Source organism: Pseudophryne corroboree, chromosome 12, assembly GCF_028390025.1.
Source record: "Pseudophryne corroboree isolate aPseCor3 chromosome 12, aPseCor3.hap2, whole genome shotgun sequence".
Classification (NCBI taxonomy): Eukaryota; Metazoa; Chordata; class Amphibia; order Anura; family Myobatrachidae; genus Pseudophryne; species Pseudophryne corroboree.
Window position 1 is genome coordinate 2,317,481 of NC_086455.1, and position 101,546 is coordinate 2,419,026.

Below are 101,546 nucleotides of genomic sequence, written 5' to 3' on the forward strand. Positions count from 1 at the left end.
TGTTTATACAACATAAGGGTGGGTGGGAGGGCCCAAGGACAATTCCATCTTGCACCTCTTTTTTCTTTCATTTTTCTTTGCATCATGTGCTGTTTGTGGAGTATTTTTTTGAAGGGCCATCCTGCGTGACACTGCAGTGCCACTCCTAGATGGGCCCGGTGTTTGTGTCGGCCACTAGGGTCGCTTAGCTTAGTCACACAGCTACCTCATTGCGCCTCTTTTTTTCTTTGCATCATGTGCTGTTTGGGGAGTATTTTTTTGAAGGGCCATCCTGCCTGACACTGCAGTGCCACTCCTAGATGGGCCAGGTGTTTGTGTCGGCCACTAGGGTCGCTTAGCTTAGTCACACAGCTACCTCATTGCGCCTCTTTTTTTCTTTGCATCATGTGCTGTTTGGGGACTATTTTTTTCAAGTGTCATCCTGTCTGACACTGCAGTGCCACTCCTAGATGGGCTAGGTGTTTGTGTCGGCCACTTGGGTCGCTGAGCTTAGTCACACAGCTACCTCATTGCGCCTCTTTTTTTCTTTGCATCATGTGCTGTTTGGGGACTATTTTTTTCAAGTGCCATCCTGTCTGACACTGCAGTGCCACTCCTAGATGGGCCAGGTGTTTGTGTCGGCCACTAGGGTCGCTTAGCTTAGTCACACAGCTACCTCGGTGCAAATTTTAGGACTAAAAATAATATTGTGAGGTGTGAGGTGTTCAGAATAGACTGAAAATGAGTGGAAATTATGGTTATTGAGGTTAATAATACTATGGGATCAAAATGACCCCCAAATTCAATGATTTAAGCTGTTTTTTAGTGTTTTTAGAAAAAAACACCCGAATTCAAAACACACCCGAATCCGACAAAAAATTTCCAGTGAGGTTTTGCCAAAACGCGTCCGAACCCAAAACACGGCCGCGGAACCGAACCCAAAACCAAAACCCGAAAAATTTCCGGTGCACATCACTACCCTACACTACACCAATGTACGTGGTCCGAGGACCTGACCCAGGGCAGCCCCCAGCTCTGCTACCCCGCAGTGACCCTACACTACACCAATGTACGCGGTCTGAGGACCTGACCCAGGGCTGCTCCCAGCTCTGCTATCCCGCAGTGACCCTACACTACACCAATGTACACGGTCTGAGGACCTGACCCAGGGCAGCCCCCAGCTCTGCTATCCCACAGTGACCCTACACTACACCAATGTACGTGGTCCGATGACCTGACCCAGGGCAGCCCCCAGCTCTGCTACCCCGCAGTGACCCTACACTACACCAATGTACGCAGTCCGATGACCTGACCCAGGGCAGCCCCCAGCTCTGCTATCCCGCAGTGACCCTACACTACACCAATGTACGCGGTCTGAGGACCTGACCCAGGTCAGCCCCCAGCTCTGCTACCCCACAATGACCCTACACTACACCAGTGTACGCGGTCTGAGGACCTGACCCAGGGCAGCCCCCAGCTCTGCTATCCCGCAGTGACCCTACACTACACCAATGTACGCGGTCTGAGGACCTGACCCAGGGCAGCCCCCAGCTCTGCTACCCCACAATGACCCTACACTACACCAGTGTACGCGGTCTGAGGACCTGACCCAGGGCAGCCCCCAGCTCTGCTATCCCGCAGTGACCCTACACTACACCAATGTACGCGGTCTGAGGACCTGACCCAGGGAAGCCCCCAGCTCTGCTACCCCACAGTGACCCTACACTACACCAATGTACGCGGTCTGAGGACCTGACCCAGGGCAGCCCCCAGCTCTGCTGTCCCACAGTGACCCTACACTACACCAATGTACGTGGTCTGAGGACCTGACCCAGGGCAGCCCCCAGCTCTGCTACCCCACAGTGACCCTACACTACACCAATGTACGTGGTCTGAGGACCTGACCCAGGGCAGCCCCCAGCTCTGCTACCCCACAGTGACCCTACACTACACCAATGTATGTGGTCTGAAGACCTGACCCAGGGCAGCCCCCAGCTCTGCTACCCCGCAGTGACCCTACACTACACCAATGTACGTGGTCCGATGACCTGACCCAGGGCAGCCCCCAGCTCTGCTATCCCGCAGTGACCCTACACTACACCAATGTACGCGGTCTGAGGACCTGACCCAGGGCAGCTCCCAGCTCTGCTCTCCCGCAGTGACCCTACACTACACCAATGTACGCGGTCTGAAGACCTGACCCAGGGCAGCCCCCAGCTCTGCTATCCCGCAGTGACCCTACACTACACCAATGTACGCAGTCTGAGGACCTGACCCAGGGCAGCCCACAGCTCTGCTATCCCGCAGTGACCCTACACTACACCAATGTACGTGGTCCGATGACCTGACCCAGGGCAGCCCCCAGCTCTGCTACCCCGCAGTGACCCTACACTATACCAATGTACACGGTCTGATGACCTGACCCAGGGCAGCCCCCCAGCTCTGCTATCCCGCAGTGACCCTACACTACACCAATGTACGCGGTCTGAGGACCTGACCCAGGGCAGCCCCCAGCTCTGCTGTCCCGCAGTGACCCTACACTACACCAATGTACGTGGTCCGATGACCTGACCCAGGGCAGCTCCCAGCTCTGCTATCCCGCAGTGACCCTACACTACACCAATGTACGCAGTCTGAGGACCTGACCCAGGGCAGCCCCCAGCTCTGCTATCCCGCAGTGACCCTACACTACACCAGTGTACGCGGTCTGAGGACCTGACCCAGGGCAGCCCCCAGCTCTGCTATCCCGCAGTGACCCTACACTACACCAATGTACGTGGTCCGATGACCTGACCCAGGGCAGCTCCCAGCTCTGCTATCCCGCAGTGACCCTACACTACACCAATGTACGCGGTCTGAGGACCTGACCCAGGGCAGCCCCCAGCTCTGCTATCCCGCAGTGACCCTACACTACACCAATGTACGCAGTCCGATGACCTGACCCAGGGCAGCCCCCAGCTCTGCTACCCCGCAGTGACCCTACACTACACCAATGTACGCGGTCTGAGGACCTGACCCAGGGCAGCTCCCAGCTCTGCTATCCCGCAGTGACCCTACACTACACCAATGTACGCGGTCTGAGGACCTGACCCAGGGCAGCTCCCAGCTCTGCTATCCCGCAGTGACCCTACACTACACCAATGTACGCGGTCTGAGGACCTGACCCAGGGCACCCCCCAGCTCTGCTATCCCGCAGTGACCCTACACTACACCAATGTACACGGTCTGAGGACCTGACCCAGGGCAGCCCCCAGCTCTGCTATCCCGCAGTGACCCTACACTACACCAATGTATGTGGTCCGATGACCTGACCCAGGGCTGCTCCCAGCTCTGCTACCCCGCAGTGACCCTACACTACACCAATGTACACGGTCTGAGGACCTGACCCAGGGCAGCCCCCAGCTCTGTTATCCCGCAGTGACCCTACACTACACCAATGTACGTGGTCCGATGACCTGACCCAGGGCAGCCCCCAGCTCTGCTACCCCGCAGTGACCCTACACTATACCAATGTACACGGTCTGATGACCTGACCCAGGGCAGCCCCCAGCTCTGCTATCCCGCAGTGACCCTACACTACACCAATGTACGCGGTCTGAGGACCTGACCCAGGGCAGCCCCCAGCTCTGCTGTCCCGCAGTAACCCTACACTACACCAATGTACGTGGTCCGATGACCTGACCCAGGGCAGCTCCCAGCTCTGCTATCCCGCAGTGACCCTACACTACACCAATGTACGCAGTCTGAGGACCTGACCCAGGGCAGCCCCCAGCTCTGCTATCCCGCAGTGACCCTACACTACACCAGTGTACGCGGTCTGAGGACCTGACCCAGGGCAGCCCCCAGCTCTGCTATCCCGCAGTGACCCTACACTACACCAATGTACGTGGTCCGATGACCTGACCCAGGGCAGCTCCCAGCTCTGCTATCCCGCAGTGACCCTACACTACACCAATGTACGCGGTCTGAGGACCTGACCCAGGGCAGCCCCCAGCTCTGCTATCCCGCAGTGACCCTACACTACACCAATGTACGCAGTCCGATGACCTGACCCAGGGCAGCCCCCAGCTCTGCTACCCCGCAGTGACCCTACACTACACCAATGTACACGGTCTGAGGACCTGACCCAGGGCAGCCCCCAGCTCTGCTATCCCGCAGTGACCCTACACTACACCAATGTACGCGGTCTGAGGACCTGACCCAGGGCAGCCCCAGCTCTGCTATCCCGCAGTGACCCTACACTACACCAATGTACGTGGTCCGATGACCTGACCCAGGGCAGCCCCCAGCTCTGCTATCCCGCAGTGACCCTACACTACACCAATGTACGCGGTCTGAGGACCTGACCCAGGGCAGCCCCCAGCTCTGCTACCCCGCAGTGACCCTACACTACACCAATGTACACGGTCTGAGGACCTGACCCAGGGCAGCCCCCAGCTCTGCTATCCCGCAGTGACCCTACACTACACCAATGTACGCTGTCTGAAGACCTGACCCAGGGCAGCCCCCAGCTCTGCTATCCCGCAGTGACCCTACACTACACCAATGTACGCGGTCTGAGGACCTGACCCAGGGCAGCCCCCAAGCTCTGCTACCCCGCAGTGACCCTACACTACACCAATGTACGTGGTCTGAGGACCTGACCCAGGGCAGTCCCCAGCTCTGCTATCCCGCAGTGACCCTACACTACACCAATGTACGCAGTCCGATGACCTGACCCAGGGCAGCCCCCAGCTCTGCTACCCCGCAGTGACCCTACACTACACCAATGTACGCGGTCTGAGGACCTGACCCAGGGCAGCTCCCAGCTCTGCTATCCCGCAGTGACCCTACACTACACCAATGTACGCGGTCTGAGGACCTGACCCAGGGCTGCTCCCAGCTCTGCTATCCCGCAGTGACCATACACTACACCAATGTACACGGTCTGAGGACCTGACCCAGGGCTGCTCCCAGCTCTGCTATCCCGCAGTGACCATACACTACACCAATGTACACGGTCTGAGGACCTGACCCAGGGCAGCCCCCAGCTCTGCTATCCCACAGTGACCCTACACTACACCAATGTACGTGGTCTGAAGACCTGACCCAGGGCAGCCCCCAGCTCTGCTGTCCCGCAGTGACCCTACACTACACCAATGTACGTGGTCCGATGACCTGACCCAGGGCAGCCCCCAGCTCTGCTATCCCGCAGTGACCCTACACTACACCAATGTACGTGGTCTGAGGACCTGACCCAGGGCAGCCCCCAGCTCTGCTATCCCGCAGTGACCCTACACTACACCAATGTACGTGGTCTGAGAACCTGAACCAGGGCAGCCCCCAGCTCTGCTATTCCGCAGTGACCCTACACTACACCAATGTACACGGTCTGAGGACCTGACCCAGGGCAGCCCCCAGCTCTGCTACCCCGCAGTGACCCTACACTACACCAATGTACGCGGTCTGAGGACCTGACCCAGGGCAGCTCCCAGCTCTGCTATCCCGCAGTGACCCTACACTACACCAATGTACGCGGTCTGAGGACCTGACCCAGGGCTGCTCCCAGCTCTGCTATCCCGCAGTGACCATACACTACACCAATGTACACGGTCTGAGGACCTGACCCAGGGCTGCTCCCAGCTCTGCTATCCCGCAGTGACCATACACTACACCAATGTACACGGTCTGAGGACCTGACCCAGGGCAGCCCCCAGCTCTGCTATCCCACAGTGACCCTACACTACACCAATGTACGTGGTCTGAAGACCTGACCCAGGGCAGCCCCCAGCTCTGCTGTCCCGCAGTGACCCTACACTACACCAATGTACGTGGTCCGATGACCTGACCCAGGGCAGCCCCCAGCTCTGCTATCCCGCAGTGACCCTACACTACACCAGTGTACGCGGTCTGAGGACCTGACCCAGGGCAGCCCCCAGCTCTGCTATCCCGCAGTGACCCTACACTACACCAGTGTACGCGGTCTGAGGACCTGACCCAAGGCAGCCCCCAGCTCTGCTATCCCACAGTGACCCTACACTACACCAAAGTACGTGGTCTGAAGACCTGACCCAGGGCAGCCCCCAGCTCTGCTGTCCCGCAGTGACCCTACACTATACCAATGTACACGGTCTGATGACCTGACCCAGGGCAGCCCCCAGCTCTGCTACCCCGCAGTGACCCTACACTACACCAATGTACACGGTCCGATGACCTGACCCAGGGCAGCCCCCAGCTCTGCTATCCCACAGTGACCCTACACTACACCAATGTACGTGGTCCGATGACCTGACCCAGGGCAGCCCCCAGCTCTGCTACCCCGCAGTGACCCTACACTACACCAATGTACACGGTCCGATGACCTGACCCAGGGCAGCCCCCAGCTCTGCTATCCCGCAGTGACCCTACACTACACCAATGTACGTGGTCTGAGGACCTGACCCAGGGCAGCCCCCAGCTCTGCTACCCCGCAGTGACCCTACACTACACCAGTGTACGTGGTCTGAGGACCTGACCCAGGGCAGCCCCCAGCTCTGCTATCCCGCAGTGACCCTACACTACACCAATGTACGTGGTCTGAGAACCTGAACCAGGGCAGCCCCCAGCTCTGCTATTCCGCAGTGACCCTACACTACACCAATGTACACGGTCTGAGGACCTGACCCAGGGCAGCCCCCAGCTCTGCTACCCCGCAGTGACCCTACACTACACCAATGTACGCGGTCTGAGGACCTGATTCAGAGGAAGGTGGAAGTTCTATGCCACATGGAAGCAGCACTGTACTTCTGCCGATCTCTGGGTGGGACGTACAGGTGACATCTCAGTAGCAGAGACCCCTTTACATGTAGCTGCGACCGACATCACAGCTAGGATCCAACATCACAACCGTCTGAGTAAGCCTCAGTGTTCGCATCTGGTCACTGGAAGTGGGTCCAGTGGGCCCCTGGGTCTCCCCTCCCAGAAAACAGGGGCAACACGTCCCCGTTATCAGGAATGCAGCCTGCTGCCCCCTCCCCACCCCAGCAACGCCACGGCCTGCCAATCAGCATTACAATCGTATGTCTATTCCCCCACAGAATGACGTATATAGGAAGACACAGGGGTGATAGTGTGGGATAAACCGGCGGCCAGGATCCAGTCCGTCAGTATAACGACAGTGTGGGCGCGCCACAGGTTATATTCTCCTTCTATGAGTGGCGTGGACACCCACAGAGGGAGAAAAGCCTGTGGCGCTGGGATTCCGGTGGTGGTATTTCACCGCTAATCGGGAATCCAGCGGCGGCATTGCGACTTCCGGGATCGCACCTAGCGGTATTGTAACCGCATCCTGATAGAGGGTCCGTGCGCACACCTAGAACAGACCACACCCACACATTAGCCACACCCACATGACACTGGTCACACCCACACATTAGCCACACCCACAACACTGGTCGCACCCACACATTAGCCACACCCACATGGCACTGGCCACACCTTCCTGCTTCACATAATAGGCTCTTGATGATTTCCAGGCCCAGGCGGCCCTTATTGTGGCCCCGGTGGCCCTCCTGGCCTGAGCTGGCAGCGCTACATCACACGGCTAGAAGACAGTACAACAGGCTTTTCTCATTATATTTATTTGCCATTAGCCTTCATTAAAAAAAAGCAAAACGAAAATTTTATTTTAAATAATCTTATTTTTCCCTCTTTTCACACCAGTGTAGAAGTTCAAGTAAAAGTGTTCTCATAAGGAAGGCACACCCTCAGCCCCCCGACCTCTCGCTCTCCCGTCACCCCCAAATGGGAGGGTTTTCTGTGCAACCACTCCCCTCCCCCTCCAGCCGCCTACCAGCACTGCAGGGGTTAATCTGATTAGTGCAAGGACAGAAACGCAGCGCACAGGGGTGGGGGCACCCCGTAATGTCCGCCGCGTCCGACTGGCTGGCTGATTCGACAGCTGGATGGGGACGGGGAGGGGTACTGGTTTATACTGGTCCACGTTACAGAACAATCAATCACACGGCTGCCAATCATCTTACAAAACACAGATGACACGTCTCCCCCCTAAGAGGTTCTGCAGCAGCATTGAGCGCTGCGTTGGATGTAAACAGTGACACGCCAACAGCACGTAAATAGAACACGCCAACGGCATGTCCTCGTGCACAAGGAGGAATGATTATACGCCCCAGACATGGCGGTGGTGGAGCGTACGGGGCACATATAGTCATGCGCCCATGGATTATAGCGCCACGCGGCACGAATGAGACAGAAGCTCTCAGCGGGAGATTGTGACAGTATACTCAGTAACAGTATAGACTGCAACGATTTCATACATTAACTACATTAGATGAATCTGTAACTGCGGGAATTCATGATGAGGGGGAATGGCGCAGCACACAGAGGATACAGCGAGCGGGAAAGCTTGCGCCCATTGTTGCCCCAGGCTCAGGGGGCAGGAGAGCGGGGCAATTATCTTCTTTTACAAGTCATTGCAGTTATGGCTTTGGAATTTGCAGTACATGAATTCAGGACCCTAAAACCTGCAGACAAACTTATATACAGACATTATCACAAACACACGTATGTACAGATCGCGGCTACCGGGGCCCCGTTCCCCTCCCCCGCTACCCACCAAATTCCAGCACCCCTAATTACAGCAACAAGTCATGGGAGTGGGGAACAAACTCTGCAAACAGATCATGAAAGTGCTTGAGAGGGCAGCTGGGTGTGTATCTGCGGGACGAGTGTCCCGGAACACCATAGTCACACCCCTCAGAGAATGGAATCTGTCAGCGACACGCACAGGAGGGAGACATGTTGTAGGCCAAACCAATACTGTCAGTGTACAGCCAATCTATTCCCAGATTATATTCATTATTACTGACCAGATAGGCTGCACTCTCAGTGATGTCACTGGCTGCTAGTGACTGGATAGGCTGCACTCTCAGTGACGTTACTGGCTCCTAGTGACTGGATAGGCTGCACTCTCAGTGATGTCACTGGTTCCTAGTGACTAGATAGGCTGCACTCTCAGTGATGTCACTGGCTCCTAGTGACTGGGTAGGCTGCACTCTCAGTGATGTCACTGGTTCCTAGTGACTGGATAGGCTGCACTCTCAGTGATGTCACTGGTTCCTAGTGACTGGATAGGCTGCACTCTCAGTGATGCCACTGGCTGCTAGTGACTGGATAGGCTGCACTCTCAGTGATGTCACTGGTCTCTAGTGACTGGATAGGCTGCACTCTCAGTGATGTCACTGGCTCCTAGTGACTGGATAGGCTGCACTCTCAGTGATGTCACTGGTTCCTAGTGACTAGATAGGCCGCACTCTCAGTGATGTCACTGGCTCCTAGTGACTGGATAGGCCGCACTCTCAGTGATGTCACTGGTCCTAGTGACTGGATAGGCTGCACTCTCAGTGATGTCACTGGCTCCTAGTGACTGGATAGGCTGCACTCTCAGTAATGTCACTGGCTGCTAGTGACTGGATAGGCTGCACTCACAGTGATGTCACTGGTCTCTAGTGACTGGATAGGCTGCACTCTCAGTGATGTCACTGGCTCCTAGTGACTGGATAGGCTGCACTCTCAGTGATGTCACTGGCTCCTAGTGACTGGATACGCTGCACTCTCAGTGATGTCACTAGCTCCTAGTGACTGGATAGGCTGCACTGTCAGTGATGTCACTGGCTGCTAGTAAATGGATAGGCTGCACTCTCAGTGATGTCACTGGTTCCTAGTGACTGGATAGGCTGTTCAGTGATGTCGCCGACTACTAGTGACAGGATAGGCTGCGCTCTCAGTGATGTCACTGGCTCCTAGTGACTGGATAGGCTGTTCAGTGATGTCACTGACTACTAGTGACAGAATAGGCTGCGCTCTCAGTGATGTCACTGGCTCCTAGTGACTGGATAGGCTGCACTCTCAGTGATGTCACTGGCTCCGAGTGACTGGATAGGCTGCACTCTCAGTGATGTCACTGGCTCCTAGTAACTGGATAGGCCGCACTCTTACAAATATTGGTTCAGCCCACAGAATAGCTGCCTCCGCTATAAATAAAGAACAGGTATGCATTATATGAATGGTGTGAAGTATAATCTGGCCTCCCCAATGTGAGGAAGACAAACAGGCTGCCCGGTAATCTAACAAACGTCCCTGTGCCGCCGCCATAAATCACCTGACGCCTCCTGTTCTCAGGGGAAATGATACGTCCCACTGTGAGCAGAATGGATTTTACTCTTAATTATCCGTAACTATACGGCTAATATAGGATTATCTGAATGGCATTCAGCGCTCTGACACTTTCCTGGCCAGGTGAACACACATAGAAGGTGTATATAGGATTATGTGGTGTGAAAAAAGGCAAATTACGCAACTACCAAAGTGCAAACACTCAGCAGACAGGACAAACAGGACAGGGGAACGCGCGGGAACATATCCAGTACCCTTCTCCCCTCACGCCCGGGACACGCGCATCCAGTACCCTTCTCCCCTCATAGCATCTGTACGCGGGACAGGCCCGGGACACGCGCATCCAGTACCCTCCTCCCCTCACGCCCGGGACACGCGCATCCAGTACCCTTCTCCCCTCACGCCCGGGACACGCGCATCCAGTACCCTCCTCCCCTCACGCCCGGGACTCGAAATCCAGTACCCTTCTCCCCTCACAGCTTCTGTACACGGGACAGGCCCGGGACACGCGCATCCAGTACCCTCCTCCCCTCACGCCCGGGACACGAAATCCAGTACCCTTCTCCCCTCACAGCTTCTGTACACGGGACAGGCTCGGGACACGCGCATCCAGTACCCTCCTCCCCTCACGCCCGGGACACGCGCATCCAGTACCCTCCTCCCCTCACGCCCGGGACACGCGCATCCAGTACCCTCCTCCCCTCACGCCCGGGACACGAAATCCAGTACCCTTCTCCCCTCACAGCTTCTGTACACGGGACAGGCTCGGGACACGCGCATCCAGTACCCTCCTCCCCTCACGCCCGGGACACGCGCATCCAGTACCCTCCTCCCCTCACGCCCGGGACACGCGCATCCAGTACCCTCCTCCCCTCACGCCCGGGACACGCGCATCCAGTACCCTTCTCCCCTCACAGCTTCTGTACACGGGACAGGCCCGGGACACGCGCATCCAGTACCCCTCCTCCCCTCACGCCCAGGACACGCGCATCCAGTACCCTTCTCCCCTCACAGCTTCTGTACACGGGACAGGCTCGGGACACGCGCATCCAGTACCCTTCTCCCCTCACGCCCGGGACACGCGCATCCAGTACCCCTCCTCCCCTCACGCCCGGGACACGCGCATCCAGTACCCTTCTCCCCTCACAGCTTCTGTACACGGGACAGGCCCGGGACACGCGCATCCAGTACCCTCCTCCCCTCACGCCCGGGACACGCGCATCCAGTACCCTCCTCCCCTCACGCCCGGGACACGCGCATCCAGTACCCTTCTCCCCTCACAGCTTCTGTACACGGGACAGGCCCGGGACACGCGCATCCAGTACCCCTCCTCCCCTCACGCCCGGGACACGCGCATCCAATACCCTCCTCCCCTCACGCCCGGGACACGCGCATCCAGTACCCTCCTCCCCTCACGCCCGGGACACGCGCATCCAGTACCCCTCCTCCCCTCACGCCCGGGACACGCGCATCCAGTACCCTCCTCCCCTCACGCCCGGGACACGCGCATCCAATACCCTTCTCCCCTCACAGCTTCTGTACACGGGACAGGCCTGGGACACGCGCATCCAGTACCCCTCCTCCCCTCACGCCCGGGACACCCGCGCATCCAGTACCCTCCTCCCCTCACGCCCGGGACACGCGCATCCAGTACCCTTCTCCCCTCACAGCTTCTGTACACGGGACAGGCCGGGATACACTTTGGAACCTTGGTCCGTAATATTACCTAGGACACTGCGTCAGTTCAGAATGGATAAAGCGCAGGAATGACTAAGATATAAGATTATATGGGGTTCTCATACAGATTGTCCGTCTCAGGCGGACAGAGGTACTGCCATCACTATACAGTACTCCATATAGCAGCGGCACCACTGCTATCACTTTACACCAATAATTTAAATAATATACAAACAGAGAATCCAGCTCATGTATTTGAGGGTGCACCGAGCACACCTGCAGCCTACGTCTCGCATACTATCACCTGTGTGCTAGCACCAGCGCCCCCCCAAGGCCGCTCTGGTAACAGCTACATCAGCAAATACAGGGGCCCGCCCCAAACGCCTCTCATACCCTCTAATAATGGGTGTTTTAGGGGAGGCCACCCGCAGGAATATACACCCGTAGTCATGTATAGGGCCTTCCCGCCGAGTACTCGGAGACAGACTTATCCCTGGGAGCCATCCCAGATACTACGTGTGAAGCAGAGGTGCAGAACCAAAAGTCCCAGCATGTCTTCTGGCATTGCAAAGCATGCTGGGACACTCTCTCCAGTACTGCAGGAGGGCAAACCCAATCCACGGCTAGCGATTTTTATATATCGCCTTCACAGGCTGTGGGCCGGTGCTGCAGCCGCAAAACGAGCATTCAGGCTGGAATGACGCCTGCGGAGACGCTGACGCTTCATTTCACACAGGAGAATAGCTGCTGGGGAAGGCGGGGCCAGAGGGGCGGGGTCACCTCCCAACCATAAAGGGGCATTCTAACACCGCGGGCACTCCGACACTCTCAGAAGGCACAACACCATGAAGCCAGGAATAAGAAAGGAGTCCCGGCGTTCGCTCCGACCCCCCACCCCTATTGCAGAGCCCCCCAAACAGCCAGTTCCAAAACAAAATTATTGCTTGCCTGACTTATCTCTATGTATTTTAAATTTATATATACTCCTTAATATATATATATATTTATATATATATATATGTATCTTTATCTCTATATACAGACACAGTATATATTATATATCTCATTCAATAAAAAATAGCGATTATTAATATCTTATCCTAGGTCTGGAGAAGCGAATTTGGAAAGAGACACCTCATCCGGGAGAGGCCGACTTTAAATGATCCCTGAGGCTTAGGAAAAGCGTCCTATCCCCTCCCCAATGTCTCTGAGCCCCCTCCCCCCACCCCGCACCCCAACTTTAGAGTCCACCAGCAATGGCCGGACTATGTCGGTCAGTCTGTCAATATAATGACATCATCTTGAGAGCACTGTGACATCATGAGTAACAAGGGGGTGCGGGAGCGTCGGAGTGGGGAAAAGAGGTACCCCACCCTATTAAAGGAGTAGTGGGGACATGGAGGACTCTGTGGTAGGATTAGCAGAAGTGCTGACACGAACTACAGTCTCTAAAAGCTCCATTCACTTGTGAAGGGATTTGGGATGGGGGGTTGGGGGGGTGACCATCACTGAGATGCTATGAAGGGTCCAACACCAAGGGCCCCTCTGGGCTGCCCCCACCTGAATGAGGCCGTGGCAGCCCCCAGTATCGCATCATTGACAGGCGGAGGTCATCTATTTTCCCATTGGCCAGGTCGAGAGCGGGGGCAGGGATGATGCGCTGTGGGGGCGGATCCTCCTTGCGCCGTCTCCTGGTGCGGACTTCCAGGCAGTTCTGGCCCTTCATGTGCCGCTGGAGGTGGTCTTCCTTGGCGAAGGCTTTATGACACAGGGAGCACTCGTAGGGACGGTCGCCGGTGTGCAGGTGCATGTGGTTCTTCAGGTCGTAACTGTGCAGGAACCGGGCGCTGCAGTGCTCACAGCAATATGGACGCTCTCCCGTGTGCTTCCTCATGTGTATCTTCAGCTTGTCGTTCCTGGAGAGAAAAAGGGAGACAGCGGTGAGATATGAGGCAGTGCGTGCATGGGGGTATACAGAGCGGAGGTACGTGTGGTGGCAGTACACAGGGGTAGGGGCAGTGTGTATGGGGGGTACGTGTGGTGGCAGTACACAGGGGTAGGGGCAGTGTGTATGGGGGGTACGTGTGGTGGCAGTACACAGGGGTAGGGGCAGTGTGTATGGGGGGGTACGTGTGGTGGCAGTACACAGGGGTAGGGGCAGTGTGTATGGGGGGCACGTGTGGTGGCAGTACACAGGGGTAGGGGCAGTGTGTATGGGGGGGTACGTGTGGTGGCAGTACACAGGGGTAGGGGCAGTGTGTATGGGGGGCACGTGTGGTGGCAGTACACAGGGGTAGGGGCAGTGTGTATGGGGGCACGTGTGGTGGCAGTACACAGGGGTAGGGGCAGTGTGTATGGGGGGTACGTGTGGTGGCAGTACACAGGGGTAGGGGCAGTGTGTATGGGGGGTACGTGTGGTGGCAGTACACAGGGGTAGGGGCAGTGTGTATGGGGGGTACGTGTGGTGGTAGTACACAGGGGTAGGGGCAGTGTGTATGGGGGGTACGTGTGGTGGCAGTAAACAGGGGTAGGGGCAGTGTGTATGGGGGGTACGTGTGGTGGCAGTAAACAGGGGTAGGGGCAGTGTGTATGGGGGGTACGTGTGGTGGCAGTACACAGGGGTAGGGGCAGTGTGTATGGGGGGTACGTGTGGTGGCAGTACACAGGGGTAGGGGCAGTGTGTATGGGGGGTACGTGTGGTGGTAGTACACAGGGGTAGGGGCAGTGTGTATGGGGGGCACGTGTGGTGGCAGTACACAGGGGTAGGGGCAGTGTGTATGGGGGGCACGTGTGGTGGCAGTACACAAGGGTAGGGGCAGTGTGTATGGGGGGTACGTGTGGTGGCAGTAAACAGGGGTAGGGGCAGTGTGTATGGGGGGTACGTGTGGTGGCAGTACACATGGGTAGGGGCAGTGTGTATGGGGGGTACGTGTGGTGGCAGTACACAAGGGTAGGGGCAGTGTGTATGGGGGGTACGTGTGGTGGCAGTACACAAGGGTAGGGGCAGTGTGTATGGGGGGTACGTGTGGTGGCAGTACACAAGGGTAGGGGCAGTGTGTATGGGGGGTACGTGTGGTGGCAGTAAACAGGGGTAGGGGCAGTGTGTATGGGGGGTACGTGTGGTGGCAGTACACAGGGGTAGGGGCAGTGTGTATGGGGGGCACGTGTGGTGGCAGTACACAGGGGTAGGGGCAGTGTGTATGGGGGGCACGTGTGGTGGCAGTACACAGGGGTAGGGGCAATGTGTATGGGGGGTACGTGTGGTGGCAGTACACAGGGGTAGGGGCAGTGTGTATGGGGGGTACGTGTGGTGGCAGTACACAGGGGTAGGGGCAGTGTGTATGGGGGGTACGTGTGGTGGCAGTACACAGGGGTAGGGGCAGTGTGTATGGGGGGCAAGTGTGGTGGCAGTACACATGGGTAGGGGCAGTGTGTATGGTGGGTACGTGTGGTGGCAGTACACAAGGGTAGGGGCAGTGTGTATGGGGGGTACGTGTGGTGGCAGTACACAGGGGTAGGGGCAGTGTGTATGGGGGGTGCGTGTGGTGGCAGTACACAGGGGTAGGGGCAGTGTGTATGGGGGGCACGTGTGGTGGCAGTACACAAGGGTAGGGGCAGTGTGTATGGGGGGTACGTGTGGTGGCAGTACATTGGTATAGGGGCAGTGTGTATGGGAAGTACGTGTGGTGGCAGTACACAGGGGTAGGGGCAGTGTGTATGGGGTCACGTGTGGTGGCAGTACACAGGGGTAGGGGCAGTGTGTATGGGGGGTACGTGTGGTGGCAGTACACTGGGGTAGGGGCAGTGTGTATGGGGGGCACGTGTGGTGGCAGTACACAAGGGTAGGGGCAGTGTGTATGGGGGGTACGTGTGGTGGCAGTACACAGGGGTAGGGGCAGTGTGTATGGGGGGTACGTGTGGTGGCAGTACACAGGGGTAGGGGCAGTGTGTATGGGGGGCACGTGTGGTGGCAGTACACAGGGGTAGGGGCAGTGTGTATGGGGGGTACGTGTGGTGGCAGTACACAGGGGTAGGGGCAGTGTGTATGGGGGGCACGTGTGGTGGAAGTACACAGGGGTAAGGGCAGTGTGTATGGGGGGGTACGTGTGGTGGCAGTACACAGGGGTAGGGGCAGTGTGTATGGGGGGTACGTGTGGTGACAGTACACAGGGGTAGGGGCATTGTGTATGGGGGGCACGTGTGGTGGCAGTACACAGCGGTAGGGGCAGTGTGTATGGGGGGTACGTGTGGTGACAGTACACGGGTAGGGGCAGTGTGTATGGTGGGTACGTGTGGTGGCAGTACACAGCGGTAGGGGCATTGTGTATGGGGGGCACGTGTGGTGGCAGTACATTGGGGTAAGGGCAGTGTGTATGGTGGGTACGTGTGGTGGCAGTACACAGGGGTAAGGGCAGTGTGTATGGGGGGTACGTGTGGTGACAGTACACAGGGGTAGGGGCATTGTGTATGGGGGGGCACGTGTGGTGGCCGTACATTGGGGTAGGGGCAGTGTGTATGGGGGGTACGTGTGGTGACAGTACACAGGGGTAGGGGCATTGTGTATGGGGGAACGTGTGGTGGCAGTACATTGGGGTAGGGGCAGTGTGTATGGGGGGCACGTGTGGTGGCAGTACACAGTGGTAGGGGCAGTGTGTATGGGGGCACGTGTGGTGGCAGTACATGGGACTTGGACACATCGACCTCTCATCACATTTACCTGGTGAATCTGACTCCGCAGACCTGACACACAAAGGGTTTCTCCCCGGTGTGAGTACGCATGTGGCGGGGCAGTTTCCCAGCACCATGGATAATTTTGTGGCACACAGGACACTCCTGGGGCATCTGTGACCGTCGCCTTCTCATCTGCTTTGTAGGGTCATCTAGGGCGGTGGCGGTCAACTCTGGATTCTCATGGTCAAGTGGGTTCAGGAAGGGGATATCAGAGGGCTCCTCGTCAGACAAGAGGTCCTCAGGCGGAGACAGGTAACGCCCCACCAACCCGTTGTCTGAGGTGTATCGGCTGTGGCTCAGGACGCTGTCATCTGGAGGCAGTTCTGTAGGTGACGGGGCTTCTGCTGGGCTGATGGCTCTTTCCATGGAATCGTCCTCTACCACGTAGGGGCTTCCGTTCTGGACCCTCTGACTGGGCTGCAGAAACTTCCTCCTGCGTTTGCGGGGAATGAGCTGCACTGGCTTCTGGTGTAGAGGCATGGAGAGCATTGTTGGGTGGGGGCTGTCTACCTCTGGAGGTGGAGTGGTGTCCTCGCCATTTTCCTGGGTGCCATAACACTCCAGATACTCACGTGCCCGCAAAAACCCATCCAGGTCCTCTGCCTCTACTCCCATCTCCTCCCGACTGCCGTTACAGCGCAGGATTTCTACGCAGGCTTCCACCACACATGGGATCTCCAGCAGGCGGGCGGCACGCAGAACGTCTCGCATGTTGGCATTGCTGATGGTCAGCGTGGCTGTATAGGCAAAGTCCAGAAGGGCCCCCAGAGCATCGGGCTTCAGGAAGTCCAGCTGGCACACTTCCCGGGATGGTTTACCAGACGGCGTCCCGGTGAAGAGCTTACGGAAGTACTGGCTGCAGGCAGCTAGCACTGCGCGGTGTGTGCGGTACTCCAGGCCCTGGGTCTTGATGGTAATGTCGCACAATACACCTCGGTGACGCTGCTCGTTCAGGCTGCTCAGTAGATCGCTGCTGTGCTCCGGGAATGGAATCCCGATGAGTTCGTCTTCTGAGCATGCCATCGTCACCTGCCCCAGAGAGAAGACAAATAAGATAACATAAGCAAAGTGTTCCTAAAACTGAGACAACGAAAAAGGCTGCACATCCCCCCCTGTAATCCAACCCCAGAGGAGCCAGTGACATCACTGAGAGCGCGACCTATCCGGTCACTAGGAGCCAGTGACATCACTGAGAGCATGGCCTATCCAGTCACTAGGAGCCAGTGACATCACTGAGAGCGTGGCCTATCCAGTCACTAGGAGCCAGTGACATCACTGAGAGTGCGGCCTATCCAGTCCCTAGGAGACAGTGACATCACAGAGAGCGCAGCCTATCCAGTCACTAGGAGCCAGTGATATCACTGAGAGCGCAGCCTATCCAGTCACTAGGAGCCAGTGACATCACTGAGAGCGCGGCCTATCCAGTCACTAGGAACCAGTGACATCACTGAGAGTACAGCCTATCCAGTCACTAGGAACCAGTGACATCACTGAGAGCGCAGCGTATCCAGTCACTAGGAGACAGTGACATCACAGAGAGCGCAGCCTATCCAGTCACTAGGAGCCAGTGACATCACTGAGAGAGCGGCCTATCCAGTCACTAGGAACCAGTGACATCACTGAGAGTGCAGCCTATCCAGTCACTAGGAACCAGTGACATCACTGAGAGTGCAGCCTATCCAGTCACTAGGAACCAGGGACATTACTGAGAGTGCGGCCTATCCAGTCACTAGGAGCCAGTGACATCACTGAGAGCGCGGCCTATCCAGTCACTAGGAACCAGTGACATCACTGAGAGTACAGCCTATCCAGTCACTAGGAACCAGTGACATCACTGAGAGCGCAGCGTATCCAGTCACTAGGAGACAGTGACATCACAGAGAGCGCAGCCTATCCAGTCACTAGGAGCCAGTGACATCACTGAGAGAGCGGCCTATCCAGTCACTAGGAACCAGTGACATCACTGAGAGTGCAGCCTATCCAGTCACTAGGAACCAGTGACATCACTGAGAGTGCAGCCTATCCAGTCACTAGGAACCAGGTTACATCACTGAGAGTGCGGCCTATCCAGTCACTAGGAACCAGGTTACATCACTGAGAGTGCGGCCTATCCAGTCACTAGGAACCAGTGACATCACTGAGAGTGCGGCCTATCCAGTCACTAGGAACCAGTGACATCACTGAGAGTGCGGCCTATCCAGTCACTAGGAACCAGGTGACATCACTGAGAGTGCGGCCTATCCAGTCACTAGGAACCAGGTTACATCACTGAGAGTGCGGCCTATCCAGTCACTAGGAACCAGGTTACATCACTGAGAGTGCGGCCTATCCAGTCACTAGGAGCCAGTGACATCACTGAGAGTGCGGCCTATCCAGTCACTAGGAACCAGTGACATCACTGAGAGCGCAGCCTATCCAGTCACTAGGAACCAATGACATCACTGAGAGTGCGGCCTATCCGGTCACTAGCAGCCAGTTACATCACTGAGAGTGCGGCCTGTCTGTGGATGAGGTAGGCTGGACATCCCTCCCCCTCTATAGCTCTGTTCCTGTGTTAGGGGAGGACACGCTGACTCTGTAACATTTGGGGAGAGGTGAAGCTGCCGGATACACAGGAAGATCAGTTAGATCTATCAGTAGATAATATTGCGATGGGGAGAACCGCCTCCGCCTTGCTCAGCTTGGTAACATCAGCTCTCTGCTGGGTCTCCATCTCTGATAGACCCCAGTACAACAGACATAACCACACTGCTCATATCAATGTTACTAACCCCAATATATAACACACTGGCAGTTATAGGGAACGTGGGTAGATGGGACAGAGCAATGCTCTGCAGTCACTAGAGAGGCCAGTAATGTAATAATCTGCAGAATGTATCACTATGTACCTGTCAGGGTGTAGATGGGACAGAGCAATGTTCTGCAGGTCACTAGAGAGGTCAGTAATGTAATAATCTGCAGGATATATCACTATGTATCTGTCAGGGGGTAGATGGGACAGAGCAATGCTCTGCAGATCACTAGAGAGGTCAGTAATGTAATAATCTGCAGGATATATCACTATGTACCTGTCAGGGGGTAGAGGGGACAGTGCAATGTTCTGCAGTCACTAGAGAGGTCAGTAATGTAATAATCTGCAGAATATATCACTATGTGCCTGTCAGGGGGTAGATGGGACAGAGCAATGCTCTGCAGTCACTAGAGAGGTCAGTAATGTAATAATCTGCAGGATATATCACTATGTACCTGTCAGGGGGTAGAGGGGACAGTGCAATGTTCTGCAGTCACTAGAGAGGTCAGTAATGTAATAATCTGCAGAATATATCACTATGTGCCTGTCAGGGGGTAGATGGGAGAGAGCAATGCTCTGCAGTCACTAGAGAGGTCAGTAATGTAATAATCTGCAGGATATATCACTATGTAGCTGTCAGGGGGTAGATGGGACAGAGCAATGTTCTGCAGGTCACTAGAGAGGTCAGTAATGTAATAATCTGCAGAATATATCACTATGTGCCTGTCAGGGGGTAGATGGGACAGAGCAATGTTCTGCAGATCACTAGAGAGGTCAGTAATGTAATAATCTGCAGAATATATCACTATGTGCCTGTCAGGGGGTAGATGGGACAGAGCAATGTTCTGCAGATCTCTAGAGAGGTCAGTAATGTAATAATCGGCAGGATATATCGCTATGAACCTGTCAGGGGGTAGATGGGACAGAGCAATGTTCTGCAGGTCACTAGAGAGGTCAGTAATGTAATAATCTGCAGGATATATCACTATGTACCTGTCAGGGATAGATGGGACAGAGCAATGTTCTGCAGATCTCTAGAGAGGTCAGTGATGTAATAATCTGCAGGATATATCGCTATGAACCTGTCAGGGGGTAGATTGGACAGAGCAATGTTCTGCAGGTCACTAGAGATGTCAGTAATGTAATAATCTGCAGAATATATCACTATGTAGCTGTCAGGGGATAGATGGGACAGAGCAATGCTCTGCAGTCACTAGAGAGGTCAGTAATGTAATAATCTGCAGGATATATCACTATGTACCTGTCAGGAGGTAGATGGGACAGAGCAATGCTCTGCAGATCTCTAGAGAGGTCAGTGATGTAATAATCTGCAGGATATATCGCTATGAACCTGTCAGGGGGTAGATGGGACAGAGCAATGTTCTGCAGGTCACTAGAGATGTCAGTAATGTAATAATCTGCAGGATATATCACTATGTACCTGTCAGGAGGTAGATGGGACAGAGCAATGCTCTGCAGTAAGTCTGTACAGCAGGCCTGTGAGGCACGGTTGCAGGTGATATAATATAAATGAAGGGAGTGTGATACCTCTCAGACCGGATTACGTGTGAGGGAGGGGGGACCTTACACAACAACTCCAGGGGCCGTCACCATGTGTCCTGTTCTGGTAATGAGACACAACCCCACCTAAGGCAGCAATGAGAGCCCCTCCCTGCTGGGGGACAGGACAGACCAGTTATCCCAGAGTCGCTGGCACCTGTCAGTGCAAGCTGAGGGGCACTGCCTACAGGTGCATGGCCGTCACTGCTGGGGTAATATACAGCTGCTGTCTCTGTATTACACCACACAGATACTTCCTGCCCCATGCACACTCTATGCCAGGAAAGGGTTAATGTGCTGCAGAGTACACATCAAGGGGAATTATATACACTGCACCGCGTCATATACACCATGCAATAACTGGAATTATCACACACACAGCACCGCGTCATATACACCATGCAATAACTGTTATTATCACACACACACAGCACCGCGTCATATACACCATGCAATAACTGGTATTATCACACACACAGCACCGCGTCATATACACCATGCAATAACTGGTATTATCACACACACAGCACCGCGTCATATACACCATGCAGTAACTGGTATTATCACACACACTGCACCGCGTCATATACACCATGCAATAACTGGTATTATCAGACACAGCACAGCGTCATATACACCATACAATAACTGGTATTATCACACACACAGCGTCACATACACCATGCAATAACTGGTATTATCACACACACAGCACCGCGTCATATACACCATGCAATAACTGGTATTATCAGACACAGCACAGCGTCATATACACCATACAATAACTGGTATTATCACACACACAGCGTCACATACACCATGCAATAACTGGTATTATCACACACACAGCACCGCGTCATATACACCATGCAATAACTGGTATTATCAGACACAGCACAGCGTCATATACACCATACAATAACTGGTATTATCACACACACAGCGTCACATACACCATGCAATAACTGGTATTATCACACACACAGCACCGCGTCATATACACCATGCAATAACTGGTATTATCAGACACAGCACAGCGTCATATACACCATGCAATAACTGGTATTATCACACACACACACAGCGTCATATACACCATACAATAACTGGTATTATCACACACACAGCGTCACATACACCATGCAATAACTGGTATTATCAGACACAGCACCGCGTCACATACACCATGCAATAACTGGTATTATCAGACACAGCACAGCGTCATATACACCATGCAATAACTGGTATTATCACACACACACACAGCGTCATATACACCATACAATAACTGGTATTATCACACACACAGCGTCACATACACCATGCAATAACTGGTATTATCACACACACAGCACCGCGTCATATACACCATGCAATAACTGGTATTATCACACACACAGCACCGCGTCATATACACCATGCAATAACTGGTATTATCACACACAGCACAGCGTCATATACACCATGCAATAACTGGTATTATCAGACACAGCACCGCGTCACATACACCATGCAATAACTGGTATTATCAGACACAGCACCGCGTCACATACACCATGCAATAACTGGTATTATCAGACACAGCACAGCGTCATATACACCATGCAATAACTGGTATTATCACACACACACACAGCGTCATATACACCATACAATAACTGGTATTATCACACACACAGCGTCACATACACCATGCAATAACTGGTATTATCACACACACAGCACCGCGTCATATACACCATGCAATAACTGGTATTATCACATACACAGCGTCACATACACCATGCAATAACTGGTATTATCACACACACAGCACCGCGTCATATACACCATGCAATAACTGGTATTATCACACACAGCACCGCGTCATATACACCATGCAATAACTGGTATTATCACACACACAGCACCGCGTCATATACACCATGCAATAACTGGTATTATCACACACACAGCACCGCGTCATATACACCATGCAATAACTGGTATTATCACACACACAGCACAGCGACATATACACCATACAATAACTGGTATTATCAGACACAGCACCGCGTCACATACACCATGCAATAACTGGTATTATCAGACACAGCACCGCGTCACATACACCATGCAATAACTGGTATTATCAGACACAGCACAGCGTCATATACACCATGCAATAACTGGTATTATCACACACACACACAGCGTCATATACACCATGCAATAACTGGTATTATCACACACACACACAGCGTCATATACACCATACAATAACTGGTATTATCACACACACAGCGTCACATACACCATGCAATAACTGGTATTATCACACACACAGCACCGCGTCATATACACCATGCAATAACTGGTATTATCACATACACAGCGTCACATACACCATGCAATAACTGGTATTATCATACACACAGCACAGCGTCATATACACCATGCAATAACTGGTATTATCATACACACAGCACCGCATCATATACACCATGCAATAACTGGTATTATCACACACAGCACAGCGTCACATACACCATGCAATAACTGGTATTATCACACACACAGCACCGCATCATATACACCATACAATAACTGGTATTATCACACACACAGCACCGCGTCATATACACCATGCAATAACTGGTATTATCACACACACAGCACCGCGTCATATACACCATGCAATAACTGGTATTATCACATACACAGCACCGCGTCATATACACCATGCAATAACTGGTATTATCACACACACACACACACAGCGTCATACACACCATGCAATAACTGGTATTATCACATACACAGCACAGCGTCATATACACCATGCAATAACTGGTATTATCACACACACAGCACCGCGTCATATACACCATGCAATAACTGGTATTATCACATACACAGCACCGCGTCATATACACCATGCAATAACTGGTATTATCACACACACAGCACCGCGTCATATACACCATGTAATAACTGGTGTTATCACACACACAGCACCGCGTCATATACACCATGCAATAACTGGTATTATCACACACACAGCACAGCGTCATATACACCATGCAATAACTGGTATTATCACACACACAGCACCGCGTCATATACACCATGCAATAACTGATATTATCACATACACAGCACAGCGTCATATACACCATGCAATAACTGGTATTATCAGACACAGCACAGCGTCATATACACCATGCAGTAACTGGTATTATCACACACACAGCACCGCGTCACATACACCATGCAATAACTGGTATTATCACACACACAGCACCGCGTCATATACACCATGCAATAACTGGTATTATCACATACACAGCACCGCGTCATATACACCATGCAATAACTGGTATTATCACATACACAGCACCGCGTCATATACACCATGCAATAACTGGTATTATCACATACACAGCACCGCGTCATATACACCATGCAATAACTGGTATTATCACACACAGCACAGCGTCATATACACCATGCAATAACTGGTATTATCATACACACTGCACCGCGACATATACACCATACAATAACTGGTATTATCACATACACAGCACAGCGTCATATACACCATGCAATAACTGGTATTATCATACACACAGCACAGCGTCATATACACCATGCAATAACTGGTATTATCATACACACAGCACAGCGTCATATACACCATGCAATAACTGGTATTATCATACACACTGCACCGCGTCATATACACCATGCAATAACTGGTATTATCACATACACAGCACCGCGTCATATACACCATGCAATAACTGGTATTATCACATACACAGCACCGCGTCATATACACCATGCAATAACTGGTATTATCACACACAGCACAGCGTCATATACACCATGCAATAACTGGTATTATCATACACACTGCACCGCGACATATACACCATACAATAACTGGTATTATCACATACACAGCACAGCGTCATATACACCATGCAATAACTGGTATTATCATACACACTGCACCGCGTCATATACACCATGCAATAAATAAGATTTTACTCACCGGTAAATCTATTTCTCGTAGTCCGTAGTGGATGCTGGGACTCCGTAAGGACCATGGGGAATAGCGGCTCCGCAGGAGACTGGGCACAACTAAAGAAAGCTTTAGGACTACCTGGTGTGCACTGGCTCCTCCCACTATGACCCTCCTCCAGACCTCAGTTAGGATACTGTGCCCGGAAGAGCTGACACAATAAGGAAGGATTTTGAATCCCGGGTAAGACTCATACCAGCCACACCAATCACACCGTATAACTCGTGATACAATACCCAGTTAACAGTATGAAATATAACTGAGCCTCTCAACAGATGGCTCAACAATAACCCTTTAGTTAGGCAATAACTATATACAAGTATTGCAGACAATCCGCACTTGGGATGGGCGCCCAGCATCCACTACGGACTACGAGAAATAGATTTACCGGTGAGTAAAATCTTATTTTCTCTGACGTCCTAAGTGGATGCTGGGACTCCGTAAGGACCATGGGGATTATACCAAAGCTCCCAAACGGGCGGGAGAGTGCGGATGACTCAAACTCTAGGTCCTCCTCAGCCAGGGTATCAAACTTGTAGACTCTTGCAAAAGTGTTTGAACCCGACCAAGTAACAGCTCTGTAAAATTGTAAAGTCGATACCCCTCGGGCAGCCGCCCAAGAAGAGCCCACTTTCCTCGTGGAATGGGCTTTTACAGATTTAGGGTGCGGCAGTCCAGCCGCAGAATGTGCAAGTTGAATCGTGCTACAGATCCAGCGAGCAATAGTCTGCTTAGAAGCAGGAGCACCCAGCTTGTTGGGTGCATACAGGATAAATAGCGAGTCAGTTCACCTGACTCCAGCCGTCCTGGAACATATATTTTTCAGGGCCCTGACTACGTCCAGTAACTTGGAATCCTCCAAGTCCCAAGTAGCCGCAGGCACCCCAATAGGTTGGTTCACATGAAAAACTGATACTACCTTAGGAAAGAATTGGGAACGAGTCCTCAATTCCGCCCTATCCATATAAAAAATTAGATAAGGGCTTTTGCATGATAAAGCCGCTAATTCTGATACACGCCTGGCCGACGCCAAGGCCAACAGCATGACCACTTTCCACGTGAGGTATTGTAGCTCCACGGATTTAAGTGGCTCAAACCAATGTGACTTTAGGAACTCCAACACCACGTTGAGATCCCACGGTGCCACTGGAGGCACAATCGGGGGCTGACTATGCAGCACTCCCTTAACAAAAGTCTGAACTTCAGGCAGTGAAGTCAGTTCTATTTTTGAAGAAAATCGATAGAGCCGAAATCTGGACCTTAAAGGAACCCAATTTTAGGCCCATAGTCACCCCTGACTGTAGGAAGTGCAGAAATCGGCCTAGCTGAAATTCCTCCGTTGGGCCTTCCTGGCCTCACAGCACGCAACATATTTCCGCCATATGCGGTGATAATGGTTTGCGTTCACTTCTTTCCTAGCTTTAATTAGCGTAGGAATAACTTCCTCCGGAATGCCCTTTTCCTTCAGGATCCGGTGTTCAACTGCCATGCCGTCAAACGCAGCCGCGGTACGTCTTGGAACAGACAGGCCCCCTGCTGCAGCAGGTCCTGTCTGAGCGGCAGAGGCCATGGGTCCTCTGAGATCATTTCTTGGAGTTCTGGGTACCAAGCTCTTCTTGGCCAATCCGGAACAATGAGTATAGTTCTTACTCCTCTCCTTCTTATTATTCTCATTACCCTGGGTATGAGAGGCAGAGAAGGGAACACATACAGCGACTGGAACACCCACGGTGTTACCAGAGCGTCCACAGCTATCGCCTGAGGGTCCCTTGACCTGGCGCAATATCTTTTTAGCTTTTTGTTGAGGCGTGACGCCATCATGTCCACCTGTGGCCTTTCCCAACGGTGTACAATCATTTGGAAGACTTCTGGATGAAGTCCCCACTCTCCCGGGTGGAGGTCGTGTTTGCTGAGAAAGTCTGCTTCCCACTTATCCACTCCGGGAACGAACACTGCTGACAGTGCTAACACATGATTTTCCGCCCATCGGAGAATCCTTGTGGCTTCTGCCATCGCCATCCTGCTTCTTTTGCCGCCCTGTCGGTTTACATGAGCGACCGCCGTGATGTTGTCTGACTGGATCAGCACCGGCCGGTGTTGAAGCAGGGTCTAGCCTGATGTAGGGCATTGTAAATGGCCCTTAGTTCCAGAATATTTTTGTGTAGGGAAGTCTCCTGACTTGTCTATAGTCCTTGGAAGTTTCTTCCCTGTGACTGCCCCCCAGCCTCGAAGGCTGGCATCCGTGGTCACCAGGACCCAGTCCTGTATGCCGAATCTGCGGCCCCCTAGAAGATGAGCACTCTGCAGCCACCACAACAGCGACACCCTGGCCCTTGGAGACAGGGTTATCCGCCGATGCATCTGAAGATGCGACCCGAACCACTTGTCCAACAGATCCCACTGGAAGATCCTTGCATGGGACCTGGAGAATGGAATTTCTTTGTAAGAAGCTACCATCTTTCCCAGGGCTCGCGTGCATTGATGCACCGACACCTGTATTTGTATTAGGAGGTCTCTGTCTAGAGACGACAACTCCTTGGACTTCTCCTCCTGGAGAAACCCTTTTTATCCTGTTCTGTGTCCAGAACCATACCCAGGAACAGTAGACGCGTCGTAGGAACCAGCTGCGACTTGGGAATATTCAGAATCCAGCCGTGCTGTTGTAGCACTTCCCGAGATAGTGCTACTCCGACGAACAACTGCTCCCTGGACCTCGCCTTTATAAGGAGATCGTCCAAGTACGGGATAATTATTTCGGCCATTACCTTGGTAAATACCCTCGGTGCCGGGGACAGACCAAAGGCAACGTCTGGAATTGGTAATGACAATCTTGTACCACAATTTTGAGGTACTCCTGGTGAAGAGGGTAAATAGGGACATGTAGGTAAGCATCCTTGATGTCCAGTGATACCATGAAATTCTCCAGGCTTGCAATAATCGCCCTGAGCGATTCCATTTTGTGAATTGCCGCCAGTACTACCTCCCTTTCTCCGAGGGCAGCAGGCAAGGCTGATGTGAGGTAACGGCGAGGGGGAGTCGCCTCGAACTCCAGCCTGTATCCCTGTGATACTACTTGCAGAACCTAGGGATCCACCTGTGGGCAAGCCCACTGGACCCTGAAGTTCCCGAGACGCGCCCCCACCGCACCTGTCTCCACCTGTGGAGCCCCAGCGTCATGTGGTGGACTCAGAGGAAGCGGGGGAAGATTTTTGATCCTGGGAACTGGCTGTCTGGTGCAGCTTTTTCCTTCTTCCCTTGTCTCTGTGCAGAAAGGAAGCGCCTTTGACCCGCTTGCTTTTCTGAAGCCGAAAGGACTGTACCTGAAAATACGGTGCTTTCTTAGGCTGTGAGGAAACCTGAGGTAAAAAAATTTCTTCCCAGCTGTTGCTGTGGATACGAGGTCCCAGAGACCATCCCCAAACAATTCCTCACCCTTATAAGGCAGAATCTCCATGTGCCTTTTAAAGGCAGCATCACCTGTCCACTGCCGGGTCTCTAATACCCTCCTGGCAGAATGGACATTGCATTAATTCTGGATGCCAGCCGGCAAATATCCCTCTGTGCATCCTTCATATATAAGACGACGTCTTTAATATGCTCTATGTTAGCAAAATATTATCCCTGTCTAAGGTATTAATATTATCTGCCAGGGTATCAGACCACGCTGCAGCAGCACTATTTATGCTGAGGCAAATGCAGGTCTCAGTATAGTACCTGAGTGTGTATATACAGACTTCAGGATCGCCTCCTGCTTTTTATCAGCAGGCTCCTTCAAAGTGGCCGTATCCTAAGACGGCAGTGCCACCTTTTTTGACAAACGTGTGAGCGCCTTATCCACCCTAGGGGATATCTCCCAACGTGACCTATCCTCTGGCGGGAAAGGGTACGCCATCAGTAACTTTTTAGAAATTACCATTTTCTTATCGGGGGAACCCACGCTACTTTAAACACTTCATTCATTCATCTGATGGGGGAACAAAACACTGGCTGCTTTTTCTCCCCAAACATAAAACCCCTTTTATGTGGTACTTGGGTTCATGTCAGAAATGTGTAACACATTTTTCATTGCCGAGATCATGTAACGGATGTTCCTAGTGGATTGTGTATATGTCTCAACCTCGTCGACACTGGAGTCAGACTCCGTGCCGACATCTGTGTCTGCCATCTGAGGTAACGGGCGTTTTTTGAGCCCCTGATGGCCTTTGAGACGCCTGGGCAGGCGCGGGCTGACAAGCCGGCTGTCCCACAGCTGTTACGTCATCCAGCCTTTTATGTAAGGAGTTGACATTGTCGGTTAATACCTTCCACCTATCCATCCACTCTGATGTCGGCCCCACAGGGGGCGACATCCCATTTATCGGTCGTCTCTGCTCCGCCTCCACGTAACCTTCCTCATCCAACATGTCGACACAGCCGTACCGACACACCGCACACACACAGGGAATGCTCTGACCGAGGACAGGACCCCACAACGTCCTTTGGGGAGACAGAGAGAGAGTATGCCAGCACACACCAGAGCGCTATATAATGCAGGGATTAACACTATAACTGAGTGATTTTTCCCCCAATAGCTGCTTGTATACACATATTGCGCCTAAATTTAGTGCCCCCCCTCTCTTTTTAACCCTTTGAGCCTGAAAACTACAGGGGAGAGCCTGGGGAGCTGTCTTCCAGCTGCACTGTGAAGAAAAAATGGCGCCAGTGTGCTGAGGGAGATAGTCCCGCCCCTTTTTCGGCTGACTTTTCTCCCGCTTTTTTCATGGATTCTGGCAGGGGTAATTTATCACATATATAGTCCTGGGACCATATATTGTGATGATTTGCCAGCCAAGGTGTATTATATTGCCCTCAGGGCGCCCCCCCCCCCCCCAGCGCCCTGCACCCATCAGTGACCGGAATGTGAGGTGTGCATGAGGAGCAATGGCGCACAGCTGCAGTGCTGTGCGCTACCTTGTTGAAGACAGAAGTCTTCTGCCGCCGATTTTCCGGAATACTTCTTGCTTCTGGCTCTGTAAGGGGGCCGGCGGCGCGGCTCCGGGACCGAACATCGAGGTCGGGTCCTGTGGTCGATCCCTCTGGAGCTAATGGTGTCCAGTAGCCTAAGAAGCCCAAGCTACCACCAGTTAGGTAGGTTCGCTTCTTCTCCCCTTAGTCCCTCGCTGCAGTGAGTCTGTTGCCAGCAGATCTCACTGTAAAATAAAAAACCTAAAATATACTTTCTTTCTAGGAGCTCAGGAGAGCCCCTAGTGTGCATCCAGCTCAGCCGGGCACAAGATTCTAACTGAAGTCTGGAGGAGGGTCATAGTGGGAGGAGCCAGTGCACACCAGGTAGTCCTAAAGCTTTCTTTAGTTGTGCCCAGTCTCCTGCGGAGCCGCTATTCCCCATGGTCCTTACGGAGTCCCAGCATCCACTTAGGACGTCAGAGAAACTGGTATTATCATACACACTTCACCACGTCATATTCACCATACAATAACTGGTATTATCACACACACAGCACAGCGTCATATACACCATGCAATAACTGGTATTATCACACACACAGCACAGCGTCATATACACCATGCAGTAACTGGTATTATCACACACACAGCACCGCGTCATATACACCATGCAATAACTGGTATTATCACACACTTCACCGCATCATATACACCATACAATAACTGGTATTATCACACACAGCACCGCGTCATATACACCATGCAATAACTGGTATTATCATACACACAGCACAGCGTCATATACACCATACAATAACTGGTATTATCAGACACAGCACAGCGACATATACACCATGCAGTAACTGGTATTATCACACACACAGCACAGCGTCACATACACCATGCAATAACTGGTATTATCACACACACAGCACAGCGTCATATACACCATGCAATAACTGGTATTATCACACACACAGCACCGCGTCATATACACCATGCAATAACTGGTATTATCACACACACAGCACCGCGTCATATACACCATGCAATAACTGATATTATCACATACACAGCACAGCGTCATATACACCATGCAATAACTGGTATTATCAGACACAGCACAGCGTCATATACACCATGCAATAACTGGTATTATCATACACACAGCACCGCGTCATATACACCATGCAGTAACTGGTATTATCACACACAGCACCGCGTCATATACACCATGCAATAACTGGTATTATCACACACACAGCACCGCGTCATATACACCATGCAGTAACTGGTATTATCACACACACAGCACCGCGTCATATACACCATGCAATAACTGGTATTATCATACACACAGCACCGCGTCATATACACCATACAATAACTGGTATTATCACACACACAGCACCGCGTCATATACACCATGCAATAACTGGTATTATCACACACACAGCACCGCGTCATATACACCATGCAATAACTGGTATTATCAGACACAGCACAGCGACATATACACCATGCAATAACTGGTATTATCAGACACAGCACAGCGTCATATACACCATGCAATAACTGGTATTATCACACACACAGCACCGCGTCATATACACCATGCAATAACTGGTATTATCAGACACAGCACAGCGTCATATACACCATACAATAACTGGTATTATCACACACACAGCACAGCGTCATATACACCATACAATAACTGGTATTATCACACACAGCACAGCATCATATACACCATGCAATAACTGGTATTATCACACACACAGCACAGCGTCATATACACCATACAATAACTGGTATTATCACACACAGCACAGCGTCATATACACCATGCAATAACTGGTATTATCACACACAGCACAGCGTCATATACACCATGCAATAACTGGTATTATCACATACACAGCACCGCATCATATACACCATGCAATAACTGGTATTATCACATACACAGCACCGCATCATATACACCATGCAATAACTGGTATTATCACATACACAGCACCGCATCATATACACCATGCAATAACTGGTATTATCACATACACAGCACAGCGTCATATACACCATACAATAACTGGTATTATCACACACACAGCACAGCGTCATATACACCATACAATAACTGGTATTATCACACACAGCACAGCATCATATACACCATGCAATAACTGGTATTATCACACACACAGCACAGCGTCATATACACCATACAATAACTGGTATTATCACACACAGCACAGCGTCATATACACCATGCAATAACTGGTATTATCACACACACAGCACAGCGTCATATACACCATGCAATAACTGGTATTATCACACACAGCACAGCGACATATACACCATGCAGTAACTGGTATTATCACACACAGCACAGCGACATATACACCATGCAGTAACTGGTATTATCACACACACAGCACCGCGACATATACACCATGCAGTAACTGGTATTATCACACACAGCACAGCGACATATACACCATGCAATAACTGGTATTATCAGACACAGCACAGCGTCATATACACCATACAATAACTGGTATTATCACACACACAGCACAGCGTCATATACACCATACAATAACTGGTATTATCACACACAGCACAGCATCATATACACCATGCAATAACTGGTATTATCACACACACAGCACAGCGTCATATACACCATACAATAACTGGTATTATCACACACAGCACAGCGTCATATACACCATGCAATAACTGGTATTATCACACACAGCACAGCGTCATATACACCATGCAATAACTGGTATTATCACATACACAGCACCGCATCATATACACCATGCAATAACTGGTATTATCACATACACAGCACCGCATCATATACACCATGCAATAACTGGTATTATCACATACACAGCACCGCATCATATACACCATGCAATAACTGGTATTATCACATACACAGCACAGCGTCATATACACCATACAATAACTGGTATTATCACACACACAGCACAGCGTCATATACACCATACAATAACTGGTATTATCACACACAGCACAGCATCATATACACCATGCAATAACTGGTATTATCACACACACAGCACAGCGTCATATACACCATACAATAACTGGTATTATCACACACAGCACAGCGTCATATACACCATGCAATAACTGGTATTATCACACACACAGCACCGCGACATATACACCATGCAGTAACTGGTATTATCACACACAGCACAGCGACATATACACCATGCAGTAACTGGTATTATCACACACACAGCACCGCGACATATACACCATGCAGTAACTGGTATTATCACACACAGCACAGCGACATATACACCATGCAGTAACTGGTATTATCACACACACAGCACCGCGTCATATACACCATGCAATAACTGGTATTATCACATACACAGCACAGCATCATATACACCATGCAATAACTGGTATTATCATACACACAGCACAGCGTCACATACACCATGCAATAACTGGTATTATCACACACACAGCACCGCGTCATATACACCATGCAATAACTGGTATTATCACACACACAGCACAGCGTCATATACACCATGCAATAACTGGTATTATCACACACACAGCACCGCGTCATATACACCATGCAATAACTGGTATTATCACACACACAGCACCGCGTCATATACACCATGCAATAACTGGTATTATCAGACACACAGCACAGCATCATATACACCATGCAATAACTGGTATTATCACACACACAGCACCGCGTCATATACACCATGCAATAACTGGTATTATCACACACACAGCACAGCGTCATATACACCATGCAATAACTGGTATTATCACACACACAGCACCGCGTCATATACACCATGCAATAACTGGTATTATCACACACACAGCACCGCGTCATATACACCATGCAATAACTGGTATTATCACATACACAGCACCGCATCATATACACCATGCAATAACTGGTATTATCACACACACAGCACCGCGTCATATACACCATGCAATAACTGGTATTATCACACACACAGCACAGCGTCATATACACCATGCAATAACTGGTATTATCACACACACAGCACCGCGTCATATACACCATGCAATAACTGGTATTATCACACACACAGCACCGCGTCATATACACCATGCAATAACTGGTATTATCAGACACACAGCACAGCATCATATACACCATGCAATAACTGGTATTATCACACACACAGCACCGCGTCATATACACCATGCAATAACTGGTATTATCACACACACAGCACAGCGTCATATACACCATGCAATAACTGGTATTATCACACACACAGCACAGCGTCATATACACCATGCAATAACTGATATTATCACACACACAGCACAGCGTCATATACACCATGCAATAACTGGTATTATCACACACACAGCACCGCGTCATATACACCATGCAATAACTGGTATTATCACACACACAGCACAGCGTCATATACACCATGCAATAACTGATATTATCACACACACAGCACAGCGTCATATACACCATACAATAACTGGTATTATCACACACAGCACAGCGTCATATACACCATGCAATAACTGGTATTATCACACACACAGCACCGCGTCATATACACCATACAATAACTGGTATTATCACACACACAGCACCGCGTCATATACACCATGCAATAACTGATATTATCATACACACAGCACCGCGTCATATACACCATGCAATAACTGGTATTATCACACACACAGCACCGCGTCATATACACCATGCAATAACTGGTATTATCAGACACAGCACCGCGTCATATACACCATGCAGTAACTGGTATTATCACACACAGCACCGCGTCATATACACCATGCAATAACTGGTATTATCATACACACAGCACCGCGTCATATACACCATGCAATAACTGGTATTATCAGACACACAGCGTCATATACACCATGCAGTAACTGGTATTATCATACACACAGCACCGCGTCATATACACCATGCAGTAACTGGTATTATCACACACAGCACCGCGTCATATACACCATGCAATAACTGGTATTATCATACACACAGCACCGCGTCATATACACCATACAATAACTGGTATTATCACACACACAGCACCGCGTCATATACACCATGCAATAACTGGTATTATCAGACACAGCACAGCGACATATACACCATGCAATAACTGGTATTATCACACACACAGCGTCATATACACCATGCAATAACTGGTATTATCACACACAGCACCGCGTCATATACACCATGCAATAACTGGTATTATCACACACACAGCACCGCATCATATACACCATGCAGTAACTGGTATTATCACACACACAGCACCGCGTCATATACACCATGCAATAACTGGTATTATCACACACACAGCACCGCGTCATATACACCATGCAATAACTGGTATTATCATACACACACAGCACCGCATCATATACACCATGCAATAACTGGTATTATCACACACACAGCACCGCGTCATATACACCATACAATAACTGGTATTATCATACACACACAGCACCGCATCATATACACCATGCAATAACTGGTATTATCACACACACAGCACCGCGTCATATACACCATACAATAACTGGTATTATCACACACACAGCACCGCGTCATATACACCATGCAATAACTGATATTATCACATACACACACAGCACCGCATCATATACACCATGCAATAACTGGTATTATCACACACACAGCACCGCGTCATATACACCATACAATAACTGGTATTATCACACACACAGCACCGCGTCATATACACCATGCAATAACTGATATTATCACATACACAGCACAGCGTCATATACACCATGCAATAACTGGTATTATCACACACACAGCACCGCATCATATACACCATGCAATAACTGGTATTATCATACACACAGCACAGCGTCATATACACCATACAATAACTGGTATTATCATACACACAGCACCGCGTCATATACACCATGCAATAACTGATATTATCACATACACAGCACAGCGTCATAAACACCATGCAATAACTGGTATTATCACACACACAGCACCGCATCATATACACCATGCAATAACTGGTATTATCATACACACAGCACAGCGTCATATACACCATGCAATAACTGGTATTATCATACACACAGCACCGCGTCATATACACCATGCAATAACTGGTATTATCATACACACAGCACCGCATCATATACACCATGCAATAACTGGTATTATCATACACACAGCACCGCATCATATACACCATGCAATAACTGGTATTATCATACACACAGCACAGCGTCATATACACCATGCAATAACTGGTATTATCATACACACAGCACAGCGTCATATACACCATGCAATAACTGGTATTATCACACACACAGCACCGCGTCATATACACCATGCAATAACTGATATTATCACACACACAGCACAGCGTCATATACACCATGCAATAACTGGTATTATCACACACACAGCACCGCATCATATACACCATGCAATAACTGGTATTATCATACACACAGCACAGCGTCATATACACCATGCAATAACTGGTATTATCATACACACAGCACCGCGTCATATACACCATGCAATAACTGGTATTATCATACACACAGCACAGCGTCATATACACCATGCAATAACTGGTATTATCATACACACAGCACAGCGTCATATACACCATGCAATAACTGGTATTATCAGACACAGCACCGCGTCATATACACCATGCAGTAACTGGTATTATCACACACAGCACAGCGTCATATACACCATGCAATAACTGGTATTATCACACACACAGCACCGCGTCATATACACCATGCAATAACTGGTATTATCACACACAGCACAGCGTCATATACACCATGCAATAACTGGTATTATCACACACACAGCACAGCGTCATATACACCATGCAATAACTGGTATTATCACACACACAGCACAGCGTCATATACACCATGCAATAACTGGTATTATCACACACACAGCACAGCGTCATATACACCATGCAATAACTGGTATTATCACACACAGCACAGCGTCATATACACCATGCAATAACTGGTATTATCACACACACAGCACAGCGACATATACACCATGCAATAACTGGTATTATCACATACACAGCACCGCGTCATATACACCATGCAATAACTGGTATTATCATACACACAGCACCGCGTCATATACACCATGCAATAACTGGTATTATCACACACACAGCACAGCGTCATATACACCATGCAATAACTGTTATTATCACATACACAGCACAGCGTCATATACACCATGCAATAACTGGTATTATCACACACACAGCACCGCGTCACATACACCATGCAATAACTGGTATTATCACATACACAGCACCGCGTCATATACACCATGCAATAACTGGTATTATCATACACAGCACCGCGTCATATACACCATACAATAACTGGTATTATCACATACACAGCACCGCGTCATATACACCATGCAATAACTGGTATTATCATACACACAGCACCGCGTCATATACACCATGCAGTAACTGGTATTATCACACACACAGCACCGCATCATATACACCATGCAATAACTGGTATTATCACACACAGCACCGCGTCATATACACCATGCAATAACTGATATTATCACATACACAGCACCGCGTCATATACACCATACAATAACTGGTATTATCACATACACAGCACAGCGTCATATACACCATGCAATAACTGGTATTATCACATACACAGCACAGCATCATATACACCATGCAATAACTGGTATTATCACACACAGCACAGCGTCACATACACCATACAATAACTGATATTATCACATACACAGCACAGCATCATATACACCATGCAATAACTGGTATTATCATACACACAGCACCGCGTCATATACACCATGCAGTAACTGGTATTATCACACACACAGCACCGCATCATATACACCATGCAATAACTGGTATTATCACACACAGCACCGCGTCATATACACCATGCAATAACTGATATTATCACATACACAGCACCGCGTCATATACACCATACAATAACTGGTATTATCACATACACAGCACCGCGTCATATACACCATACAATAACTGATATTATCACATACACAGCACAGCATCATATACACCATGCAATAACTGGTATTATCACACACAGCACAGCGTCACATACACCATACAATAACTGATATTATCACATACACAGCACAGCATCATATACACCATGCAATAACTGGTATTATCACACACAGCACCGCGTCATATACACCATGCAATAACTGGTATTATCACATACACAGCACAGCGTCACATACACCATACAATAACTGATATTATCACATACACAGCACAGCGTCATATACACCATGCAATAACTGGTATTATCACACACAGCACCGCATCATATACACCATACAATAACTGGTATTATCACACACACAGCACAGCATCATATACACCATGCAATAACTGGTATTATCACACACACAGCACAGCATCATATACACCATGCAATAACTGGTATTATCACATACACAGCACAGCGTCACATACACCATACAATAACTGATATTATCACATACACAGCACAGCGTCATATACACCATGCAATAACTGGTATTATCACACACAGCACCGCATCATATACACCATACAATAACTGATATTATCACATACACAGCACAGCGTCATATACACCATGCAATAACTGGTATTATCACACACAGCACCGCATCATATACACCATACAATAACTGATATTATCACATACACAGCACAGCGTCATATACACCATACAATAACTGGTATTATCACATACACAGCACAGCGTCATATACACCATACAATAACTGATATTATCACACACACAGCACCGCATCATATACACCATGCAATAACTGGTATTATCACACACAGCACCGCATCATATACACCATACAATAACTGGTATTATCACACACACAGCACCGCGTCATATACACCATACAATAACTGATATTATCACACACAGCACCGCATCATATACACCATGCAATAACTGGTATTATCACACACAGCACCGCATCATATACACCATACAATAACTGGTATTATCACACACAGCACAGCGTCATATACACCATGCAATAACTGGTATTATCACACACAGCACCGCGTCATATACACCATGCAATAACTGGTATTATCATACACACAGCACCGCGTCATATACACCATACAATAACTGGTATTATCACACACAGCACCGCGTCACATACACCATGCAATAACTGGTATTATCATACACACAGCACCGCGATGTATACACCATGCAATAACTGGTATTATCACACACAGCACCGCGTCATATACACCATGCAATAGTATTATCACACACACACACACACAGCGTCATACACACCATGCAATAACTGGTATTATCACACACAGCACCGCGTCATACACACCATGCAATAACTGGTATTATCACACACACAGCACAGCGTCATATACACCATGCAGTAACTGGTATTATCACACACACAGCACCGCGTCATATACACCATGCAATAACTGGTATTATCACATACACACAGCACCGCGTCATATACACCATGCAATAACTGGTATTATCACATACACAGCACCGCGTCATAGAAACTATGCAATAACTGGTATCATCACACACAGCACAGCGTCACATACACCATACAATAACTGGTATTATCATACACACAGCACCGCGTCATATACACCATGCAATAACTGGTATTATCATACACACAGCACCGCGTCATATACACCATACAATAACTGGTATTATCATACACACAGCACCGCGTCATATACACCATGCAATAACTGGTATTATCACACACACAGCACAGCGTCATATACACCATGCAATAACTGGTATTATCAGACACAGCACAGCGTCATATACACCATGCAATAACTGGTATTATCACACACACAGCACCGCATCATATACACCATGCAGTAACTGGTATTATCACACACACAGCACCGCGTCATATACACCATGCAATAACTGGTATTATCACACACACAGCACCGCGATGTATACACCATGCAATAACTGGTATTAGCACACACTGCACCGCGACAAATACACCATGCAATAACTGGTATTATCATACACACAGCACCGCGATGTATACACCATGCAATAACTGGTATTAGCACACACTGCACCGCGACAAATACACCATGCAATAACTGGTATTATCATACACACAGCACCGCGACATAGAAACTATGCAATAACTGGTATTATCACACACAGCACCGCGTCATATACACCATGCAATAACTGGTATTATCATACACACAGCACCGCGTCATATACACCATGCAATAACTGGTATTATCACACACACAGCACAGCATCATATACACCATGCAATAACTGATATTATCATACACACAGCACCGCGTCATATACACCATGCAATAACTGGTATTATCACACACGGCACAGCGTCATATACACCATGCAATGACTGGTATTATCATACACACAGCACCGCGACATATACACCATGCAATAACTGGTATTATCACACACACTGCACCGCGTCATATACACCATGCAATAACTGGTATTATCACACACAGCACCGCATCATATACACCATGCAGTAACTGGTATTATCACACACACAGCACCGCGTCATATACACCATGCCATAACTGGAATTATCACACACTGCACCGCGTCATATACACCATGCAATAACTGGTATTATCACACACTAAATCATATATAGTGCACCCCATCATATACACCATGCAGTAAGTGGTATTATCACACACACAGCACAGCGTCAAATACACCATGCAATAACTGGTATTATCACACACACAGCACCGTGTCATATACACCATGCAATAACTGGTATAATCAGACACACTTCACCGCGTTATATACACCATGCAGTAACTGGTATTATCACACACACAGCACAGCGTCATATACACCATGCAATAACTGGTATCATCACACACAGCACCGCGTCATATACACCATGCAATAAGTGGTATTATCATACACACAGCACCGCGTCATATACACCATGCAATAACTGGTATTATCACACACACAGCACCGCATCATATACACCATGCAGTAACTGGTATTATCACACACACAGCACCGCGTCATATACACCATGCAATAACTGGTATTATCACACACAGCACCGCGTCATATACACCATGCAATAACTGGTATTATCACACACACAGCACCGCGTCATATACACCATGCAATAACTGGTATTATCACACACACAGCACAGCGTCATATACACCATGCAATAACTGGTATCATCACACACAGCACCGCGTCATATACACCATGCAATAAGTGGTATTATCATACACACAGCACCGCGTCATATACACCATGCAATAACTGGTATTATCACACACACAGCACCGCATCATATACACCATGCAGTAACTGGTATTATCACACACACAGCACCGCGTCATATACACCATGCAATAACTGGTATTATCACACACAGCACCGCGTCATATACACCATGCAATAACTGGTATTATCACACACACAGCACCGCATCATATACACCATGCAATAACTGGTATTATCACACACACAGCACCGCGTCATATACACCATGCAATAACTGGTATTATCACACACAGCACCGCGTCACATACACCATGCAATAACTGGTATTATCAGACACAGCACCGCGTCACATACACCATGCAATAACTGGTATTATCACACACACAGCACCGCGATGTATACACCATGCAATAACTGGAATTATCACACACAGCACAGCGTCACATACACCATGCAATAGTATTATCACACACACACACACACACACACACACACACACACACACAGCGTCATATACACCATGCAATAACTGGTATTATCACACACAGCACCGCGACATATACACCATGCAATAACTGGTATTATCACACACACAGCACCACGTCATATACACCATGCAATAACTGGTATTATCATACACACAGCACCGCGTCATATACACCATGCAATAACTGGTATTATCATACACACAGCACCGCGTCATATACACCATGCAATAACTGGTATTATCATACACACAGCACCGCATCATATACACCATGCAATAACTGGTATTATCACACACGGCACAGCGTCATATACACCATACAATAACTGGTATTATCACACACACTTCACCGCGTCATATACACCATGTAATAACTGGTGTTATCACACACAGCATCATATATAGTGCACCCCGTCATATACACCATGCCATAACTGGTATTATCACACACTGCATCATATATAGTACTCCTCATCATATACACCATGCCATAACTGGAATTATCACACACTGCACCGCGTCATATACACCATGCAATAACTGGTATTATCACACACTAAATCATATATAGTGCACCCCATCATATACACCATGCAGTAAGTGGTATTATCACACACACAGCACAGCGTCAAATACACCATGCAATAACTGGTATTATCACACACACAGCACCGTGTCATATACACCATGCAATAACTGGTATAATCAGACACACTTCACCGCGTTATATACACCATGCAATAACTGGTATTATCACACACACAGCACCGCGTCATATACACCATGCAATAACTGGTATTATCACACACACAGCACCGCGTCATATACACCATGCAATAACTGATATTATCACACACACAGCACAGCGACATATACACCATACAATAACTGGTATTATCACATACACAGCACAGCATCATATACACCATGCAATAACTGATATTATCACACACACAGCACAGCGACATATACACCATACAATAACTGGTATTATCACATACACAGCACAGCATCATATACACCATGCAATAACTGATATTATCACACACACAGCACAGCGACATATACACCATACAATAACTGGTATTATCACATACACAGCACAGCATCATATACACCATGCAATAACTGATATTATCACACACACAGCACAGCGACATATACACCATGCAATCACTGGTATTATCACACACCAAATCATATACACTATACCGCATCATATACACCATGCAATAACTGGTATTATCATACACACTTCACCGCGTCATATACACCATGCAATAACTGTTATTATCACAAACTACATCATATATAGTGCACCCCGTCATATACACCATGCAGTAAGTGGTATTATCACACACACAGCACCGCGTCATATACACCATTGAATAACTGGTATAATCACACACACTTCACTGCGTCATATACACCATGCAATAACTGGTATTATCACACACACTTCACCGCGTTATATACGCCATGCAATAACTGGTATTATCACACACACACACAGCACTGCGACATATACACCATGCAATAACTGGTTTCATCACACACACAGCACTGCGTATTATACACCATGCAATAACTGGTATTATCACACACCAAATTATATAGACTATACCACGTGATATACACCATGCAATAACTGGTAAAAACACACACTGCACCGCATCATATATACCATATAATAGCTAGTATTATCACACACTACACCATGCATACTGCACCGCATCATACATACCATATAATAACTGGTATTATCACACACTACACCATGTAAACTACACCGCGTCATATATACCACATAATAACTGGTATTATCACACATTACACCACGTATACATCATATACAGTGCACCGCGTCATATACACCATGCAATAACTGGTATTATCACACACTGCACCGCTTCATATACACCATGCATACTGCACCCCATCAAATATACCGTATAATAAGTGGTATTATTAAACGCTACACCATGTATACTGCATCTGGCCACATACACCATATAATAACTGGAATTATCTAATTATATAGACTATACCACGTGATATACACCATGCAATAACTGGTATAAACACACACTGCACCGCATCATATATACCATATAATAGCTAGTATTATCACACACTACACCATGTATACTGTACCACATCATATATACCATGTAATAACTGGTATTATCACACACTATACCATGTATACTGTACCACATCATATATACCATATAAAAACTGGTATCACACAGTACATCATGCCATATATACCATATCATATATACCACATAATTACTGGTATCATCACACAGCACACCATACCATATAGCACATAATATATACCATAAAAGTACTGGTATCATCACACAGTACACCATGCCATATATATCATATAGCATATCATATATACTGTATAATTATTGGTATCATCACACACTACACCATGCCATAATACCATATAGCACATCATATATACCATATAATTACTGGCATCATCACACAGTACACCATACCATATATACCATATTGCACATAATATATACCATAAAAGTACTGGTCTCATCACACAGTACACCATGCCATATATACCATATCATATAACTACTGGCATCATCAAACAGTACACCATGCCATATATACTATATAGCATATCATATATACCGTATAATTACTGGTATCATCACACACTACACCATGCCATAATACCATATAGCACATCATATATACCATATAGTTACTGGTATCATCACACAGTACACCATACCATATGTATCATTTAATTACTGGTATCATCACACAGTACACCATACCATATGTATAATTTAATTACTGGTATCATCACACAGCACACCATACCATATGTATCATTTAATTACTGGTATCATCACACAGTACACCATACCATATATACCATATAATTACTGGTATCATCACACAGTACACCATACCATATATACCATATAATTACTGGTATCATCACACAGTACGCCATACCCTATAATTACTGGTATCATCACACAGTACACCATACCATATATACCCTATAATTACTGGTCTCATCACACAGTACACCATGCCATATATACCCTATAATTACTGGCATCATCACACAGTACACCATACCATATATACCATATAATTACTGGTATCATCACACAGTACACCATACCATATAATTACTGGTATCATCACACCATACCATATACACCATATAATTACTGGTATCATCACACAGTACACCATACCATATGTATCATATAATTACTGGTATCATCACACAGTACACCATGATAGATAGATATATATATATATATATATATACATACCATATCAATACTGGTATCATCACATAGTACACATTACCATATACTACATCATATACAGTATACCATATAATAGCTGTGGCATCAGATATACAGGAACACGTGTAGTATTATGCTCCCTTATAATAAAATAAAATAATAAATTAAATTATCCAATCACACACCGACCCCACAACCTACCATACACACACCCACCCAAACACCACAATCCCTCCACCCCACACACATACACCCACCCACCCAAACACCACAATCCCCCCCACCCCACACACATACACCAACCCAAACACCACAATCCCCCCCACCCCACACACATACACCCACCCAAACACCACAATCCCCCCCACCCCACACACATACACCCAAACACCACAATCCCCCCCACCTTCACATACACATCCCAGGAAAAAGACCCCAAAGCCCATCACACACACATATACAGACCCCACAGTGACACACACACACCCCTCCCCACACAGTACTCCACACACACAGACCCCACAGTGCTCCACACACTCACATACCCTATGACAACACAAAGACCCCACAGCCCACCACACACAGACTCCACCACAACTAAAACACCCTTACAGCCAACCAGAGACACATACAGACCCCACAGTAATCTGCACGCGCACACACACACACACACACTACAACACAAAGAGCCCATCACACACACAGACCCCATCGTACCCCCCACACACACAGACCCCACCACAACACAAAGACCCCTCAGCCCCACCACACACACACAGACCCCGTAGTACTCTGCTCACACACACCCCACCCCACCACACAGAGCCCACCGCACACACATACAGACCCCACAGTATTCCACACACAGACCCCACCACAACAGAAAGACCCCACAGCCCACCACACAGACATACACACCCCACAGTACTCTGCACACCCCACCACACAGACATACACACCCCACAGTACTCTGCACACCCCACCACACAGACATACACACCCCACAGTACTCTGCACACCCATACCCCACCACAATGCAAAGACCCCACAGCCCAACACACACACATACCCCACAGTATTCCACACACACCCCACCACAACGACCCCACAGCCCAACACACACCCCACAGTATTCCACACACACAGACCCCACCACAACACAAAGACCCCACAGCCCAACACAGTATTCCACACACACAAACCCCTCCAGAACACAAACACACCACAACCCAACACACGCACATACAGACCCCACACAGACCCCACAGCCCACCACACACACACCCACCCCACCACAGTGCAAAGACCCCACAGCCCACCACACACACACCCACCCCACCACAGTGCAAAGACCCCACAGCCCAACACACACACACACACACACACACACACACACACACACAGACCCCACCACAACACAAAGACCCCACAGCCCACCACACACACACCCACCCCACCACAATGCAAAGACCCCACAGCCCAACACAAGACATACACACACGAGAGTATTTCACACACACATACAGACCCCACAGTATTCCAAACACACACCCCACCACAACACAAAGACCCCACAGCCCACCACACACACATACAGACCCCATAGTATTTTACACACACCCCACCACAACGACCCCACAGCCCACCACAACACACAAACCCCACTGTATTCCACACACACCCCACCACACACACATACAGACCCCACAGCCCACCACAACACAAAGACCCCACAGCCCACCACACACACATACAGACCCCACAGCCCACCACACACACAAAGACCCCACAGCCAACCACACACACATACAGACCCCACAGCCCACCACACACACATACAGACCCCACAGCCCACCACAACACAAAGACTCCACAGCCCACCACACACACATACAGACCCCACAGCCCACCACACACACATACAGACCCCACAGCCCACCACAACACAAAGACCCCACAGCCCACCACAACACACAAACCCCACAGTATTCCACACACACCCCACCACAGCACAAAGACCCCACAGCCCACCACACACACAAAGACCCCACAGCCCACCACACACACATACAGACCCCACAGCCCACCACACACACACATACAGACCCCACAGCCCACCACAACACAAAGACCCCACAGCCCACCACAACACACAAACCCCACAGTATTCCACACACACCCCACCACAGCACAAAGACCCAACAGCCCACCACACACACATACAGACCCCACAGCCCACCACACAACATACAGACCCCACAGCCCACCACAACACAAAGACTCCACAGCCCACCACACACACATACAGACCCCACAGCCCACCACAACACAAAGACCCCACAGCCCACCACACACACATACAGACCCCACAGCCCACCACACACACATACAGACCCCACAGCCCACCACAACACAAAGACCCCACAGCCCACCACACACACATACAGACCCCACAGCCCACCACACACACATACAGACCCCACAGCCCACCACACACACACAAACCCCACAGTATTCCACACACACCCCACCACAGCACAAAGACCCAACAGCCCACCACACACACATACAGACCCCACAGCCCACCACACACACATACAGACCCCACAGCCCACCACACACACATACAGACCCCACCACAACACAAAGACCCCACAGCCCACCACACACACACAGACCCCACAGTATTTCACACACACCCCACCACAACACAAAGACCCCACAGCCCACCACACACACATACAGACCCCACAGTATGTTACACACACCCCACCACAGCACAAAGACCCCACAGCCCACCACACACACATACAGACCCCACAGTATTTTACACACACCCCACCACAGCACAAAGACCCCACAGCCCACCACACACACATACAGACCCCACAGTATTTTACACACACCCCACCACAGCACAAAGACCCCACAGTATTCCACACATACCCCACAGCCCACACACTCACAGTCCAATACGCAAAGACCCCACAACTCAGCAACAGGTGCTATAGCCCACCGCGCACACACACACACCTCTCCTGCATTTGCAGCCACATGACACATAGTGTGAGGTGAAGCGAGCGCTGGGCGCTGGCAGTGAGCGGGAGACTATGGGGCGATTACACAGTACCTGTGGGGTGAGCCCCGTCCTCCAGTCCCAGCGTCAGGCCTTCAGACGCGAGCACCTCGCTCCCCGGAGATCTAGCAACAGAACACACAGGAGACACAGGTTACACCCCAAAATGCCAGCTCTGGAGATGCAGTGATACACACAACTGGCTGCTCTGTGTGACAATGCCGCCCACAGAAGCTTCCCAGAAGTGTGAGGGGAGAAGAGCTGCGCCCCCTTTGAAGTTGGGGTGAGAGGGGGTGGAGGTAGGGGGAGGGGCACCGTCACTTGTTTGTCAGACATGGTTAGATAAGGAAGAGCAGAGTGTCAACATTTTCCATGCACCCAGTACCTCGTACCTCTCGTATCATAGCGTACGGCCAATGCTGCCACATGCGCTGTGGTAAGGGGAAATTCTGCTGTATACAGTGTGCAACCAATGGGCAATGGGGGGGCACTACTGGGGTAACACAATGTACCAATGGGGGGGCACTACTGGGGTAACCCAATGTACCAATGGGAGGGCACTACTGGGGTACACCAATGTACCAATGGGGGGGCACTACTGGGGTACACCAATGTACCAATGGGGGGGGCACTACTGGGGTAACCCAATGTACCAATGGGGGGGCACTACTAGGGTAACCCAATGTACCAATGGGGGGGCACTACTGGGGTAACCCAATGTACCAATGGGGGGGCACTACTGGGGTAACCCAATGTACCAATGGGGGGGCACTACTGGGGTAACCCAATGTACCAATGGGGGGGCACTACTGGGGTAACCCAATGTACCAATCGGAGGGCACTACTGGGGTAACCCAATGTACCAATGTGAGGGCACTACTGGGGTACACCAATGTACCAATGGGGGGCACTACTGGGGTAACCCAATGTACCAATGGGGGGGCACTACTGGGGTAACCCAATGTACCAATGGGAGGGCACTACTGGGGTACACCGATGTACCAATGGGGGGCACTACTGGGGTAACCCAATGTACCAATGGGGGGGGGGCACTACTGGGGTACACCAATTTACCAATGGGGGGGCACTACTGGGGTAACCCAATGTACCAATGGGGGGCACTACTGGGGTAACCCAATGTACCAATGGGGGGCACTACTGGGGTAGCCCAATGTACCAATGGGGGGCACTACTAGGGTAACCCAATGTACCAATGGGGGGGCACTACTGGGGTAACCCAATGTACCAATGGGGGGGGCACTACTGGGGTAACCCGATGTACCAATGGGAGAACACTACTGTGGTAACCCAATGTACCAATGGGGGGGGGCACTACCGGGGTAACCCAATGTACCAATTGGGGGGGGAAGGGGGGCACTACTGGGGTAACCCAATGTACCAATGGGAGAACACTACTGGGGTAACCCAATGTACCAATGGGGGGGCACTACTGTGGTAACCCAATGTACCAATGGGGGGGCACTACTGGGGTAACCCAATGTACCAATGGGAGGGCATTACTGGGGTAACCCAATGTACCAATGGGGGGGCACAACTGGGGTAACCCAATGTACCAATGGGAGGGCATTACTGGGGTAACCCAATGTACCAATGGGAGGGCATTACAGGGGTAACCCAATGTACCTATGGGGGGGCACTACTGGGGTAACCCAATGTACCAATGGGGGGGCACTACTGGGGTAACCCAATGTACCAATGGGGGGGGGGGGGCACTACTGGGGTAACCCAATGTACCAATGGGAGGGCATTACTGGGGTAACCCAATGTACCAATGGGAGGGCACTACTGGGGTAACCCAATGTACCAATGGGGGTGGCACTACTGGGGTAACCCAATGTACCAATGAGAGGGCACTACTGGGGTAACCCAATGTACCAATGGGGGGCACTACTGGGGTAACCCAATGTACCAATGGGAGGGCATTACTGGGGTAACCCAATGTACCAATGGGAGGGCATTACTGGGGTAACCCAATGTACTAACCAATGGGAGGGCATTACTGGGGTAACCCAATGTACCAATGGGGGGATCACCAGCAGGCTAATCCAATGCACCAATGGGCGGGGTGCACTACTGGGGTAATCCAATGTACCAATGGGGGGGTCTCCGATAGTGTAATCCTATGTACCAATGTGGGGGGGGGGGGGCACCACTGGGCGCCTTCAGATTTATTTGCAATGTATGGTCTAGTACACGTTCACCTGCAACTTTAATTTATCAATATATATGTTAATTTGCCCTGCACTATCCACAACAGTTTAGAACTGGGAACCAAAACAGTGAGGTAAATAGAATAGAATAGAGGAGGGTAATCAGGCAGAATAGAATAGAGGGGGGTAATCGGGCAGGACAGAATAGACGGGGGTAATCGGGCAGAACAGAATAGAGGGGGGTAATCGGGCAGAACAGAATAGAGGGGGGTAATCGGGTAGAATAGAATAGAGGGGGGTAATAGGGCAGAATAGAATAGAGGGGGGTAATAGGGCAGAATAGAATAGAGGAGGGTAATCGGGCAGAATAGAATAGAGGAGGGTAATCGGGCAGAATAGAATAGAGGAGGGTAATCGGGCAGAATAGAATAGAGGAGAGTAATCGGGTAGAATATAAAAGACGGGGGTAATCGGGCAGAATAGAATAGAGGAGGGTAATAGGGTAAAATAGAACAGAGGGGGGTAATCGGGCAGAATAGAATAGAGGGGGGTGTTCCTGTCCCTAGGAGCTTACAGTCTAGTCGTATAATGGTAGGACCTGTCCCCAGGGAAACAGATGAAACTCATTAGCGGTCACCTCCGAGTCTTGCTGGACACGTTGTGGCTCTCGGAGGCGTCACACATAAGGTGTAGTAACGGGTGTGACCCCTGCGTCAGTCGGGTACTGTGAGAGATGCCCTCCCTGCCCCTTCCTATGCCATGTGAGGCAGTGATGAGCCGTCTTCTAGCATGACCCTGTCACAGTATAGGAATCTTCCCTGTAATGACACTACCCGGATGCCAGACTATGTGACGGAGAGCTGGCGAGGAGAGAGGGGGGGCGCTCCAGAAGGCAGGGCGGCACACACAATCTCGTCCCACCTGTCCTGACAGAGAATGGGGCCAACCGTTTCAGGGCACGCCTTCCATTCAGAGCTGTTAGAATGCCAAGCAGGCAGAGGGGTATTAAACTGGTTCTGGGTGGCGGCCAGCTGGCGACACCCCAAATGACGCTCAGGTGCTACATAACCCTGATTAACCCCTTCAACGCTGTCACCATGAGAGAACATCAGACTGCTAAAAGCAGGGTCTGTCGTGATAACACTAGAGTGTAAGCTCCATGGCCAACAGTCTCCCACCATACCTTTAGAATGCAAGCACCATAATGTCTCCTGTTATTCTACTAGACTGAACTACCTTGTTAAAAGGTGTCCCATTATACCACTAGAGTGTAAGCTCCCGGCGATAGGTTCTACCATTATACCACTAGACTGTAAGCTCCTGGGGACAGCTCCTACCATTATACCACTAGAGTGTAAGCTCCCGGCGATAGGTTCTACCATTATACCACTAGACTGTAAGCTCCTGGGGACAGCTCCTACCATTATACCACTAGAGTGTAAGCTCCCGGCGATAGGTTCTACCATTATACCACTAGACTGTAAGCTCCTGGGGACAGCTCCTACCATTATACCACTAGAGTGTAAGCTCCCGGCGATAGGTTCTACCATTATACCACTAGACTGTAAGCTCCTGGGGACAGCTCCTATCATTATACCACTAGAGTGTAAGCTCCCGGCGATAAGTTCTACCATTATACCACTAGACTGTAAGCTCCTGGGGACAGGTTCTACCATTACACCACTAGAGTGTAAGCTCCCGGCGATAGGTTCTACCATTATACCACTAGACTGTAAGCTCCTGGGGATAGGTTCTACTATTATACCACTAGACTGTAAGCTCCTGGGGACAGGTTCTACCATTACACCACTAGAGTGTAAGCTCCCGGCGATAGGTTCTACCATTATACCACTAGACTGTAAGCTCCTGGGGACAGGTTCTACCATTATACCACTAGACTGTAAGCTCCTGGGGACAGGTTCTACCATTATACCACTAGACTGTAAGCTCCTGGGGACAGGTTCTACCATTATACCACTAGAGTGTAAGCTCCTGGGGACAGGTTCTACCATTATACCACTAGAGTGTAAGCTCCTGGGGACAGGTTCTACCATTATACCACTAGACTGTAAGCTCATGGGGACAGGTTCTACCATTATACCACTAGAGTGTAAGCTCCTGGGGATAGGTTCTACCATTATACCACTAGACTGCAAGCTCCTGGGGACAGATTCTACCATTATACCACTAGACTGTAAGCTCCTGGGGATAGGTTCTACCATTATACCACTAGAGTGTAAGCTCCTGGGGATAGGTTCTACCATTATACCACTAGACTGTAAGCTACTGGGGACAGGTTCTACCATTATACCACTAGACTGTAAGCTCCTGGGGACAGGTTCTACCATTATACCACTAGAGTGTAAGCTCCTGGGGATAGGTTCTACCATTATACCACTAGACTGTAAGCTCCTGGGGACAGGTTCTACCATTATACCACTGGACTGTAAGCTCCTGGGGACAGGTTCTACCATTATACCACTAGAGTGTAAGCTCCTGGGGACAGGTTCTACCATTATACCACTAGACTGTAAGCTCCTGGGGATAGGTTCTACCATTATACCACTGGACTGTAAGCTCCTGGGGATAGGTTCTACCATTACACCACTGGACTGTAAGCTCCTGGGGACAGGTTCTACCATTATACCACTAGAGTGTAAGCTCCTGGGGATAGGTTCTACCATTACACCACTAGACTGCAAGCTCCTGGGGATAGGTTCTACCATTATACCACTAGACTGTAAGCTCCTGGGGACAGATTCTACCATTATACCACTAGACTGTAAGCTCCTGGGGATAGGTTCTACCATTATACCACTAGAGTGTAAGCTCCTGGGGATAGGTTCTACCAATATACCACTAGAGTGTAAGCTCCTGGGGATAGGTTCTACCATTATACCACTGGACTGTAAGCTCCTGGGGATAGGTTCTACCATTATACCACTGGACTGTAAGCTCCTGGGGACAGGTTCTACCATTATACCACTAGAGTGTAAGCTCCTGGGGATAGGTTCTACCATTATACCACTAGACTGTAAGCTCCTGGGGACAGCTCCTACCATTATACCACTAGAGTGTAAGCTCCCGGCGATAGGTTCTACCATTATACCACTAGACTGTAAGCTCCTGGGGACAGTTCCTACCATTATACCACTAGAGTGTAAGCTCCCGGCGATAAGTTCTACCATTATACCACTAGACTGTAAGCTCCTGGGGATAGGTTCTACCATTATACCACTAGACTGTAAGCTCCTGGGGACAGGTTCTACCATTACACCACTAGAGTGTAAGCTCCCGGCGATAGGTTCTACCATTATACCACTAGACTGTAAGCTCCTGGGGATAGGTTCTACCATTATACCACTAGACTGTAAGCTCCTGGGGACAGGTTCTACCATTACACCACTAGAGTGTAAGCTCCCGGCGATAGGTTCTACCATTATCGCACTAGACTGTAAGCTCCTGGGGACAGGTTCTACCATTATACCACTAGACTGTAAGCTCATGGGGACAGGTTCTACCATTATACCACTAGACTGTAAGCTCCTGGGGACAGGTTCTACCATTATACCACTAGAGTGTAAGCTCCTGGAGACAGGTTCTACCATTATACCACTAGAGTGTAAGCTCCTGGGGACAGGTTCTACCATTATACCACTAGACTGTAAGCTCATGGGGACAGGTTCTACCATTATACCACTAGAGTGTAAGCTCCTGGGGATAGGTTCTACCATTATACCACTAGACTGCAAGCTCCTGGGGACAGATTCTACCATTATACCACTAGACTGTAAGCTCCTGGGGATAGGTTCTACCATTATACCACTAGAGTGTAAGCTCCTGGGGATAGGTTCTACCATTATACCACTAGACTGCAAGCTCCTGGGGATAGGTTCTACCATTATACCACTGGACTGTAAGCTCCTGGGGATAGGTTCTACCATTATACCACTGGACTGTAAGCTCCTGGGGACAGGTTCTACCATTATACCACTAGAGTGTAAGCTCCCGGCGATAGGTTCTACCATTATACCACTAGACTGTAAGCTCCTGGGGACAGCTCCTACCATTATACCACTAGAGTGTAAGCTCCCGGCGATAAGTTCTACCATTATACCACTAGACTGTAAGCTCCTGGGGATAGGTTCTACCATTACACCACTAGAGTGTAAGCTCCTGGGGATAGGTTCTACCATTATACCACTAGACTGTAAGCTCCTGGGGACAGGTTCTACCATTATACCACTAGACTGTAAGCTCCTGGGGATGGGTTCTACCATTACACCACTAGACTGCAAGCTCCTGGGGACAGGTCCTATCATTACACCACTAGACTGTGGGCACCGTCTTGACTCCTGCAGCACATGCTCCCTGGCAGAAGGCCCTTGGATCACTAGATTGTCAGCTCCGCAGGTTATGATCCCGGGTAGGGAGTGGACAGTGTAATTGCAGTAGAAGCCGCACAGGAGCCGACATTTGCATATTACTCTGCAGTCTCAGGTTGCAGTCCGTCTGCTGTGAGAGAGGAGCCTCCGCTCCTGTGTGAGACTTAGCACAGGAACAGCCTGCAGACAACAGGTGCACAGGTGTCAGTAGCCTAACTGACCTTGTCCATGGCCACAGGCTCTCAAGGGTTAATGCAGCCTGTAATACCCTGACCTGCCAGGGTGGGGCGCCCTAGCAAACACGTCACACAATACCCAGCAAAGAGGAAGGGGCCAGCAGTGTGCGCAGGTGTGCTCAGACCCCCTCCCTCCCCCCCGCACCCACCCTGCAGCACACAAGAAGTATGCTTGGGTGGGGCGACAAGTTTTATGGACGCAGTTGGAAGGACTTTGGCCGGATTGCCCGGCCGCTCCCATGCAGGGGCTTGTAACAACCCCCAGTCCACATCGCAGCACAATATAGTACCCTGCCTCCCTCCCATCCAGATATTACACCCTACAGGGGAACGCAGACTCGCACCGTGCTGCAGAATAGTAACCGAGGGGTGACTGACGCCTAGAATCCCCCCTCGCCCCCCGTCAGGTCTGCTGCGTGAGACACAACACTCCAGGGGGCAGCACGTGGCCCCTATATGTGGCCCCCAGGTAGAGCCATCCGAACGCAGTACACGGAACGTACCAGCAATACCGACAGCCCTGCGAGTACAAATACAGTGACCCGAGTATACCCCAATGCGGCCAGACCACCAGGGCACTGCTTGGGCGAGGCGGGCACAGGGGTGAGGGGAGGAAGGGGGCTGTATTCCCCACAACCAGCCCTTCAGGAAGAGACATACAGAGAGCAGGCAAACCCTGGCAGCGTCTGAGTCACACACAATCTCCCCCCAGGACAAGGCGAGGGGGACAGGTAGGCCCAGCACACAAAGGCCCTGTTGGCAGACAGTACCAGGATACTGGCAGCGCAGCCCCCCCTCTACCTCCCTCACGCTGGCAAGGACCCACAAGAAGGCTTGTGTTTACCCACAGGAGACAAAGAGGTGAGAGGGAGAGAGGGGGAGAGAGGAGAACAGAGGGTGAGGCCGGGACCACAGGCTGACAGCCCAGTAAGGCCACGTCGTCAGGCCCAGACCAGAAAGGGGAACTGCAACCTGCAGCAGCACGTGACGGCACGGGGACACAGGAGCAGCGCCCGCTTCTTCAGAGCGCAAGCTCTGCAGCCAGGGATGAGGGGGGCTTCAGCAAGAGGCTCGTCTAAGACCCCGAGTTCCATCTGGCTAAGGGACGATAAGACAGGGCAGAGAAGAAGGGAGGGGTGCCGGGAAGACGGGGGAAGCAGGATTATGGGTGTGGGTGGGTGTGGATGAGAGATATCAGCTGAGTCAGACCCTGAAATCACATGCTGCAACAGCACCCCCCCTTACCAGAAAGGGGACATTGAAAGAGGACCTGGGAAGCCCCTGCTGCAGCCGTGTCGCAATGCAAGGTCTGACTGCAGCTGGGGTAGACCACAGAGTTACTACACAGGGGGCTTCTGCAGAGCGACACAGGCTGCGGTTACTCAATAAACGGAAGCTGTCTGGGGTACGGAGAGAGCAGGAGGGGCAGCGCTGTACAGCAGATTAGCACTTCTGTTTGTATGGGAGGCCCCTAGAAACCAAACAAGGATCTGCCAAGCACTGGGCAGATAAGAGGGGGGGCGGGACCCGCGAGAGATAAGGACCACCTGCCCTCCCCACAGTGTCAGAGCCAGGCCAGAGACACTGCTGAGTAACAGACTGCAGTACTGTCACAGGGAGTAACACTGGCCTGGAAGAGTAATACAGGGGACTGCGCACAGTGTGCCAAATACCGCTCTCCAGCCTGCTCCGCACACCCCGACACCCACCCTCACTGCCGCCTCCACACACCCCGACACCCACCATCACTGCCGCCTCCGCACACCCCGACACCCACCCTCACTGCCGCCTCCGCACACCCACCCTCACTGCCGCCTCCGCCCACCCGACACCCACCCTCACTGCCGCCTCCACACACCCCGACACCCACCCTCACTGCCGTCTCCGCACACCCCAATACCCACCCTCACTGCCGCCTCCGCATACCCCAATACCCACCCTCACTGCCGCCTCCGCATACCCCGACACCCACCCTCACTGCCGCCTCCGCACACCCCGACACCCACCCTCACTGCCGCCTCCGCACACCCCGACACCCACCCTCACTGCCGCCTCCGCACACCCCGACACCCACCATCACTGCCGCCTCCGCACACCCCAATACCGACCCTCACTGCCGCCTCCGCATACCCCGACACCCACCCTCACTGCCGCCTCCGCACACCCCGACACCCACCATCACTGCCGCCTCCGCACACCCCGACACCCACCCTCACTGCCGCCTCCACACACCCCGACACCCACCCTCACTGCAGTACTGTCACAGGGAGTAACACTGGCCTGGGAGAGTAATACAGGGGACTGCGCACAGTGTGCCAAATACCGCTCTCCAGCCTGCTCCGCCCACCCCGACACACACCCTCACTGCCGCCTCCGCACACCCCGACACCCACCCTCACTGCCGCCTCCGCCCACCCCGACACCCACCCTCACTGCCGCCTCCGCACACCCCAACACCCACCATCACTGCCGCCTCTGCACACCCCGACACCCACCCCAACACCCACCATCACTGCCGCCTATGCACACCCCGACACCCACCCTCACTGCCGTCTCCACACACCCAAACACCCACCCTCACTGCCGCCTCCGCACACCCCGACACCCACCATCACTGCCGCCTCCGCACACCCCGACACCCACCCTCACTGCCGCCTCCACACACCCCGACACCCACCCTCACTGCCGCCTCCGCACACCCCGACACCCACCCTCACTGCAGTACTGTCACAGGGAGTAACACTGGCCTGGGAGAGTAATACAGGGGACTGCGCACAGTGTGCCAAATACCGCTCTCCAGCCTGCTCCGCACACCCCGACACCCACCCTCACTGCCGCCTCCGCACACCCCGACACCCACCCTCACTGCCGCCTCCGCACACCCCGACACCCACCCTCACTGCCGCCTCCGCACACCCCGACACCCACCCTCACTGCCGCCTCCGCACACCCCGACACCCACCCTCACTGCCGCCTCCGCACACCCCGACACCCACCCTCACTGCCGCCTCCGCACACCCCGACACCCACCCTCACTGCCGCCTCCGCACACCCCGACACCCACCCTCACTGCCGCCTCCGCACACCCCGACACCCACCCTCACTGCCGCCTCAGCACACCCCGACACCCACCCTCACTGCCGCCTCAGCACACCCCGACACCCACCCTCACTGCCGCCTCAGCACACCCCGACACCCACCCTCACTGCCGCCTCAGCACACCCCGACACCCACCCTCACTGCCGCCTCAGCACACCCCGACACCCACCCTCACTGCCGCCTCAGCACACCCCGACACCCACCCTCACTGCCGCCTCAGCACACCCCGACACCCACCCTCACTGCCGCCTCAGCACACCCCGACACCCACCCTCACTGCCGCCTCAGCACACCCCGACACCCACCCTCACTGCCGCCTCCGCACACCCCGACACCCACCCTCACTGCCGCCTCCGCACACCCCGACACCCACCCTCACTGCCGCCTCCGCACACCCCGACACCCACCCTCACTGCCGCCTCCGCACACCCCGACACCCACCCTCACTGCCGCCTCCGCACACCCCGACACCCACCCTCACTGCAGCCTCAGCACACCCCGACACCCACCCTCACTGCAGCCTCAGCACACCCCGACACCCACCCTCACTGCCGCCTCCGCACACCCCGACACCCACCCTCACTGCCGCCTCAGCACACCCCGACACCCACCCTCACTGCCGCCTCAGCACACCCCGACACCCACCCTCACTGCCGCCTCAGCACACCCCGACACCCACCCTCACTGCCGCCTCAGCACACCCCGACACCCACCCTCACTGCCGCCTCATCACACCCCGACACCCACCCTCACTGCCGCCTCCTCACACCCCGACACCCAACCTCACTGCCGCCTCAGCACACCCCGACACCCACCCTCACTGCCGCCTCAGCACACCCCGACACCCACCCTCACTGCCGCCTCCGCACACCCCAACACCCACCCTCACTGCCGCCTCAGCACACCCCAACACCCACCCTCACTGCCGCCTCAGCACACCCCGACACCCACCCTCACTGCCGCCTCAGCACACCCCGACACCCACCCTCACTGCCGCCTCAGCACACCCCGACACCCACCCTCACTGCCGCCTCCGCACACCCCGACACCCACCCTCACTGCCGCCTCCACACACCCCGACACCCACCCTCACTGCCGCCTCCGCACACCCCGACACCCACCCTCACTGCCGCCTCCGCACACCCCGACACCCACCCTCACTGCCGCCTCCTCACACCCCGACACCCAGCCTCACTGCCGCCTCCACACACCCCAACACCCACCCTCACTGCCGCCTCCACCCCCCTACCCCCCGACACCCAGCCTCACTGCAGCTTCCACACACCCCGGCACCCACCCTCACTGCCGCCTCCGCACACCCCAATACCCACCCTCACTGCCACCTCCGCACACCCCAACACCCACCCTCACTGCCACCTCCGCACACCCCAACACCCACCCTCACTGCCACCTCCGCACACCCCAACACCCACCCTCACTGCCGCCTCCGCACACCCCGACACCCACCCTCACTGCCGCCTCCGCACACCCCGACACCCACCCTCACTGCCGCCTCCGCACACCCCAGCACCCACCCTCACTGCCGCCTCCGCACACCCCAACACCTACCCTCACTGCCACCCTACAGTCAGTCATTAGTGTCCCCTCAGCTCCCCGTGTGTCACAGTCATTAGTGTCCCCTCAGCTCCCCGTGTGTCACAGTCATTAGTGTCCCCTCAGCTCCCCGTGTCACAGTCATTAGTGTCCCCTCAGCACCTCGTGTCACAGTCATTAGTGTCCCTCAGCTCCCCATGTGTCACAGTCATTAGTGTCCCTCAGCTCCCCGTGTGTCACAGCCATTAATGTCCCCTCAGCTCCCTGTGTGTCACAGTCGTGTCCCCTCAGCTCCCCGTGTGTCAGTCATTAGTGTCCCCTCAGCTTCCCCATGTCACAGCCATTAGTGTCCCCTCAGCTCCCTGTGTGTCACAGTCATTAGTGTCCCCTCAGCTCCCTGTGTGTCACAGTCATTAGTGTCCCCTCAGCTCCCTGTGTGTCACAGTCATTAGTGTCCCTCAGCTCCCCGTGTCACAGTCATTAGTGTCCCCTCAGATCCCCGTGTCACAGTCATTAGTGTCCCCTCAGCTCCCTGTGTGTCACAGTCATTAGTGTCCCCTCAGCTCCCTGTGTGTCACAGTCATTAGTGTCCCCTCAGCTCCCCCGTGTCACAGTCATTAGTGTTCCCTCAGCTCCCCCGTGTCACAGTCATTAGTGTCCCCTCAGCTCCCTGTGTGTCACAGTCATTAGTGTCCCCTCAGCTCCCCCGTGTCACAGTCATTAGTGTTCCCTCAGCTCCCCCGTGTCACAGTCATTAGTGTCCCCTCAGCTCTCTGTGTGTCACAGTCATTAGAGTCTCCTCAGCTCTGTGTGTCACAGTCATTAGTGTCCCCCCAGCTCTCTGTGTGTCACAGTCATTAGTGTCCCCCAGCTCTCTGTGTGTCACAGTCATTACAGGGGAGCAGAGGGGACACTAATGACTGTGACACGGGGAGCTGAGGGGACACTAATGACTGACATTGTGATCTGAGGGGACACTAATGACTGTGACACGGGGATCTGAGGGGACACTAATGAATGTGACACGGGGATCTGAGGGGACACTAATGAATGTGACACGGGGATCTGAGGGGACACTAATGACTGTGACACGGGGAGCTGAGGGGACACTAATGACTGACATTGGGATCTGAGGGGACACTAATGACTGTGACACGGGGATCTGAGGGGACACTAATGACTGACACGGGGATCTGAGGGGACACTAATGACTGACATTGGGATCTGAGGGGACACTAATGACTGTGACACGGGGATCTGAGGGGACACTAATGACTGAGACACGGCGATCTGAGGGGACACTAATGACTGACATTGGGATCTGAGGGGACACTAATGACTGTGACACGGGGATCTGAGGGGACACTAATGAATGTGACACGGGGATCTGAGGGGACACTAATGAATGTGACACGGGGATCTGAGGGGACACTAATGACTGACACGGGGATCTGAGGGGACACTAATGACTGACATTGGGATCTGAGGGGACACTAATGACTGTGACACGGGGATCTGAGGGGACACTAATGACTGTGACACGGGGATCTGAGGGGACACTAATGACTGACATTGGGATCTGAGGGGACACTAATGACTGTGACACGGGGATCTGAGGGGACACTAATGACTGTGACACGGGGATCTGAGGGGACACTAATGACTGACATTGGGATCTGAGGGGACACTAATGACTGTGACACGGGGATCTGAGGGGACACTAATGAATGTGACACGGGGATCTGAGGGGACACTAATGACTGTGACACGGGGATCTGAGGGGACACTAATGACTGTGACACGGGGATCTGAGGGGACACTAATGACTGACATTGGGATCTGAGGGGACACTAATGACTGTGACACGGGGAGCTGAGGGGACACTAATGACTGACACACGGGGAGCTGAGGGGACACTAATGACTGTGACACGGGGATCTGAGGGGACACTAATGACTGACACGGGGATCTGAGGGGACACTAATGACTGACACAGGGAGCTGAGGGGACAGTAATGACTGTGACACGGGGATCTGAGGGGACACTAATAAATGTGACACGGGGATCTGAGGAGACACTAATGACTGTGACACGGGGATCTGAGGGGACAGTAATGACTGTGACACGGGGGATCTGAGGGGACACTAATGACTGTGACACGGGGGATCTGAGGGGACACTAATGACTGTGACACACGGGGGATCTGAGGGGACACTAATGACTGTGACACGGGGGATCTGAGGAGACAGTAATGACTGTGACACCGGGAGTTGAGGGGACAGTAATGACTGTGACACGGGGGATCTGAGGGGACACTAATGACTGTGACACGGGGATCTGAGGGGACACTAATGACTGTGACACACGGGGATCTGAGGGGACACTAATGACTGACACACGGGGAGCTGAGGGGACACCACTGAATGTGACACACGGGGAGCTGAGGTGACACTAATGACTGTGACACACGGGGAGCTGAGGGGACACTAATGACTGTGACACACGGGGAGCTGAGGGGACACTAATGACTGTGACACACGGGGAGCTGAGGGGACACTAATGACTGTGACACGGGGAGCTGAGGGGACACTAATGACTGTGACACACGGGGAGCTGAGGGGACACCACTGAATGTGACACACGGGGAGCTGAGGGGACACTAATGACTGTGACACACGGGGATCTGAGGGGACACTAATGACTGTGACACGGGGGATCTGAGGGGACACTAATGACTGTGACACGGGGAGCTGAGGGGACACTAATGACTGTGACACACGGGGAGCTGAGGGGACACTAATGACTGTGACACACGGGGAGCTGAGGGGACACCACTGAATGTGACACACGGGGAGCTGAGGGGACACTAATGACTGTGACACACGGGGAGCTGAGGGGACACTAATGACTGTGACACACGGGGAGCTGAGGGGACACTAATGACTGTGACACGGGGATCTGAGGGGACACTAATGACTGTGACACGGGGAGCTGAGGGGACAGTAATGACTGTGACACACGGGGAGCTGAGGGGACACTAATGACTGTGACACGGGGATCTGAGGGGACACTAATGACTGATACACGGGGAGCTAAGGGGACACTAATGACTGCGACACACGGGGAACTGAGGGGACACTAATGACTGTGACACGGGGATCTGAGGGGACACTAATGACTGTGACACAGGGGGACACAGGAGACAGAGTAACACAGGCGCTTTGGGATAAGTCAGGAACATATAAAATATGAAGCGGCAGATCGTCAGTGAGGAACATGGATTCCGGGGCTCAGTAACATTAGGAGCGGTGTCAGTGAGGAACATGGATTCCGGGGCTCAGTAACATTAGGAGCGGTGTCAGTGAGGAACATGGATTCCGGGGCTCAGTAACATTAGGAGCGGTGTCAGTGAGGAACATGGATTCCGGGGCTCAGTAACATTAGGAGCGGTGTCAGTGAGGAACATGGATTCCGGGGCTCAGTAACATTAGGAGCGGTGTCAGTGAGGAACATGGATTCCGGGGCTCAGTAACATTAGGAGCGGTGTCAGTGAGGAACATGGATTCCGGGGCTCAGTAACATTAGGAGCGGTGTCAGTGAGGAACATGGATTCCGGGGCTCAGCAACATTAGGAGCGGTGTCAGTGAGGAACATGGATTCCGGGGCTCAGCAACATTAGGAGCGGTGTCAGTGAGGACCCTCCATACAGGTGTGCAGGGAAAGGGTTACACAGGTGAGGCTGGGTGGTAGATTGCTGGAAGTCTGCACTCCACCTACAGCTCTAGCCGCACCCACCCCACCAAACAGACTGGTTCTCTCTCAGATAGCCCTGAAATCTCCCTGCGGGCCACTCTGTAAAGTAGGACAGGCGGGCACCCACCCCTCCCTCTCCCGGTAATACCCCCCTCCTCCACCTGTCACACAGTGTAACCCTGGCCACATCACAGGCCTCACACAACGTGACATCACCACACAGATCTCTGGCTGTGTACAGTGCTGCGGAGTACGTTGGCGACACAGTGTTGCCCCAGGACTGCGCACTGAACATCAGCTGGCGTTTCTATACATGATATACTGTGATAGGAGGATAAATATTTGATGAATAAATGATATGGAGAGATGAGCAGACCGTCTCGTTAATGCAGGAAGCTCATGAAATATGCACATGGCGAGGGGGTTACCGGCTGCTATGTGCATACAGCAAAGTACAGACTGCAAGCTCTTGGGCTGAGCAGCAAACATTTAGCTTATACACTGGGTGGTGACACCCTGCTGCCGGGGAATGAGGTCAGACTGGAAGGATGGGGGGTACGTCACCACATGACCTTATTAGTGGGGCTAGTAGCACGTCTGGGTGTAGCAGGGGAACACCCTCCTGTGACCGAATTAAATACTTTTACACTTTAGAACTCGCAAGAGCAACCTGACAGCGGGGAGAAGCCTAGCCCCCTCATACTGCCTCGGTGGCACAGTGGTGAGCACTACTGCCTCACAGCACTGAGGTCTTGAGATCAATCCCAAACCAAGGCCTTATCTGTGTATAGTTTGTACGTTCTCCCTGCGTTTCACATATTACCAACACCATAAACAGGAATAATAACATGCATTGGGTTTGGAAGGGCACCCGGCGACTTATAAAGCACCCCCCTAATACTGAGGGGGTGTCACTAGCCCGCCGGCTGTAGATAGAACAGAGCAGCAGTACTGGCTATATGGCTGTTTGTCCCGGGACAGCTCCTTGGGGTGGTTACACAGCACAAGGGAGGGGGGCCTACACCAGGCAGGCAATACAGAGGAGGAGTGATGCCAACCTGCCCCCGAAGCAGCACTAATGCAACATTTGTGTGTATTGCACAGTGCCAGCAGCTGGAGGCAGGTCCCCAGGCCCCTGTGTAATGAGAACATCTCCGTCTGATCAGCGATTTCTCTGCCGTTTCATCATCTCCCCCACCACAGCCGCTGGAGGCTGTCCGTGGACCACATCGGACCACCCTGGGGGTTCCTACAACCCACAACTCCTGGCAGGAACCTGACTTTTCCCCAAAGTGATACCCCCCCTCACCCCAAGCTCCCAGGGGACACTTAGGACACACACAAGTGACCCCAATATTCTTGTGAAGATTCCACGGCATCCGTTCCGCTTTCACAGGAATTCCCTAAAATGACTCCACGCCCATCGGAAACACCACCATCGCTGCGATGCCCTGTAATCATCAATTATCAATGTATTGTCATGGCGGCCCCCCAGCCTCACAAGCCTGTGCCAGAGGAAGACCATCCGACCCCACCATGGATTAGAGAAGTAGCTGAGGCATGCTCAGCGCTGGCGGTTTCAGGTAGAACCAGAGTAGGGCGCTCAGGACTACGACTGACGCCATCCTTGTCGCCTACTTCCCACAGTCCCGTGCACACAGACAGGCAGGGCAATCTGACAGGTGAGGGGGCGGGAGACCCTGCAGCCTTTGGGCGTAAGTGGAAAAACAGGGTCTTTATCTGAGGAGTGGTCTCCCGGATCAGTGTACGTACACACACACACACACACACACACACACACACACACACACACACACACACACACACACACACACACACACACACACACACACACACACACACACACACACACACACACACACACACACACACACACACACACCAGCATCCTCCTCACCACCGCTCTCACTAACCCCTTCCTGTCTGCCCAGCACACCTCAGCAATAAGCACCTGACACCGCTCTGTCACACCTGTCAGGGTAACAGACAGGGACAAAATGGACGCCGGTTCATGCAGTGATACTGAGGTAACTTCTCCAGCACAACGCTTCCCTGGTCCAGCGGCATCGGGGGTCACCCTCAGCTTATTCGGAACCTGTGCAATGGTCTCCACCAACAGAAGACACCACTGGGCATGACCAAGGTAACAATATATATATATATATATATATAGTGACTATGGCAGTCAGCTGTGATTACCACCTCCTGAATGCAGCACACCCATCTCCTTAATCCCAGCTCCTAATAAAGAACAACATAATTAAATGACCTAAAAATCTAAACACCTCGTCACCTGGAATCTGACAGCACGAGAATGTGACTAGTCCAGTAAATAAAATCACTACTTGCAGCATGCAGGGGAAAACACAGGGACATGCTTAGCGCCGGAGAGTAGTGTGTGACCCACTGCCAACTCCCCTGTGCCCACCCACCTGTGAGATTAGTGTGTGACCCACTGCCAACTCCCCTGTGCCCACCCACCTGTGAGATTAGTGTGTGACCCACTGCCAACTCCCCTGTGCCCACCCATCTGTGAGGAGATTAGTGTGTGACCCACTGCCAACTCCCCTGTGCCCACCCACCTGTGAGGATAGTAGTGTGTGACCCACTGCCACCCACCTGTGGAGAGTAGTGTGTGACCCACTGCCAACTTCCCTGTGCCCACCCATCTGTGAGGATAGTAGTGTGTGACCCACTGCCAACTTCCCTGTGCCCACCCATCTGTGAGGAGAGTAGTGTGTGACCCACTGCCAACTCCCCTGTGCCCACCCACCTGTGAGATTAGTGTGTGACCCACTGCCAACTCCCCTGTGCCCACCCATCTGTGAGGAGATTAGTGTGTGACCCACTGCCAACTCCCCTGTGCCCACCCACCTGTGAGGATAGTAGTGTGTGACCCACTGCCACCCACCTGTGGAGAGTAGTGTGTGACCCACTGCCAACTTCCCTGTGCCCACCCATCTGTGAGGATAGTAGTGTGTGACCCACTGCCAACTTCCCTGTGCCCACCCATCTGTGAGGATAGTAGTGTGTGACCCACTGCCACCCACCTGTGAGGAGAGTAGTGTGTGACCCACTGCCAACTCCCCTGTGCCCACCCACCTGTGAGGAGATTAGTGTGTGACCCACTGCCAACTTCCCTGTGCCCACCCATCTGTGAGGATAGTAGTGTGACCCACTGCCACCCACCTGTTCCCACCCACCTGTGAGGAGAGTAGTGTGTGACCCACTGCCACCCACCTGTGAGGAGAGTAGTGTGTGACCCACTGCCAACTCCCCTGTGCCCACCCACCTGTGAGATTAGTGTGTGACCCACTGCCAACTCCCCTGTGCCCACCCACCTGTGAGGAGATTAGTGTGTGACCCACTGCCAACTTCCCTGTGCCCACCCACCTGTGAGGAGAGTAGTGTGACCCACTGCCACCCACCTGTGAGGATAGTAGTGTGTGACCCACTGCCACCCACCTGTGGAGAATAGTGTGTGACCCACTGCCAACTTCCCTGTGCCTACGCATCTGTGAGGATAGTAGTGTGTGACCCACTGCCAACTTCCCTGTGCCCACCCATCTGTGAGGATAGTAGTGTGTGACCTACTGCCACCCACCTGTGAGGAGAGTAGTGTGTGACCCACTGCCAACTCCCCTGTGCCCACCCACCTGTGAGGAGATTAGTGTGTGACCCACTGCCAACTTCCATGTGCCCACCCACCTGTGAGGAGAGTAGTGTGTGACCCACTGCCACCCACCTGTGAGGAGAGTAGTGTGTGACCCACTGCCAACTTCCCTGTGCCCACCCACCTGTGAGATTAGTGTGTGACCCACTGCCAACTCCCCTGTGCCCACCCACCTGTGAGGAGATTAGTGTGTGACCCACTGCCAACTTCCCTGTGCCCACCCACCTGTGAGGAGAGTAGTGTGTGACCCACTGCCACCCACCTGTGAGGAGAGTAGTGTGTGACCCACTGCCAACTTCCCTGTGCCCACCCACCTGTGAGATTAGTGTGTGACCCACTGCCAACTCCCCTGTGCCCACCCACCTGTGAGGAGATTAGTGTGTGACCCACTGCCAACTTCCCTGTGCCCACCCACCTGTGAGGAGAGTAGTGTGTGACCCACTGCCACCCACCTGTGAGGAGAGTAGTGTGTGACCCACTGCCAACTTCCCTGTGCCCACCCACCTGTGAGATTAGTGTGTGACCCACTGCCAACTCCCCTGTGCCCACCCACCTGTGAGGAGATTAGTGTGTGACCCACTGCCAACTTCCCTGTGCCCACCCATCTGTGAGGATAGTAGTGTGACCCACTGCCACCCACCTGTTCCCACCCACCTGTGAGGATAGTAATGTGTGACCCACTGCCACCTCACCTGTGCCCACCCACCTGTGAGGATATTAATGTGTGACCCACTGCTACCTCACCTGTGCCCACCCACCTGTGAGGATATTAATGTGTGACCTACTGCTACCTCACCTGTGCCCACCCACCTGTGAGGATATTAATGTGTGACCCACTGCCAACACACCTGTGCCCAGCTACCTGTGGCACTGCCTGTTTGCCGGAGTGTATTGTGTCACCCACTGCCACCTCACCTGTGCCCACCCACCTGTGGCACTGCCTGTATCTCCCAGAGAGTAGTGTGTGACCCACTGCCACCTCATCTGTGCCCACCTACCCACACCCACCTACCTGTGGCACTGCCTGTGCACTGGTGAGGCAAGTAGTGTGTGACCTACTGCCACCTTTCCTGTGCCCACCCACCTGTGGCATTGCTTATGTGCCAAAGTGTAGTGGTTGACCCACTGCCACCTCACCTGTGCCCAACTATCTGTGGCACTGCCTGTGCAATGACGTGAAGTGTGTGACCCACTGCCACCTCCCCTGTGCCCACCCACCTGTGGCACTGCCTGTGTCCTAAGGAGTAGTGTGCGACCCACTGCCACCTCACCTGTGCCCACCCACCTGTGGCACTGCCTGTGTCCTAAGGAGTAGTGTGCGACCCACTGCCACCTCACCTGTGCCCACCCACTTGTGGCACTGCCTGAGTGCATTAGAAAACTAGGCAACAAATCAACTCCTCATCCTTATAGAGTGTAAGCTTTTAGGGGAAGACCCTCTACCTGGCAGGTGCAAGATATCACATTAGAACGCAATTCTGGCCCAGCTTGTTGAGGGGAAATAGGCCGACGTCTCTTTACAGGTCTGTATACACTGTACTTGTATGGCACAGTTTGTGTCTGTGCCCCTTAGCCCAGAAGCTTGCACTCTATCACAGAATAAAAGGGAAAAGCACGTGTGGAGCGTCTAGTGGGGATGACTGGTCTCATATGAAAGCAGAGTCTACCATACATAGTACAGGGCATTCCTAATCTGCAGAAAGCAGGGAGAGAGCCAGCACATAAAGCTGTACTGAGTATCACCGGGCATGTTCAGGGAAATGGTAAATAAGCGGTTATCCCAGCTCTGTAATCCCCGGTATCTCCTCATTACCTGTCAGACCATCCCTTAGCTCTCCCAACACTTGCCGGCACAGCCTAACCCACCTGGGTCTCGCAGGCCCATCCAGGGGGCTGGGGGGCATTATCCGGAGGGTCCAGCCGCTGGCAGGCTTGCAGAGGACAGTCACAGCACTGCGGTAACTTTAAGAAGTCTCACAACTTCCTTATCTGTGTGCTGGAGGGTGTGAGGACCTCCAGTATATACCACACACGTACACACCGCCTGTATACCACAGCGGCCAGCTCCCCTACCTCCTCTGCCCGTACTCCCGTCCACTGATCCACCACCACAGCCCGTATCACCAGTGCAACATAGAAATCAGCAGAGAGTATGACCCCCATACACAGCAGTGTCACACAGAACTACACACAACCTCGCTGAGGGTCTGGTCGCCTAGACAGAGAGGAGGCTGGGAGGGAGGGGGGGGGGATGCAGTGTCCTCCCCCACAAATCCACGGCGACCTCCATAATTACAGACCCCTCGCAGGCTGCCGTCAGTAAGGAAAGCCGGGATTAGTGCGAGCAGGTTTAACCGCGCAGGGAGGGGCGGCCACGAGAAGGTGACAGGGGGTAAAGACTCGTTTAACCCTCTCGTGCACCTTCCACAGCAATGGGACGCCCGCCGCATCATTCGCCCAGCCGCCATGGAGTTTGGCGGCCCGCCGGTTATACACAGCTAGAGGGTTATACGTTCCCTAACCTACCAACTCGCAAATTATAGATAGATTTGCCAACTTTGGGTAACATAGCGCAGGAAGTTTTTCGACGGCGGGACGCACACTGGCCTAGACATAGATCCCGAGCAATGGGAAATACCAGCGTATAGGGGAGCACAGAATACAGCTGCCCACGCTCGGTGGTAGAACAAGTGCTAGCTCACATGGCTCAGGCAGGTGCCGCAGGGAGGACAACGCGGTGTAGACACAGAACCCAGGACACGAGCGTTCCCTCCAGGTGGCACCCAGGTGTATATAGCAACATAAACATGGACAAGCATTTCTGAATAATCACAAAACGAGGATCCCGTATCAGCACCTGGAGGGGGGAGCGCTGGGAATAGGTGATACCGAGGAGATAGGGAGGGGGTTGGGGGGTAAAGTCTGGATGGTCATAAAACTATAAGGAAGAGACAGGGGAGGGGGGGACGCAGTACAGGAACCCCTCAGCAGGATATCCAGGCACCAGCGTGCTAGGGTGGGTGATGGGGTACAGCGTGGGAACAGGTAAGAGGGGGGTCAGGCTGTCATGCGGAGAAAGAAGGGGGCACAGACATAACCCATGTCCCTGTCTCAGTGGCAGGTGAAGGGTTACGAGTGACAAAGGATGCTTGTGTGACAGATGTCAGGCAGCGGGGAGGGGGCAGGTGAGGGGACGATGGCGGAGGATGAGATGGGGGTCTGCAGCAGAGGATGACGGGGGGGGGGGGGGGGGGACACTGCACAGGGGAGAGAGGGGGGGCAGAGCACAGGAGAGGGGGGACAGGACACAGGGGAGGAGGGGGGCACAGAGAAGCAGGGAAGGAGGGGGGCACAGGACACAGGGGAGGAGGGGGGCACAGACACTCACCTGCTCTGCAGTGACAGATGTGGGATTATTGGGGAGGGGGGTCAGCTCTGTCCCCTTGTCCTCTGCTGCTGCTGCTGCCTCTTCCTCCTGCTGTCTGGGTGGGCTCTGCCTGCAGGAAGCTCCCTGCTCACCCCCTCTCTCCTCCCTCCCTCCCCAGCCTGTCACACCTGTCCCCTCCCACCCTCACCTGTCCCTGACACCAGCCCCCTGGATACAGCTACACCCAGCCAGACACTTCCTGGATCCCTGCTGCTCCTTGCCCCCTCTAGCTGCCCCTGCACAGCCAATGGGTGCAGCCCCCCACCCTACACCAACCCCTCCCCCCTCCCCACCTGCCACAGGTTGCCCCAGCCCCTGTCACTGACTCCTCCCTGCCACCTTTAAACTCTGCCCAGCTGCCATCCTCATGGGGCCACCTTAACTGACAACCAGGAAGTGCTCTGCAGCCTGGAGCCGGCTCATTGGCCGTCACGAAGGCTGGACATGGGAAATGGAGTGCGGCGATTGGTCGAGTGCGCTGGCTGTCAGTGTTAAGGGCGGGGCCTGAAGGGCGATGACGGCGAGTGCACTTCGCTTCCTTAAGGCGGCAACGTGCCGTGTGATGACAGTTGTGGGGCCACAGGCTGCTGTCATATGTCTGGCCAGTGCCCAACTTCCCAGGGTGGTCGCCTCACCCACAGGGGACCACAGCTGCTAATACAGGGGCTTCTGTACCAGTACAGGGGGACCCTCCTTATCAGTACAGGGGGACCCTCATTATCAGTACAGGAGACCCCTCATTATCAGTACAGGAGACCCCTCATTATCAGTACAGGGAGACCCCTCATTATCAGTACAGGGAGACCCCTCATTATCAGTACAGGGGACCCCTCATTATCAGTACAGGAGACCCCTCATCATCAGTACAGGAGACCCCTCATTATCAGTACAGGGGACCCCTCATTATCAGTACAGGAGACCCCTCATTATCAGTACAGGGAGACCCCTCATTATCAGTACAGGGGGACCCTCATTATCAGTACAGGAGACCCCTCATTATCAGTACAGGGGACCCCTCATTATCAGTACAGGAGACCCCTCATTATCAGTACAGGGGACCCCTCATTATCAGTACAGGGGACCCCTCATTATCAGTACAGGAGACCCCTCATTATCAGTACAGGGAGACCCCTCATTATCAGTACAGGGGACCCCTCATTATCAGTACAGGAGACCCCTCATTATCAGTACAGGGAGACCCCTCATTATCAGTACAGGGGACCCCTCATTATCAGTACAGGAGACTTAGGTGTGCGCAGGGGGGGGTGCCTGGTGCGCACAGGCACCCCCTAATATCTGGCACCCCAATCTCACATGCCTGATGCAGCGATCGCCGAGCAGGCTGATTACTGTCCCCTCTGCGCTGCACCCTGACAGGACTGCATTACTGACCAGACGCCTGGGTTAATCAAGGGTGCCACTGCCACCGGCTTTCAAACTCTCGGCTCCACCTCCATGTACAAAAACAGCGAGATGTGATTACGTCATGCTGCTCGCATGACCACCCGTCACACCCGCCACATGCCCACCTCTCTCCTTCTATGCTATGCCAACGCCAGCCACTGATGAGGCTCAGCATGCAGCTAGCGTTCCTCTTAGGAAGACAAATTCAATACTGGCAGGCGGTCGGCAGCAGCATTGACACGTAACACGTTTTTCCAGCAGCAGCAGTAGTACTAGTCTGTGACTGTCAGTGTCAGTGAGTGAGTGACTTGTAAGTAAGCTGCTGCACTTTGCAGAGAAAAGTGAGGGGGAGCCAGACCAGGCTGAGGAGGAGCAGGGGTGTTTGTTTGGTGCACACCACAACATCTGACAAAGTATCTGCTTTATTAGGATTGGTACAAGGGTGGATATTTTATTTTGCGTTGACCGTCAATAGATAAACACACCCAAAAGGCGGTGCTAGACACACCCCTCCGACGGTGCACCCCCTAATAAAATGTGCTGCGCACGCCTATGACAGGAGACCCCTCATCATCAGTACAGGAGACCCCTCATCATCAGTACAGGAGACCCCTCATCATCAGTACAGGGAGACCCTCATTATCAGTACAGGAGACCCCTCATTATCAGTACAGGAGACCCTCATTATCAGTACAGGAGACCCCTCATTATCAGTACAGGGAGACCCCTCATTATCAGTACAGGGAGACCCCTCATTATCAGTACAGGGGGACCCTCATTATCAGTACAGGAGACCCCTCATTATCAGTACAGGAGACCCCTCATTATCAGTACAGGGAGACCCCTCATTATCAGTACAGGAGACCCTCATTATCAGTACAGGGAGACCCTCATTATCAGTACAGGGGGACCCTCATTATCAGTACAGGAGACCCCTCATTATCAGTACAGGAGACCCTCATTATCAGTACAGGGAGACCCTCATTATCAGTACAGGGAGACCCTCATTATCAGTACAGGGAGACCCTCATTATCAGTACAGGAGACCCCTCATTATCAGTACAGGGAGACCCTCATTATCAGTACAGGAGACCCCTCATTATCAGTACAGGAGACCCCTCATTATCAGTACAGGGAGACCCTCATTATCAGTACAGGGAGACCCTCATTATCAGTACAGGAGACCCCTCATTATCAGTACAGGGAGACCCTCATTATCAGTACAGGAGACCCCTCATTATCAGTACAGGAGACCCTCATTATCAGTACAGGGAGACCCTCATTATCAGTACAGGGGGACCCTCATTATCAGTACAGGAGACCCCTCATTATCAGTACAGGAGACCCTCATTATCAGTACAGGGAGACCCTCATTATCAGTACAGGGAGACCCTCATTATCAGTACAGGAGACCCCTCATTATCAGTACAGGGAGACCCTCATTATCAGTACAGGAGACCCCTCATTATCAGTACAGGAGACCCCTCATTATCAGTACAGGGAGACCCTCATTATCAGTACAGGAGACCCTCATTATCAGTACAGGCGACCCCTCATTATCAGTACAGGAGACCCCTCATTATCAGTACAGGAGACCCTCATTATCAGTACAGGAGACACTCATTATCAGTACAGGAGACCCTCATTATCAGTACAGGAGACCCCCTCATTATCAGTACAGGAGACCCCTCATTATCAGTACAGGAGACCCCTCATTATCAGTACAGGGGGACCCTCATTATCAGTACAGGAGACCCCTCATCATCAGTACAGCAGACCCCTCATTATCAGTACAGGGAGACCCTCATTATCAGTACAGGAGACCCCTCATTATCAGTACAGGAGACCCTCATTATCAGTACAGGAGACCCCTCATTATCAGTACAGGAGACCCCTCATTATCAGTACAGGAGACCCCTCATTATCAGTACAGGGGGACCCTCATTATCAGTACAGGAGACCCCTCATTATCAGTACAGGGGACCCCTCATTATCAGTACAGGAGACCCTCATTATCAGTACAGGAGACCCTCATTATCAGTACAGGGGGACCCTCATTATCAGTACAGGGGGACCCTCATTATCAGTACAGGAGACCCCTCATTATCAGTACAGGGGGACCCTCATTATCAGTACAGGGGGACCCTCATTATCAGTACAGGAGACCCCTCATTATCAGTACAGGAGACCCCTCATTATCAGTACAGGAGACCCCTCATTATCAGTACAGGGAGACCCCTCATTATCAGTACAGGGGGACCCTCATTATCAGTACAGGAGACCCCTCATTATCAGTACAGGAGACCCCTCATTATCAGTACAGGAGACCCCTCATTATCAGTACAGGGAGACCCCTCATTATCAGTACAGGGAGACCCCTCATTATCAGTACAGGGGACCCCTCATCATCAGTACAGGAGACCCCTCATCATCAGTACAGGAGACCCCTCATTATCAGTACAGGGGACCCCTCATCATCAGTACAGGAGACCCCTCATCATCAGTACAGGAGACCCCTCATTATCAGTACAGGGGACCCCTCATTATCAGTACAGGAGACCCCTCATTATCAGTACAGGGAGACCCCTCATTATCAGTACAGGGGACCCCTCATTATCAGAACAGGAGACTTAGGTGTGCGCAGGGGGGGTGCCTGGTGCGCACAGGCACCCCCTAATATCTGGCACCCCAATCTCACATGCCTGATGCAGCGATCGCCGAGCAGGCTGATTACTATCCCCTCTGCGCTGCACCCTGACAGGACTGCATTACTGACCAGACGCCTGGGTTAATCAAGGGTGCCACTGCCACCGGCTTTCAAACTCTCGGCTCCACCTCCATGTACAAAAACAGCGAGATGTGATTACGTCATGCTGCTCGCATGACCACCCGTCACACCCGCCACATGCCCACCTCTCTCCTTCTATGCTATGCCAACGCCAGCCACTGATGAGGCTCAGCATGCAGCTAGCGTTCCTCTTAGGAAGACAAATTCAATACTGGCAGGCGGTCGGCAGCAGCATTGACACGTAACACGTTTTTCCAGCAGCAGCAGTAGTACTAGTCTGTGACTGTCAGTGTCAGTGAGTGAGTGACTTGTAAGTAAGCTGCTGCACTTTGCAGAGAAAAGTGAGGGGGAGCCAGACCAGGCTGAAGAGGAGCAGGGGTGTTTGTTTGGTGCACACCACAACATCTGACAAAGTATCTGCTTTATTAGGATTGGTACAAGGGTGGATATTTTATTTTGCGTTGACCGTCAATAGATAAACACACCCAAAAGGCGGTGCTAGACACACCCCTCCGACGGTGCACCCCCTAATAAAATGTGCTGCGCACGCCTATGACAGGAGACCCCTCATCATCAGTACAGGAGACCCCTCATCATCAGTACAGGAGACCCCTCATCATCAGTACAGGGAGACCCTCATCATCAGTACAGGAGACCCCTCATTATCAGTACAGGAGACCCTCATTATCAGTACAGGAGACCCCTCATTATCAGTACAGGAGACCCCTCATTATCAGTACAGGAGACCCCTCATTATCAGTACAGGAGACCCCTCATTATCAGTACAGGGAGACCCTCATTATCAGTACAGGAGACCCCTCATTATCAGTACAGGAGACCCTCATTATCAGTACAGGAGACCCCTCATTATCAGTACAGGAGACCCCTCATTATCAGTACAGGGAGACCCCTCATTATCAGTACAGGGGGACCCTCATTATCAGTACAGGAGACCCCTCATTATCAGTACAGGAGACCCTCATTATCAGTACAGGGAGACCCTCATTATCAGTACAGGAGACCCCTCATTATCAGTACAGGGAGACCCTCATTATCAGTACAGGAGACCCCTCATTATCAGTACAGGAGACCCCTCATTATCAGTACAGGAGACCCTCATTATCAGTACAGGGAGACCCTCATTATCAGTACAGGAGACCCCTCATTATCAGTACAGGAGACCCTCATTATCAGTACAGGGAGACCCTCATTATCAGTACAGGGAGACCCTCATTATCAGTACAGGAGACCCCTCATTATCAGTACAGGGAGACCCTCATTATCAGTACAGGAGACCCCTCATTATCAGTACAGGAGACCCCTCATTATCAGTACAGGGAGACCCTCATTATCAGTACAGGGAGACCCTCATTATCAGTACAGGAGACCCCTCATTATCAGTACAGGGAGACCCTCATTATCAGTACAGGAGACCCCTCATTATCAGTACAGGAGACCCTCATTATCAGTACAGGGAGACCCTCATTATCAGTACAGGGGGACCCTCATTATCAGTACAGGAGACCCTCATTATCAGTACAGGGAGACCCTCATTATCAGTACAGGGAGACCCTCATTATCAGTACAGGGAGACCCTCATTATCAGTACAGGAGACCCCTCATTATCAGTACAGGGAGACCCTCATTATCAGTACATGAGACCCCTCATTATCAGTACAGGAGACCCCTCATTATCAGTACAGGGAGACCCTCATTATCAGTACAGGAGACCCCTCATTATCAGTACAGGAGACCCTCATTATCAGTACAGGGAGACCCTCATTATCAGTACAGGGAGACCCTCATTATCAGTACAGGAGACCCCTCATTATCAGTACAGGGAGACCCTCATTATCAGTACAGGAGACCCCTCATTATCAGTACAGGAGACCCTCATTATCAGTACAGGCGACCCCTCATTATCAGTACAGGAGACCCCTCATTATCAGTACAGGAGACCCTCATTATCAGTACAGGAGACCCTCATTATCAGTACAGGAGACCCCCTCATTATCAGTACAGGAGACCCCTCATTATCAGTACAGGAGACCCCTCATTATCAGTACAGGGGGACCCTCATTATCAGTACAGGAGACCCCTCATTATCAGTACAGGGGGACCCTCATTATCAGTACAGGAGACCCCTCATCATCAGTACAGCAGACCCCTCATTATCAGTACAGGGAGACCCTCATTATCAGTACAGGAGACCCCTCATTATCAGTACAGGGAGACCCCTCATTATCAGTACAGGAGACCCTCATTATCAGTACAGGAGACCCCTCATTATCAGTACAGGAGACCCCTCATTATCAGTACAGGAGACCCCTCATTATCAGTACAGGGGGACCCTCATTATCAGTACAGGAGACCCCTCATTATCAGTACAGGGGACCCCTCATTATCAGTACAGGAGACCCTCATTATCAGTACAGGAGACCCTCATTATCAGTACAGGGGGACCCTCATTATCAGTACAGGAGACCCCTCATTATCAGTACAGGGGGACCCTCATTATCAGTACAGGGAGACCCTCATTATCAGTACAGGAGACCCCTCATTATCAGTACAGGGGACCCCTCATTATCAGTACAGGAGACCCTCATTATCAGTACAGGAGACCCTCATTATCAGTACAGGGGGACCCTCATTATCAGTACAGGAGACCCCTCATTATCAGTACAGGGGGACCCTCATTATCAGTACAGGAGACCCCTCATTATCAGTACAGGGAGGCCCTCATTATCAGTACAGGGGACCCCTCATTATCAGTACAGGGGGACCCTCATTATCAGTACAGGAGACCCCTCATTATCATGGACTGCGCACTGTGTGTGTGTGTGTGTGTGTGTGTGTGTGTGTGTGTGTGTGTGTGTGTGTGTGTGTGTGTGTGTGTGTGTACTGCATGTGGTGGGTGTGGACTGCATGCGGTGTGGACTGCACGCGGTGTGTGTGTGGACTGCGGTGTGTGTGTGTGTGGACTGTGCGCGGTGTGTGTGGACTGTGTGTGGACTGCGGTGTGTGTGTATGTGTGGACTGCACCCGGTGTGTGTGTGTGTGGACTGCGTGTGGTGTGTGTGTGTGGACTGCGGTGTGTATGTGTGTGGACTGTGTGCGGTGTGTGTGGACTGCGTGTGGTGTGTGTGTGTGTGGACTTCGGTGTGTGTGTGTGTTTGGACTGCACCCGGTGTGTGTGTGGACTGCGGTGTGTGTGTATGTGTGGACTGCGCACTGTGTGTATGTGTGGACTGCATGCGGGTGGACTGCACGCGGTGTGTGTGTGGACTGCATGCGGTATATGTGTGGACTGCGGTGTGTGTGTGTATGTGTGGATTGCGGTGTATTATATTATAGCAGGGTGCGATCGACCTGACGCCACCTATAGGGGAGTGTATTATATTATAGCAGGGTGCGATCGACCTGACGCCACCTATGGGGGAGTGTATTATATTATAGCAGGGTGCGATCAACCTGACGCCACCTATGGGGGAGTGTATTATATTATAGCAGGGTGCGATCAACCTGACGCCACCTATGGGGGAGTGTATTATATTATAGCAGGGTGCGATCAACCTGACGCCACCTATGGGGGAGTGTATTATATTATAGCAGGGTGCGATCAACCTGACGCCACCTATGGGGGAGTGTATTATATTATAGCAGGGTGCGATCAACCTGACGCCACCTATGGGGGAGTGTATTATATTATAGCAGTATGCGATCAACCTGACGCCACCTATAGGGGAGTGTATTATATTATAGCAGGGTGCGATCAACCTGACGCCACCTATGGGGGAGTGTATTATATTATAGCAGGGTGCGATCGACCTGACGCCACCTATAGGGGAGTGTATTATATTATAGCAGGGTGTGATCGACCTGACGCCACCTATAAGGGAGTGTATTATATTATAGCAGGGTGCGATCAACCTGACGCCACCTATGGGGGAGTGTATTATATTATAGCAGGGTGCGATCGACCTGACGCCACCTATGGGGGAGTGTATGATATTATAGCAGGGTGCGATCGACCTGACGCCACCTATAGGGGAGTGTATTATATTATAGCAGGGTGCGATCGACCTGACGCCACCTATAGGGGAGTGTATTATATTATAGCAGGGTGCGATCGACCTGACGCCACCTATGGGGGAGTGTATTATATTATAGCAGGGTGCGATCAACCTGACGCCACCTATGGGAGAGTGTATTATATTATAGCAGGGTGCGATCAACCTGACGCCACCTATGGGGGAGTGTATTATATTATAGCAGGGTGCGATCAACCTGACGCCACCTATGGGGGAGTGTATTATATTATAGCAGGGTGCGATCAACCTGACGCCACCTATAGGGGAGTGTATTATATTAAAGCAGGGTGCGATCGACCTGACGCCACCTATAGGGGAGTGTATTATATTATAGCAGGGTGCGATCAACCTGACGCCACCTATGGGGGAGTGTATTATATTATAGCAGGATGCGATCAACCTGACGCCGCCTATAGGGGAGTGTATTATATTATAGCAGGGTGCGATCAACCTGACGCCACCTATGGGGGAGTGTATTATATTATAGCAGGGTGCGATTAACCTGACGCCACCTATGGGGGAGTGTATTATATTATAGCAGGGTGCGATCAACCTGACGCCACCTATGGGGGAGTGTATTATATTATAGCAGGGTGCGATCGACCTGACGCCACCTATAGGGGAGTGTATTATATTATAGCAGGGTGCGATCGACCTGACGCCACCTATGGGGGAGTGTATTATATTATAGCAGGGTGCGATCAACCTGACGCCACCTACGGGGGAGTGTATTGTATTATATTATAGCAGGGTGCGATCAACCTGACGCCACCTATGGGGGAGTGTATTATATTATAGCAGGGTGCGATCAACCTGACGCCACCTATAGGGGAGTGTATTATATTATAGCAGGGTGCGATCGACCTGACGCCACCTATGGGGGAGTGTATTATATTATAGCAGGGTGCGATCAACCTGACGCCACCTATGGGGGAGTGTATTATATTATAGCAGGGTGCGATCAACCTGACGCCACCTATGGGGGAGTGTATTATATAATAGCAGGGTGCGATCGACCTGACGCCACCTATGGGGGAGTGTATTATATTATAGCAGGGTGCGATCAACCTGACGCCACCTATGGGGGAGTGTATTATATTATAGCAGGGTGCGATCAACCTGACGCCACCTATGGGGGAGTGTATTATATAATAGCAGGGTGCGATCAACCTGACGCCGCCTATAGGGGAGTGTATTATATTATAGCAGGGTGCGATCAACCTGACGCCACCTATGGGGGAGTGTATTATATTATAGCAGGGTGCGATCAACCTGACGCCACCTATGGGGGAGTGTATTATATTATAGCAGGGTGCGATCAACCTGACGCCACCTATGGGGGAGTGTATTATATTATAGCAGGGTGCGATCAACCTGACGCCACCTATGGGGGAGTGTATTATATTATAGCAGGGTGCGATCAACCTGACGCCACCTATGGGGGAGTGTATTATATTATAGCAGGGTGCGATCAACCTGACGCCACCTATGGGGGAGTGTATTATATTATAGCAGGGTGCGATCAACCTGACGCCACCTATGGGGGAGTGTATTATATTATAGCAGGGTGCGATCAACCTGACGCCACCTATAGGGGAGTGTATTATATTATAGCAGGGTGCGATCAACTTGACGCCACCTATAGGGGAGTGTATTATATTATAGCAGGGTGCGATCAACTTGACGCCACCTATAGGGGAGTGTATTATATTATAGCAGGGTGCGATCAACCTGACGCCACCTATAGGGGAGTGTATTATATTATAGCAGGGTGCGATCAACCTGACGCCGCCTATGGGGGAGTGTATTATATTATAGCAGGGTGCGATCAACCTGACGCCACCTATGGGGGGAGTGTATTATATTATAGCAGGGTGTGATCAACTTGACGCCACCTATAGGGGAGTGTATTATATTATAGCAGGGTGCGATCAACCTGACGCCACCTATAGGGGAGTGTATTATATTATAGCAGGGTGCGATCAACTTGACGCCACCTATAGGGGAGTGTATTATATTATAGCAGGGTGCGATCAACTTGACGCCACCTATAGGGGAGTGTATTATATTATAGCAGGGTGCGATCAACCTGACGCCGCCTAAGGGGGAGTGTATTATATTATAGCAGGGTGCGATCAACTTGACGCCACCTATAGGGGAGTGTATTATATTATAGCAGGGTGCGATCAACCTGACGCCGCCTATAGGGGAGTGTAATATATTATAGCAGGGTGCGATCAACCTGACGCCACCTATGGGGGAGTGTATTATATTATAGCAGGGTGCGATCAACCTGACGCCACCTATAGGGGAGTGTATTATATTATAGCAGGGTGCGATCGACTTGACGCCACCTATAGGGGAGTGTATTATATTATAGCAGGGTGCGAGCGACCTGACGCCACCTATGGGGGAGTGTATTATATTATAGCAGGGTGCGATCAACCTGACGCCACCTATGGGGGAATGTATTATATTATAGCAGGGTGCGATCAACCTGACGCCACCTATAGGGGAGTGTATTATATTATAGCAGGGTGCGATCAACCTGACGCCACCTATAGGGTAGTGTATTATATTATAGCAGGGTGCGATCAACCTGACGCCGCCTATGGGGGAGTGTATTATATTATAGCAGGGTGCGATCAACCTGACGCCACCTATGGGGGGAGTGTATTATATTATAGCAGGGTGTGATCAACTTGACGCCACCTATAGGGGAGTGTATTATATTATAGCAGGGTGCGATCAACCTGACGCCACCTATAGGGGAGTGTATTATATTATAGCAGGGTGCGATCAACTTGACGCCACCTATAGGGGAGTGTATTATATTATAGCAGGGTGCGATCGACTTGACGCCACCTATAGGGGAGTGTATTATATTATAGCAGGGTGCGATCAACCTGACGCCGCCTATGGGGGAGTGTATTATATTATAGCAGGGTGTGATCGACCTGACGCCACCTATGGGGGAGTGTATTATATTATAGCAGGGTGCGATCAACTTGACGCCACCTATAGGGGAGTGTATTATATTATAGCAGGGTGCGATCAACCTGACGCCACCTATGGGGGAGTGTATTATATTATAGCAGGGTGCGATCAACCTGACGCCGCCTATGGGGGAGTGTATTATATTATAGCAGGGTGCGATCAACCTGACGCCACCTATGGGGGAGTGTATTATATTATAGCAGGGTGCGATCGACCTGACGCCACCTATAGGGGAGTGTATTATATTATAGCAGGGTGCGATCGACTTGACGCCACCTATAGGGGAGTGTATTATATTATAGCAGGGTGCGATCGACCTGACGCCACCTATGGGGGAGTGTATTATATTATATCAGGGTGCGATCAACCTGACGCCACCTATGGGGGAATGTATTATATTATAGCAGGGTGCGATCAACCTGACGCCACCTATAGGGGAGTGTATTATATTATAGCAGGGTGCGATCGACTTGACGCCACCTATAGGGGAGTGTATTATATTATAGCAGGGTGCGATCGACCTGACGCCACCTATGGGGGAGTGTATTATATTATAGCAGGGTGCGATCAACCTGACGCCACCTATGGGGGAGTGTATTATATTATAGCAGGGTGCGATCAACCTGACGCCACCTATAGGGGAGTGTATTATATTATAGCAGGGTGCGATCGACTTGACGCCACCTATAGGGGAGTGTATTATATTATAGCAGGGTGCGATCAACCTGACGCCACCTATAGGGGAGTGTATTATATTATAGCAGGGTGCGATCAACCTGACGCCACCTATAGGGGAGTGTATTATATTATAGCAGGGTGCGATCGACTTGACGCCACCTATAGGGGAGTGTATTATATTATAGCAGGGTGCGATCAACCTGACGCCACCTATGGGGGAGTGTATTATATTATAGCAGGGTGCGATCGACCTGACGCCACCTATGGGGGAGTGTATTATATTATAGCAGGGTGCGATCGACCTGACGCCACCTATAGGGGAGTGTATTATATTATAGCAGGGTGCGATCAACCTGACGCCACCTATGGGGGAGTGTATTATATTATAGCAGGGTGCGGTCAACCTGACGCCACCTATAGGGGAGTGTATTACATTATAGCAGGGTGCGATCAACCTGACGCCACCTATAGGGGAGTGTATTATATTATAGCAGGGTGCGATCAACCTGACGCCATCTATAGGGGAGTGTATTATATTATAGCAGGGTGCGATCAACCTGACGCCACCTATGGGGGAGTGTATTATATTATAGCAGGGTGCGATCGACCTGACGCCACCTATGGGGGAGTGTATTATATTATAGCAGGGTGCGATCAACCTGACGCCAGCTATAGGGGAGTGTATTATATTATAGCAGGGTGCGATCGACCTGACGCCACCTATGGGGGAGTGTATTATATTATAGCAGGGTGCGATCAACCTGACGCCACCTATGGGGGAGTGTATTATATTATAGCAGGGTGCGATCGACCTGACGCCACCTATAGGGGAGTGTAATATATTATAGCAGGGTGCGATCAACCTGACGCCACCTATGGGGGAGTGTATTATATTATAGCAGGGTGCGATCAACCTGACGCCACCTATGGGGGAGTGTATTATATTATAGCAGGGTGCGATCGACTTGACGCCACCTATAGGGGAGTGTATTATATTATAGCAGGGTGCGATCGACTTGACGCCACCTATAGGGGAGTGTATTATATTATAGCAGGGTGCGATCAACCTGACGCCGCCTATGGGGGAGTGTATTATATTATAGCAGGGTGCGATCAACCTGACGCCACCTATAGGGGAGTGTATTATATTATAGCAGGGTGCGATCAACCTGACGCCACCTATAGGGGAGTGTATTATATTATAGCAGGGTGCGATCGACCTGACGCCACCTATGGGGGAGTGTATTATATTATAGCAGGGTGCGATCAACCTGACGCCAGCTATGGGGGGAGTGTATTATATTATAGCAGGGTGCGATCAACCTGACGCCGCCTATAGGGGAGTGTATTATATTATAGCAGGGTGCGATCAACCTGACGCCACCTATAGGGGAGTGTATTATATTATAGCAGGGTGCGATCAACCTGACGCCACCTATAGGGGAGTGTATTATATTATAGCAGGGTGCGATCGACTTGACGCCACCTATAGGGGAGTGTATTATATTATAGCAGGGTGCGATCGACCTGACGCCACCTATGGGGGAGTGTATTATATTATAGCAGGGTGAGATCAACCTGACGCCACCTATAGGGGAGTGTATTATATTATAGCAGGGTGCGATCGACCTGACGCCACCTATGGGGGAGTGTATTATATTATAGCAGGGTGCGATCAACCTGACGCCACCTATGGGGGAGTGTATTATATTATAGCAGGGTGCGATCGACCTGACGCCACCTATGGGGGAGTGTATTATATTATAGCAGGGTGCGATCGACTTGACGCCGCCTATGGGGGAGTGTATTATATTATAGCAGGGTGCGATCAACCTGACGCCGCCTATAGGGGAGTGTATTATATTATAGCAGGGTGCGATCAACCTGACGCCGCCTATAGGGGAGTGTATTATATTATAGCAGGGTGCGATCAACCTGACGCCACCTATAGGGGAGTGTATTATATTATAGCAGGGTGCGATCAACCTGACGCCACCTATAGGGGAGTGTATTATATTATAGCAGGGTGCGATCGACTTGACGCCACCTATAGGGGAGTGTATTATATTATAGCAGGGTGCGATCAACCTGACGCCACCTATAGGGGAGTGTATTATATTATAGCAGGGTGCGATCGACTTGACGCCACCTATAGGGGAGTGTATTATATTATAGCAGGGTGCGATCAACCTGACGCCACCTATAGGGGAGTGTATTATATTATAGCAGGGTGCGATCGACCTGACGCCACCTATGGGGGGAGTGTATTATATTATAGCAGGGTGCGATCAACCTGACGCCACCTATAGGGGAGTGTATTATATTATAGCAGGGTGCGATCGACCTGACGCCACCTATAGGGGAGTGTATTATATTATAGCAGGGTGCGATCGACCTGACGCCACCTATAGGGGAGTGTATTATATTATAGCAGGGTGCGATCGACCTGACGCCACCTATAGGGGAGTGTATTATATTATAGCAGGGTGCGATCGACCTGACGCCACCTATAGGGGAGTGTATTATATTATAGCAGGGTGCGATCAACCTGACGCCACCTATGGGGGAGTGTATTATATTATAGCAGGGTGCGATCGCTTGTGCAGCTGCTATGCTAAAAAAGTTTCCTGCAAAACAAGACCAGGGCCAGACTGCTTACCCTGTGCGACGGATCCAGCGATGAAGGTCCCGGGACTGATGTCAGACATCCGCCCTCCGAACGCCTGGACACGCCTGCGTTCGCCTTACCATGCCCGGGAAACGGTGAGTAGTTGCCCTGATCCTCCTTCCCACTGTCAATCTTCTCGCGATTGGGCCTGCGATCGCTTTCTTCGGTCCTGGCGTTGTTGCCCGTGACTGTCATCGCTGGGCAATGACGCGAGAGCGCAATGCGGGCGCTGCGCAGCAGCAGTTCTGACCCGTTTGCACCGCAGCGAAGAACTGCTGCGTGCGAACGGGTCAGAATGACCCCCTGCATGCGGTGTGTGTGTGGACTGCATGCGGTGTGGACTGCGCGGTGTGTGTGTGTGGACTGCATGCGGTATGTGTGTGGACTGCATGTGGTGTGCGGACTGCGTGTGTTGTGTGTGTGTGGACTGCGTGCGGTGTGTGTGTGTGGACTGCATGCGGTATGTGTGCGGACTGCGTGCGGTGTGTGTGTGTGTGTGTGTACTGCACGTGGTGTGTGTGTGTGTGTGTGTGTGTGTGTGTGTGTGTGTGTGTGTGTGTGTGGACTGCACGCGGTGTGTGTGTGTGGACTGCACGCGGTGTGTGTGGACTGCACGCGGTGTGTGTGTGGACTGTGGTGTGTGTGTGTGTGTGTGTGTGGACTGCATGTGGTGTGGACTGCGGTGTGTGTGTGTGTGGACTGCATGCGTTGTGTGTATGTGGACTGCGTGCGGTGTGTGTGTGTGTGTGTGTGTGTGTGTGTGTGTGTGTGTGTGTGGATTGCACGTGGTGTGTGTGTGTGTGTGTGTGTGTGTGTGTGTGTGGACTGCACGCGGTGTGTGTGTGTGGGCTGCGGTGTGTGTGGACTGCACGCGGTGTGTGTGTGGACTGTGGTGTGTGTGTGTGTGTGTGTGTGTGTGGACTGCATGCGGTGTGGACTGCGGTGTGTGTGTGTGTGGACTGCATGCGTTGTGTGTATGTGGACTGCGTGCGGTGTGTGTGTGTGTGTGTGTGTGTGTGTGTGTGTGTGTGTGTGGATTGCACGTGGTGTGTGTGTGGACTGCACGCGGTGTGTGTGTGTGGACTGCACGGTGTGTGTGTCGGCTGCGGTGTGTGTGGACTGCACGCGGTGTGTGTGGACTGTGGTGTGTGTGTGTGTGGACTGCGCGCGGTGTGTGTGTGGACTGTGGCGTGTGTGTGGACTGCGCGTGGTGTGTGTGTGTGGACTGTCGAAGTCAAAAATATTACATAGAAAGAACATACAAACTCTACACACATATAAGTCGCTATACTTGCAAATACGCGCAGCGAGCACAGCAATATATGGTAACACATGCATTTACACGGACATGCCACAGAGATGGATTCGACACTTATTTCATACAGTACATAATTATAATAATATCAAGCGCCAGACATCATAATGATTTAACATTATATAAAGGAGTAATGTCATGTATGTGTATTATGGGAACGAAGTCAGATACCCCTGTCATATTTGGTATTAAATCAAGCAGATTAATGTGTAGATTCATTTGATACTTGTTATTAAGTTGTAGGACATTGCAACAAATAGTTATGATTAAATGTATGAAAGCTAAAATCACTCTTATTAGGACAGTGGACAGGAAGCTCAGGCCAGCCCCTTTTGATGTCTTCAACGCTAAACCTGTTTAGCATGCGAACAGACTAGTGACTCATCATGAATGAGAAAGTTCCCTCCCCCAAAACTAGATAACACATTGCTGATCACACAGGAGGTAGTTGCTGCTTTTTTCCCAGACGATGATGGAGATGCTGTCTGCCCAGTTCCTGCATGATTTTAGAGAGAGAGAGAGAGAGAGAGAGAGAGAGTGATATGGAGGGACAAATTTATATGAGAAAGATATGGTAATTGTATCGCTGTAACTGTATGTAACTGTATTTATTAACTGCTTACTGTATGAGTTGTAACCATGTAACTATAGGTATACTGTACATTGTAATATATTGAATCCATATCCTTTTAATAACAAATATATACATCAATGAGCTTTGGATAATGTGTGGGTGTATTGTTTTCTCTTATGGGATGCAGTGTTTCGCTATGTATAGCGCACATTCATGGCACATGGTAATAAGAGGTGCAGGCGTTTACAATATATATTAGAGCGGGCATTTTAAATATTTGTTAGAAAGCAATTTGGTATTTACAGGACTGTGTGTTTGTGGACTGCGCGGTGTGTGTGTGTGTGTGTGTGTGCGGACTGCTCGCGGTGTGTGTGTGTGCGGACTGCGGTGTGTGTGTGTGTGTGTGTGTGTGTGCGGACTGCGCGGTGTGTGTGTGTGTGTGCGGACTGCGCGCGGTGTGCGTGCGGACTGCGCGCGGTGTGTGGACTGCGCGGTGTGGGGACGGCGGTGTGTGTGTGCGCAGTGTGTGTGTGGATTGTGTGCGGTGTGCGTGTGTGGACTGCGCACGGGGTGCCTGTGTGGACTGCGCACGGGGTGCCTGTGTGGACTGCGCGTGGTGTGCCTGTGTGGACTGCGCGTGGTGTGCCTGTGTGGACTGCGCGTGGTGTGCCTGTGTGGACTGCGCGCGGTGTGCCTCTGTGGACTGCGCGCGGTGTGCCTCTGTGGACTGCGCGCGGTGTGGGGATGGCGGTGTGTGTGTGGACTGCGCGCGGTGTGTGTGTGTGTGGACTGCGGTGTGTGTGTGGACTGCGAGCGGTGTGTGTGTGTGGACTGCGAGCGGTGTGTGTGTGTGGACTGCGCGGTGTGTGTGTGGACTGCGGTGTGTGTGTGTGTGTGTGGACTGCGCGCGGTCTGCGTGTGTGGACTGCGGTGTGTGTGCGTGTGTGGACTGCGGTGTGTGTGTGTGTGTGCGGACTGGGCGGTGTGTGTGTGTGGACTGGGCGGCGTGTGTGTGTGGAATGCGGTGTGTGTGTGTGGACTGCGCGCGGGGTGTTTGTGTGGACTGCGCGCGGGGTGTCTGTGTGGACTGCGCGCGGGGTGTCTGTGTGGACTGCGCGCGGGGTGTCTGTGCGGAATGCGCGCGGGGTGTCTGTGCGGAATGCGCGCGGGGTGTCTGTGCGGAATGCGCGCGGGGTGTCTGTGCGGAATGCGCGCGGGGTGTCTGTGTGGACTGCGCGCGGGGTGTCTGTGTGGACTGCGCGCAGGGTGTCCGTGTGGACTGCGCGCAGGGTGTCTGTGTGGACTGCGCGCGGGGTGTCTGTGTGGACTGCGCGCGGGGTGTCTGTGCGGACTGCGCGCGGGGTGTCTGTGCGGGGTGTCTGTGCGGAATGCGCGCGGGGTGTCTGTGCGGAATGCGCGCGGGGTGTCTGTGTGGACTGCGCGCAGGGTGTCTGTGCTGACTGCGCGCGGGGTGTCCGTGTGGACTGCGCGCGGGGTGTCCGTGTGGACTGCGCGCGGGGTGTCTGTGTGGAATGCGCGCGGGGTGTCTGTGTGGAATGCGCGTGGGGTGTCTGTGTGGACTGCGCGCGGGGTGTCTGTGCGGAATGCGCGCGGTGAGCTCTGAATCTCCTGTCATTATCGCTGGACCCCAGTGCACCACAACACGTAGTCGCTGTGGTAACTGTATACAGGGCGAGGGAACAGTATATATTGATGACAGCAGAAGCACACTGACGCTGGGTGTGAGGTCACAGAGACGTGACATCATGACACCAGCAGCTATTAATGACATATTATTACATTAGAGTGTAGCGCCTGTAGTTACATGTGCGGCAGACAGTGACAGATCCCTGTGGAATGTCACCTCTTCCGAGCGCTGCATCCATGCGCCTACCACTCCGTAAGGCACCTCTCATGGGTTACCTGCTCTGTGTCTGAGTACTATACAGGATATATAGAGAGAGAGAGAGTATGGGACACACAGACACGGCAGCAGTCCCTACGTCACATGCTGCCTGATCCGCAGAGCATACGCTCTAAGCGTTACTATGGAGTCACATCACCGTCACCCCACCTAGCTTGTGTCCCCAGGGTATGAGAGACATTGTGTGCTCCTCCTCTCCAGCCCCCACCAGGAACGTACTGGGAAGGATTACAGGAACAACCTGTTCTGCAGCATCCCACCCCCCACCCCCCCTACCCCCACCGCCTGCCCTAACTCCTCCCTCACCTCATCTCACCCACCAGCAGCTCCTGGTGCCAGCACTCTGCCACACGTACAAAACACCCTGTACCCGAGAGACCAACCATCCCAGCGATACCAGTGCCAACGTCCCCTAATATACTACCTGCAGCCTGACAACTACATATACTTACATGTCACATGACACTGATCATATATATATATATATATATATACCATCTGCTACCCATATATATACAGGTGCAACACACTCCCACTTCTCATATATATACCGCTCTGCCGCCTGTATACAATCATCACACAGACACCACCCTTCCGCCTGTATACACTCATCACACTGACACTGCCCTGCCACCTGTATATACTCATCACACAGACACTGCCCTGCCGTCTGTATATACTCATCACACAGACACTGCCCTGCCACCTGTATATACTCATCACACAGACACCACCCTGCCGCCTGTATACACTCATCACACTGACACCACCCTTCCGCCTGTATACACTCATCACACTGACACTGCCCTGCCGCCTGTATACACTCATCACACTGACACCGCCCTGCCGCCTGTATACACTCATCACACTGACACCGCCCTGCCGCCTGTATATACCCATCATACTGACACCACCCTGCCACCTCTATACACTCATCACACTGACACCGCCCTGCCGCCTGTATACACTCATCACACTGACACCGCCCTGCCGCCTGTATATACCCATCATACTGACCCCACCCTGCCACCTCTATACACTCATCACACTGACACTGCCCTGCCGCCTGTATACACTCATCACACTGACACCGCCCTGCCGCCTGTATATACCCATCATACTGACACCACCCTGCCACCTCTATACACTCATCACACTGACACCGCCCTGCCGCCTGTATACACTCATCACACTGACACCACCCTGCCGCCTGTATACACTCATCACACTGACACCACCCTGCCGCCTGTATATACTCATCACACTGACACCACCCTTCCGTCTGTATACACTCATCACACTGACACCACCCTGCCGCCTATATATACTCATCACACTGACACCACCCTGCCGCCTATATATACTCATCACACTGACACCACCCTTCCGTCTGTATAAACTCATCACACTGACACCGCCCTGCCGCCTGTATATACCCATCATACTGCTACCACCCTTCCACCTGTATATACTCATCACACTGACACCACCCTTCCATCTGTATACACTCATCACACTGACACCGCCCTGCCGCCTGTATATACCCATCATACTGACACCACCCTTCCACCTGTATATACTCATCACACTGACACCGCCCTGCCACCTCTATACACTCATCACACTGACACCGCCCTGCCGCCTGTATACACTCATCACACTGACACCACCCTGCCGCCTATATATACTCATCACACTGACACCGCCCTGCCACCTGTATACACTCATCACACTGACACCACCCTTCCATCTGTATACACTCATCACACTAACACTACCCTTCCGTCTGTATACACTCATCACACTGACACCGCCCTGCCACCTGTATACACTCATCACACTGACACCACCCTTCCATCTGTATACACTCATCACACTAACACTACCCTTCCGTCTGTATACACTCATCACACTGACACCGCCCTGCCACCTGTATACACTCATCACACTGACACCACCCTTCCGTCTGTATACACTCATCACACTGACACCACCCTGCCGCCTATATATACTCATCACACTAACACCACCCTTCCGTCTGTATACACTCATCACACTGACACCGCCCTGCCGCCTGTATATACCCATCATACTGCTACCACCCTGCCGCCTGTATACACTCATCACACTGACACCACCCTGCCACCTGTATACACTCATCACACTGACACCACCCTGCCGCCTGTATACACTCATCACACTGACACCGCTCTGTCACCTGTATGCACTGATCACACAGACGCCACCCTGTCACCTGTATGTACTGATCACACAGACACCGCCCTGTCACCTGTATGTACTGATCACACCGACGCCCTGTCACCTGTATGCACTGATCACACAGATGCCGCCCTGTCACCTGTATGTACTGATCACACAGACGCCGCCCTGTCACCTGTATGCACTGATCACACAGATGCCGCCCTGTCACCTGTATGTACTGATCACACAGACACCGCCCTGTCACCTGTATGCACTGATCACACAGACGCCACCCTGTCACCTGTATGTACTGATCACACAGACACCGCCCTGTCACCTGCATGTACTGATCACACCGACGCCCTGTCACCTGTATGCACTGATCACACAGATGCCGCCCTGTCACCTGTATGTACTCATCCCACTGCCACCGCCCTGCCACCTGTATATACTCATCACACAGACACCACCCTTCCGCCTGTATACACTCATCACACTGACACCACCCTTCCGTCTGTATACACTCATCACACTGACACCACCCTGCCGCCTATATATACTCATCACACTAACACCACCCTTCCGTCTGTATACACTCATCACACTGACACCACCCTTCCGCCTGTATACACTCATCACACTGACACTGCCCTGCCGCCTGTATACACTCATCACACTGACACCGCCCTGCCGCCTGTATATACCCATCATACTGACACCACCCTGCCACCTCTATACACTCATCACACTGACACCGCCCTGCCGCCTGTATACACTCATCACACTGACACCGCCCTGCCGCCTGTATATACCCATCATACTGACACCACCCTGCCACCTCTATACACTCATCACACTGACACCGCCCTGCCGCCTGTATACACTCATCACACTGACACCGCCCTGCCGCCTGTATATACCCATCATACTGACACCACCCTGCCACCTCTATACACTCATCACACTGACACCGCCCTGCCGCCTGTATACACTCATCACACTGACACCACCCTGCCGCCTGTATACACTCATCACACTGACACCACCCTGCCGCCTGTATATACTCATCACACTGACACCACCCTTCCGTCTGTATACACTCATCACACCGACACCACCCTTCCGCCTGTATACACTCATCACACAGACACCACCCTTCCGCCTGTATACACTCATCACACAGACACCACCCTTCCATCTGTATACACTCATCACACAGACACCACCCTTCCATCTGTATACAATCATCACACTGACACCACCATGCCGCCTGTATATACCCATCATACTGCTACCACACTTCCGCCTGTATATACTCATCATAGTGCTACCACCCTGCCACCTGTATACACTCATTACACCGACACCGCCCTGCCGCCTGTATACAATCATCACACTGACACCACCCTGCCGCCTGTATACACTCATCACACCGACACCACCCTGCCGCCTGTATATACTCATTACACTGACACCACCCTGCCACCTGTATACACTCATCACACCGACACCACCCTTCCGCCTGTATATACCCATCATACTGCTACCACCCTGCCGCCTGTATATACTCATCACACTGACACCACCCTGCCGCCTGTATACACTCATCACACTGACACCACCTTGCCGCCTGTATACACTCTTCACACTGACACTGCCCTGCCGCCTGTATATACCCATCATACTGGTACCACCCTGCCGCATGTATATACTCATCACACTGAACCACCCTGCCGCCTGTATATACTCATTACACTGACACCGCCCTGCCGCCAGTATATAGTCATCACACTGACACCACCCTGCCGCCTGTATACACTCATCACACTGACACCACCCTGTCGCCTGTATACACACATCACACTGAAACCACCCTTCCGCCTGTATACACTCATCACACTAACACTACCCTGCCGCCTGTATATACTAATTACACTGACACCACCCTGCCGCCTGTATATACTCATCACACTGACACCACCCTGCCGCCTGTATACACTCATCCCACTGAAGCCACCCTGTCGCTTGTATATACTCATCACACTGCTACCACCCTGCCGCCTGTATACACTCATCACACTGACACCACCCTGCCGCCTGTATATACTAATTACACTGACACCACCTTGCCGCATGTATACACTCATCACACTGACACCACCCTGCCGCCTGTATACACTCATCACACTGACACCACCCTGCCGCCTGTATATACTCATCACACTGACACCGCCCTGCCGCCTGTATACAATCATCACACTGACACCACCCTGCCGCCTGTATACACTCATCACACTGACACCACCCTGCCGCCTGTATATACTAATTACACTGACACCACCTTGCCACCTGTATACAATCATCACACTGACACCACCCTGCCGCCTGTATACAATCATCACACTGACACCACCCTGTCACCTGTATACACTCATCACACTGACACCACCCTGCCGCCTGTATATACTCATCACACTGACACCGCCCTGCCGGCTGTATACACTCATCACACTGACACCGCCCTGCCGCCTGTATATAGTCATCACACTGACACCACCCTGCCGCCTGTATACACTCATCACACTGACACCACCCTGCCGCCTGTATACACTCATCACACTGACACCGCCCTGCCGCCAGTATATAGTCATCACACTGACACCACCCTGCCGCCTGTATACACTCATCACACTGACACCACCCTGCCGCCTGTATACACACATCACACTGACACCACCCTTCCGCCTGTATACACTCATCACACTTACACTACCCTGCCGCCTGTATATACTAATTACACTGACACCACCCTGCCGCCTGTATATATTCATTACACTGACACCACCCTGCCGCCTGTATACACTCATCACACTAACACCACCCTGCCACCTGTATACACTCATCACACTGACACCACCCTGCCGCCTGTATATACTCATCACACTGACACCGCCCTGCCGCCTGTATACAATCATCACACTGACACCACCCTGTCACCTGTATACACTCATCACACTGACACCACCCTGCCGCCTGTATATACTTATCACACTGACACCGCCCTGCCGCCTGTATACACTCATCACACTGACACCGCCCTGCCGCCTGTATATAGTCATCACACTGACACCACCCTGCCGCCTGTATACACTCATCACACTGACACCACCCTGCCGCCTGTATACACTCATCACACTGACACCGCCCTGCCGCCAGTATATAGTCATCACACTGACACCACCCTGCCGCCTGTATACACTCATCACACTGACACCACCGTGCCGCCTGTATACACTCATCCCACTGAAGCCACCCTGTCGCTTGTATATACTCATCATACTGCTACCACCCTGCCGCCTGTATACACTCATCACACTGACACCACCCTGCCGCCTGTATATACTCATCACACTGACACCACCCTGCCGCCTGTATACACTCATCACACTGACACCGCCCTGCCGCCTGTATATAGTCATCACACTGACACCACCCTGCCACCTGTATACACTCATCACATTGACACTGTCCTGCCGCCTGTATACACTCATCACACTGACACCACCCTGCCGCCTGTGTACACTCATCATACTGACACTGCCCTGCCGCCTGTATATACCCATCATACTGCTACCACACTTCCGCCTGTATACACTCATCACACTGACACCGCCCTGTCACCTGTATACACTCATCACACAGACACCACCCTTCTGCCTATATACACTCATCACACTGACACCGCCCTGCCGCCTGTATATACCCATCATACTGCTACCACCCTTCCACCTGTATACACTCATCATAGTGCTACCACCCTGCCACCTGTATACACTCATCACACCGACACCGCCCTGCCACCTGTATACAATCATCACACTGACACCAACCTGCCGCCTGTATACACTCATCACACAGACACCACCCTTCCGCCTGTATATACCATCATACTGCTACCACCCTGCCACCTGTATACACTCATCACACTGACACCGCCCTGCCGCCTGTATACACTCATCACACTGACACTACCCTGCCGCCTGTATATACTCATTACACTGACACCACCCTGCCACCTGTATACACTCACCACACTGACACTGCCCTGCCGCCTGTATATACTCATCACACTGACACCACCCTGCCGCCTGTATATACTCATTACACTGACACCACCCTGCCGCCTGTATATACTCATTACACTGACACCACCCTGTCGCCTGTATACACTCATCCCACTGAAGCCACCCTGGCGCCTGTATACACTCATCACACAGACACTGCCCTGCCGCCTGTATATACTAATTACACTGACACCACCCTGGCGCCTGTATACACTCATCACACAGACACTGCCCTGCCGCCTGTATACACTCATCACAGTGACCCCATCCTGCCGCCTGTATACACTCATCACACTGACACCAACCTGCCACCTGTATACACTCATCACACAGACACCACCCTGTTGCCTGTATGCACTGATCACACTGACACCACCCTGCCGCCTGTATACACTCATCACACTGACACTGCCCTGCCGCCTGTATACACTCATCACACTGACACCACCCTGCCGCCTGTATATAGCCATCACACTGACACCACCCTGCCGCCTGTATTCACTGATCACACAGACACCGCCCTGTCACCTGTATGTACTGATCACACAGACACCGCCCTGTCACCTGTATGTACTGATCACACCGACGCCCTGTCACCTGTATGCACTGATCACACTGACACCGCCCTGTCACCTGTATGTACTGATCACACTGACACCGCCCTGTCACCTGTATGCACTGATCACACCGACGCCACCCTGTCACCTGTATGCACTGATCACACAGACGCCGCCCTGTCACCTGTATGCACTGATCACACAGACGCCGCCCTGTCACCTGTATGCACTGATCACACCGACGCCACCCTGTCACCTGTATGCACTGATCACACAGACGCCACCCTGTCACCTGTATGCACTGATCACACAGACGCCCTGTCACCTGTATGCACTGATCACACAGACGCCGCCCTGTGACCTGTATGCACTGATCACACAGACGCCCTGTCACCTGTATGCACTGATCACACCGACGCCCTGTCACCTGTATGCACTGATCACACAGACGCCGCCCTGTCACCTGTATGCACTGATCACACAGACGCCGCCCTGTCACCTCTATGTACTGATCACACCGACGCCCTGTCACCTGTATGTACTGATCACACCGCCGCCGCCCTGTCACCTGTATGTACTGATCACACCGACGCCCTGTCACCTGTATGTACTGATCACACCCACGCCCTGTCACCTGTATGTACTGATCACACCGACGCCCTGTCACCTGTATGTACTGATCACACAGACGCCGCCCTGTCACCTGTATGCACTGATCACACAGACGCCCTGTCACCTGTATGTACTGATCACACAGACGCCCTGTCACCTGTATGTACTGATCACACCGACGCCGCCCTGTCACCTGTATGCACTGATCACACAGACGCCCTGTCACCTGTATGTACTGATCACACCGACGCCCTGTCACCTGTATGTAATGATCACAACGACGCCGCCCTGTCACCTGTATGCACTGATCATACAGACGCCGCCCTGTCACCTGTATGCACTGATCACACAGACGCCCTGTCACCTGTATGCACTGATCACACAGATGCCGCCCTGTCACCTGTAAGCACTGATCACACCGACGCCCTGTCACCTGTACGCACTGATCACACAGACGCCCTGTCACCTGTATGCACTGATCACACAGACGCCGCCCTGTCACCTGTATGCACTGATCACACAGACGCCGCCCTGTCACCTGTATGTACTGATCACACCGACGCCCTGTCACCTGTATGTACTGATCACACCGACGCCCTGTCACCTGTATGTACTGATCACACAGACGCCCTGTCACCTGTATGCACTGATCACACAGATGCCGCCCTGTCACCTGTATGCACTGATCACACCGACGCCCTGTCACCTGTATGCACTGATCACACAGACGCCGCGCTGTCACCTGTATGCACTGATCACACAGACGCCACCCTGTCACCTGTACGCACTGATCACACAGACGCCGCCCTGTCACCTGTACGCACTGATCACACAGATGCCGCCCTGTCACCTGTATGTACTGATCACACAGACACCGCCCTGTCACCTGTATGCACTGATCACACAGACGCCACCCTGTCACCTGTATGTACTGATCACACAGACACTGCCCTGTCACCTGTATGCACTGATCACACAGATGCCGCCCTGTCACCTGTATGTACTGATCACACAGACGCCGCCCTGTCACCTGTATGCACTGATCACACCGACGCCCTGTCACCTGTATGCACTGATCACACAGACGCCCTGTCACCTGTATGCACTGATCACACAGACGCCCTGTCACCTGTATGCACTGATCACACAGACGCCGCCCTGTCACCTGTACGCACTGATCACACAGATGCTGCCCTGTCACCTGTACGCACTGATCACACAGACGCCGCCCTGTCACCTGTATGCACTGATCACACAGACGCCCTGTCACCAGTATGCACTGATCACACAGATGACGCCCTGTCACCTGTATGTACTGATCACACAGACACCCTGTCACCTGTATGCACTGATCACACAGATGACGCCCTGTCACCTGTATGTACTGATCACACAGACACCGCCCTGTCACCTGTATGCACTGATCACACAGACGCCCTGTCACCTGTATGCACTGATCACACAGATGCCGCCCTGTCACCTGTACGCACTGATCACACAGATGCCGCCCTGTCACCTGTATGTACTGTTCACACAGACGCCCTGTCACCTGTATGCACTGATCACACCGACGCCCTGTCACCTGTATGTACTGATCACACCGACGCCGCCCTGTCACCTGTATGCACTGATCACACAGACGCCGCCCTGTCACCTGTATGTACTGATCACACCGACGCCCTGTCACCTGTATGTACTGATCACACCGCCGCCGCCCTGTCACCTGTATGTACTGATCACACCGACGCCCTGTCACCTGTATGTACTGATCACACAGACGCCGCCCTGTCACCTGTATGCACTGATCACACAGACGCCCTGTCACCTGTATGCACTGATCACACAGACGCCCTGTCACCTGTATGTACTGATCACACCGACGCCCTGTCACCTGTATGTACTGATCACACCGACGCCGCCCTGTCACCTGTATGTACTGATCACACCGACGCCCTGTCACCTGTATGTACTGATCACACCGACGCCGCCCTGTCACCTGTATGCACTGATCACACAGACGCCCTGTCACCTGTATGTACTGATCACACCGACGCCCTGTCACCTGTATGCACTGATCACACCGACGCCCTGTCACCTGTATGTACTGATCACACAGACGCCACCCTGTCAACTGTATGCACTGATCACACAGACGCCACCCTGTCACCTGTACGCACTGATCACACAGACGCCGCCCTGTCACCTGTACGCACTGATCACACAGATGCCGCCCTGTCACCTGTATGTACTGATCACACAGACACCGCCCTGTCACCTGTATGTACTGATCACACAGACACCGCCCTGTCACCTGTATGCACTGATCACACCGACGCCCTGTCACCTGTATGCACTGATCACACAGACGCCACCCTGTCACCTGTATGTACTGATCACACAGACACCGCCCTGTCACCTGTATGCACTGATCACACAGACGCCACCCTGTCACCTGTATGTACTGATCACACAGATGCCGCCCTGTCACCTGTATGTACTGATCACACCGACGCCCTGTCACCTGTATGTACTGATCACACAGATGCCGCCCTGTCACCTGTATGTACTGATCACACCGACGCCCTGTCACCTGTATGCACTGATCACACAGATGCCGCCCTGTCACCTGTATGCACTGATCACACCGACGCCCTGTCACCTGTATGCACTGATCACACAGACGCCACCCTGTCACCTGTATGCACTGATCACACCGACGCCCTGTCACCTGTATGCACTGATCACACAGACGCCCTGTCACCTATATGCACTGATCACACAGACGCCACCCTGTCACCTGTATGCACTGATCACACAGACGCCCTGTCACCTGTATGCACCGATCACACAGACGCCGCCCTGTCACCTGTACGCACTGATCACACAGATGCCGCCCTGTCACCTGTACGCACTGATCACACAGACGCCGCCCTGTCACCTGTATGCACTGATCACACAGACGCCGCCCTGTCACCTGTATGTACTGATCACACAGACGCCCTGTCACCTGTATGCACTGATCACACAGACGCCGCCCTGTCACCTGTACGCACTGATCACACAGATGCCGCCCTGTCACCTGTATGCACTGATCACACAGATGCCGCCCTGTCACCTGTATGTACTGATCACACAGACACCGCCCTGTCACCTGTATGCACTGATCACACAGACGCCGCCCTGTCACCTGTATGTACTGATCACACAGACGCCCTGTCACCTGTATGCACTGATCACACAGACGCCCTGTCACCTGTATGCACTGATCACACCGACGCCCTGTCACCTGTATGCACTGATCACACAGACGCCACCCTGTCACCTGTATGCACTGATCACACAGACGCCACCCTGTCACCTGTATGCACTGATCACACAGACGCCGCCCTGTCACCTGTATGCACTGATCACACAGACGCCGCCCTGTCACCTGTATGCACTGATCACACAGACGCCCTGTCACCTGTATGCACTGATCACACAGACGCCCTGTCACCTGTATGCACTGATCACACTGACACCGCCCTGTCACCTGTATGCACTGATCACACAGATGCCGCCCTGTCACCTGTATGCACTGATCACACAGACGCCCTGTCACCTGTATGTACTGATCACACAGACGCCACCCTGTCACCTGTATGCACTGATCACACAGACGCCCTGTCACCTGTATGCACTGATCACACAGACGCCGCCCTGTCACCTGTATGCACTGATCACACAGACGCCGCCCTGTCACCTGTATGCACTGGTCACACTGACACCGCCCTGTCACCTGTACGCACTGATCACACAGACGCCACCCTGTCACCTGTATGCACTGATCACACAGACGCCGCCCTGTCACCTGTATGTACTGATCACACAGACGCCACCCTGTCACCTGTATGCACTGATCACACAGACACCGCCCTGTCACCTGTATGCACTGATCACACAGACGCCCTGTCACCTGTATGTACTGATCACACAGACGCCACCCTGTCACCTGTATGCACTGATCACACAGACGCCCTGTCACCTGTATGCACTGATCACACCGACGCCCTGTCACCTGTATGTACTGATCACACAGATGCCGCCTTGTCACCTGTATGCACTGATCACACAGACGCCCTGTCACCTGTATGTACTGATCACACAGACGCCACCCTGTCACCTGTATGCACTGATCACACCGACGCCGCCCTGTCACCTGTATGCACTGGTCACACTGACACCGCCCTGTCACCTGTACGCACTGATCACACAGACGCCACCCTGTCACCTGTATGCACTGATCACACAGACGCCCTGTCACCTGTATGCACTGATCACACTGACGCCGCCCTGTCACCTGTATGCACTGATCACACAGACGCCACCCTGTCACCTGTATGCACTGATCACACAGACGCCCTGTCACCTGTATGCACTGATCACACCGACGCCCTGTCACCTGTATGCACTGATCACACAGACGCCACCCTGTCACCTGTATGCACTGGTCACACAGACGCCACCCTGTCACCTGTATGCACTGATCACACAGATGCCGCCCTGTCACCTGTATGTACTGATCACACAGACGCCGCCCTGTCACCTATATGCACTGATCACACAGACACCGCCCTGTCACCTGTACGCACTGATCACACAGACGCCGCCCTGTCACCTGTATGCACTGATCACACAGACGCCACCCTGTCACCTGTATGCACTGATCACACAGACGCCACCCTGTCACCTGTATGCACTGATCACACAGACGCCGCCCTGTCACCTGTACGCACTGATCACACTGACACCGCCCTGTCACCTGTATGCACTGATCACACAGATGCCGCCCTGTCACCTGTACGCACTGGTCACACAGACGCCACCCTGTCACCTGTATGCACTGTTCACACAGACGCCGCCCTGTCACCTGTATGTACTGATCACACAGACGACGCCCTGTCACCTGTATGCACTGATCACAAGAGACACCGCCCTGTCACCTGTATGCACTGATCACACAGACGACGCCCTGTCACCTGTATGCACTGATCACAAGAGACACCGCCCTGTC

General features: G+C 51.8%; 1 protein-coding gene across 3 annotated transcripts; it reads right to left on the minus strand.

Moving 5' to 3' along the window:
• Positions 1-13,025: 13,025 nt before the first annotated feature.
• On the minus strand, positions 13,026-70,680 carry ZBTB7B (zinc finger and BTB domain containing 7B). 3 transcript variants are annotated; one of them, XM_063946643.1, is made up of 4 exons: positions 70,521-70,680; positions 48,295-48,365; positions 16,526-17,568; positions 13,026-13,724 (listed from the first exon to the last, which is right to left on the minus strand). In XM_063946643.1, exons 3-4 carry the CDS (start codon positions 17,560-17,562, stop codon positions 13,325-13,327), a joined length of 1,437 nt encoding a protein of 478 aa, XP_063802713.1. In that variant the 5' UTR covers positions 17,563-17,568; positions 48,295-48,365; positions 70,521-70,680; the 3' UTR covers positions 13,026-13,324. The 3 variants fall into 3 exon arrangements, with proteins under 3 accessions (XP_063802713.1, XP_063802714.1, XP_063802715.1); XM_063946644.1 differs by lacking the exon at positions 70,521-70,680 and adding an exon at positions 68,999-69,019; XM_063946645.1 differs by lacking the exon at positions 48,295-48,365.
• Positions 70,681-101,546: the final 30,866 nt, after the last annotated feature.

What these genes read in the sequence shown, in the direction of transcription:
- ZBTB7B (XM_063946645.1), bottom strand. Translation starts at nt 17,562, where the DNA reads ATGGCATGCTCAGAAGACGAACTCATCGGGATTCCATTCCCGGAGCAC. An exon ending in TGCGGAGTCAGATTCACCAG is followed by an intron (nt 13,725 to 16,525) that starts GTAAATGTGATG and finishes TTTTCTCTCCAG; the next exon opens with GAACGACAAGCTGAAGATAC.